Source organism: Arachis ipaensis, chromosome B6, assembly GCF_059453495.1.
Source record: "Arachis ipaensis isolate K30076 ecotype BB chromosome B6, ASM5945349v1, whole genome shotgun sequence".
NCBI classification, from domain to species: Eukaryota; Viridiplantae; Streptophyta; class Magnoliopsida; order Fabales; family Fabaceae; genus Arachis; species Arachis ipaensis.
The window spans coordinates 2082296-2226474 of record NC_142441.1 but is presented as its reverse complement, the minus strand read 5'-3'; the positions used below and the strand labels follow the sequence as shown (position 1 = coordinate 2226474).

Genomic DNA, 144179 nt, shown 5'->3' with positions numbered 1-144179 from the left:
CTAGATTTTTTATGCGAAAAATGTCAGAGAATCATAAGAATTTATTATTTTTTATCATCAGTTAATTATTAATGTTTAAAAATATGTTGTTAGATTATTAGATTAAAAAAATTAAATTAAAAGAATTGAATTAATGACTAAGTGATGGCAAAAAATAATAAATTATAATGACTCTATGAACATTTATCTTTCTTCAACATTCCAGAAAATATCTAATACCTAAACCAGCTATACCCATATAGGTTTAGTTTTGGGTTTAATAATTTGATCAAATCACCAAATAAATCATTATTGCCTTGTATGGTAACAGGAATATTAAAGTAGGGGACATGACCCATAAGGTTGGTGCTAGCAATATTGCCCTATATAGATAACTTATGACAAATAGAATAGACAACATAAAAAGGATGAATTACAGTACAGAATGATAAGTTGAAAAAGAGAAGCAAATAGTGAATACTAACAGTACTTCAACTTTGGCTTTATCTCAGCCAACATTGTGAGGGTGGTGGAGAAGTTGTTAACACTAGTCTAACAACTTGTTTTCAATATTTTAATATTAAAGTTGGTGGAGTAGTTCAGAAAAATGTAACTATTTTTGTGTTATTGTATATGTAATTAAGCTAATTTCAACTAAGCTGGTCCACACATGCCTAAATAGTAAATAGTGCAAACAATAGAATAGAGCTTGAGTTATGAGCTAATATCATGATTTTTTGAAACAATAATTCTATGTTATTGTGTAATGCAATATATATGTATATATTATTGGAAAATAAAAAATTTATGGTATTAAAAAAAAAGAAAATATGTATAAATTCTTTTGGTTTCTTATAGTATTTTTCAGTTTGACTTACTAAAATTAATTTGTCGCACATTTAAACTCTATTTAAGGGGTTATCGTTAACGAATAGACCAAATTGATTGAAAATTTACAAAATTAAAATGATGTCTATGAACAAACTCTGACCTCCATTAATGGTTACCCTGTATAAGTTAGTAATCAATAACATATACTTCCCTGTGACTAACCTTGAAAAATACATTCTGTTTATAATAAATTCAAATAGAAAAAAATCAAAAGAAATAAGAAAAAAACGAGAACTTGGGTGGGAGAAAATGACAAATACGAAAGTGAGGAGAATAGTGACATAGAATGAAATAAATAAATACATTTTTTTTGTCATTTTTATATTATACATTAAATAAGGTTAGTAAACTTTTTTTTTTTTGTTGTGTGATGATATAGAATGTAGTGGAAGAATTTAATTATCAAATCTTGGTCTAGTATACTACATGTAAAATTTCTTATAGTAAATATTATATAAATAGTTTTTTACTCTTTTTTTTTGTAAGTGCTGCTATATTTCATATAAAATATTTTTTAAGAACACCTAAATAGCATTTACAATAGTATTTCCTGAAAAAATGAAAACAGATCATGAGTCTGAACAAATAAGTAACAAATGAATAGTGAAAAGTATAATAAGTTTTGAAATTATTAAAAACTATTATTTTATAAAAATATAAATTAATAATGTAAAGTATATAGATGCGTTATTATCTGAATAGTTGGAGTGTCAATTGACAGGTAAGTGAAGGTAAAACAAACAAAATACATAATTGACAATAGACATTACACACTGACCAAAATAATTATTTAGATAAGTTGGAATATGAATCTCCAAATAAGCCTCAGAGGAAAGAGTGGAAAATACAAAACAAAATGCATGAATCACTCTAGATAAGTGACATTGAATACTGACTAAAATTTTGGATAAGCTAAAATAGCTCTCATCAGGATAACAATGGAAAACTACAAACTAAAATTGATAACTGATGCAGAGCATTAAATAGCAACAAAAACATAAACAGGTGTAGATAAGAGTCCAAAAATCTGAAGAGAAGCTCATCCATGTAAGCATTTGTCCATCATGCAAATTAGTGTTACCTTCTGATACCATGCATGCATTGCAATTCAATTATAAATCTATTTCATTTTAGATAATATTACTAAAATGATAGATTGAATAGTTTTATTAGGTAATATGCTAGAGGAGATAAATCTCATGTTTTTTAGTACTAAAATACATTCTGTACTCTATTACACCTTTAGTGTTCAAATGGTATGATTCATTTTTTTCCCACCATATTATTGCTATTATCTTTGTTGTTTATTTTGTCATATATGCTATTATTTTTTATCAGCTTCCCTTAACTTAAAAAGGTTAATAGAAGATTAGACCAAATTATCAATACCAATTATCAATTTACATCAATGAACTAGTCAAACATTAATTGATTAATAAAACTAAATAGCGAAATTAGTGGATTGACCTAAAATTAAATTTAAAAAGCGAAGAAAATTGAGACTAGAAGACTACTAGACACTATTTTATCAACCATTTTATACTGATTAACATTTAGATAAAACAAAATAATGACATTATAAAATTCTGATGAAATAATAAGAACTACACTTTTAATGTTTATATGGTATGGTTCATTTTTTTTTCCCACTATATTAGTTTGTTTTATCATATATGCTATTATTTCTTATCAACATTCCTTAACCTAAAAAAGTTAGGGGATTTATAGTATACAGATGTGAGGATACAGATATTCTTCCTGGGGCTATGTGGTGCTGACAGGTGTCCACGGCAACGGTGTAACATGAAGCCACCATGTAGCCGAGTAGCTGATGCGCGGGAAGGGAATTGGCTCCGTTTGGATAGAAGTAGCTGCGGCAGGATGTGGAGGATTGGGCCATGGTTGGATGGGCTCCATGTGTGGCCTTGGATATGGGTGGGCCGTGGGGCATCATGTTTGAAAGGGTGGCATGCGTTACAAGCACACTGGAACATTAATTAATTCTGTGTTGTTTGACGGTTGAGCAAAAAATATAAAGAGGCTACTCACTCAGATAAAGACGTCTAAAACGTCCTTTTTTAAAGATATTTTTATGTTGTGTTTTAATTGGTTTTTGTATAATTTATTCGGTATTTTTCATCACATATTATTAAATTTCTCAAAAGATTTTCTTTTTAAAAATAATAAAAAATATTTAATTTACACTAAAACAAAAAAGGTAATAGATTAACTATTAGATTTTTTTTAAAAAATTATTTACATAAAAAATATATCACATCCATAAAATATATATATATAACAAGCTCTTAAAATTTTTATAAATAAAAAAATAATTACTTTTTATTCGTATAATATATAAAACAATTACTATATTATTATTATATTATCGATTAAAATTTACTAATTTAAATTTTATTTTTATTTTTATTATAAGAATTAGAACTAAATAAATTTTTTATAATAAGATGTAATGTAATAAAATATATATAATATTAATTAGTTTTTAAAAAATTTTGAGAATATCATTTTTCTAATAAAGTGTTATTTAAAAATTAATATTATAAAAATTAATTTCAACCAATATGATATAATAGGTTATTAAATATATTTAATACAAAACACATTAAATATAAATTTTTATTGAGTTTAAATTTTAAATAAATTTTAATTGAATTTCGAATATTTTTATTTTAAAGAGTTAGAATATTTTAACGTTATTTTTTTCGTATCTTTTTAATTGAGTCTTTGATTTTTTAAATTATAAACCTTATTTATAATTAAGAGTAATGTTTTAACACCACCAATTAGTCACACATATAAAAATACAAGAACAATTCTATTGTCATAATTATAATCTAATTTTATAAGCAATACAATACAATGAAAATATATATATAAATAATATAACTAAATTTTATCTACATCTATAGTCACATTTCATAAATAATTAAAATATGAATAAAATACAAAAAATTATCAAGATAGTTAATTTTTTTTATTATTTTTGATGTGAAAAGTTTAATTATTTTAATAAAAAATTATTTTTTAAAAAAGATAATTGAATAACACAAAAAAGTCTTATTAAGAGTAATTTATTTATATATGATTAAAAAATAATTGAATAATTATATACATTAAAAAATTAATATTATTAAAAAATAAAATTAAAATTTATTTTAAAATTAAAAATAAAATTTATTTAAAAATAAAATTAAAAATCATGTTTTTTTTTTTTAAATTTATCTACGAGTAATTCTATAAATATTTTATGATGAATAAAAATATTAAACTCATACTAAAATTTATTCTAATAAAATTTATTTTTATTCTACTAAACGTTAAATAAACTATTGAAAAGAATTTTGTTTCCTCCATTAGAGAAGAATGATAAACTTCCATACTTCTATTATGTTATGGCAATAATTTGGCCTGTTATTTTTTAATGTACATAATAATAATAATAATAATAATAATAACAATAATAATAATAATAATAATAATAATAATAATAATAATAATAAAAAACAAGTATATCACAGTAAAAAAGGAAGCACGTCTCCAAATAATTTATCATCCGAATTATATATGGATCAAATTGATAATATGAGGGCTAACACTACAAAAATCGATAACAAGGTTAGAAACTTACAAAACCTTTCTTAAGATCATAGGGGAAAAAAACGTTTATATTTATGTGATATATCAAACAATTATCATATTATTTTTATTATTACATTATATATATATATATATATATATATATATATATATATATATATATATATATATATGAGCAAAAAAAGTCCAACTGTTTTAAAGTAAAATTTTCTTTTAATATTTGATTAAATGTTCTTGTATTTAGTACTTTTTTTTTCACTTCCTCTTAGTTAAAAATATAATCATTATAATTTTTTAGTTATTATTGCTAGGGGTGTTTACAGATGGGATATGGCTAAAATTTCGATCAAATCCGCACTAAACTCATTAGATCAAATTCGATATTCACACTTTTTATGTTTGGATCAGATATCAAACATATCCATGAAATATAAAATATTAAAAAAAATTATTTTTACCAAAAAAGTCAATAATTTTTATTGTTTACTTTTGTAAACATATTTACTTCTATCTGATTAGAGTGTGGATCCGATTCGATCTAATCCAATCATCTTACAGATCAGATCATATCCTCAAATTACACATCAGATACGGATAAATACTGTGGATTTATATGGATATGATCTAATCTATGAACACCTCTAACTACTACTATAGGTTCATTGTTGCAAAAGAATGCTTTTTTTATTATAAACCATTATTAGATCTTAATTACCATTAAAACAACTTAATTGTCAACAAAGAGATATTGTTTATTGGTCTCTGAAATTATGTTCGTATTTGAATCCATAATTATAAAAATCGAACTGGATCGGCTGGTTCGACCGGAAAACTAGTGAACCGGACTAGAACCGAATTCTAGTTCAGTTCGATTTACTCCTTAGACCGTTTAAGGAATAAAACTGGTGTGAATCGGTAAGAACCGGTGCAAATCGGTCTAACCAAACTGGTCTGCTTGAAAATTTTTTTAAAATGTCTCCACAAGGTATCGAACCAAGAACCTTGGAGCAAAAATAACCTCTACTTGTCACTTAGCCATTGCACTTCTAAATATTATATTTGACAAATACTAATTATATAGTATACATAAATATCTAATTTAATTTAATTTTTGTTTTTTCTATTTTTAAAATTAATTATATTTTAATTATATACCGTTATTAATATAAATATAAATTTCACTAAAAATTTATTAATTTACTTAATCTATCTTATTGCAATGTAACCTACATCCAGTCTCCATCACAATTATGATGAAATTTCACTATCTCTTTTACAAGATTACAAACATCAATGCTTCCCTAGGATCTATTCAATTCTATATGGGACAAATCCATATTCTAACCTAATCTGAATTTGAGTAGGACTTAACCTAGCTTTCAACAGTCAAGTGCTAACCCATCTTGTAAGGGAATCCCACAGGATCATGAAATAAAACAGAAAGATGTACAAAGGACCTCTGAAACATCTTATGGCTTTTTCTCACGGTTTAACTCACTGTCTTTTACCTCTTATTGGCTTTTTCTTACAAATCTCATCATGTTTGTCATTTTCAATGAGACTCAGACAGACTAAACTGAAAAAAAAGAAAATACTAGATGAACAACATGAAGGAGAAGAACTCAATCAGCTTAGGTAGTTATGAGAATCAAGGTTCTGAAAACCAAACCGGTCAATAAACCGATAAAATAATTGGTTTAACGATTTAATGGTTTAACCGATTTAATTAAATATAAAATAAAATTATTAAAAATTCTATTTTCAAAAATAAAAATTTATAATTACTCAATTAGCAACCATCACCAACACAAACTTGCACAAATCAAATACAGTTAACAACACCACGAATACATCAACGGAAATAGTTTATGAATTTATACAATTTCTAGTTACATCAACAAACCAACAACACATGCAACATCATAACACAATTAACAACTACATCCAGAATTTCAGAAGACAAACTCAGAAATTAAAATCTATTATAATTTGACAATAAAATCATAAATCAACATACAATTAACAAAATACATTTAAAAGTTCATAACACAATCAACAATTACATCCAGAAGTTCAGAAGACAAACTCAAAAATTAAAATCTATTACAATTAGATAATAAAATCAGAAATCAACACAAAATTAACAAAATACCATCAAACAAACAATTGAAAATTACATAATAAAATCATATAAGATATTAAAAAAATTATTATGTTATTATATGTTGTTATTCTACTTTATTATTCTATTGTTTCTCCTAAATTGATATTTTATCTTAGTAATATTACATGATAAAGTCGTTTGACAATTAAATGTAATTAAATTAGTTTAATAATTGATAGGCACATACAAAAAGGAGGAGACATATAAAAAAAACAAAAAAGTAATCATGTTTAGGTATATATTAATATTAGTTATAAAGGTAGAATATATATTAAAATATAAAATATACTTTTAAAATGAATTTAACTATATATATTTATACACCAATTCTATGATGATTAATTTTAATGATTGATTTTGATATATAAATAATATTTAAAAAAAAAGACTTGAGTAGACTTTTAGTTACCTAAAATAACTTGTTCACTTGATTTTTTTTTTATCTTTGGCATATCCCTTTGTTTACTTAAAATATTAATTAGTGTGTTTCTCTCCAAAAGTAAACATTTTAAGGTCTAAAGATCTTTTGTTACAATAATTCTAGCAACTTAGGGCTGGAAGTGAGTCAAGCTAGCTCATGAGTCAGTTTAAATTCGACTTGTTAATAGCTCGATAAGCTAAACTCGTGAGCTGGTGAACCAAATTTGAGCTTGGAATTGAGCTCATAAATTAAATGAATCGAACTTGAGTTTGAATAAGCTGAGCTCATTAGCTCGTGAGCTAGCTCGATTATATATATATATATATATATATATATATATATATATATGTATTTAATCTATACTTTTAATATTATATACATACATATGAAATAGTAATATATAATTATATATATTAATGATCTTAATTATTTAAAATTTTATATTTATTTTTTATATATAACTTTGATGTAGGACATAAATAAAAAATTTATAATTTATTGATGGATAAAAAATATATAAAATTGATCTTTTTAAATAATTTTTAAAATATATAAGTTATTATTTATTGATATAGAATTATAGATTATATTCATATTATTTGAGTCAGCTTGTGAGCTCGAGCCAACTCGTGAGCTTTTGGTGAGTCGAGCTTGAGCTTAAGAAATAGGCTCGATTGTTAATGAGTCGAGTCGTGAGCCAAGCTCAATTTTTGTGAGTCGAGTTTGAGCTTGGTCTAACTCGACTCACTTCCAACCCTACCAGCAACTATATATTCAAGAGAGGGTTTGATACCCTTAAAAATTATAATACCTTTTAACATTAATTTTTAACTTTTAAAATAAATAGAAAAGTAATTTTTTTTCAATATGTCATTTCTTTGAAATTTAATACCAAACTGCTACTTTTTTTTGAAATTATTTAGCTAAATATTACTTTTTTATATTACTATAGTTGATTATAATTAAAAATAAAAGTTTTTTAGTTATTTATTAAAATTATACATGAAGATAAAAAGAAGTGTGAATATAAATCTTTAAATAAACTGCAAGTTAAATAGTGTTGAAAAATATAGATAAATCAAGTTAAATCTCTTGTTTTTTTATAGGGCTGCAATATATTTTTTTGGTTTTGTGGTCATGGGAGCTCAAGTGATACAAACCATTTTACGGCAGTAAAAGTAGTGAGTACCCATACCCAATAATGGAGTTGTATGTTCAAGTTTTTGCTAACTATAAAAAAAAATTACATGTGAGTTCCAAATGCAAACAAATCCATACACATTCAATCCAACCCAACATAGAGAGAGTACCGTTTCACAATTTAAGCCAAGCCAAGCCGCTCATTTGCTTAAAAACAACTATCTACAAAGCTGCTTACTCCAAGGGGGATCCAATGCACACGTGTCAAAATAATATGAATCTCTGTAAATTTGAATCTGTACGCTAGTGCAACCCAAAAAGTTAATAGAAGATTGGACCAAATTATCAATACCAGTTATCAATTTACATCAATAAACTAGTTAAAGATTAATTATCAATAACATTAAATAGCAAAACTAGTAGATTGACCTAAAATTGAATTTTAAAAATGAAAAAAATTGAGACCAATGAATTATTAGACACCGTTTTATCAACCATTCTATACTAATCAACATTCAGATAGATCAGTAAAATAGTGTATTTTATCAAAAAAATTGTCATCTATGATAAATCCAATGAAAGCCAATACATAATCCAATCACAACACTTGACTCGTTATATATGTGGCATGCATAATTAAAGTTACATTAAAATTAATATTATTGTATTACAGCTGAATTTGAATTAAAGGGCTGCAAAAGTAGCAGTAAAGGCAAAAGCATTGATGTATGATTGCATTTATTTCTCCCAATGACCATGAGGGCCATGACATAGACAATCCAGTAAAAAAGATAGATGGAGATGGAGATGTATCAGAATTCAGAAGTGTGGATGATTTTCAAAAGTAAAAAGAGATCAAACATCTCTTAAATTTGATATGACATAGGATTTATTATCTACATTTTACACTTGATAAAATACTTGGATACATGCTTTGGAGTAGCAAGTATCCTTTGAAGATGCATATAGTAATTATATAAAGTCAATTAGTATTCTATATTCACTTATATTAGTCAACCAAGGATGAAAAATATTTTGCACGCATTTCTAATTTTTTTTCTTCTTCTTCCATTTTTTAGTTTTCTTTATGCATTTAATTAATATTTTATATCCACTTATATTGTATTTCATTTTCAAATCTTTTCCTAACTTAACTTGTTTTACTTCTCAACTATTTTGTGGGTAGTCAATTCTTTAAGATTTTTTTTTGCCACATGAAACTCTCAAATGTTATATATATATATTGAATCAATTAGATTGGACAATCGCCAATCTTAGGTATTACCACACTACAATACACCCACAATATATGCTCACCCACACAATACTAATGGATTCATATTCAATACTTGGTGAATTAGTTCGAATGCAAATACATCATATTAAAAGATATATAATTTACTACTTGAACTAGGCCTCAGCTGCTAGACCCGTTTGACTTTTTTTTTTTTCAACAAGTTAACCGAAATAGGGGAGAAAAAAATCCAGTACGATAAGGGAACACAGAATGATCAGACATAAGAAGACCAAAATCACATTGTTTACCAAAAACACAGGACGTTGGCTAATAACAATCTTCTCAATTGATTCAAGGAATTTCCTAGACACCAAAACATGCACCTAAGAAAATATCAAAACACTGTATTAAGATATCCCTAGTCATTAACTTTCTCATGCCATAATTAACCACAGTATCATAGAAACTCTTGTTACTAGCAAAACCCATTTTTTTTCAACAGTAAAATTAGTCAGAGTGTAGTACTGAAAGAAACAAAAACTAAACAATGAAACAAACAATGCTGGAGCAACTATTACATTTATGTGATACATACTCCAGCACCAACATACTTAGAACCAAGCAATGGCATCATAACATGCTCACATATAGTTGGTCGATGATATCCTTTTCTGAAGAGGAAACAAGTTCATTCACATCTTTCCAAAGCAGAAGTTCATTCTAAATGAAACAATATTATTTGCTTGTTTAAAATCCCTAGGCATTGATGGAAATTGGAAACACTGAATAAGTTCAGTTTACGGATATGCAACAATAACACGCAATAACTAGGAGATCAAAGTTCTAGCATCAACCAACAAAGTAAAAAAGTTAAGTCCTAAAGCTTTTTTCAACGGTAATGTTACTATAGTGTCGTCTCCTGCAAGCTCATGTTCTCCAATGCTGAATTTGGTGCCTCTAAGGTTGCATTGGCCACAAGATTTCCATCCTTAATCTTGACAGGGCTAACCTCAGAGAGAAGGTCCAAGCATGGTGGTGTTTCCCATGGCAATCCTCTTTCACATACCTCTTGAACCATGGAATAACCCTTACAATATCCCAAAAGAAATTGTTCAGTGACATCACTTGGATCATAAGCCAAAAGCTCATATTTGACCGGATCATAAGCTGAGTAGGCCTGCATCATCTCAATCAAACAATTTAACAAATCAAGATGGACATCAATCAATTGCACTAAGAAAAGATCAACTGAAAAGGTAGATGATTATACATACACGATATCTAGGTGATGATGATTCAACAGATTGGGGACAAGGAAACTTCGATTTCAAGCGGGCAAACTGACGGATTATCATATTGATGTAGTGTTCTGACAAGTCAGTCGTGCCAGATGCCAGGCGAGACTCACAGTATCTCAGTCGAGTGAGCCAACGTGAAGCATCATTTAAGGCGTCCATGGCAAGGCGAAGGCCATGGATGGTGGTGAGATCGCAGGAGAGAGCAATGCGGGTGCAGAGGGATCCCAGGTTGAAGAGAACAGAGGCCTTCTCCAAATGGATGTTATGCTGAGAAGAGTGCTGATGAGGGATGATGGCATTGTACCAAACAAAGATAGGTGGGTTGGGTGAGGCATTCATAGGGAAAACAGGCTCAATCATGCAAAGGTATTTCAAATAAAGGATGAGGCAGTCACGGCGAAGGGGTAGCGAAAGGTCATCACGCAGCATCTCATTGCGCAATTTGTGTAGCATTTGGAGAAGGCCTTCTACTCTGTTTGCCACGCTCTCAGAGTATTTGAGGACAAAGTAACTGCGCAGGGACTCATAGAGATTCAAGGGCTCAGTCTTCTTCAAAGGAAGGAATCCAAGAATATCCGACAAGGACGAAGAAGACAACGAAGATAAGAGGATTGCCAAATCTATTGGATAAGGAGGAGGCATATCCCATGGGTAAGCCACCAAGTTTCCAAAGGACTCATAGAGATTCAAGGGCTCAGTCTTCTTCAAAGGAAGGGATCCAAGAATATCCGACAAGGACGAAGAAGACATCGAAGATGAGAGGATCGCCGAATCTGTTGGATAAGGAGGAGGCATATCCCATGGGTAAGCCACCAACTTTCCATCCTTCATAATCTTGAAAGGATTGTACTCGGAGAGGATGAGGTCAACGTACATTCGGATTTGTATTTCGAATGGCTGGGTTTTCGTCGAGCAAATCCCTCTAACTAATATCTCAGTGACACATTCTGCATCATGATCAAGAGCACAAGAATCGACCCTTGAACAAACATGAGGTCGCTCGGATTGGGGTAGGATGGATGATTCCCTCTGACGAGCCTCCGCGTATAAGAATGTCACCTTCTTTTTAAGATGAGTTAACCAGGTTCGGTCAAAAGAGCGGAAATGTTTCCATGCAGCCGAATCATTCCTTATCGTTTCATACGCTCTACGATGAAGCTCATAAACCTACATCATCATCATCATCAATTCATCATCATTAGAATGAAAAGTAAGTGTAAAATCATCAATCAAGAGTGAAGACTGACCGATATAAACGCTAGGGCACATCGGTGTTGTTGGAAAGCGTAACTGGCGTCGTTTTTGTTGAGGAGTTCGTGTAATTCGAGCTCGGAAGCCTGAGCGGAGAAGAGGAGGTGCAGAAAATCGGCGAAGAGGAGAGTTAAATCGAGGGTGGCGGAGACCACGTCGTTGGCAAAAAACTGCCCGAGTTTGCGGAAGAAATTGGCGGCAACTTTGAAGGCTTCGATTGCAAGGTGACGGCCAAGGGCGGTGGTACGGTCGCAAGAGGCAGCAATCTGGCTGTAGATGGCTCCGAGGTTGAAGACAACAGCGGCCTTCTCCAATTGGATGCCCTTAAGCTGTGAGGGGACCCCATCTTGATGGTCAGGGTTGAAGGCGTCGTACCAGACAAAGAGAATGGGGTCGGCGTCGGAAGAGATAGAGGTGAAGAGTGGCTCAACCATGGAAAGGCATTTGAAGTAGTGGATGAGGCAGTCACGTTGCATGGGAAGGGAGAGGTCCGCTCTACGCTCCACCATGTCCCGGCGGCATTTGTTTAGGGTTTCGAGAACGCTTTCAACTTTTTGTGCATCGCTCTCGGAGTATTTTGAGGCTACCAACTTACGTAACGGCAGGTACAGCTCCACCGGATCAGTCTTCTTCAGTGGGATTGACAGCACCCCATCATCGTTGTTCATGGCAGCGTCAATGATACAATTAGGAACCCAGAATTGGAATTGGAATTGGATTTGTGCTTTTTGTGTTTGATATTTGAGCAGTAACGATGTCTTTTAATATGCAAATAGTTAGTGTTATTTTTAAATTTGAATTCTTTACATTTTAAATTTTTATTTTAAAAAATAAAATTGATCTCTCATTTTTTAAGAATTTTTTTTTATATTTTTTTTTGTGATTCTACTTATGAAATAAATAGTCATTTAAAGTAAAATTTAAAATTTAAAAAATTTAAATTCTTTATTTTTAATTGTGAAACTGTTTAATTAGAAAAGTAAAAATCAGACCGTCTAATTTATTAAATGTTTAAAAATCAAATAGTCTAATTTATAAAAGTACATAAATTAGAGGGTAAAAAACTCAAATAAATCAAGGGGGGAAACTTGTTACATGAATAAGCCAAAGCAAAAAGAGATTCACGAATCAGCCAAACCATATTTATATACAATTCGAACCTAATTGGTTCGAACCCTATTTGGTAATAATTCGAACCTAATTGGTTCGAACTTTAAGTTTATAATTCGAACCTAATTGGTTCGAACCAATTAGGTTCGAATTATAAACTTAAAGTTCGAACCAATTAGGTTCGAATTATTACCAAATAGGGTTCGAACCAATTAGGTTCGAATTGTATATAAATATGGTTTGGCTGATTCGTGAATCTCTTTTTGCTTTGGCTTATTCATGTAACAAGTTTCCCCCCTTGATTTATTTGAGTTTTTTACCCTAAATTAGACCTCTAAAAAATTTAGTTTAAAATCAAAAGGGTAAAAAACACAAATAAACCAATGGAGGATAGTTATTACATGAATAAGCCAAATTGAAAATTGATTCACGAATGAGCCAAAGCATACTTATATGTAATTGGAACCTACGAACTCCAATTGCATATAAATCGAACATATTTGGTTCGAACTAGACACACATAATTCGAACCTAATTGGTTCGAATTACACACGAATTAGGCTATCACATAATTCGAACCTAATTGGTTCGAATTACTAAGGAATAAGTGTGAATATGTTATGTGCATGGGATTGTAATTGAAATGAAACAAATTTAAAATGTTGTAACATATACAGAAAAATTATTTATTATATAAAGTTTATAAAAAATATCTTTAAAATTAATTCTAAAATTTTTTAAATTATAATTAATATACTCTTTTAATTTCTAAGATTACTTATATTTTACTTATTATTTATTGTAAAAAATAAGTTTTTTTTAATATATTAGTATCTGCTTGGATTTAATTGTATGCCTCATTAAAAAATGCTTCTAAAATCAAATCCTTTTTAATTTTTTTTAATAATTTAATTACAAATTTTTAAGAAAAAAATATACTTTATATCTTTAATTGTCTTAGTTTTTTAATCTTAAATTTCATTTCGTTTCAATTTACTTTTACATTTTATTTTGTGTTAATTTTATCCTTACTTCAATTTAATTAAAGAACATTAAATCCTAATAAAATAAAATTAAAATTAAATAAAGTTAAATAAAATAAAATTTAAGAATAAAATTAAAATAATCTTCAAATTGCATATATAAAGTGTATTTTTAATTTAATTCCAATATTTAACTATATAATCTCTAGAAACAGCGATAAGCTAAAGAAATATACACGTAAAAGATAAAAATCAAATTTTTTATTGACATTAAAAAATGTTTGTAATAAATTATATATTCATTGAAATGGAACAAATTTAAAATGGTGTAATATATACGAAAAAATTAGTTATTATATAAAGTTTATAAAAAATATCTTTAAGACCAATTCTAAACTTCTCTAAATTATAGTTAGTGTACTCTTCTGATTTTTAATATAACTTGTACTTTACTTATCACTTATTGTAATACAAAATTAGGCTTTTTTTTTTTAAATATATTAGTCTCTGTTTAGTTTTAATTGTCTGCGTTGTTAAAAAATATTTCTAAAATCAAATTCTTTTTAACTTTTTTTTAATAATTGGTTTACAAATTTTGTAAGAGAAAAATATACTTTATATCTTTAATTGTCTTAATTTTTTAATGTTAAATTTTATTTCGTTTAGATTTACTTTCAACATTTTATTTTGTGTTAATTTTATCCTTATTTCAATTTAATTAAAGAAAATTAAATCCTAATAAAATAAAATTAAAATTAAATAAAGTTAAATAAAATAAAATTTAAGAATAAAATTAAATAATCCTCAAGTTGCATATATAAAGTGTATTTTTAATTTAATTCCAATTTTCAGTTATACAATCTTTAGAAACAACGATGAGCTAAAGAAGTACAACCACAAAAGATAAAGATCAACTTTTTCATTGACAGTAAAAAATGCTTATATGTTACCTATCTTCGTGTATGTATTTTGTTAGTGTTACTTCGTATCTATCTTTATGTGTATTACTCTGAAAACATCTGTATTTTACGTTTTGATGTTATTTAATTTTCGCATCATGTCTTGCTTAATTTACTTCATAGACTAATTTATTCGCATGTGTGTTCAATAGACATTTCCTTTAAAACTCCTTAAACGAAACATATTCGTCAATTACAATCCCATGCACATAACATATTCACACTTATTCCTTAGTAATTCGAACCAATTAGGTTCGAATTATGTGTGCCTAGTTCAAACCAAATAGGTTCGATTTATATGCAATTGGAGTTCGAACCAAATAGGTTCGAATTACATATAAGTATGCTTTGGCTCATTCGTGAATCAATTTTCAATTTGGCTTATTCATGTAATAACTATCCTCCATTGGTTTATTTGTGTTTTTTATCCAAATTAAAATATTATATAATCAAATAGAATAATATATATTTAGTAATATATATAATTATGATTAGTATTTTTTTAATTAAAAAATATTAATAAGGGTTTGTTGTATAAAAAAATTATCTTAATTTTTATAAAAAATATTATTTTAAATTTGATAAAATATAAAAAAATTATCTATTTTTTAAAATTAGAGTACTTTGTTGGTATTATTATAGTAGTAAATTATATTTTTATACTTCATATTATAAAAAAAATCTACTATAAAATAATATAAATAAATTATTGTAATAACTTTGTTATATACATTTAAAATATATTCATAAATAAAATATATAAAATATAATTTTTTTAATGAATTTATTTAATATATCAATTAATTATAGTTCAAATGGCATAATCTTCTGAAACTTCTGATATTCACTTAAATTTGAGTCTTTCTATCTTTACATTCTAATTATTTGGTTAATGTAAACTAATTTCAATAAAATTAGTTATTATAAGAAGTACCTGCTCAACTGAAAGTAGAACTTGTTGATCTACAAAAGCCTCTGTCTTTTGACAATTGAATATCATCCATTTACAAAGTTGTATATATAGTTGTTTTTAGCTTCGGAAGAAACAAGTGTCCATGGAAATATCTAATAATATTGATATGTTAGCCCGTTAATGGGCCTCTGTATTAGCCCAATTTGTTTGAATCCATTCAAGCCTTTTTGTTATCTATTCCATCATTTTTGTCATTTAAAAACAAGGAAAAAGGACAAATTAGTCCCTGAGCTTTTAAGTCGTAGACATATTCGTCCCTCACGATATAAAATTACAAAAACGCCCTTCACTATTCAAAACGTGTGACGGATAGATCCTTCCGTGCAAAATACCCTCCCAGACGTAACGGAGAGGGGTGATGTGTTGCTGAGTTGGCGTGTGTTGGACCTATGTGTCAACACGGTACCGTTGAGGAAGCTTCGTGTGGCCGTTATGGAAAAAGGCTTGGACAAATAGGTCCTTATGAGGTAAAACGGCAACGTCTTGAGAACATTAAGTTTCAACACAATTCCAAAGAAGCCCATATGAATCACACACAATTCCAAAGAAGCCCTAGCGCACATATGTATGATCTTTTTCCTCCAAAAAAAACGATTGATCTTCTTCCCTTCGTTGTTTTCTTCTAACGTTGCACCGGTGAAGCTTCGTTGGTGGAACTTTGGTTGGCATCTGTACCGGTAAGTACCCTTGTTATGACACTGAATGGGACCGTTATTTTCAAACGTTATCTGCTATGCTTGTCGTGGATTGGGGTTTAGGTCTACTGTAGTGTTGGGAGGGACATGGGTTGTGTGGGATTTAGGTGAAAGGTAGTTATGTATTTGCTAATGTTTAGTGCTAATCGTTGAGTCAAACAATGCTGCAGATGGTAGATATATTCGTGATTCCTGTTTTTCATCACGGGGGCTACTTTCAAAGGGCCCCGAATGGTGAATTAGTTTACCTGGATGGTAAGATTGAGAGGTTCCCACCGATGGACCTGAATTTTGTAAATTTCGGTGACTTGATAACACTATTCAAAGGACTGGGATATCAATCATACAAGGAGGCCTACTGGTATGATCCAAAGAGCAAGAATATAGAGTCAGGGCTGCATGTTCTGAGGGAAGATGCAGTCATCAACCAGATGCGCCAGGCAAAGATGAGAAACAAAGATACTGATGAGTTCTACATATTTTTTGATCATCCTATTGATGACCCGGAGCCTGTAGATTGTGCTGGTAAGAAAAACGATGAGGTAGAGGAAGATGGTGTTCGTGTCGAGGTGGATGAATTGGATCAGTCGTCGACAGAGCACGATAGTTACGATAGCGCAGAGGATGATGTGTATGCACCTCCACCTTCCGGTAACGAAAGTAACAGTGAGAGTGGAGAAGATGTTGTCAATGGGTCTGTGTCTGGCAGAGGAAAAAGGAAACAAGTGCCTCATTCCCCTAAGAGAACCCCTCAGCCAAGTAAGCAACCCAAGAAGCAAGCTCGACGCGTGTCTCAGAGAACAAGGTCTGCTGCAAGAAAGAAAGGGCCTGCCCATGAGCCCGAGGCAGGTGGGCCTGGTGGACAGCCCAGTGGATCTAGGCCTGCAGGGGAGCCCAATAGGGCCAGAGGACCAAGGCCAGCACTGGTAGACTACATGAGTGATGCAGACACTGATGGTGATGATATTATATGGGAGTATGAATCTGAGGAGCTGCATACACCCGTTTCTTCTGAGGATGAGGGAAACAAACATCAGTGGCCTGAGTTCAATGACCAATATAGTTTCGGAGAGGGAAGATTTAAGCTTGGAACAAGGTTTGCAACAATTGAGAGGTTCAAAGAGGTTGTAAAGGATACCTTCATTGCTGAAGGTCGGGAGTTGGTTTGGATCAAGAATGATAGGAAAAGAGTAAGGGTTGGGTGCAAGGACGAAGAGTGTGGTTGGATTGCGCACTTGTCATACAACCGTCAGTTACAATGCTTCCAAGTCAAGACTTATAGAAACGAGCACACTTGTGCAAGGGACCTTGGAAGCAATGCTGCTGATCAACACTGGATCAGTAAAAAAGTGGAGAAGAGGATGTCAACGCACCCGCATATGACAACTCATGAAGCTGTTGATTTTCTAAGAGAGGACTTTGACCTTACTGCATACCCAAAGATGGTGTATAGAGCTGTGAAGGAGGCAAGGGAGAGGATGATGGGTAACGAAAAGCAACAGTATGAAAAATTGAGGGATTACTTATTAGAGATACATAGAAGTAATCCGGGGTCTTCTGCATTGATAGACCTAATTCCTCAGCCTCAAGCACCCCCTATGTTTGACAAGTTGTATGTTTGTTTTAAGGCCTGTAAGTAGGGATTCAAGAGTGGCTGCAGACCATTGATCCACCTAGACGGAGCATTTCTTAAAACATACCATGGGGGACAACTACTTTTTGCTATTGCACAGGATGCAAACAACCAGTTCTACGTGGTTGCATACGCAGTTGCAAGATCCGAAAACAAAGAATCATGGAAGTGGTTCCTAACATTATTACAGGAGGATATTGGTGATGTTGGCAACCACGGTTGGAATTTTATGTCAGATCAACGGAAGGTTAGTTTCTTTTTTGTCATTCCCAGTTTCTTGCCTGAGTCATTTTCTGGTTTATATATTTTTGTAAACATGGCTTGATGCCTTCATTGTTGTTAGGGACTGTTACCTGCACTGAAAGAGGTAATGCCTAGTGCACATGTTAGAAACTGTGTGATGCATATGTGGAAGAATTTCATAAACCGATTCAAGGATCTGTACATAAGAGAAATAGTGTGGGACTGTGCAAGATGCACCACCATATCTGAATTCAAGACAACCATGGAGAGACTGAAAGAAGTGAACATGGATGCTTGGGCCTACCTTATGAAATTTGATCCTGCTACCTGGGTTAGAGCATACTTTAGCCATGGTCCCAAGGTCGACAACCTATCAAACAACATGTGCGAGTCATTTAACGCAAAGGTGGTTAAGTACAGATGCAAGCCCATACTCACAATATGCAAGGAATTACGGTGCTATGTGATGCGGCGAATGGTTCAACACAAGAAACTTCTGGGGACTCATGAAGGAAAACTGGCGCCAGTGCAAGAGAAAAGGCTACAGAGGCTTATCAAACCAAGCAACAAATGGACAGCGGAGTGGATTAGTGACAACGAGCGCAAACGGTTTGAAGTCACTTACAAGGGATCCAAAGTTGATGTGGATCTGATCAAACACAGCTGCTCGTGTAACAAATGGCAACTCACTGGTCAGTCAGGTTCATGAATTTCATTTTTAACAGGATGTGCATTTTCTTAGTTTAAGCATGCTGTGAATCAAAATTGCTGTGAATTTCAATTTTAATCATAGTTGATGTTAACCATCATGTGAGATTAACCATGCTGTGAAATATAGTTGTTGTGAATCATAGTTGCTGTGAATTTCAATTATAATGTTTATGTGAATTTTTTGGGATTAACTATGCTGTTAATTTGGACATACTTGATGTGAAACTGAGATATATGCTGTGAATCTGCTGATATTAACCATGCTGTGAATTTCGAGATATTAGCCATGCTATGAATTTCTATTAATTCTTGATAATTTAATCATGTTTATGCTATTCTACTGTTGTGAAACTGCTGTCCTGCCGTGAAAGAATACCGTGCATTCATTCCATAGCAGCAATAAAAAGTGACATTACACACTGACCAAAATAATTATTTAGATAAGTTGGAATATGAATCTCCAAATAAGCTTCAGAGGAAAGAGTGAAAAATACAAAACAAAATGCATGAATCACTCTAGATAAGTGACATTGAATACTGACAAAAATTTTGGATAAGCTAAAATAGCTCTCATCAGGATAACAATGGAAAACTACAAACTAAAATTGATAACTGATGCAGAACATTAAATAGCAACAAAAACATAAACAGGTGTAGGTAAGAGTCCAAAGATCTGAAGAGAAGCTCATTCATGTAAACATTTGTCCATCATGCAAATTAGTGTTATACCTTCTGATACCATGCATTGCAATTCAATTATAAATCAATTTCATTTTAGATAATATTACTAAAATGATAGATTGAATAGTTTTATTAGGTAATATGGTAGAGGAGATAAATCTCATGTTTTTTAGTACTAAAATACATTCTGTACTCTATTACACCTTTAGTGTTCAAATGTTATGATTCATTTTTTCCCCACCATATTATTGCTATTATCTTTGTTGTTTATTTTGTCATATATGCTATTATTTTTTATCAGCTTCCCTTAACTTAAAAAAATTAATAGAAGATTAGACTAAATTATCAATACCAATTATCAATTTACATCAATGAACTAGTCAAAGATTAATTATCAATAAAACTAAATAGCGAAATTAGTAGATCGACCTAAAACTGAATTTAAAAAGTGAAGAAAATTGAGACTAGATGACCACTAGACACTGTTTTAATCAACCATTCTATACTGATCAGCATTTAGATAAAATAGAATAATGACATTCGAAAATTTTGATAAAATAATATGAACTACACTTTTAATGTTTATATGGTATGGTTAATTTTGTTTTCACTATGTTATTTTGTTTTGTCATATATGCTATTATTTTTTATCAATTTTTCTTAACCTAAAAAAGTTAATAGAAGATTGGACCAAATTATCAATACCAGTTATCAATTTACATCAATAAACTAGTTAAAGATTAATTATCAATAAAATTAAATAACAAAACTAGTAGATTAACCTAAAATTGAATTTAAAAAGTGAAGAAAATTGAGACCAATATATTATTAGACACCGTTTTATCAACCATTCTATACTGATCAACATTCAGATAAATCAGTAAAATAGTGTATTTTATCAAAAAATTTATCATCTAAGATAAATCCAATGAAAGCCAATACATAATCCAATCACAACACTTGACTCGTTATATATGTGGCATGCATAATTAAAGTTACATTAAAATTAATATTATTGTATTACTGCTGAATTTGAATTAAAGGGCTGCAAAAGTAGCAGTAAAGGCAAAAGCATTGATGCATGATTGCATTTATTTCTCCCATTGACCATGAGGGCCATGACATAGACAATCCAGTAAAAAAGATAGATGGAGATGGAGATGTATCAGAATTCAGAAGTGTGGATGATTTTCAAAAGTAAAAAGAGATCAAACATCTCTTAAATTTGATATGACATAGGATTTATTATCTACATTTTACACTTGATAAAATACTTGGATACATGCTTTGGAGTAGCAAGTATCCTTTGAAGATGCATATAGTAATTATATAAAGTCAATTAGTATTCTATATTCACTTATATTATTGTCAACCAAGGATGAAAAATATTTTGCACGCATTTCTAATTTTTTTTCTTCTTCCATTTTTTAGTTTTCTTTATGCATTTCATTAATATTTTATATCCACTTATATTGTATTTCATTTTCAAATATTTTCCTAACTAGTTTTACTTCTCAACTATTTTGTGGATAGTCAACTCTTTAAGATTTTTTTTGTCATAGTACACTCTCAAATGTTATATATATATATATATATATATATATATATATATATATATATATTGAATCAGTTGGATTGGATAATGGCCAATTTTAGGTATTATCACACTATACGCTCACCCACACAATACTAAAATGGATTCATATTCAATACTTGGCGAATTAGTTCGAATGCAAATACATCATATTAAAAGATATATAATTTACTACTTGAACTAGGCCTCAATTGCTAGAACCGTTTGACTTTGTCTACTAATATAATCTAATAAGATACTCAACCTATGATCCAAATAATAAAAACATTCAACCCACAAATAAAAGGAGAAAAATTTCATTAAAAATCTTCAATAGCTTTTTTTTTTCCAAAAACAAAAGAGGTTCATTTTTTAAGTTTTGGACTAAAAAGAACAAAAAACTAGAAGAAGGAAGTTCCCTTTTTTTAGATAAGAGTTCCTTTTCCCTGTCCAAAAGAAAAAAAACAAAAGAGTTTCCGCTTTAGATAACCGCTTTTTAATTTTGATATTGGAGAGTAGTTGGTGTTAGGCGTGGATATGGGGTGACTGGGTGCTTAACAAGGGAGTGGTGTCAGGAAGAAAGCCATAACAGGAATCGGACCCAGTGATTCCTCCTCCCACGAATCGGACCCAGCGTTTGGAGGAATCGGACCCTCCGAATCCTATAAAAAAAAAAAATTTCCTGCAAGAAAACGGACCCAACGAGTCCATAAAAAAAAAAAAAAACCAAAAACCACTACACGTACCCTGCGATTCCACTTTCATACACAAAATAAAAAATTATTAACTTTGGTCCCTTAAGGAATCGGACCCTACGAGTTCAGTCCAAAAAAAATTTTTTTGCTCATCGGATGGTCCAATTACTACACACAACTTCAAATTTTTTTTTTCTGCGCAACGCAATCGGACAGTCCGACTCCCCCCTGCCATGGCTCAGAAAAAGCTGCCCCACATTCGGGTGTAGCACCCCCTCAATCCATATCCCAGCACAACACCAACCCCTCTTCCATAACCAACAAAATGAGTCTTAGATAACATGTGCTAGGGTGTTCACAACGGAACTAATTAAATATGATGCATCCAAGTTAAAATATTGATGAATGCCAAATAGTAAATGAAACTTTTAGGGTAGCGTTTGTTTTGAGGTATTGAGATAGAGACTGAGAAATTGAGATTCAGTATCATGTTTGTTGGTTCAGAGACTGGTACTAAAATTTCTGTCTCTTTCCCTAAAATTTTAGTATTTCAGTACCTCCAAAAAGTAGGGACACAGGGGACTAAAATTTTTAAAGATGGAAACTGAAACTTTAATAACATTTTATACCTAAAATATCTTCATTTCAATTAATTAATTCTAATTTTACCCTTTGTACAAATTAAATTAGAATTTCATTCTTGTTTCAATTTTTGTCTCCCACTTTACACTAAACAGAATACTAAGATTTATTTCAATTTCCGTCTCTTAGTCTCTGTCTCTTAATCTTTACGTCTGTGTCTCTCCACCAAACACTACCTAAATGTCTAATCGGTGAGTGTATAGTGTAAAAGAGTGGCGGTGTTATGATTGAGAATGGTCCAATCTATCCAAATTTAATAAAAAAATTATTGGAAAATTTTATGATATCTACAAATTTTGTGTCGATATTGCAGAATTATGAGCGTTGAGAGATGAGACCCACTCTTTTATAAAATTAAAACATGTGTATTTTGTAGGCACCATAGAATATACCTTTATTATTTTGACCATAAGGGCATAAACATAGTCTAGGCTATTTCTAATGTTATATAGTTAAGGTTTTTATTTAAAATTATAGGTTTAGTTTAGAATATTATTTTAAAATAATATAAAACTAGACTTTTAACTTTTAATTAATGAAATTCTGTTTACAATAAACGACCATAAAAATGTTAGAAATGACTAACATCTTGACCATCTATTTTTTTTGTTTTTTCATGTCCCAAAAAATTCACAAAGCATTTATCTCATGTTTAAATAGGAAACGAGTGTATATCCCGTGCATGAGATTAAAAAGAATTGTAATTATTATATAGATTATTAATTTATTATACTAGGCTGCGTTTGTTTTCAAAGACAGGACAGAACACGACACTGAGACAGAGACAATAGGACGGAGACACTAAAAATTATTGTTTGTGTATTGTGTTTGGATACGATGTACAAGACACTAATGTAATGTCCAGTATTATGTTTGGATATATATGGACAAGACTAAAATATTATATGAAATGACTAAAATAACTATATGATTCCAAATTTTCTACATCAAGTACAAAGTAATTTAATAGAGAATGAGAGTACGTAAGAGTACAAACGAAACTTGAAAAAATATTTGAAGAGACAAAAAATTTTAATAAAAAAATATATAATAGTATTTATATTAAAATAAAAATTATAAATATATTTATTTTATTTTTAAATTTATTATTAATATGTAGGAATACATATGGTTAAGATTAATAAAAAAATAGATCTGAGTTTGATTAATAAAAAATTTTGTTTAGGTTAATAAGCCAAATTAATTTTAAATAAAAAATCAATTTAAAAAAAAATCTATTTTTACATGAAAAAAAAAAGTTTTTGCACATAAAAATTTATTTTTATTTAGAAAACCAATTTTTTTTATCTAAAAACTGATTTTTTTAAATTATATAAAATCAATTACAACTTATAAATTATTTTTTAGCATTTTAAAAAGATCAATTTTACCTTTAATAATATTTATCTTTCAAAAGTTTCAAGACTAATTATAGGAAAAATAAGAAGGGATAATAGTGGAATAATAAAAAATATCTATGGACAAAAAGGAAAACAAAATTTATAAAAGAGTCCGTGTCCACTCTTCCAAATCCCGTGTCCATCATTGTCCTTCGTAGAAGAGTGGACACAAAAATATAAAAAACTGTCCCGGAGACAATGTGTTCCGTGTCCATGTCTCTGCTTCCAAACACATTTTAAATATGTACTGTCCATGTCTTTGTGTCCTGTCTCCGAAAACAAACACTACCCTAATTCTGTTATATTCACTTAGTCTAGTTCCATTCGCGTTACTCTTGTGTTTGATACTCTCAAGTCTCATGTACCCAAAAAAAAAAAACTACGTTTATTAAATTTTACCACAATAAATAGCATAATATAAGATAAAAATTATTATCTTTATTCTTCTTTTGATCGCAAACTTTATCTTTTGACTTATATATATATATATATATTATATTCTATGACTCGAGTAGAAACGAACTTTTATCATATATTGTTCTGTGAATTTTTTATTTTTAATATTGGAGTAATAGTGATGTTTTTTTAAAATGTGGATTGTTAGGGTGTTATACTCAAATGTGGGATCGTTTAATTAGAGAAGCAGAAATCGGAGCGTCCGATTTATTAGAGGTGCAGAAATTGGACCATCCGATTTGTAGAGGTGCAGAAATCGGACCGTCCGATTTGTGAAAGGTACACAAATCGGACCGTCCGATTTGTGGTAAAAAAAAATTTTTAAGGTACAGAAATCAGACCCTCCGATTTGTGTACTTCTACAATTTTAAAAAACACCAAAAATTACAATGTTAAAGTATATCACCACAGATACTTTCATAACAAAAAAAATTAGCCTTGTTCTGTCACTAGTTGAAGAACACAAACTACAAACTAACAAAGCACCACAATAAAACTTGTGTGAAAAAAGAATTTAATGATTTATCTTCAGTACATTTTAGATTTTATTGAATCCCAATGGAACATATGGCACCATTGTTTTTAAACCCTTTTTAGAGCCAACTATAAAATACACTCTCATATATGTAGAAAAAGATGGACAAAGAATAGAAAATTCGTACCAAAAGATAGATAAAGAAGTTGTAAAGTTAGTAATCGCCGAGTAGTTAGATAGTTAGAATTGGTTAAATAACATTAATGCTAAGTCTTAGTGCTGCCAAAATGCCAATCACTATAATTAATTTATCATCATTAATAATATAGAATAATAATAATAATTTGTCAAATATGATTTAATTTGTAGCATCGTCAAACTCTATTAGTTTATTGTCTAATTTTTAAATGACACCAAGTGTATATTAATAGTGATATACTAAAAATCCATTTTTTAAAAGACAACTTCATTTCTTACTTAAACTTCAACTAAAACCTTGCTTTCTTTTCTTTTACAATTGTTTCCAATTACAAACCATCTCAGTCACTGGATATTAATTCTATCGCACCTAAGATTTAGATGAGTTCAAATATTATCAACTAACCAGTATACCATTAATTAGCAACTATCAAAGACCACAAAATATGTAAAGATTTATGTGCAAATATAAGCACTTCAAAGCAACCACTCCCACTCAATTTAAGTCCTGTAGCCACCATTTATTAACATCATCAAACATTATAAAAAACAAAAGAGTTAAAAATTAAAAAATGCAAAAAGGATCAACTTATGGTTAATCGGCGTTGGATGGAGCATCAATGGTGAACCTTCACCTTCTTTCATTGTTTCTCTCTCTGTCTTCCAGGCACCAACAATAGCAACCATGATAACCACTGAACACCACCTCCTTCCTCTTACCCATTATAGTCATTGACATCCCTCAACATCATCTTGAATAGGTGCAACGTGCAAGTATGCAACAAATGGAACACGAGAGATGGAAAAACAAGGAAACCACAAGCACAAAAATTCTAGTATGATTGAGAGCTAATTATACACAGTGCACACCATTTCTGTTACAGCTCAGTATTTATCTAATGAAATGATAAATAAAGTGATACTTAAAGCTAACACATTGGACAAGAAACAAGGAGAAAGTAAGCTATAAAATATGTGGCTACAATTGTCATTTTCGAATATTAAAATTAATAACAATAACAATAAAAATAATAAATGGGTCGGAACAAATGCATGGCAAACTATGACAATCAAAGAATATGTTGAACTTGGAATTGGAATCCAGTTCATGTTTTGAGCGAGATGATCTTACCAGGCCAACATTTTAACTTTCTAGCCCTTCCAATACACCTTCCTTTTCAAGTTGAAAACGAAAAAAGTGAACATAGGGTTACTTCCGAAAAAAACAAAGTACAAATGTCAAGATTCAAGTAGTTCAGGAATAATTTCCAGAAGTGTCTGCTTCAAATTTTCAAACATGTAATTGGTCTTAAACTCTAATAACTGGGGAAATCAAACTTAGTTACAGTATAATACCTAATTAACATTTGTTTTAAATCACAAAAATAAGTTCATTCAACATAGTTGCTTAAAAAGCAGATTTAATCATACTCTAATTCATCCGGCGTGATTGGTCGTTTAAGAGGAATGATTGACTTCTTTTCAACATCGCGAGACAATGCCTTCCTCATATCTGAAAACAAAGCATAAAATGTTGAGATACTAACAAGATGAGCTTTATTAACATAAAAGAATGCCAAGTACAATAACAAGGAAGCATACCCAATCCATCTTCTTCCCCAGAGTAGTAGCGTAGCACTCGTCGATAAATCACATAGCCAAGCTAGATATCAATTATGAAAGGAAAAAAGAGTAATTAGTCAGCAATTCTAACTTTAGACTAAGGAAATCCTTACCTAAAATAGAAAATAAACTCCTAATCCAACATATGGATATCCAACACTATTCTATCCCCCAATTTACAGTGGCAATATACCTTAATCCATAATACAGATACCCAACACTATTTACTATGTTAATGCACTCATTTTACATGAAAATATCCATTTCAATATGTATCTGTAGCCGACAGCTGACAGGCTTACTTAGGTTAGGACAATTTGTGGTTACTCAGATTCTAATTACAGTATTGGACATAACATAGCTTAATTAACTTATCACAAACATGTATCAATGAGTCTCTATACCTTAAATAGTTGATAATCTAATTTTCTTCCAATAGTCTCAGAACATTTAACTTTTTCAAAGTTCTTGCAAAACAGCTTATGATTTGTTACTTGTTAGCATGTTGCCACTGAGTAAAAAACAACGGTGTTCCAGCAACACAAGGGAATATAACGGAAAAAATACACGAAGCTGTGGAGCAAAAGACCACAGTTGTTGCCAAATTGATGAAAATTATGGGGTGTATGAAGGTTCATGAATCTGTCCTCATCAGATGATGAAATAACAGTTTGCACTGGTTTGATTTTGATTTTTTTTTATTTAAAAAAAAATGTTTTCTCTACACCCTTTTTTCTCCACTACTCCTACAGGTTTATTGATAAAACAAGAGATACTGGAGGAAAGAGGATATAGAACAGGACAATCAGAGCACACACAGCGAGGAAAAATGGAAAGTACAAAATCATTACCTTTTCATACATCTTGATGGCTGGTGCATTTGATGCTCTCACAAAAAGATCAACGAAATAAGCCTTGTCACTACAAAAACCACATTCTTAACATGTCATATACACAACAATGACTCAATGAGGGTACCAGTAACTTGTGTATTTTTCACCAGAAACAAACACCATCCCCCAAAGTTAAAAGAAACACTCTCATGTTTAATAAACTGCACCACTTATTTATTAATGATGTAACAAGAATAGGAAAAGTCAGAGGCCAAGCGAATGCTTCATAAACCAGAAGCTCAAGATTAATAAATAGCACATCAGATACTAATGCCTTACATGTTGTCGCTGATGTCTTCTAGCAAATTCATGAGTTTCTTGGCTAATTGCTGCCGCCGATACTCGGGAGCAACGGTTACTGCAGTGACATGCCCATGCCAAGATTCTCCTTGTCCCTCTACTTTACCCATAACTACATTCATTACATTTGTGTTAATATCCATTGTAATTCAAAAGAAGGCAAGAAAAACATCGGCTTTTCACATTGTATGATTTAATATGCAGTTCATCACCAGATCCGAATGTCACATCATGCGGCATCAGTAGATTCCCTCTTCTTATTTCCTAATGTTGACGAATTAAGACTAATTTCGTAGCTAAAAAATAGGAAATCCCATAATTTTATAACATGATGTCCGTGCCCTAAACCAAGCTAAGAATATTGGAGCACACATACATACACCGAAGAACAACACAAAACAAACCAATAATTTGAATAACTTACTGTAACCCATGATTCGGTTTCCAGGGCCTTCGGCAACATGAAAATAGTCTGGCCATCTGGCGAGATAGGTCATGTAGAAAGACATATTGAACTGAAACACAAAATCATCAAGTTGAGCTGAGAGAGAGAGAGAGAGAGAGAGAGAGAGAGAGAGAGAGAGAGAAGTACGGTCTCAGTAAGATGGTCTAGGTTGACGGAGGCAAAGCGAAGGAGATCGTTGCAGCAAAAGCGGCGGATGGTGGTCATCTTGCTTACTCGCTCCTTTGAAAACTAGCGGACGCTTACTCTCTCTGGGATTCAAAGGAAAAGGCTATGAAATTGAAATTGAGGGAAGCTGCGGAGAGTAATGGAGCGCAATTTTCAGCTGCCAACGAAGAAATCAGATGAGAGATGCGACAGTACCGGTTATGGGGTGCATATGGATCTGCCTGAGACTTTCTTGAGAAGGAGAGGCCCAATTTATTTTACTTTAAATTTTCATAGGCCCAATTGTTTTTATTTTTTATTTTTTTTTCAAGTTACAAACACATCATATCCGTCGTCGACCGCCAAAACCCTAGAATCCCAAATGGATCTCCTCAAGCAAGAGCTCCTCAAGAAGCGCCAATCCCTCGCCGAGGTCACCGGCGGAAAGAGAGTCTTCAAGCGCTCCGAGATCCAACAGAAGGAGATCCAGAAGCTCCGCGAGCAAGAGAAGCGTGAGTTGGAAGCCAAATCCAATCGCCACGACAACGCCACCACCAATAGCAACAACAACAATGCGTCCTCCACCTCCGGCTCAGCCTCCGCTGCCGCCGCATCGTCTTCCACCGGTGGTACATCCAAGCTCCCCGGTTCTGCCTCTTCCTTAGCCGCGGGAACCTCCCTCACCGAGGAGCAGAACATCGACAAGCTCGTCCTCTCAAAACAGGAGGTCATCCGCCGCCTCCGGTTCCTCAAGCAGCCGGTGACGCTGTTCGGCGAAGACGACGATGCCAGGCTGGATCGCCTGAAGTACGTGCTGAAAGCTGGTTTGTTTGAAGTCGATAGCGACATGACGGAAGGGCAGACCAATGATTTCCTGCGCGATATTGCAGAGCTGAGAAAGCGTCAGAAGACGGGGATGCTGGGCGAGAGGAAGAGGCAGAAGGCGGAGGACGGCGCTTCCGAGGACAGGGAAGGTGGTGCTGGAGATGACGATTTGAGTGAAGGGTCCAGTGGCATGGAAGGCGACAAGGACTCCGATTCGAAGCGGATGAAAGCGAATTTTGAGGAGCTGTGCGAGGAGGATAAGATTTTGGTTTTCTTCAAGAAGCTGCTGAACGAGTGGAAGCAAGAGCTGCAGGAGATGCCGGAGGCCGAGAGGCGAACGGCGAAAGGGAAGTCCATGGTCGCCACGTTCAAGCAGTGCGCGCGGTACCTCAACCCGCTGTTCAAGTTCTGCAGGAAGAAGGTGAATTTTTCACACGCTCGTTGGTCTTGTTATTCTCTAATTGAAATTATTCAAAGGAAAACAGTGATGTGGAAGTTAAAATTTGAAGATCAGTGTCGAATGATTTGTAGGGTGATTGTGACTTCGATAATGAAAATAGTACGCATGATGGTATGATTTTCTAGCATTGAAGTAGGATTGGAGGGAAAAAATGGAATTGTATGTTTGATCAAACCATAGTTCGCAAATCTGTAAAGTGAGCACACTCTGAATTTGATTACTTCATGCCTGCATGTCTAAATAGACATATTTGGATTGCTTGTTAGAATGGAGCTTGAATAGTCCATGTCTGCATATCTACTATTATAAGTTTGTTTATGATGAGTGGTATGGACATCATCGGAGAGGGAGAAGTGAGAATCTTGTGTTAGGTTTTGAAGAATGCTCAGGCTTAGGAGAGTGGATCAAATGAAGGGTAGTACTGTAAGTACAGGAAGAGAGAAACCTAAGAAAATATATGAGAAATTATTTAAAGAACTTTAGATATAATTTGTTTAAACACACAAGATTTATGATAGGTATTGTGGCGTCGTCTGTGGCTAACCCCATCTAGTAGGACAAAATTTAGTTTCTCTGCTGAGTTTGTTCATGGAGTCTATCTGATTCAGTTGGGGAGCATTTTGACTTGGTTTTGCATTTATGATAGATCCTAATGGCTTCAATTGATACATGTTGCCAAGTGCCAACTCTTCCATAGGAGAAAGCTTTGTTGTTAAAATTGGTGATCAGAAACAACAAGGACAATCATGGCTAGTTGATATACCCCTCTCCTCTGTCTTAATTATTGAGCATGTGCTGGAAATTGTACTGGTCATAATTTAGATGTACATATTAGCTTATGCTTCGTCCTGTATGATTTTTACCTGCTAATGACAATATTAGTTCTGAAACGGCAATCACAGTCGTTGCTAGTTTCTACTTTCTGCTTTTTACCTCTTAAGTATGATTTTCTGCCTTGGTCTTTTAGTCAGTATATAGGAAGATACTGAAACACAGTCCTAGAATGTTTTGTTGTTGGGAGGGGGACACAACAAGAGAGTTGGCGTGTTAGAGGATTTACTGAATATAATTATATACACTCGTTGAATGTTTAATGTTTATTGTTTCAAGTAGTAAATTTTATGGTTTTAAGGATAAATTTTTCTTGTTTGCATAGTATGTTCAGTAATGTAAGCACATTGAAGCAATAAGCTGATAAATTGTGTTGGGTTCCATGCAATTTTCAGGTTCTTCCTGATGACATCCGACAGGCATTAATGATTGTGGTTGATTGCTGCATGAAGCGAGATTATCTGGCTGCAATGGACCATTACATCAAGCTGGCCATCGGGAATGCACCTTGGCCTATTGGTGTTACTATGGTTGGTATCCACGAAAGGTCTGCTCGTGAAAAGATCTACACCAACAGTGTTGCTCACATTATGAATGATGAGACTACTCGCAAGTACTTGCAATCAATTAAGAGGCTAATGACATTTTGCCAACGTCGATACCCAACAATGCCATCTAAAGCTGTTGAGTTTAACAGCTTGGCAAATGGTAGTGATTTGCAGTCACTACTAGCAGAGGAGAGATTTAGTGGGGGAACCAATCAAGCATCTGAGGAGAGACTTAGGATAATGCCTGCTCCAAGAGATAGCTAGTTAATTTTTTTACCCTTAAATGACATCATATTTTCAAGTTATGCAGGCAATATGATGTATTATCTGTTTCTGATTCTAAATCTGAGATTGTATAAACTATAAAGGGTTGCATCTGTGAAAATGGCAACAGAAAACATGTAAAATGTTGATCTTGTAAATTTACACTAGTTTTTCCTACTGTTGTCTCGGCGGCAACGTTATGGTTGACTATGTTAGAAAACGGAGCATACGAGCAAATTGTGAAATTTACATAATTAACACAAAATAAATATTAAATATTTAGTGAGATATAAAATGGTAATTAGTGATTATAACACTCTTGTCCATTGTTTTATACTTAAGTCATAATTTATTGATGGTTTGATGCTATGACACAATTGGGATATAAATATTTATATATTATACTAGAAGCCTGTCAAAGGAGTTAAGTTAACTTAAATAGAAGACAATTCGTCAATCGTTCGCACTCGATAATATACATAAGCGCGTCGAAAGAAAAGTAGATAATCAGAAGTTTGAAGGAAAAATAAGAATAAGAGGCATGTATAAGTATGTATATAAATATCTATTAGTTTCGGCTCGCGAAGATTAGACTGACTAGAGTTACAATAGTAAAACAGTTTGATAACGTAACTTATCTCTCCGAAATATATCATAAGTTTCTAAATGCAAGTCTTTAAAATGAACAGAAAAGCTCTACATCCATGTAAAAATTACATAGATAGTATCCAAGTACCTTCCACTCCATGCGTTTTCCTCCACCTACGCACTCGTTTGTTTTACACGCGCCTCATATAACGTATATAACGTAATCCTTCTTTTGCGTGATCAACCTTTCTCAACGTAAACATTCCCATATAACGTAATCCAAGTACCTTCTTCTTCTCTCTTCGCGTTCTTCTTCTGTTCTTGTTCTTCTTCTTCTTCCTGTTCTCCTTCTTCTTCTTCAACCTAATTAAATTCGTTGTTATCCTCTATTCGCGTTTTTCTTCTTTGCATTATGGATCTGGATTGACTTCAACGTAATTAGCTTCGTCGTTCATCTTCTTCTTCGTTTTCTTCTTCGATCTGCACTTCTGAATTGAAACAATGAATGAATCAACTTCAAATCAGTTGAATGAGTGCGATTTGGATAATTCTTCCGATACGTATCAATTTGATGAGGTTTGGATTATTGAATTTTGAATCTAATTAAATGGAATGAAATTGCTAATTTTATTTGAAGTGAATTGAATGGACTGAGGTGATCTATATCTGAATTGAATTGAATTGAATTAATAATATGTAACTGTGAGTAACTTTTCGGTTCGGTAAGTACTAAAGAGTTGATTCACCATATGCATGTGTTCAGTTCGGTATGCAGAAAGGAGTAAAAAAAATTAGACGAATATATTCTATTTTGTTCTTTAAGCACTATATAATTCTTTCACCATAATTAAGATTTCAGTTCACCATAATTAAGATTTCGGTTTCACCGTGCAGACCAGCTGTGTTGTGGATGAAAAATTTGTCCCAAAGGTGGGAATGGTTTTCAAGACACTAGAAAAAACTGGAAAGTTCTACAAACATTATTCCAAACTTGTCAATTTTTCTACAAAAATAAGGAACACGACTCGGGACGGAGACAAGATTAAGAATCAACTAATTGTATGCACCAGAAAGGGGAGATGGAAATCCAAGATATCTCCAACTTTGAAGACAAACCCTTCAGCTGGGTTAAATTGTCCGACCAAAATTTACGTACACATAATGAAGGATGTTGGTCTTTGGACAATTTCAAAGTTGTTTTGAATCACTCACATCCTTGTTGTCCAAACCAGGCTGAGATGCTCAAACAACACAGGGAGCTTAACATGTTTGTGTCGCACCATCGAAACCCACGAGGAAGCTGGAATCAGACCGAGCAAAACTTACCAATCATTTGTGGCAGCAGCTGGCAGCCATCGTAAACTAGGTTTTATTGAAAAAGATGTGAGGAATTACATCACAAGGGAAGTATGGAATATTTCCGAAGAAGACGATGCCAAAGAATTTGGGAAGTACCTAGTAAGAATAAAAGAGAAGAACTAAAATTTCTTCTTTGAGCTCAACCTTGAAGGCGATCACTGCATTAAACATGCATTCTGGGCTGATGCAAGAAGCAGGGCTGCATTTGATTATTTCGGAGACGTCGTTTCATTTGACACCACCTATAACACAAACAGGCAGTTCATTCAAATATATTTTTTATGTTCAGTGCGTGTAGATATTTCGGTTCACCACCGTCTGCTTGTTATTTATGCAGGTACAATTTGGTTTTAGGTTCTTTTGTGGGCGTGAATCACCACGGCCAGTCGACACTTCTTGGATGCGCACTGATGAAAAATGAGGACATCCAATCATTCAAATGGCTATTTGAGTGTTGGCTACGTTGCATGGGAGGGAAGGCATCAAAAGGTATTCTTACCGATCAATGCTCATCGATTCAAAGGGCAATTGAGCTGTGCATGCCAACAACAATTCACCGCTGGTGCATCTGGCACATTATGAAGAAGATCCCAAACAAATTAAATGGCTACAAGGGACACAACGAAATTGAATAAGAGATGAGCCATGTTATTTGAAACTCGTATACAAAAGAAGCATTTGACAGAAACTGGATCGATTTCCTCAGAAAGTACGGCCTCGGAGGCAACAAGTGATTTTCAGGTAATTGAGATTTCAATTCGAATTATTTTCATGCTCATATCTTTTTTTTCCCAAAGCATGCACTGTTTTCGGTTCATCACACCTTATGGGTTCGGTTTGTTTTACAGAGCTATACGAGGATCGACATATATGGATTCCAGTTTACTTGGATCACCACTTTTGGGCTGTGATGAAAAGCACACAAAGGAGCGAGAGCATGCATTTATTTTTCAACAAGTTCATCACACGGACTAGCTCCTTGAGACAATTCGTGAAGCAATACGACAATTGCCTAGCAAGCAGAGAGAGAATTCGATGCTGCAGATTTTCACACCGTGATACCGTGCGCAAAAAAACAGCAATAGAGGCACAGTTTCAGCATGTATATACCCATGAGAAGTTCAGGGAAGTTCAAGCTCAATTCAGAGGTAAAGTGAACTGTATTACAAGATCAATGCATTCCACCCTAGGTTGCACAACATATGAAGTCATAGAGCATGTTTGCAACTCCACATTCAACAAGTTTGACGTCACCTACGACGCAGTATCATGAGATGTAAAGTGTCATTGCTTGCTGTTTGAGTCTAGGGGCATATTGTGCCGCCATTCCCTAAGCGTCCTAAGCTTTGAGCGAGTGGATAACGTGGCACCGAAATACATATTGGAATGCTGGAGCAAGAACATAAAGAGGAGGCATACACACATCAAGAGCAGCCAAGATGAACCTCTACTGGAGCCAAAAAGTAAAAGATTTGACGAATTAGTGTTTCGGTCGCACAATATATGTGAATTTGCATCCGAGTCTGAAGAGTTGACCGAAATTCTGCACCGAGTATTTGACAAGGTCATGGCGGAGATGAAAGAATATCAAGAGAGAAGCAAAGGAAAAAGTTTATTAACCCACAAAGAAGCGACATTAAGTAATGTGAATGACTTTCAAAGCTCACCACGTGTCAAAACAAGAGGTCGGCCCAAGAACAGACTTGGATCAAACCTGGAAAAAAAGATCTGAAATGCCATGAAGAAAAAGAAAAAGACATCTCAAAGCGAGGTAAAATTGACTTGTTTTTAATTAGTTAAAAATTCAATTGTTCATTTTGCTAATATACAATTAATTATGTCTGTTGTAGTTGAACCTTTTAGACTCCGGATCATCGATTCAGTCAAACTCCACTCTTTACAATGCACCAGATATGAATTATCCAAGAGATGATTGTACAAGTTTTAGTTTTTATTAATGTAAATTCTTGTTCATCCATGAACAAATTTTAGTTCACCATGGTTATAGCAGGGTTAATTTCTGAATGTTGTTAGTCTTTAATGAATAGTCACTTTTTTTTTGTGAAATTCTATATTGATATATGCAGTTTTTCGATTCGTCTAGTGTATGAATTTCTAAGTTAAATAATTAGAATTTGTTTTGAGAAACGAAAATCAGGTGTAGTGCTAGTTACATTTTTCGTATGATTAATTAAATAAAAATTATTAAAAAATCTAAAAGAATAACATAATTATCTTTAATTTACATTGGTGGAGTTTTAAAACTCTTTCTTGAATGAATTTTCACGATTTAGGGATTAGGATTTAGGATTTAGGATTTACTTTTTATATTTTAAAAATAATTAGCTGACAACATAATAGACTACTTATCAGAAATTCAGAATTGGTGGGGGTGGGATAGTATGCTCTGGCCCAAGCTCAATCTCCCAACGCATATTAGAGTGACTGACAGAGTGAGTGAGTACAAAACAGCTCTCCTTTGTCCAATCTATTGGGCTACCTAAGATCGGGTTGTCCAATCCACCGACAAAAAAAAAACTCTCCTTTACACTCTGGAGTCTGAGTGAGCGTGAGAATCACAATAACCAGTAGCACCCACCACCTGCAAATATATGGATTCCCGCTTCCACAACAACGACAACGATGACAACCACGTCGACCACGTCCTCCACGACTTCCTCGCCTTCTCCGACCTCCCTTCGCTCGCTCTTTCCCTCTCCCTCTCTCTCGATCGCCTCCTCCAGTCCTCCGCCTCCTTCTCTGACGCCGACCACCTCGTCGACCGCGCCTCCACCATGGGTTCCATCCTCCTCGAAGTCGCCAAACACTCCTACAGAAACCGCGCTTCTGTTCACAACTCCCTCACCTGGCCCCTCCCCCCTGACCTCACCATCAAGGTTACTTATTCTTCACAACTTTTTATGTAATTGTTCGTATTTACTTAATCCATTATATCAGTTTTGTTGCCGTGCGTATATAACGTGATTATTATGCTTCTTTGATGCTGAATTCTGATTTTTATGTGGCAATGTTTAGGTCTTCTCATTGGTCGATAAAAGTAGCCTGTGCCATGCAGCAGCTACTTGTAAGTTGTTTAGAAACTGGGCTAAAGATCCTTTCTGCTATTCACATATTGATTTGAGAACACCTGTTCCAAAGGTGAACGATGCACTAGTCGCCACTATCATACACCGAGCTGGAAAGGCACTAAGGTACTGAGTACTGACCCTTTCCATGATAAGTTGAATCACCTTAAACCAAAACACAATATTGCTTGCGTATCTATTATAAGTTGAATTGTTTGGAAGGTGTGCCACTTCTGCGTTGTGTACACATTTTAATCAATGACTTGTTCGATAATATGTATTGCAGAATCCTTGATCTAAATTGTTTATCCTTATAATTGCATGGTTAAGTAATTTCAAGATTTTGTAGTTTCAAGTGTACTGTTTTTTATTTAGATTTAATTAGTTCTTTTATTGCGGTGAAAAAATGAATAACGGCATCCATTTCAACTTCTGTGAGCTTCTTGAACATGCATGACAACATCGTTAATTTTTCCTGATTACTTCTTTCGTCTATCTTTTTCCTTCCTTCAAAAAGGTCTCTCATGCTTGGTGTTGTCCCTGATGCTACTACTTCATCCGGATCATGTCAGCCACTTTCTGATACTCCCAGAAAATGTTATTCATGTGGTCATAAGAGGTCACAGAAGGATTCATGCCATCTTACAAGATGCTGTTTAAACCCTTTAAATGCAGATGGTGGTGCTCTGGGGTATGTTCATGGATTTTAATGGTTAGTGTGTTTGGGTGACTTGTTTAAAATTTAAATGGGATCTTAATTGAGTTTTCTTTCTTCAGGGCCCTTTTGAGAAAGCTACACTTGTATAATATTGGACAGATGGATTCACCGTCACTTGTTGAGACATTGTCAGTATGTCCTTCTCTCCTTGATCTGGAAATTGTAGGGCTGTAAGTTATTTTTCCACCTCTCAATCTGTCACTTCTTTTCTTTATAAACAATTTTCAGATTGCTAGTGGATATGAATTAGAACAAAACATTATTTAAATACCGTCTTCAATTATTAGATTGGGAGTTCTGACTTGTTTTTATGATAATGTATTTATTTTTTGGTTCCTTTAAACTTTGGTTTAGATTTTTTTTTTTTAATTAATTATCTCAACTTGTAGGTGCTTGATTTTTGCCATTATATGTGACTTCACATATTTTCCATTAATTTGTTTATAACTTGTACTTATATATTAATATCTTCTAGAGATGTTGAACTGGGGCGTATCTTAAGTTCAGTGAGTGCAAACTGCCACTTAATAGAGCGTTTTGCTTTTGCAGCTTCAACAACTGGTAAGTCACTTGTTCAGTTATAGTTTGCCATATTGGACTTTTTTTGGCCTCTTTGCTGATCTTTTTTTAATTATAGGTCGTAATAAAATTCTGAATATCCAAACCTGTTCACATCTAGTAGCTGGTTGCCCACATCTAACTTCTTTATCTCTTAGAGGCATTAGGATACATGATTATAAAGTTCGCATATTGGTTAAGGTATGTTGTCAGGAAATTCTCTATTTCCAATGTCCTATTTCAAACCTCTTGCTTCAGACATTCATGAATTGTGCATCTATTGGAACTTTCCGTTAATTCATGTAGGTATAAGGTATCTTGTTAATACGAATGTGCATTGAGATGGCAGTAGTGAAAGTGAGGGTATGAGATTTGGAGCCACTGTTTATTTCCTAATTTGGCTAATAGTTCTCTGAAATGTAGTTTAATAAAAGTAAAAGCAAAACACTGTATTCAAAGAGTTATTAATCACAAACTGCATGTGCAGGGGTTTCAGAAACTGAAATATCTTGACTTTTCAAGATCCGTTTCAATCACGGGAAGCTTCTTGAGGTCAGTTTTTTTTTTTTTTTTTTTACAAGACTTCGATAATAGCACCTCAGATTCTGATTGTCTCCTTTGAATATTTATTTGAAAAGCTAAAAACTTTATTTCTCAGAAACCTTGGAAATAGCAAAGGTGGGAATTTTCTTGAGTTCTTAAATTTGAGGGATTGCATGCATCTCAAAGAGGTGAGTGTTGTAATTTCATTCCCTTCTTTTGCAAACCATTCTTCATTTCTTCCAGAAATGCTAATGTTTAATGTGCAGATGGAAGTTGCTAGATTGTTGACAGCAATCATTGCAGGCAATTTCAAATCACTTGTTCATCTCGTGAGTAGATAGAAATATTTTACACTACAGATAAGTTTCTTCTAAAATTTGAAATTTTAATTCAATATTCTTTCTCTTAAATAGGACATATCCAACAGGGAAGGCTTAGGATTAAGGACTGACCGGCAGCATATGTGCTACAGCTCTAGGTAATGCTTATAATTTGTCAATGTGTTCCTTAAACTTTCTTCAAGGGCAGCTGGTGCACAAGCATCCCACATTACGCAGGGTCCGGGAAGGGCCAAAGGGGTGTAATATAGGCTGGCTAACCTGGTCATTGCATCGGTGGCTGATTTTATGGTTTCGCCCGACCTTAAGGTCACATAACGTAAACTTTCTTTTAAAAAAAGCTGTGATTATATATTCAATCATAAAGTTCTGCTCTATTTTGCAGTATTATGCCGGTCAAGGAGGTTTTGGATACAAGGCCTTGGATGCGTTTGATGGTTGATTATCCATCAGACAGAAGGTTATACACTTTTCAAGTTTGAGTATTTACCTCAGGTTGAGAGACCTTTTGTTTTTACTTCCATAGTTGCCAAGTCTCATATTTCTTGATTGTTTCTCAGCAACAGAGACCCCTGATACTGGTGAATAGTGAGAGAAGTCCTCCATCACCATTGAGCAGCTAAAATAGTAATAATGCTAGCTATGGTATTTTTTAAAGAAAGTCCCGATGGCATCGACCTTCTGGCCCTGCAACGGATCACATTTTATCGCATTGATATAAGGACGACAATTTGGTGAACTAGGTACTCTCTTTTTGTATGTGCACACTCGCGCATGATGGACCATGTTGAAAGCAATCAATTGAATTTTTATATTAGTAAAAAATTTACAGTGATTGTTTAGCTTATGATCTTACTATTTTGAAAGCTTATGAAGGAATAGATATAATATATTTTGGCGAATGCAATAGCTTACATGACAAGTTGCATCTAGTCTGTTTTTCATATCCAATGTTGGATATCCGAGATAGCTGTTTTGCCGCCACAAGAACGGAGCCAATTTGATGAGCAAATACTATATGACCAACAAAAGTTATCATTTTTTTGTCAACACTTGGCCAACAAAGAGAATTTTAAATTCTAAACCCTAAACTGTAATTCCTAATAGTATAAAATAATAAAACTAAAGTGTTGGTCCAAACTCCAAACGGTTGGCTAATATTGATAAAAGGTGTTGGCCTCTAGCATTTCTCATTTGGAGTTTAGTTATGTTGTTGCTTGCACTGTTTGTGAGAGATGCTTTGTTTAACTCTCGCCTCTAATCATAGCATTCGTGTTTTGCATTCTGAATTTTGTGTACTAGGGGAGCAATAGAGGAAGATGAAAATGGTACTATGGATACCAGGTAACTGTGGACCGGTAACTTCGAACTTTCATTGACATTTTCTTGTTGAAGTTCATTACTGTTAGATTTTTCTTTTCCCTAATTGTTTTTCTGTTCTCTTCCTCAGCTCCCCTATAGAAGGTTGTTTTCATTAAGCATCAGTACGATGGATTTATTTTATTTTTTCGGAAGAGATGTATTCTACTTTTTGTGAACCCGAAAGGGATCTTTTATGTAGTTGGAGCCCTCCATATTTGTCTTGATACACAGTTCAAATTGATGTCATTTCTTCCTTGCTCCCTTTGAAAATTTTGAGTTGTATGCAGATTGGTTAAAAACACGCAATTTTCGGAATCACATGATAGTGAAATTTTCATTTTCGGTAGTTCGATACATCATGTTGGAGATCACCATTTTTAATCTAGAGTATTTATAGTCCATTATCATTTACTGAATCAGAAAAATAAATAAAAGAAAAGGAACAATATATTATGCAAATCAATGAAATCATTCACCGAATTAGTAGTTAAGAAAAGGGAAACATTATTCATAGCAACTCATTCGGGTCTAGTCTTGGTGATGCAATTTGGAACGTACTAGCTAAACTTACTATTTACTAATTACTATAGTTTATTGTGATACTGCTAACAGACAATTTAGGCATTAATATGAATTATGAAATCACAACCCCTTCTCTTAAAAAAGAGCGAAAAATGAAGTTGAACAAAGGAGAACGGTAGAAGTGTAAAACCAAAGGCAACTAACGTTGAAGCTTAAAGCTCTCTTATGAGCAGTAATGGGTAGTGGATACCCAAGAATAAATAAAATATATATACATAAGGAAAAAGGCTAAGAAACCGTAGCCGCAGAAAAATGTGAGGTTAAAACTTAAAATCATTAATCAGATATAATTATATAAACATATAAGAGGGAGCAGATAATAATTAATAAGTGTATTGAGCGGCAAAAATGATGGGAGTGAGACTAACACTGCCTCTGATGGCGGTTCCTGTGTCCGGATTCCCACGTAGCTCAATCGAAACACAAATGAATTGGAGAACGAAAGGGGTTACGGCGTTTGGTGTGAATCCCAGCGAGTCAAAAAAAGAAGCATTGTTCTTGGAAGAAAATGGTGCTGTGGATGACATGGATGGTTACCTGAATCAACTCTCCCTCGAATACGACTCCGTCTGGGACACCAAACCTTCTTGGTAACTCCAAAACTCTTTCCCTTTCCACACAACAATCGTATTTTTATACGTATGTCTTGTGTAGGTGTCAACCTTGGACAATAACCCTAACAGGAGTTTCAGTTATTGCTATTAGCTGGTTAATTTCGCATTCAGTGCTAGTTACTTCGCTCGTATCATCACTAATACTCGCATGGTGGTTCATCTTCCTCTATTCTTACCCCAAGGTCAGCTATCATCTCAAACCCTAAATACTCTTGTTTTTTCAAAATTAGGGATAGAGAGGTTAAATATGTTTGGTGTTGGGTCAGGCATATTCAGAAATGATTGCTGAGCGAAGAGAAAGAGTTACAAATGGTGTTGAAGACACATATGGTCGTACCAAGAAGCAGTGATTTTCTGTTTAAAATAAAACGTTCATTCAAATTAGGTGAATTGGCTTAGAGATTGTAACGTTAATTTCTGTATGAATATATGTAACCATGGGTTACCAACATATATGAGAATTTGCTAGCAAGAGAAATTATTTTTCATATATTTAAGTTTTCCAAATCAATATCTAAGGCTAATGACTAAAGAATTAAGACTCAAACCAAAACCAACCCCCTACCACCAAAAAATTTCAATAAATTAAATACATCCAAGTTTTGTACATAGAAACATAATTTAATAGCACCTTCTTTCTTCAGTGCACCGCATTATCAGAAGGAAAGTAATTGTACTACTGAGTCAAAGTCTATCCTACTGATTTTTATTTAAACATGTCAGAGTTAGGAATATGAGCAGATTCTGTTTCTACTTTCTTGCACTCACTTCTCAGTACTCAGTATTTGTCTTTGCTTTATTATTGATTATTCAAACCTCATGCAGCATGTTTAGGTGACTATTCAAAGTAGAATTGGAAAGCAAGCATTGAAACCTTTTTCTTTTCATGCCCAACCAAAATTTAGAAACAGAAGTTCTCTATGTAAATCAATATTCTGAACTTTAAAAAGCCGCAAATTATATATAAAGCACAAGAAAAAGGAGAGAAAACTGTATGATCACATGTTTGTTGAAAATTGTGGCTAGCAATATCAGTATAACCCTCAAGAATAGTAACATCCTTTCTTGCTTATTATCAAGTCCCCTATTGTCTACTCATTCTTCCAAGCATACAAAATGAGAGAGAATTGTAACTGTGACTCCCTTAACTGTTGAGACAAAACACTAGGATCTGAAACTGATGATTTCCCCTTCTCAGTACTTGAAATGCATGTTCTGAACATGAACACTGCATTCCCCAAAGCATTTCCAAAGAGCCAATTATGCAAATCCCAAAACACTTCCACTGCTAAACCATCCACCAAAATGGTGTGGTTCCCTCTGAACTTCCACTTGAGTTGCTTCACCTGCATCACTGTCTTGCTATCAATCCTAATCACAAGACAAGGCTCACTGTTTTTATTGTTAACACCTATTGTTGCGTCACACTCAATCCTAACATCATGAACTTGACCCTTGTCACAAAACTGAGCCTTGCAACTGTAGAATCTCTTGCCAAATATGTGTTCTCTCTTTGCAATGAAAATGGCTTCATTAACATAATGAACATAGTCACTGTTAACCTTCTTGCATGCTTCCTTTTTGAGATCACCTAGGAGCAACACCATTTCTTTGTCGAACAAAACAGCTACATAGAACCCTTCCAATGGTTCTGGCCCTGAACCAAATTTAGCAGAGCTCAAGTCCCAAATTATGTGTATTCTGCTAGATTCAACATCCAAATTCTTGGACCCTTTTCTCTTTGAGAAGAGCCATGGTTTTATATCAACCTTGCAGAGGCTTTGACGATTGTTCATCTCATCTATTCCAACAGTGAAGCCTTGACCCATGAGATTCTTGCTCCATGAGAGACTGATGATCAAGCAAGAAAATCCTCTTAGCTTGCACTGATAGACACAAGTAACCACATTCTGTGATGCTCTTGTTGTTGTGATTGAAGAGGAGGAGGATGATGATGCATCTGCTACCTGAACACCATTCTCTCCAAAACAAGAAGGAAAATCCTTCATCATCAAGGCACCACCACCGACAGCAGCAGCAGCAGCCGCCACAAAATTACCTGAACAAGTATATCTGCTGAAAAAAGGTGACTTTTTTGGATCATAATATAAACAGAAGGATCTGTCTAAAAGTAGCCATGGCTACAATATTTGAGAATCAGTTGAAAAAAGGTTCCTTTTCATCAGGGGTCTCTTGTTTCTTCAGAAAAGAATAGAAAAAGAGGAGAAAAGAAACGGAAAAAGTGACTGTGAGCGAGTGAAATTTGCTATATAACTATATCTATCAATTATGTGCTAACTGCTAAGGCTAACAGGAGTAATCACAAAAATGTTTGATTTGAAATTTGGAATGAACATAAAAGACAGGGAAAGGGTAAGTAAAGAGAAGTTGCTTTAAGCACATGGATGGGGAAAGAATGGACAAAGTGTTTGAGAAAAACAGGGCAGTGAGATTGTGAGAGTTGGTCTAATCTATAATATAAATATCAAATCACTTGGAGTTGGTATATGTATTTGCTTTGTTGCAGATATTGTCATTTCTTTAATAAAGAATTTTTCTTTTCTTTTCTCTTTTTTAATGAAAGAATTATGCAAAGTAATTTTCAAAAATAACCATGTTAAATGTACACTAAAATCAGTTACTAATATGAAATATATGTTGGAATATAAATATATATTAAAAATAAATTAAACAATCCATGTATTTATATATAAATATATTAATGATTTATTTTAATAATTAATTTTAATGTACAAATAGTATTTTTATTATGAAAATTATAAGTATGTCCTCCTACAGAGAGGCAGATAGTATTGGTTAAAATAAAATGTTGAAAAATAATTGCGGTAAAATGATGAGAAATGAATGTAATATATGATCATCCATCACATTCTTTTGCATATTAAAAACCATCAATTTTCCTTTACATGATCAATTCTAAGGGAAATTGGTTGTAATAATATTAAAACTAATTAAAAATTATAAGCGTCTACATTTCAAGTTAGACCGATATAATTTTTTCAAAGCAATTAATGAACATACTGTTAGCAAGTGAGAGAGGGAACTGGGAAGCTATTAATTAAGTGGGCTCCTTCTGAATTGAAACATTAATTGAGATCTAAGCATACGGTTCATAAAGGATGATTGTTGTCCAACCCCACAAAAATAATTGGCCGGGGCAATATAATTGTGTTTAAACTTTAAACCATCAAAATTGATTTGATTTTGTCCATAGTTATAACCAAGATTTTTAGATTGAGTTATTAGGAGGAGGTTAAACTAAAGTGCTAATTTTGCCCATGAAATTTAAACAAATCTTGGTTCCTTCTTCAAGAAACTAACCACCTTTTTCTTTAATCTTTTAAGATATCACAAATGTTACTGAGAGCTTAACTAATAAGATATTTTGTCATATGAGACCAATTTGAATCTCAGATTTGCTCGTTTATTATGGATAAAGACAAAGAATGTAGGGAATGAATCCATGACTGACAAATTAATAAGTCAATAGAAGAAAACAAAAAATTATAATTTTCTAATTATATGAATAATTCAATAATCAATTGTCCATCCTACAAAGAGAATTTAACAAGTCAAAAGAGTGTACCACGGGGTAGTTTTAATTTCATATGAATGTCATTTTAGTTTTAGGAAGGAATGTGGTCACACGAGAGAAATTGCCAGCTGACAAAGGAATAAGAATCATGCATTTGTAATTTTGTATTCCAATGACTTTTCCATTTGTAAAAGATAAAAATAATTTTAATATATTAATAGTATAAAATATTTTATACAATCATCTAATTAAATTTATGTATTCATATGATCTTGTAAGTAATATATTTGAAAATTAATATGATAATATAAGATTAATTATTTATGTAAAATCTTTTATGTTAGTAACTCATAAAAATTAAATTCAAACTAAAAATATTTATGTTGCTGTAATGGACTAATAACTTTTTTTGTACATACATATGATATGATGACGTTTTGTTGTTTTGTTCCCTAACCCTTGTTTGTAATGAAAATATAAGTGGTGTAAATACCTCAATTGCTCTTAACAACAATGTTTAATAATGATAGGTTTATGGTTTATTTTTCATGGATTATTGGATGGATTTGAGAACTAATTACGAAGATTGAGATTGAGGTGACTGATCAACCAAACCCTCTATATGATATGATGAAAGTTCTCAATCATCCAATGTATTCGTCAACAATTAAATTAAATAAAAGGCAACATTAACCTAAACAATTGAACATATCATGTGCATGTTTCCAATTTTCACGAGATATGTTCAGACATACATAACATATAACCCTTTTGAATTGAACCCATATTATCCTTCATTATTTTGTCGTTTTGTCGTTACATATCGAGTCTTTATACTAAGCCAAAGTGGAGGGAGATCATTGCCTCGAGGAGTAAAATTGAGACAAAGAAAAATAAAAATTACTCATAAAATTAAGTGAAAAATCATAACTCTGAATCAAATATCACATCTTAACAGAAAAATTTATCAGTGGAACTAAGTATCCTTTTTGTACTGGTAGACTTTCGAGTTTCGACTGTGTTATGAAAATCTCCTGAAATCGGCTAACTTAATGTTGATGGTAATTGGTAGCTACTTTCCACATTTGCAGTATGAGAAATATAGAGGAGTAGTTCGAGACTATAATGGATATTGGATTGTAAGATTCATTTCAGGTAACTAAGTTTTAAATGTAGAGACGGATTCTATTCAAACATCTCAAGTAGCAATTGGTTATTCTCAAGATCACATAAGCTATATGAAGTGGTCTATGAAATTCTGGCTTTAATGCAATGTCTATGGGTTGTTTTTTTTACGTACGATGGAAATTTATATGTAGTTGCCTTTATTTAAAGTTAATAGTTAAAAATTCTTAGATGACAATTTAGTTGAACATATTAAATTATTTAATAATTTTCAATTATTAAATCAATAATACTAGGAAATCAAGATGGTTTTAGTAAAAAATCAGCTAAATGTCTTTGGGTGAATTCAGAATTTTTATGTGGATGATGTTTATACTAGGTATTATGATGTTTTTTTTTCTTTGTAAATTGGATGGTTCTGAATCTATTTTTTGATTTATCATGTTTTAGGCATTTAGAGAGAGAAGGAAGGTGAAGAGACGGAGGCTAATAGAATCAGTTTTTGTGATTCACGTTGCAATGATACTAAACGTATCTCCTCCTAATTTAAATGTGGTGAAATATTTAATAATCAATATTTTAGATCATAAATAAATAAAATTAATTATTATATTTATAATTAATTAAGTTATTCCATTCTTAACTGATTTGGAATTGGTTCTATATATTTTTTCTTATTAAATTTACATAAAAATAACTGTACGTGAAATTTTACCTTAATATATATATATTTCGAATGACTAATATAACGAAAGATAAGTTAAAAAAATAATCGCTTTATCCAAATATTTTTCTGTGATCAATAATAATTTACCTAATAAAGTATCTTATTTATTACTAAGTGATTCTAATTATTTGTGTTAATTTTTTGTATTTTTGTTGTTAATAAAAAAAAAACCATCTAAAGTCTTGCTACGATACGCAGATAACATTATCATATTTATTTATTCTTTGCACTTAAGTTACTATCATTGCGCGTATTTACGTGTGTACTAGTCAGACACAGTTGGAGAAGTCAATGATCTAGAAAAGAATTTATCAACATAAAAAATATCCTGAAAAAGAAAAAATTAATACAATAAAACTTGAGACGAGATGTACTCATGTGCACGTAGTAATAATATATATTTTTTATAAGCATAATATAAATGTACATACAATTTATTATAAAAATCATTGGTTAAACAAAATGTGTGAGGTCACTCAAGATGGAGTTGATCTTAAAAATTTCTAAATATCAACATGTCTGATATCATAATAACTAAAATCTTAAAATTTAATCATAATAATTAAATTTGATATCATAATTTTAAACCACCAATTCTAAAAAAAGTTTATTAGATTAAATTTTTTTACTAAAATCTTTCGATTTTTTCTCTTATTTGTTTACCTTATATATATATATTGCTTAAAGTAGTAGTTTTGGTTATACCAATAAGACATTAATTGGGCTATTTGAAATCCGGCCCAAAATCTAGTTTGTTTTTAATACCAATCCTTTTTAATGCAATTGGGTAATAGGTGTTTTACCAAAAAACCAAAATTGGATTATTGGAGAATCTTAAGATTTAGATGTAATAAAATTGACTAAGGGTAATAAAGAGACATTTGGGCTGATTTTTTAATACCAGAAAAAATATAAACCTATTTGGGTGACTCCAAATAAACCCAAACACAAATTATAAAAACAATTAAAATTATTTAAATATAGGATTTGTAAGAGCACTTAGGGTTTATTTAAAAAATTTTAAAAGCTACTTTTTTTTTTAGCTTTTGACTTATAAAAGGTTATATTAATAGTGTTTGGTATAATTTTTTAGATAAACTTTTAACTTTTCAAAAAGTTATTTAAGAGTTTTTGAAAAAGTTAAAAAATGTGACTTCTCCTATTTTCAAAAGCTATTTTATCACTCCTATTTAATGCACAACTTTAAAACAAGGACTTCTATAATAACTTTTCAAACACAAAATAACTTATTTAAAAGTTGTTATTAATAAAAGCTCTTATATTTTAAACTCCTTTTTCAAAAGAACTTATTTAAAAAATTTAGCCAAACTAAATCTTATTTCACATCACCCATAAGTTAAGAAGATAACAAATAGCTGAAAAGCATGACCAAAAAAATAAAAACAAAATAACTAGAAGAAAAATAAAACAAAAAGTAACCAAGCCTCTTATTAATAATAATTTATTATTTCATGAATATGTGTATGTAATATATGTAAACCACTATTGCAATTTGAAAGAAGTTTTTTTTTTGTTGCCCACGGTATCCCCCAACCCGATAGGTTAAGAACTAATCCGTCACGGATCGGAGCTCTATTTAAGGGTCTGTCCTGGCCAATGGATTGCTGTATGCACAAGGTGGAATTCGAACCCCGACACTTGCTTAAGCGGATGAGTGAGCTGATCACTTGACCAACCCAAGTTGATTTGAAAGAAGTTAAGATGCTCTTGAATTTAGACAAAAGAGTCAAAATGTGTTTTAATGCTACTTAATATATATATATATATATATATGGTGATGTCAGTTATGAATTAGGATATGAATCAATCAACTGAGAATTTGTCAGTCACTAGCTATTACAATTGCTAGATGTGGTTTATGTGAATGTGTCCAAGAAAAGATAATCGTATTTTTAAGAACAAAATCATGGAAACATTGCTTTTAAGTTCATATGAAATAACGTTGTTTAACTGTCTAAGTACAAAAAAAAATTTGTATTTAAGGACGATAGACTGTTGGATTTGAATAAAGTTCAAGGGTTTAGTCTAAAGAAAAAAAATATTCAAATTTGCAAACTAACAAAAATATAATGTAATTGGGCTATTTAAAATCCGACCAAAAATCTAGTTTATTTTTTGTACCAATCCTTCCTAATGTAATTGGGTTACAAGAATTTTACCAAAATATAAAATTGGGTTATAGAAAAATTTTAGGACTTAGATGTAATAAAACTGGCTCAGGATAATAAAAAGGCATTTGGACAGTTCTTTTCAATACAAAAAAAATATATAGCCTATTTGGGTGACTCTTAATAAGCCCAAACACCAATTATAAAAACAATTAAAATGATTCAAATTTAGAGTTTGCAAGATCACTTAGCAAATTTCATTCCACATCACTCATAAGTTAACAAGATAACAAATAGTTGAAAAGCTTGACAAAAAAATAAAAACAAAATAGCTAGAAGGAAAATAAAACAAAAAGTGAGAAAGCTTATAATTAATAATAATTTATTATTTTATGAATATGTGTATGTAATATATGTTAATTCAAAATTTTTAAAAAAATATAAAAATATGACTTTTCTCTTTTTTAATGAGTTATTTTATCAATTCTATTTAAAAAAAATTGTCTTCAAAAGAAAAGAAAGTTTTATAAAAATTATTTTCTATTTTTACTGAAAATAGTGATCTTCCACCGCGATCTTCACGTAATGTTTACTGTCTTTTCACTATCATTTTCACACGATGTTCCATCTAAATTACCTGAAGCATATGTCCTTTATTCCATGTATTTTTTTTTATCATTCTATCACTCTATTTTTATTATTAAATTTGTATTTAATATTATGTGTGGTATGAAATCTCAATTTTAATTCTATTTTTCACATGTGATTTTATTTTTATATATATAACTTGCTATTTTTTTTATAATTGTTACAGCAAGTTCTCGTCTCCATGAAAGAGGAAGAACAAAAAAAATACATGACATATATTTTACATTTATTTTCTATTTTTACACCTATCATATCATACATAATTAAATACTAAACACTAACTACACAATAATTTTTTAGCATTGTCATCAGGATGATTGTGAATTAAAATTTTATTGGAAGGTATTTGTTATTATTGTTATTTTAATATCTATTTTTTTGTATAAAAAATTATATTTTTTGAATCATTTCTTTAAATACTATAACTTTAAAATATTTTTATAATTAAAAATTTAAACATAAAATAATTTATTTATAAATTATTATTAATAAAAAATTTTATATTTTATTTTTTTAATTTATTTAAATTATTTATTCAAACGCGATCTTGGCAGTTTACTTTCAAATATAATAGTTGGTCATATTAAATAACATCAACCACAATAAAAGTTCGTGGGCGTCTCAATGAAGATTAACAGAAATCGAAAAAGTTCTACGTGCATTATATATAAATATTATTTTTTTAATATTATATATAATATTAAAAAGATAATATCTAAAGTTATTTTATCTAATATAATATTTATAATTTTATATCTATAATATTTATAATTATATATCTCTTATATTTAAAATTGTATAATTATTTTAATAATAAATATTAAATAAAATAATTTTAAATTGAATTTGAGCTGATTTTTTATTATTTCAATTATGGCTACTATTAGTTTATTGATTTCTAGATGAAAAATGTGCGGTTCATATGTCAAAGTTGATCTACAATTTGAAGTAAAGGGTTCTAAACGTGTTTTTCTATACTTTGATTTTTTACTTACCCTATTCCTTCAATTATTTTCATCTTTAAATAATTTTGAGGAAAAGATACCCAATGAAAGTTTATCTTGGCATGAATGATAAAATTAAATAAACCAGTACTATTATATATATTCAAAACTATTCAATATATGCTCACACAAATTAAGAAAATTTTATTTTGTTTAAATTGATAGATTTAGAGTCTTAATTTCTCTTTAGTTAGACAATCTAATTGATAAATTATGTGTTTTTTTCCGTATATATACAATAGCATTATATATTATTATATTATAGTATCCAAAAAAAATATAGAATTCACCAAATTATATATTTATGACATTGAAAGAAACTAACTCACCAAATACGTGAAAACCAAGGAGCTATATAAAATTGATGAGTTTGGAAAACTCTAATTTAATTTGATGATGAATAAATATTATTAAAAATAATTAATTACAAAATTATTAATTTGATCTTAATTCATACTTGTTTAATTAATAATTTTGTTGTGCAGATTTTGTGTCGGGCCGAAAAAAATAGCAAGCCCAATGGAGAAATAAAATTCAGCCTTGTGCAAAAATATATCTAAGAATATGTGGCTGAATTTTTTATTGTGATAGTTGGGTCAGATTTAATGGTGTAAGCCCAAATCAATTGTTGGTGCAAGACCAAATAGGTTGGTCCAAAAATTAAAAAAGGAAATGGGGCCCAACGGTTAAGCTATTCTTTTATCATCATGGTGAAATCCAATTTTTTGTTGTATAGCTGCATGTTTTCACGGACACCAATCTCCCACTAAGGAATGGATTTCAAATTTATTCAATTGTGTTTAATGTCTTGGAAACATGAAAGAGAAAAAGCAAAGTGATTTGATGGCATTGATGGAAGTCTACACGTTGCCACACAAAGCATGAAAAGTTGCACCTAATTTAATTTATCTTGATATCACTCATAGCTTTGCTTTTCTTTTCTCTTTCTCTACTCTTTCTTCTTTCTCTCTCTCGGTCATTTCCATCAGGAAACATGGAAGCATTAGCAAGCTACCAACAAGAAGAAGAAGGAGCTAGTATCAAGACCATCATGTTGATGGCAAGAAAACATATCAAAATAAAAGCATGCTATGGCTAAGATATTCACCAAATGTGGTTAGATTTGGTGAAGTAATCTTGAGCTCCTCATGCTCAAAAAGGAAGAAGAAGATTCGGCCAGCAAGGTGAGATTCTTGGAGGCATGGCTTGTCTTTGATTTTGCTCAACCACCACAGGAAGTAGCTAGAGTGGCGAAGTGATGGAAGAGACAGAGATTGGAGCAGATGAAGCCATCATCATCATGAAGCATCAAGGGCCAGAAATCTATCTTGGAAAGCAAGCCAATGATGGAGAGCTCGGATTGATGAAGAATGATGACCAAGGAAGGACTAGAGGTAATTGCATGTTGGTTATTGCATGGTTATCTCTTTTCTCTCTGTGTGGCCGAACCGGTTTCTTGAAGGAAGAAGAAGTTAGCTTGGGTTTTTGGCTTCAAGTGTGGAGGCTTCTCTCTTCTATAAAAAGGGAGAACAGCCACTGTTTGGAGCAAGGAGTTAGAAGTAAGCAGTGAGAGTGTAAGGCACAGGATTCTCAGAGCTACCTAAGCTTACAGATTTTCTTCTCCTTTAATGTATTTTGTTTAGTATCTTTCTGTTTAATTTTGTCATGAAAAAAGGCAAACAGTGAGGTTTGTATGAAAAAGCCATAGAGCGGAAAAAGGCAGAGAGTGCAAAATTAAAAGAAAAAGCCATAGATGTCTTAGAGTTCCTTTGTACGTCTATGTTGTGTTTCATGATTCTGTGGGAATCCCCTTGTAAGTTGGGTTAGCACTTTACAGTTTGTAATCTGGAAGATTATAGTGAAATTCCATCATGTTTGTGATGGAGACTGGATGTAGGCTGCACTACACTTAGCAGCTGAACCAGGATATATCTTGGTGTAATTTTCTCTCTTCTCTACTCCATTTCTGTTTCTGCTGCACAGGAGCTAAAAATAAAAAATGTCTCGTGCCAAGTGACGAGACAAAATGAAAAAGTCTCGTGGCTAGGGACGAGATAAAAACAGAAAAGTCCCATATAAGTTCAGCAAGTGTTAGCAAGCAAAAAGGGGGCTAAGATTCAACCCCCCTTCTCTTAGCCACTGAAACCATCAATTGGTATCAGAGCTTGGTCTCAAAGAGATCAAGCTTTGCAGCTTGGAGTAAAGATCCTCATGGCAGAAAACAGTGGCGCAAATGTGGTATCCTATAATCTGACTGAAGGACAATCAAGCAACAGACCTCCTCTTTTCAATGGGAAAAATTATACCTATTGGAAGGAGAGGATGAAGATATTTGTACAAGCAGTGGACTACAAACTTTGGAAGATCATCTTAGAAGGCCCTCAATTTCCAAATAACACAAGTGCTGAAGGAATAGTCTCTCTCAAACCAGAAGCAAGCTGGATCGAGGAAGATAGGAAGAAGGTGGAGTTAAATGCCAAGGCAGTAAACCTACTCAACTGTGCTATCAGCTTCGAGGAATACCGACGGGTATCACGATGCACAACGGCAAAGGAAATCTGGGACAAGCTACAAATCACTCATGAAGGAACCACCATTGTAAAGAAGACTCGGACAGACATGCTAAACAGAGAATATGAAATGTTTGCAATGAAGGAAGGAGAGTCCATTGATGAACTGTTCGAACGGTTCAATGCCATCATTGTTGGCTTAGATGCTCTAGGAATTACACATTCTGAATCTGTGCTAATGAGAAGAGTGTTGAGATGTCTCACAAAAGAGTGGGAAACAAAAGCTTTAATTATTTCTGAGAGCAGTAGCTTAGATTCCATGACAGTTGATGATTTGAGAGGAAATCTTCTTGCTTTTGAAAACACCTATTTGAAAAAAGATTCAAAAAAGAAAGGAATTGCTTTTTCTTCTATGACTAACCCCCTGGATGAAGAGTCCAATGATAACTCCTCTGAACATGAATTTGTGTTGTTTGCCAAAAAGTTCAGGAAAATGATGAAGCTTAAAGGCAAAGGCAGCAGCTCAAGGAGAGTGAAGAAAGACCTTAGCAAAGTTACTTGTTACAACTGCAAGAAAATGGGGCATTTCAAATCTGATTGTCCCAAGTTAAAGAAGGAGAAAAAGCCGAAAAGAGGAAAGAAGAAGGGACTGATGGCCTCATGGGAAGATTTGGAAAATGACTCGGATGATGATGATGAGGAATCCGAAACCAAGTCACAACCTTGTCTCATGGCAGATCACATAGATCAGGTGTGCCTAGCATCCAAACGAAAAGAAAATATGTGGTATATGGACAGCGGATGCTCTAGGCATATGACCGGAAAGACAACCTTCTTCATAAAGCTTGATGAATATGATGGAGGACTTGTCACGTTTGGTGATGATGCGAAAGGAAAAATAGTGGCTGTTGGGAAAGTTGGTAAAAACTTTTCTTCTTGTATAAATGATGTTCTTCTTGTACATGGCTTGAAACATAATTTACTTAGTGTTAGTCAATTATGTGATTTGGGTTTTGAAGTTATTTTTAAGAAGTTTGTTTGTTTAGTTTTTTGTGAGAAAACTGGGAATGTTCTTCTTGAAGCTAAAAGATGCAATAATGTGTATGGATTAACTCTTGAGGATTTAAAGGAACAAAATGTAACATGCTTTACATCTTTTGAATCTGAAAAATGGCTTTGGTATAGAAAGTTGGGACGTGCTAGCATGTATCAAATTTCTAAGCTAGTCAAAAGAAATTTGGTTAAAGGAATTCCAAACATCAAGTTTGATAAGGATCTTACTTGTGAGTTGTGACGCTTGTCAATTGGGCAAACAAGTAAAATCCTCTTTTAAATCAAAAGATGGAATCTCAACCAAAAGGCCATTGGAGATGTTACATATTGATCTTTTTGGTCCTACTAGAACTCAAAGTTTAGGAGGTAAACACTATGGTCTTGTGGTGGTAGATGATTACTCTAGATTTAGTTGGGTACTTTTCTTTGCCCATAAGAATGATGCTTTTCATGCCTTTTCCACCCTTTGTAAGAAAATTCAAAATGAAAAGGATTTGAAAATTGCCCATTTGAGAAGTGATCACGGAAGAGAATTTGAAAATCAAGATTTTGAAAAATTTTGTGATGACTTAGGGATTTCTCATAATTTTTCATGCCCTAGAACCCCCCAACAAAATGGGGTGGTTGAAAGAAGGAATAGAAGTCTTCAAGAGATGACTAAGGCTATGCTATGTGAGAATGAGATTCCTAAATTTTTGTGGGCTGAAGCTGTGAACACAGCATGTTATATTTTGAATAGAACAATCATTAGAAAAGAGTTAAAGAAAACCCCTTATGAGCTATGGAAAGGAACCTCTCCAAATCTTAAGTACTTTCATGTTTTTGGATGCAAATGTTTTGTGCTTAATAATAAAGAAAATCTTGGAAAGTTTGATCCAAAATCCTATGAAGGAATGTTTGTTGGATATTCCACCACAAGCAAGGCCTATAGAGTTTATCTCAAAGAGCATAGAACCATAGAGGAATCCATACATGTTACTTTTTGTGATTCTAACTTAATTCCCAGTATTGTGAAGGATATTGATTCAGATTGTGAAGAGGCTGGAACAAATAAAGAAAATCCCAAATCTGTGCAAAATGAAGAATCTGTCAGCCCGGTTTCGTCTCGTTAGATTGGAGGAGACATTTCCATTTTGTCTCCTGAGCAGGCACGAGCAACTGAAACAGTGAGACCACCAGAAGTTCATCAAAGCTCTACACCTGTCCGAAAGCCTAGAGAATGGAAGTCTATGAGGGATTATCCTCATAACTTCATCATTGGTGATCCCTCTCAAGGAGTAACAACAAGACCATCCACCAAAAGGCAAACTGAATCTAGCAATCTTGCTCTCTTGTCACAAATAGAGCCCAACAATGTCAAACAAGCTCTTGAGGACCCATCATGGGTTAAAGCAATGCAAGAAGAGCTTGCTCAATTTGACAAGAATGAGGTTTGGACATTAGTACCTCATCCGGATGGTAAGAAGGTAACGAGTACTAAGTGGATATTTAAAAATAAACTTGGTGAAGATGGACAAGTTATTCGTAACAAGGCTAGATTAATGGCTCAAGGTTATGATCAAGAAGAGGGTATAGATTTTGATGAGTCTTTTGCTCCGGTAGCTAGAATGGAAGCAATTAGATTGCTTCTTGCCTATGCCGCCCATAAAGGTTTTAAAATGTTTCAAATAGATGTTAAATGTGCTTTCCTTAATGGCTTTATTGATAGAGAAGTGTATGTGGCACAACCCCCCAGTTTTGAACATAAAGAGTTTCCAAATCATATTTTCAAACTAACTAAGGCTCTTTATGGTCTTAGACAAGCTCCAAGAGCTTGGTATGAAAGGCTTAGTGCCTTCTTGTTAGAAAATCAATTTCAAAGGGGTACCATCGACACTACTTTATTTATTAAAGCATCTAATGATGATATGCTCCTTGTTCAAGTTTATGTTGATGACATTGTATTTGGATCGGCCAACATTTTCTTGTGTGAAGAGTTTGGAAAACTCATGACTAGTGAGTTTGAGATGAGTTTAATGGGAGAGCTTACTTTCTTCCTTGGCCTCCAAATTAAACAAACTCCTAGTGGTACTTTTATTTACCAAGGAAAGTATGCAAAAGAGCTTATCAAAAAGTTTGGCCTAGAAAACTCCAAATCAATGGGTACTCCAATGCATCCTAATACAAAACTTGAAAAGGATGATGATGGTCAAGATGTGGATGAAACAAGGTATAGAGGAATGATAGGTTCACTTATGTACCTTACCTCCTCTAGACCGAATATTGTCCAAAGTGTGGGTGTTTGCTCAAGGTTTCAATCTCATCCAAAAGAATATCATCGTACGGCTGTTAAACGCATCATTAGATACATAAAGGGGACTTGTAATTTTGGATTATGGTATCCTAAATCTGATGATTTTTGTGCAGTAGGGTTTTGTGATGCAGATTATGCGGGAGACAGAGTGGATAGACGGAGCACATCCGGCATGTGTTGCTTCCTTGGAAGCTCACTCAATATGTGGTCAAGCAAGAAACAAGCCACAGTGGCTCTATCCACAACCGAAGCTGAATATATCTCTGCCTCTGCTTGTTGTTCACAATTAATATGGTTAAAAACACAATTAGAGGATTACAAATTAAAGATCAATAGTATACCCTTGTTCTGTGACAACATGAGTGCCAAAAATATTTCAAAAAATCCTGTTTTGCACTCAAGAACAAAGCACATTGAGATAAAATATCATTTCATTAGAGAACATGTGCAAAAGGGAACTATTGATATTCAATTTGTAAAATCCGAAGATCAACTTGCGGATATTTTCACTAAGCCCCTTTGTGAAGACAGATTCTGCACCTTGAGAAATAGTTTGGGATGATAGAATTAAGTTCTGTTGAGAATTTGTAATAATCATGGGGGAGACAGATTCTGATATTAATAATCATGGGCCCAACCAATTTCTTTTACCCACTCCATGACTCTGGCCCGTTTGAGTTTTTCATCATATTTTTATTAAAAAATAAATAAATAAATAAATAATTTTTAGAGATTATCACATCATATCTTAATAAGGGAGGATAGTAGAAAAAGAGAGTGACAGATCTAATGATACTCTGAATTTTCTGATGTTTATTGCCTGCCAATTTTATTTGATCTGATATGTTGGCTGAACTTTATGTTGCTAGATATTTTTGCTTGATTGAATTGTTTGGCAGGAAATATTTTTGAACATGTTGAGTTTTGGTTACCTGTTGCTGCTGCTGAATGCTCTGTTATTTTGCTCTATGTGTATTTGACTCAGGAGAACTATTGTCATGTGTCTTAAATGACTGTACCAAACTTAACTCGATGCTGTTTTGTTTTATACTTGAATTATTATGAATTGCGTTGCTTTGCAAGGTTCCTCCTTAATGACAAAAGGGGGAGAAGAGAAAAAGGGCTGAATTGAAACTGTTATGTTTCATTAACTTGTTTTGCTTTGTTTTATGCTCTGATCTGGCTCTGTTTGGAACACTCTGTGTTAGTGGATTAATTTCGAGATAAGCTTTGATTGTCATTTTCTCAAATGCATGTGTGCTGACTGGACCATTGTGTTTTGGTGAAAAACAAATATTTTACCTTTTGTATATTGTTCACATTTATTTTGCAGTGCCCCTTGATGCCAAAAGGGGGAGAAAGTGCTGAAAATTGAAATTAACAAAACAGGGATAAAATTCTTGTTTGGATTCATGACCTCCCTCGTTTTAAGTTTCAATATTTTGTTATGTGTTTGATGTTAATAATGCATCTAATTGATGCTTGCTGTTTTGAGTTGATGCTTGAAGCTTTGAAGTTTGTAATTTAATATTTATCTTGTTAAAATATTTGTTGTGTGACATTTGACTTACCTTGATAAAATTATTGTTGTTTAGGTTGCTGTTTTGAATTGTCTTTGACAGTTCCTTTAAACTATGGTATAAACATGAAGTTTGAAAATTGCTATGGTTTGAAAAGATCAAGCTTGATTAAAAATATTTTCCTTATCATAATTACTTTGCTCTTATTTGAATGGAAAATATTTTAAACAGCAATTTATTTTCAAAAGACTTTTTGGTTGATTATAGTTTGGGCAGAAAATCAATTTATTGATAACAAATGAGTTTTGATTATCATCCAATTCTGCTCATAAATCAAGCATTCAAGATCTCAAAATAAATATGTTGAATAACATTGTTACTTGAAGCTTGATTAAAATTGTTACAGGTTAGTGCTTCTCTTGGTAAAAATGGCATATATTAAGGGGAGCCATGTGACAATTTGAAAGGGGGAGAAATTCAAAAATTCAAAGAGAGTATTCTTTACTCAAACTTTAAATTTCTTTCCATTTCAATTTTTAATAATGTTTGTCATCAAGGGGGAGATTGATGAGTTTGGAAAACTCTAATTTAATTTGATGATGAACAAACATTATTAAAAACAATTAATTACAAAATTATTAATTTGATCTTAATTCATACTTGCTTAATTAATAATTTTGTTGTGCAGATTTTGTGTCGGGCCAAAAAAAATAGCAAGCCCAATGGAGAAATAAAATTCAGCCTTGTGCAAAAATATATCTAAGAATATGTGGCTGAATTTTTTATTGTGATAGTTGGGTCAGATTTAATGGTGTAAGCCCAAATCAATTGTTGGTGCAAGACCAAATAGGTTGGTCCAAAAATTAAAAAAGGAAATGGGGCCCAACGATTAAGCTATTCTTTTATCATCATGGTGAAATCTAATTTTTTGTTGTATAGCTGCATGTTTCCACGGACACCAATCTCCCACTAAGGAATGAATTTCAAATTTATTCAATTGTGTTTAATGTCTTGGAAACATGAAAGAGAAAAAGCAAAGTGATTTGATGGCATTGATGAAAGTCTACACGTTGCCACACAAAGCATGAAAAGTTGCACCTAATTTAATTTATCTTGATATCACTCATAGCTTTGCTTTTCTTTTCTCTTTCTCTACTCTTTCTTCTTTCTCTCTCTCGGTCATTTCCATCAGGAAACATGGAAGCATTAGCAAGCTACCAACAAGAAGAAGAAGGAGCTAGTATCAAGACCATCATGTTGATGGCAAGAAAACATATCAAAATAAAAGCATGCTGTGGCTAAGATATTCACCAAATGTGGTTAGATTTGGTGAAGTAATCTTGAGCTCCTCATGCTCAAAAAGGAAGAAGAAAATTCGGCCAGTAAGGTGAGATTCTTGGAGGCATGGCTTGTCTTTGATTCTGCTCAACCACCACAAGAAGTAGCTAGAATGACGAAGTGATGGAAGAGGCAGAGATTGGAGCAGATGAAGCCATCATCATCATGAAGCATCAAGGGCCAGAAATCCATCTTGAAAAGCAAGCCAAGGATGGAGAGCTTGGATTGATGAAGAGTGATGACCAAGGAAGGACTAGAGGTAATTGCATGTTGGTTATTGCATGGTTATCTCTTTTCTCTCTGTGTGGCCGAACCGGTTTCTTGAAGGAAGAAGAAGTTGGCTTGGGTTTTTGGCTTCAAGTGTGGAGGCTTCTCTCTTCTATAAAAAGGGAGAACAACCACTGTTTGGAGCAAGGAGTTAGAAGTAAGCAGTGAGAGTGCAAGGCACAGGATTCTCAGAGCTACCTAAGCTTACAGATTTTCTTCTCCTTCAATGTATTCTGCTTAGTATCTTTCTATTTAATTTTGTCATGTCTTGAGTCTCATGGAAAAAGGCAAACAGTGAGGTTTGTATGGAAAAGCCATAGAGCGAAAAAAGGCAGAGAGTGCAAAATTAAAAGAAAAAGCCATAAATGTCTTAGAGTTCCTTTGTACGTCTATGTTGTGTTTCATGATTCTGTGGGAATCCCCTTGTAAGTTGGGTTAGCACTTTACAGTTTGTAATCTGGAAGATTATAGTGAAATTCCATCATGTTTGTGATGGAGACTGGATGTAGGTTGCACTGCACTTAGCAGCTGAACCAGGATATATCTTGGTATAATTTTCTCTCTTCTCTACTCCATTTCTGTTTCTGCTGCACAGGAGCTAAAAATAAAAAATGTCTCGTGCCAAGTGACGAGACAAAATGAAAAAGTCTCGTGGCTAGGGACGAGATAAAAACAGAAAAGTCCCATCTAAGTTCAGCAAGTGTTAGCAAGCAAAAAGGGGGCTAAGATTCAACCCCCTTCTCTTAGCCACTGAAACCATCAAAAATTATAGTAAACAAAGCTTTAGCTTCACATAAAAGACTTTATGTAAATAGCTACTATATATATATAATGATTTTGCTAGAGAATCAATTAAGAAGGCAATTAACTAAAGTCAACTAGTTAAAAAAAAGAAATTTATCATAAAAAAAATTTTCATTAGTCTAATTTTTAAAATTTTAATTTTAACTAAAAACACAAATAATTAATTTAAATTGACTTAGATTGTAGTTAATTCTTTAAACTTTTTTTTTTCTAAATTGTATTAATTGTGTAGGTCATGTTAATGTTGTTCCTTGATTGGTTTTCACTCCGCATACATTCTTCTTCTTTATATTATTTTTTTATTGATTGATTTATAGGGAGAGGGATGTAAATCTTACATGTCCATGCGAAGATGTTCAAGTGGTGTGGTCAATATTGGTTGAGTCTGGGGCCACCATTACTTAAATTCTTCCTTGCCCTCTAAATAAATAATGACTCTCTCATTTAATTACCTTGCATACAACAAGCAGATTATATGTAGATATATACAAAAATATATTAATGCAATTTCCCATCATCTACATATTTCTCGTTGCCTTTCTTATTGTGTTTATTGAAGAGAGAAGCAGCTTGCATTGAGAGTTACAAGAACTAAATCGTTGACCCTATACATACTATAATCGGTAACAAAAATCTTTAGTAACTAAAAAAAATTAGTTAAAAATAACTATAGTTTATCTTATTTAGTATTTATTAATGGATACGACAATTAATAAATGTTAAATAAGATAAATTTTGACTTTTTTTTGTTGTCTCCCTAATATTATCGAATCGGTAATACTAAAAAGAAAAAAAAAATAGTGTTTGCTATGGTGTCTAAAAAGTATTGCCTAATTATTAAAATAGGTAAAATAATTAATTTTAAATTTAAAAGTATAAAAGTTAAAAAACTTTAAATATTTTAAAGTTACTATAAAAAACAATTTAGACAAAAATTAGATACCAAACAAAAAGCACCATAGAATTGGCCAAAAAAACAGTCAAAATTTATTTTATTTAATATTCATTAATTCTCACAACAAATAGCGAATACTAAATAAGACAAATTTTAACTATTTTTGGTTAATTTTTTTTTGTTATTAAATATTTTTGTACTATAATATACTCGAATTTAATGGCTCCTACTTCACTTAAATTTCTTTCCACACTCCAATAAGAATCTTCACCGTGATTAATTCATTAATAATAACTACTGCAAGAGTTATCAAAAGAGAGAATCAAGACAATAATGCATGTGGGACCATGAGTGTTCAAAAATTGCTCAAACCCTTGCAAACACACACGTTCTTGAGCTCGTATATATGAAAAGAGAATCTGAGCCACATGCAATAGCAACACATATTCTTTACAGTCACATCCACCCTAATTTGTTTTTCATATGAATGCATCTATATATAAGAGTGGGAACCAAAGTAAAGAGTGAAAGAAGTGAGGTTAACGATAAGATTAAAAGAAACTAGACATGTATTATTTTTATGAACATTATATATAAAATTATTACTACCTTTTTCTTTTTCTAGTATTCTACACAATTTAATTTGTTCTTGCTTATTAGGGAATAGGGATTGAAAGGTAATCAAGCCAAATTGGTTATGACTAGATCGGGCGATGGCCGGGTAATTCAGTCATTCTAATCTTTAGGCTTGCTTGCTTAGCTTATTTTTTATGGGTAATTTAATAATTTTATCCTATAATAAATATTTAAATATACTAAATAATACTAATGGATCATAATTATATTCTAACACTTTTATTAAAAAACAGAACTTACGAGTAAAAACGCAAATTTTACACAAATAATATATGAAAAAATACTATATATTTTATTAAAGAAATGTGTTATAACAAGATTTTAAAACGAAAATATTTGGTAACTAAAATAAATTAGTTAAAAATAGTCAAAATTTATTTTATTTAATATTTATTAATTGTTGTAATAATTAATAAATAAGATAAATTTTATTTTTTTATCACCTTAATTTATAGTTCTAAAATTGGATAACTATTCTACCTTAAATAAATCTCTAATGAAATACAAAGTAATAATTTATGATATTCTACCCAAAACTAACTCCTAATTAGTAATTATACCCGAAATACCAAATTAATCCATGCTCCTTCTATTTCTCTTTTCTTTTCAACTCTTTTGGTATGTATGTGGCTGGATTTTAAAATACGGAGATAAAGGTTTATTATTTAATTGAATTGTACATTTAAAATTATACTATATTTTTTTAGTGATGACTTTAAAATTAATAGAATTTCAATCTATAACCAAAATAATTTTGGTGTTGAAATAATAGTCGTATTAAAATTTAGAAAATAAGTATGAATGAATGAGTTAACACTAGGAAAAGTATATGGAACCAAAAGGTTACCAGCCAAAAACTAAACAAAATCACGTTAATTTATATTAATAATTAATTAATTTTAAATTTTTTAAATTCAAAATTTAAAAAATTTAAAATTAATTAAATAAACATAATTAAAACCTATAAAAACATTCATCTTCTCTCTTACATTAACCTACCCACCTCCAACAATCACAAACACAGACCCTTCTCTCTCACTGTGAAGTTAAGAAATATATAGATATAGTTAATAAACGATTAGAACATCTTACTTGCAAAGCCATCTTCAATTCAAACACTTGTCCATTCTCTCTCTTGTCAAACTCATTCTCTTCAAGCGTGGCTTCAACTGTTTCTTCTAACTGCTTGAAGAACCCACCGCAGTTTCTGTACATCTCAAACACCATCCCTACTTGCCCGCCATGCTCAAAAGCGTTGAGTACAGCTGCCATTGACCCAGCCATGGCAGAAACCACACCTGCACCGTTATTTCCCGCCACAAACACAGATCACAAAGCTGCAATGGCAGTGAGCAAGGGACCTGCAATAGCCAGAGTCTTGTTTGCTTTCAGTGCCTTGTTTCCAAGCCTCTCATAATCTTCAACATCTTTTCTCTTCACAACTTCAATAACCTCCCTCAGCTCCATTTCTAGTTCTTCATTCCACCCGTTCATATTCATCAGAATCAAAATGAGTTCTTGAGCAATTACAAAAATATAAAAAAAAACATTCATTTAATATGAAAAAAAAAACATTCTAATACTTAACAAAAGAAATATCCAGTTATATTTTAGTAAAAATAATTAAATATCTATAAAATTTAAAAAAAAAATTATGAAATTCTTAAAGAAATAGAGACATTCACATTTGTAATACAAAAAAATTCGAAAAATATATAAAAGAACATCTATTTAGTATGAAAAAGAAATATTCTGATACTTAGCAGAAAAAACATCCATATATATTAACTCATAAAAATTTTGGATTCACTCATAGGTATTTAGCTGATTTTTTGCTAATACCCTTTTGGTTCCTAGCATTATTTATTAACACTAATACTAAATGTCATTGCATTAATTGTTAATGAAAAATAAAACAAGAGAAAAATGAAAAAACTATTAATATAAAATAAAGCGAGACAATGGAAGAAATGATGAAAAAATTGAAAGGATAAATCAAGCTAACACATCACCACAATATAAAGGATGAAAACTTAGCAAAATTGTATTTTAAATAAAGAGATAAGGGTTTATTATTTAATTGAATTGTACATTTAAAATTATATTATATTTTTTTAGTGACTTTAGAATTAACAGAATTTCAATCCATAACCAAAATAATTTTGGTATTGAAATAATAGTCGTATAAAAATTTAGAGAGCAAGTATGAATGAATGATCAGTTAATACTAACACTAGATGTTATTGCATTTATTGTTTATGAAAAAATAAAACAAGAGAAAAATGAGGAAATCATTAATATAAAAGAGAGCGAGATGATGGAGAAAATAATGAAAAAATTGAAAGGATAATTTAAGCTAACACATGGCTATAATGCAACCATTTCTCATTCTCAATTATATACACTTATTTCTATGAGGATGATAGTATCAGAACCATCAAATAAAACAAGAAAAAAAAGGAGAAAACCATTAATATAAAAGGGAACAAGATAATGGAAAAAATAACGAAAAAATTGAAAAAATAAGTTAAGTTAACACATCACTATAATGCAACCACTTCTCACCCTCAATTATACACATTCACCTTTATGAGGCTGATAGTATCAGGACCATCAAATAAAATAAGAAAAAAAGGTAAAACCATTAATATGAGAGAGAACAAGACAATGAAAACATAATAAAAAAATTGAAATCATGCTAACAAATCACTTCAACGCAATCATTTCTCACACTGAATTATACATATTCACCTCTATCAGGCTAATAGTATCAGAATCATCAAATAAAATAAGAGATAAAAGAGAAAACCATTAATATGAAAGAGAACAAGACAATATATAACTACAAAAAACTTTTGTTTAGTATTTTTTTACGGTCAATAAATATTAAAATAGATAATATTTTTTATGGTTAATAAGTATTACAAAATATATATTTTTAATTTTTTTTTAACAAATTATTTTTTATTGTCAATAATTATCAAAATAAAATTAAATTTTTTTTATAATTACTTATATGTTAAAAATATTATTTTTGATAAAATTTTTATTTACATATTTTCATAATTAAAATAGTGTCAAAAATTATTTTTTGATCGATTTTAATTTTTTTTACACATATGACCCTAAAAAATAATCTATCTTGTTATAGTGGCTAAAATTGGTTAAATAAAGTTATTACTAAAATAATTAAACTCCAATTATAACATTAATAAGAGATAAATACTCACACCTCTATTTTACTCCCACAATTCTTCATGCCTCACTCCTCCATATGTGTTGCTCCTTTCTACGTGTTGCTCTTTTTACGTTAACACGCAACTTCATCACCTATTGAAATCCTTTTTCTTTGACATAGTAGAATCTCTCGTAAAGGAATAAAAAAAAATTGTTAGATTTATTTAGTTTTGGATATGTATCAAAGAGGAGAAAAGTATTAAAATTGAAGGGAGAATTTTCTATTTATATCATGAGTTTAATTTTGATGCACTCACAGCGTATAATATTTTATACAATTGTATAATTATATCTGTTTTTTTGGATGATCATTTACGTAAAAAGTAGTTATTTTTTTTATGTGACATTACGTAATTAGATACATATGTAAAATTATTTTAAACTGACAGTGTATCAAATTAAATTCTTAGATTATTCTGTATATCATTTAAAATGATAAGATTCTCAAATTTTTTGAAAATGTAAATGATTAAAGAGTGTTATAAATTATCTAAAACTACCACTACTTTTAAATCAAAATCAGACACAACAAATTTTTGATTCAAACTAAAACTCAATATGTATAATAACAATAATAATAAAAATTTCAATTTCAACTCAAATGAAAAAAATACCTGTAATTTCGTGTATTTTCGTATCTATATTTTGATGGATTTATATACCAAAAATAAATACTATCTTAAAGCTTTTGCTAAGTTAAACAAAATTAACAAGGAGAGACTATTTTTGCGATTATTATAAAACAATGGATGCCTTCAGGTACAATCTATAGACCAACTCAAAGAGGTGGAACCAAGAATCTGAGAGTGAGAAAGGGATTGAGCCTATCAATTAGAATGAAATCTAAAACAAGAGTGAGAAGGCCTCTAATTTGAATTAAGGGCTACCATACTTAAAAAGGAGGTCACTCAGATAAACACGCTTAAAACGTCTTTTTTTAAAGATGTTTTCATATTGTGTTTTAATTGGTTTCTGTATAATTTATTCGGTATTCCTCATCACATATTATTAAATTTCTCAAAATATTTTCTTTCCAAAAACACTAAAAAATATTTAATTTGGACTAAAACAAAAAAAGTAATAGATTAACTATTAGATTTTTTTAAAAGATTATTTACATAAAAAATATATCACATTCATAAATATATATATATATATATATATATATATATATAAAACAAGCTCAAGCGTTTAAAAATTTTTATAAATAAAAAAAATAATTAATTTATATTCGTACAATATATAAAATAATTACTATATTATTATTATATTATAGATTAAGATTCACTAATTTAATTTTTTTTATTTTTAATATAAGTATTAGAAATAAATAAAATTTTTATAATTAAATGTAGTGTAACAAAATATATATAATATTAATTAGTTCTTAAAAATTTTAAAAAAATAGTTTCTCATTTTAGTAAAATAACTATTTATTAAAGTAGACAAATTAATTATTTTCTTCTCATATACGGTTTTTTTAAGACATAAAAGCAATTAATTAGGACATTGGTTAAGATAATTAAAGTCACTATTTCATTAAATTTTTAATTTAAAGAAAAATCCTAGTTAATTTTGGTATAGAAATTTCAAATTTAAAAACATTGATAAAAATTATGTTAAATTTTGATTTATTTGATTTTCATTTAAATTAATCACTACATAAGTTAAAGTTCTGTTTTGAAGTTATATTTGAGCTTTAATCTGATTTTTAAAGTTTCAATTTACTTAGTTTGATTTTTTAACTTAGATATCCGTGACTCATATTAGGGTTTTAAGTGTTTAGTTGAAAATAAAAAATAAGGTAAAAAAATTTCAATTGTCACATCAAATAGTCGCTAGAATGTATAATGTAGCAGTCGTTAGTCCATTTCAGCATGTCGTTAACGATTTTGTGAGACAGTGACAAAAATAAGATTATGAACCAATGTGAGTCATAACTATTAAGTTGGGAGGCATAATTGTTAGAACTGATTAGGAACCAATTGGGAGACATAATTTGTTGTTGCTTGATTAGGAACCAATTGTGAGTCATAACTATTAAATTGAGTAAATCGAAATTTTTGAAATTAGATTGAAATATAATTGTTAGAACTGAACCAGTGATCGAACCGATCAAGCTACTGGTTCACTGGTTTATTGGTTCAACTGATAAATCACTGGTTGAACCGATAAAACTGGTCTCATGTAAATATAAAATATAAAATAGTTAAAAACTTAAAATTAAAATTTGAAATGCATATCTTCACTAACATTTTATGAAGAATCAAGTCTCAACTTCTAAAAATAACTAATATAAAAAAAACCATAAAATTTTAATACTACAATAGTATGTTATTTTGACACAATAAAAAAATAATTAATTCACAAAGCCTATCATCTAACTATAATATCAGTAGATTTTAACACTAACATCAAAACAAATAACCTTAATCACAATACTAGTAATAAAATAGATCAAGTAAATTAATAAATTTTTAGTAAAATTTATATTTATATTAATAATGGTATATAATTAAAATATAATTAATTTTAAAATAGAAAAAACAAAAATTAAATTAAATTAGATATTTATGTATACTATATAATTAGTATTTGTCAAATTTAGTACTTAGAAGTGCAATGGCTAAGTGGCAAGTAGAGGTTACTTTTGCTCCAAGGTTCTTGGTTTGAGACCTTGTGGAGACATTTAAAAAAATTTTTCAAGCAGACCAGTTTGGTTAGACCGGTTTGCACCGGTTCTTACCAGTTCACACCGATTTTATTCCTTAAACGGTGCAAAGAGTAAACCAAACTGGACTATAATCCAGTTCTAATCCGGTTCATTAGTTTTCTGGTCGAACCAACCGATCCAGTTCGATTTTTACAACTATGGATATAATAATGGTAATTAAGTTGACCATTCAGTTGTTTTAATGGTAATTAAAATCTAATAATAGTTTATAATAAAAGAAACATTCTTTTGCAACAATGAACCTATAGTAATAGTTAGGGGTGTTCATAGATTAGATCATATCCATATAAATCCACAGTATTTATCCGTATCTGATCTGTAATTTGAGAATATGATCTGATCTGTAAGATGATCGGATTGGATCGAATCAGATCCACACTCTAATCAGATAGAAGTAAATATGTTTAAAAAAGTAAACAAAAAAAATTATTGACTTTTTTTATAAAAATAAAATTTTTTTATATTTTTTTATTTTATGGATATATTTGATATCTGATCCAAACATAAAAAATGCGAATATCGAATTTGATCTAATGAGTTTAGTGCGGATTGGATCGAAATTTCAGCCATATCCCCTCTGTAAACACCCCTAGCAATAATAACTAAAAAATTATAATGATTATATTTTTAACTAAGAGGAAGTGCAAAAAAAAGTACTAAATACAAGAACATTTAATCAAATATTAAAAAAAATTTTACTTTAAAACATACAGTTGGACTTTTTTTGCTCATATATATATATATATATATAATAATAATAATAATAATAATAATAATAATAATAATAATAATAATAATAATAATAATAATAATAATAATATGATAATTGCTTTGTATATCACACAAATATAAACGTTTTTTTTTCTATGATCTTAAGAAAGGTTTTGTAAGTCTCTAACTTTGTTGTCGATTTTTGTAGTGTTAGCTCTCATATTATCAATTTGATTCATATATAATTCGGATGATAAATTATTTGGTGACGTGCTTTCTTTTTTACTGTGATATACTTGTTTATTATTATTATTATTATGTACATTAAAAAATAACAGGCCAAATTATTGCCATAACATAATAGAAGTATGGAAGTTTATCATTCTTCTCTAATGGAGGAAACAAAATTCTTTTCAATAATTTATTTAACGTTTAGTAGAATAAAAATAAATTTTATTAGAATAAATTTTAGTATGAGTTTAATATTTTTATTCATCATAAAATATTTATAGAATTACTCGTAGATAAATTTTGGAAAAAAGAAAAAAAACCATGATTTTTAATTTTATTTTTAAATAAACTTTATTTTTAATTTTAAAATAAATTTTATTTTTATTTTTTAATAATATTAATTTTTTACCGTATATAATTATTCAATTATTTTTTAATCATATATAAATAAATTACTCTTAATAAGACTTTTTTGTGTTATTCAATTATCTTTTTTTAAAAAATAATTAATTATTAAAATAATTAAATTTTTCACAACAAAAATAATAAAAAATTATGAATGAAAAAAATTAACCATCCTGATACTTTTTTGTATTTTTATTCATATTTTAATTATAAACATAAATATAATTTAATTATATTATTTATGAAATGTGACTATAGATGTAGATAAAATTTAGTTATATTACTTATATATAGTTTCATTGTATTGTATTGCTTATAAAGTTATATTATAATTATGACAATAGAATTGTTCTTGTATTTTTATATGTGTGACTAATTGGTGGTGTTAAAACATTACTCTTAATTATAAATAAGGTTTATAATTTAAAAAATCAAAGACTCAATTAAAAATATACGAAAAAAATGATGTTAAAATATTCTAACTCTTTAAAATAAAAATATTCGAAATTTAATTAAAAATTATTTAAAATTTAAACTCAATAAAAATTTATATTCAATGTGTTTTGTATTAAATATATTTAATAACCTATTATATCATATTATATCATATTGGTTGAAATTAGTTTTTATAATGTTAATTTTTTTAATAACACTTTATTAGAAAAAACCATCTTTTCAGAATTTTTTAAAAACTAATTAATATTATATATATTTTATTACAATATATCTTGTTATAAAAAAATTATTTATTTCTAATGCTTATATTAAAAATAAAAACAAAATTTAAATTAGTAAATTTTAATCTATAATATAATAATATAATAATTATTTTATATATTATACGAATAAAAATTAATTATTTTTTTATTTATAAAATTTTTTAAGAGCTTTTATATATATATATATATATATTTTTTTTTTTTGATGAATGTGATATATTTTTTTATGTAAATAATCTTTAAAAAAAAATCTAATAGTTAATCTATTACCTTTTTTGTTTTAGTCCAAATTAAATGTTTTTTATTGTTTTTGGAAAGAAAATCTTTTGAGGAATTTAATAATATGTGATGAAGAACACCGAATAAATTATACCAAAACCAATTAAAACACAACATAAAGACATCTTTAAAAAAAGACGTTTTAGGCGTGTTTATCTGAGTGGCCTCCACTTAAAAATAGTGTGCAGCAGAAGAATATTTGTCATAATTAGTTAACGTAATGGAAAATTATCAGGTGTTCCAAGTACTTTTATGGAACATGGCTGTTCCAATAAACAAAAGGTTCCCATATTAATTTTGTCGTTTAGCAACTTTTTAAAAGACTCTAAAATCCTCTAAATTAGACATTAAATGACATAAATGGACAGCTATAAGAGGTTCGCTGCTCCTTGGATTGCTGGCTTTCAATAACTGGCTTAAATGTTCGTAAAAGTTATCAATAATTTTTTATAAATAATAACTATAATTTTTTAAGACAATAAATAAATAAATTTCAACCTAGTAATGATTTAAAAAATATAAATTCTAATATTTAAAACATTTGTATCTATTTATGAGTATCATTTATTATCAATAATTTTAAAATTTAAATCCGCTATAATATATCACTAATCAATTAAATTTCATACTTATCATCTCAATTGAATTAAAATATGATAGTTATAATTAATATTTAATTAAAATAGCTATAATAACAACTTTTAATTATAAATATTCAGAATATATAACGTTAGATTTACTTAAACATATTCAATAACACTTTTATCATCAATATTACTCTATTTTATATCTTCGGGATCAAATAAATTATTTAAAATATCTCTAAGTATGTTTAGTTTTAAGACAACAACAAATACTTATTTGGTATACATTCTAATATATTATGATTAATAAAGTTTATTTATACTTCTATATTATATTTTTTGTATTTTTATTCTTAATCATTTTTTTTAACTCTTTTCTTTAATTATTTCTAAACATAAACTAAAAAAATTATAATTAAAATTCAAAATTACACCATAGAATATCATCTTAAAAAAACATTCATACCAACAAATAAAAATAATTTTATCTGCTTATAATTGAGTATACTAGATAATTATATTATCTATTACATAAAAACACTAGAAAATACACATAAATCAATACGGACAAAAAAATATTATAGGCAAAAATACTAATTTAGTATTATTATGAAATTTTTTTACATTTGCAAATTTAAACATTTTTTACGAGTTAAATTTTTATTTATAATTTTCATAATTTTTTTATAACTCTTTTTTCTTTGATCTAATTTTTAAAGATTTGTATTTTGATCTATCAATTCTTATTGCTAATTATTTTATTTTTAGTCTAACGACTCTTATTTCAATTTTGAATTTCTTAAAATAAAATTTATTCTAAATTTGAGATTTTAGAAAAAATATTTTATATTAATTTAAAAAATTTAGTATTGTTTCAAGTAATATTAGTTAGAATTATTAATTTTTGATCTATTAACTTAGATAATTTAATCATTCCTCTAATTAAATCTTTTAATTTACTTATTGATTTAACTTTATTCATAGGTTACGCTTCAATTATTAACCTACGTTTTTAAAAAAAAAATTAACTATGACCAAATAAATAACTTTACAAAAGATTTTTGTCAGCTTTATACACTGATGATCTAAATTAACATTACAATATAAAATTGCATTTACATACTTAAAATTTTCACTATATCTTAATAATAGCCTATTTTTTCTAGACTTCATGCACACTTCTATCTCAAAAGAATTCTCATTCCAAAATATAATTATTCACACAAAATAAAAAATTAATTAAAAATACACATCAAAATCGCTTAAACCCCTTACAGATTTTTATGTAGCTTTTTATTTTTTCTAATCTGTGCTCATCAAAATTTATTTCTATCGACTATCTCTTTGTTGTGCCCAAAAGAGTCTAGCCCTCCATTCATCCATTATATTGTCATCACAAACAAAAGACTCAGAGTGTCCACGGTCCAAAATAATCTCCACTCGGCTCCTCTAGCTAACCCCAACTCACACAATCTTGAATTTTCTCAAGCTGCCTGCCTTGTGCCTCTTGTGCCAGCTTTGTCAACAAAGCTAAGATTCAAATCTTCCAAGTACGCACAACGGGACGACCGGTTTTTTGCCCATCATAGTCCTCTTTTGATGCATTTTCACGACACATTCATTCCACCGAATCAACACCATTCACTTTAATTATATTAAATCTGCACGGATCAACTGATTGGAAGAGAAAAGTTCCAAATCCGTACAGTGGAACAGGTGATAACCTTCCTAACGTAATAGAGTGAGTGGTATGTATAGAGAAAGTGGAGTGAGTGAGAGGAATGATTTATTCTTTTAGTAACTTGGTGGAGTCTTTTTTCTGACTCGAATAGGAATTTGCTGTTATTTGTTTTTTGTCTGCTATATATATTTTTCTAATTTTCACATTTTTATTTTAGATTATTTTTTATTAGTTTAATGTTAATAATAATTAATTATACTAGAAATATTACATAAAGAGTACATGAGGTTAATTATAATTTTAAAAAAATTAATTTTTTTCTTTTTAAAAATTTTAAATAAATAAAAAATAAAAAACTGAAAAAAAATATTTTATAGTTAATTTTGTATATTCTTTATGTATTTTTATTATAATTAATTATTATTAATATTAAATTAATAAAAAAATAATTTAAATAATAAGATAACCGCCTATACTTTGATTTTTGGTATTTTGTTAGAACATGGTATGTGATCAAACATTTTTTTTGTGACAACTTTATAAAGGATAGATTAATTGATTTAAAATTATTGGTCATTGTCTAAATTTTAAAATTATCTATGAATTTTGTAAAATTTTAATACGAAAATTAAAAAAAATAATAGATTGGTGAACAAAATGTAGATATATCTCTCACTAGTCAATATCACCTAAAAAATCTCTACATCTCAATGTCAGAAATCTCTACATCAAAAATCTTTACATCTCAATGTTAATGTCAAAAGCTAAGCTACGTCAGCAAAGTCAGGTGGACTATCATGAAGCATTATGCTAAGAAAGGAGATATCCATGATCCTAAAAAATTTTTGCACGTAATGAGACAAGTCAGTGTGAGGCAATGCAAATTTTTACTACTTGTTTATTTTATTTAGATTATTTTTTATTAGTTTAATATTGATAATAATTAATTATAATAGGAGTACACAAAGAGTACATATCTCAATGTCAAAAATCTCTACATCTCAATGTCAATGTCAAAAGCTAAGCTATGTCAGTAAAACCAGGTGGACCATCAGCACCATCAGCAGGACCATCAGCAAAGCCATCCGGGACTGGGAGAGGGGGGCATGAGGCTGATTGAAATACAACTATAAATCTAAGACCCCCGGAAGAAAGAGTTCAAAGCATCAGCTACAAAGTTCCCAAAGTCAGGTCGAAAAACCTCAGTCGAGCCTGCAAATCCGATAAGGAATTCCCTGAGCACAGAAATGACAAGTCTAGCATGCCCTACAGTCGTATGAAGTGAGACCATTACACACTTTTTATAATATTATCAAGAAGCATTATACTAAGAAAGGAGATATCCATGATCCAAAAAAGTTTTTGCACGTAATGAGACAAGTCAGCTATAGAATTAGTGTAAGGCAATGCAAATTTTTACTACTTGTTTATTTTATTTAGATTATTTTTATTAGTTTAATATTGATAATAATTAATTATAATAGGAGTATATAAAGAGTACATATCTCAATGTCAAAAATCTATACATCAAAAATCTATACATCTCAGTGTCAATGTCAAAAGATAAGCTACGTCAGCAAAGCCAGGTGGACCATCAGCAGGATCATCAGCAAAGCCATCCGAACCATCAGAGCTGTCATCCGAAGTCGCTGGGGGAGGACTGACAAGGATGATGACAGCAGCCTCCTCTGGGACTGGGATAGGGGGCATGAGGCTGATCGAGATACAGCTGTAAATCTAAGACCCCCGGAAGAAAGAGCTCAAAGTCATCAGCTACAAAGTTCCCAAAGTCAAGGTCGAAAAACCTCAGTCGAGCCTGCAAATCCAGTAGGAAAATTCCCTAAGCACAGAAATGACAAGCCTAGCATGCACTACAGTCGTATAAAGTGAGACCATTACACATTTCTTATAATACTATCATGAAGCAATATGCTAAGAAAGCAATATCCTAAAAGGTTTTTGCACGTAATGAGACAAGTCAGCTATAGAATTAGTGTGAGGCAATGCAAATTTTTACTACTTGTTTATTTTATTTAGATTATTTTTTATTAGTTTAATATTGATAATAATTAATTATAATAGGAGTACATAAAGAGTACATAAGGTTAATCATATTTTTTTTAAAAAAATTAATTTTTTTCATTTTAAAATTTTAAATAAAAAAAATAAAAAAACTAAAAAAAAATTAATTTGTAGCATTAGGGTTGTACCAAGAAGCATAAAAGAGAATAGAGAGAGAACAAAGAAGAAGTAATGTATTACTGAAATGAATTATATCACTCAAAAAATTTGGGCCTAGCTAGTTTATATAACATACACCCTTAGTAGACCTAAGAGAGTTAATTAATTCCTCTAAAAATTGAACAATAAATTATATCTAATTCTATAACTATCTCACTCACTAACACGGGACGCAATTAGGTACTCCATAGATAAATGGAGTTTTAAAAGTCCATGAATAAAAGAAAGAGTAAAGTTAGCATTTAAAATTTCAAAGGCTCTTAAATGTGAAGAGAGAGAAAAATATTTTTTATTGGTTTTTGTTTTATTTTGGGATAAATTCAGTAATGTTTTAATATTAGGTTATTAAAATTTATTTTACATTTTGTTGTCTCAAATTCATTTTAAGTTAGAATTAATTTTTTTATTTAAAATTTTAGTGAGTTAAAATTAAAAACTGTAGCAAAAAAAAATAATTTTATAATTTTTTATTTAAAATTTGTTTCGATTAACAAATTTTTGTTTTATTATTTTTGTTTTGTACTATTTTATTTTAAAATTGATATTGAACTATTATAATAAAAATAAAAATAAAAGGTAAAAAACTAATAAAATAAGAATTTTTTTCAGTTAATTTTAAAAGACTAAAATATAATTTAAAATTAAAATTATTTAATTTGAATTAAAAATATGATTTAATTTTAAAAAAGTAACCTATAATATTAGTTAATTTTTAAAATACAAAAATATTCTTTTAAAATTAAAGTTGTTTGATTATTTTAAATATTAAAAATTTATATTTGAATTAGATTCGATTTACATAGAGTTGTAAATGAGACATGCATATAACCTAATTCAGTTTAGACTATCGTTGGTACTAGGATATTATCGTATTAATTATAAATATCAACTTTCAACTAATAATTACATATTTGCCTCAGTTTTTAAAGCTTATTATTCTATTATTTCACATAAATAAAGCTTGTTATTCTATTATCTCCCATTTTTCTTTAATAATGAAAAATTAAAATTAAGCCACAACTCATACTGGCTTATAATTATCTATATATTTTTTATTTGAATTTGATATTATTTTTAATTGTTTGGAATTATTTTGTAATTATGTTTTGAAATTTTTTTTGAGACACTTAAAAGATTAGAGTGGTTACAATCCTCTTTCAAAATAAAATAATGCGAGAATATTTATTAAAAATAGACGAATACCTTTTTTTCTAATTTTAAATTAACGCTTTTAAATACTTAATTTTTCAAAATCGAATAAATATAATTAATCATATAAGTATAATAATACAATTATGTTTATTTTTATCAAATTAAATTTAATTATATCTATTTATAATTTTAAATTAATTAGAAACTTTATAATTTAAAATTAAAATTTTTAAATTAATTTTTATATAAATAAAATTAGATTAACCAAAAAAATAAAATTATATGAATACAATCTAAATCATAATGTAATAAGAATAAATTTGATGTGATAGACGAATTTTGTATGCTATGCAAAAATTTACATTTGTTAGACAAATTTTATAAAGCTCTTTAAAAAAGTGAATTTTTAAAAAAATTATTATAGAAAATAATAATTTCTTATTTTTAGTTCAGTAAAACATCCGATACTAATAAGACACTAAAATAAAATAAAAAGAATGTTGTTTAATAAATAATAAATAAATAAAGATGAGAGAGAAAGAAAGAGAGGAAGTGAAGAGGCAGGTTTTGGTATTAGAGAAGGAGAGAAAAATGACGTTGAAGATAAAGAGCTTTTTGCATTAAATTTAATATAAAAATAATTTTTTTTTTTGTAAACTTTTAAGGAGTTTTAAAACTCCAAACAATAAGGGAGTATTGTAACATCCACCCACTAACATTCCTCCCTCAAACTTAGTAGTGGATTTTGAATCACTCTAAGTTTGAATTTGAACTTATTAAACAAACTAATAGAAAGAGGCTTAGTAAATGTATCAGTCACTTGATCAGTGGCAGGTATATTGATAACATACAATTTTTTACTGTTAACTCTATCACGTAGGAAATGCAAATCAAGCTCTAAATGCTTGCATCGGCTGTGAAGAACAGGATTTGCTGCCAACAAACACGCACTTTGGCTATCCGAATAAATAGTGGGAGGGATAAGCTGCGAGATACAAAGTTCTTGCAACAACTGCTGCAACAAGATGAGTTCTTCTTGAGCAGTGGCAAGTGCTCGATACTATGCCTCTGTAGACCTAGACACCTTAGACTGCTTGTCACTCTTCCAAGATATTAAATTACTTCCCATGAACACACAGTACCCACTGATGGATCTACGATCATCCAAATTGGCTCCCTAGTCTGCATCAGCAAAGGAAATCAAACGATAGTCAGTACACTTATGAAACACTAAACCATCACTTACCGTCCCTTGAATATAGTGCAGGATACGCTTGACAGCTTTTCAGTGATTAATAGTTAGAGAGTGCATGAATTGAGATACCCTATTGACGGAATAGGATAATTCTGGATGAGTGATCGTCAAATACTGCAAGGCACCTACAATAGATCGATAATGCTTAGGATCTTCATAGACATCAGAATCATTTTGTGTTAGCTTAAGAGATGAAATCATGGGAGTGGGCATTGATTTCGAACCAGACATCCTTGACTTCTTCAACAATTCACTAGCATACTTGGATTGGCTTAATAAGACTCTTCCACTGTCAAAATAATTCACTTCCAATCCAACAAAGTAGCTCAGCTTACCTAAATCTTTTAAAGAAAAAATTTTATTTAACTCTAGTATTAAAGTATCTATATCAGAATTGGAGCTGCCAGTTAGAATGATATCATCCACATAAGCTAGTAAATATAAAACAGATGTATTAGTTCTTCTAACAAATAAAGAGTGATCAGATTTTGTGTTTTCAAAGTAAAAGTGTTTTAAAGTGTTAGCAAGAGTATTGAACCATGCCCTTGGAGCCTGTTTAAGGCCATAAATAGCTTTATGCAATTTACATACCAGAGATAAATCTGATGATGCAAATTGGTCAGGCTGATGCATATAAACGTTTTCAGCAAGCATTCCATTTAGAAATGTGTTGTCAAAGTCGAATTGACGCATCTGCCAGGCATTAGTAAGCGCAAGGGAAAGTACAATTCTTACAGTCTGAGGTCGTATAACTGGGCTGTAGACTTTCTCAAAATCTATTCCTTCATGTTGATGAAAGCCTTTTGCTACTAGGCGTGCCGTGTAGCGTAATATATCCCCAACTGAGTTTTTCTTTATTGCAAAAACCCATTTACAAGGCACCACTGTGGAATTAGGTGGAGGAAGTTGTAAAGACCATGTCTTGCATCTCATAAGAGCATTGTACTCAGTTTGCATAGCTTTCTTCTAATGAGCAAACTGCATAGCATGCTTGGCATTTTTTGGTAATGTTTTCAAGCAATATGGATCAGTTGTAGTTGTGGAGATATAGGTTTTTGGCTTGGTAATGTCATTTTTTGACCGAATTATCATTTGATGAGTACATGTGGGATGAGAGGCAATAGTAGGTGCATTGTTAAAAGGGATATGGACTTCATTTTCACTAATTGGAATTGAGTTGGAAGGTGGATGGTCTGAGGTATAAGAAGGTACAGGAATATTATTTATAGTGTTGTCAATATGTATATGTTGAGAATGTGATGGGATGGGTATAAATGATGAGGGAATTGGAATCAGGGATTCAGATGGAGGAGTACTTGATGGTTGGAAATTTGGAGAGGATGCTGGTGTTTCTCTAAAATGCTCATTGTAAGGAAAGAGTTTTTCTTCAAAGATCACATGTCGAGCAAGGTACAATTTTTCAGATTTTGATAGACATTTATATCCCTTGTGTTGGTTGTCATAACCAAGAAATATACACAATTCTGATCTGTAATCCATCTTCCTCTTGTTGTATGACCTTAAATAAGGGTAGCATCCACACCCGAAGATCTTTAATGATTGATAATCTGGTTTTTGATGGAAAATAACCTCAAAAAGGTGACTTAGCTTGCAACACAGGAGTTGGTAGTCTATTAATAAGGTGAGCCGCAGTGGTGAAGGCATCTTTCCAGAATTGAAAAGGTAAGCCAGCTGTTGCAAGTATAGACAATCCCATCTCTGTGATATGTCTATGTTTGCGTTCAACACTATCTTGCTACTCATGTGTATATGAACAAGCCAACCTGTGAGCAATACCTTCATTTTGAAGAAAACATGTAAAAGCTTGTGATAAAAATTCTAAGCCATGATCGGTTTGAATAGATTTTAATTTGAAACCTGTTTGGACTTCCATTAAAGTTTTAAAATTCTGAAAAGAAGTTAAAACTTGAGACTTATGAGTCAATAGAAAAATACAAGTGAATTTAGAAAAAGCATCAACGAAGCACACATAGTATTTGAAATCATTTCTAGAAGCTATTGGTGAGGGTCCCCAAATATCACCATAGACCAATTCCAAGGGAGAAGTGTAACTGTGTTCAGAGGTTTGAAATGATTGTTTGTGCATCTTAGCAATAGAACAAAATTCACATACCAAATGAGTATTAGAGTTATAATCAGATTTGATATCACATTTCTTAAGAACATCAAGTACAGTTTTGATGCTACAATGTCCAAGTCTTTTATGCCATATTTCAAAATTATTGGGTGTACACAAAATAGACTTGAAAGCAAAAGGAGAAGAAATAGCAGTACAGGAATCATTATTATGATGGGCATTAGTATTAGTAGTATATGCTGAAGTAATAACATTAGATGAATCATTATTATGAATAGCATTAGGATGAGTAGTAGATGGAGATGATATAGTGGACACATCAACAATGATTTTATTATCAAAAGTCAGAGAATGTACAGACTTGGCATCAATAGCATTCTGAACTTCAGAATTTGGGGAGTTAACAGACTTAGACACACATTTATGCTCATTTTGAGAGGGCTCACATTTGTTTCTTGACACAACAACTGAATTTGTTGACAAACAAGAACTATTATAACAAGAGCCAGAATTTGAATCAGCAAAAGAAGACACAAGAGATTTATTCAAACACAATCTTGGAATAACTAAATCTTGAAGCTTATAAATTCCTCCCTCAGCAGTGCCTTGGAGAAGAAGCTTCCGGAAATCCTGATCACGCACAGCACAATAGTTAGGCCAGAACTCAAAATACACATGATTATCCGCTGCAAATTTCGAGACGCTTAAAAGATTTTGTGTGATAGTTGGTGCATGAAGAAGATTATTCAATTTGTAATACATATTATGAGAACTATCATATAACAAAGAGGAACCTATAGTAGGGACAGAAATACCTTGACCATTACCCACAAAGAGATCAAGACCTTGAGCATTATTGGTGGCAGTCATAAGATTGTTGCGATCATTAGTCACGCAGTGGCTTGCACCCGAATCAGGGTACCATGAAGATTCTGCCACAGAGGACGATGATGGTGCAGTGTAATATGCGCGAGGTTGGTGAAAATTGGAAGATGGTGGTGGTGGGACATAATTGCCAAAGGGGATTTGAGCGGCATTTTGAGAAGAGTTATTCTGGAAACTTTGGTCAAAACGGAAGTAACATGTTTGCACAACATGGCCAAGGCGGCCACAAGGCGTGGAGAGGAAAATCTTCCCCCTCTTCCAAATCTACCACCTCTGGCACGACGAACAAACGTGCCTCTACCATTATTGGGAAAGAACATGGATGACTGAGTTAAATTCGCCATGGGTATACCAGTTTCTGGTCACTTAAAGCGATCTAGCATATCTTCATATGCTAGCAAAAATGATTCTGCTTCAACTACAATAAAGGAAGATAACCTAGACATAACGGATGAGATATAACCTGAGAATTCTTCTGGAAGACCATAAAGAATAATTTGGATATGGTCATCATCAGGAGGTTGATATCCAATTGAGAAGAGTGCATCAACAAGCTTTTGAATTTTCTGAAGATATTTTTTCTCTGAACCAGTTTTTCTTACAGATCGCAGCTGTGACTTGAGACTTTGAATTCTGGTCTTGGATGTGGTAGTGAAGTAGGACTGAATGATGATCCATGCCTCATAAAACTAGGTGCATTGAACAATTCTGTTCTTGAACAAATCGGAAATTGAGGCAAGAATCCAAGTGAGAAGGGCAATATCCTTCTTCTTCCATTCCTTGAAAGTTTGCGATTCAGTGTTTGCGACTTTTTCGGCATCAATACTAAATCTTGAAGGGACTTTAGATCCATCGAGATGATCTTGCAACTCAAGAAGCTCAATCGTGAGAAGAACTTGTTGAGACCAACTAGAAAAATTATTTTTCGCCAATTTATCAATTAGAGGAACCAGGGAAACTTTGTTAAAATTGTCAGCAAGAATTAACGCCATTAATGAAAAATGATGAAGGAAATACAAATACAGATATTGAAGAACAAAGAGAAGAATAGATGATTACGGGAAGAATGAAAAAATTTTATGAGAATTCAGGCTCTTGATACTATATTAGGGTTGTACCAAGAAGCATAAAAGAGAATAGAGAGAGAACAGAGAAGGAGTAATGACTGAAATGAATTATATCACTCAAAGAACTTGGGCCTAGCTAGTTTATATAACATACACCCTTAGTAGACCTGAGAGAGTTAATTAATTCCTCTAAAAATTGAACAGTAAATTATATCTAACTCTATAACTATCTTACTCACTAACATGTAGTTAACTTTATGTACTTCTATTATAATTAATTATCATCAACATTAAACTAATAAAAAAATAATTTAGATAATACAATAACAGTCTATATGAATGCCAATCTTCCAACATATGGGATAAAGCAAAGAATAAAAGCCGATTCCATAGATCCTGAAAGAGTTAAGAGGCATTTGTTGGTTCTAGTTGAAGCTTTTGTGAAGCATTCACCTTTTCTTATTGCTTTGCTTCATGCTCTTGGAAAGAAATAGCTTCAGTTGCTTGATTGAGGAAATTAAATGTGTAGGCGATCTGGTTCTAAAACATCACCTATAACTAATTTTACTAGTGATTAAAATTAAATATTGTTTAAATTATATTATTTAAAATTATTTTTAGATAAATAATTATAAAAAAGGATATGAATGTAAACTTCGAGTAATTAGTGAATAATTAACTAATAAATTAATTATTAATCAAATAAATAAAAAAATAAAATTTTATAATTTAATATGATAGAGAAAATTAAAACAAAAATTTTGACACTAATTTCAAAGAATTTAGCCCAAAATTGAGCCAAACGGACCTAACCGAGCCCAGAATGGGCCCAAGGCCAACCTAAGCCCACAATACATAAGAGGATCAGCTCTTCTTCTTTCCCAAATAAGAGAAATACGATGAAAGCAAAGGGAAATGAGAAGAACACAAGTGAAATACCCCAAATCCTCACTCAAACTTCATTCCGCCATAACTTTCGATCCGGAGCTTCGATTAACGAGCCGTCAGCGGTCACGTGTTTGTCTCGGAATCCTCTACGAAACCCACCCAACAATTTGGTAAGGAATCAGCTTTTTCTCTCCCAATATCTCTCTCCTTAAATTCGAAAATGTTAGGTTCTTGGGCTTTGAGATTTTGTGATTTAATGATGTTAGGTGTGCTCAAGTAGTGCGGAATCACTGGGCCTTGTCCCAATTCCCTGTGGGTAAGGTGAGGAATCTTTAAACCTTGTGAAATTGTGTATATAGCAAACCCTATATTGATTTAGTGGTGTTTATATGATATTAGATGAAATTATATGTATTGGTGGCAAATTTGTGGAGTTGGAAGCTAAATTTTCTGTTTGGAAATATTCGGAGCTTTGGGTTTTATGGAACGGTGGTCATTTGTGGCGTTCCGAGCTTAGGGGAGAATTCGGCCAAGGTATGGTTTAGGTTTCACATATTTAATATATAATGTTTTGTGAAAACTTATGCTAGATGACCATAGGATAGGTTGAAATATATGAGTATATTTAATACTTAGTAACCTTGAATAGAATTGTGATATGGATTTGGTGTTGTTGGATGGATGTTGAATTGATGATTGTTGGTTTTATGACATGAATGTCTATGCTTAGAATAAGTATACCATGATTTAATTGATGCATTTGAAGGATTGATGTATGATATTGTTAAATGAAATTAAGGTATGATAACATGTGATGGTTGTTGTGGTGTTAAGGAAGGTGTACTGTATTGATGAATTAGGGGTATGGTAAGTTGGAGTGAAGTTGTTCTTTGAGAAAATTGAGGTTTTGAATTTGGTGAAAAATTAGTTTTTGGTCAAATTTTGGCGAGCTATAATTTGGCTTCCAACCCTCCAAATGATTTTAAATTTATTTTATATAAAAATTGGGTCCGTGAAGTTTACGCCGTTTAAAGAACGGAAGAAAAAGGATTCAAAACGAAAAAGTTATGCGCGTCGGAAGTTTGAAGTTAAAAACTGAAAATCTGCAGCTTTTGAAACTTAGTGAAATTTTTGGAAAAACGCATGTCCACGCGTACGCGTGACATGGAATTTTTGCGTACGCATATACCCCCTTCACGGACAAATACTACTGCCTGGTTTACATGCGTACGCGTAATCAGGGGATGCGTACGCGTCTTGGCCTAAACGCGTATCGACGCGTACGCGTGACCCACGCGTACCTATTTCAGCAAAATTGTATTTTATGTTTCCAAGCCTAATTTCAAACTTCTAAACCTCCGTTTTCATTCTTTTAGCCTAAACTATAGTAGTAAGTCTAGTAATGAGCTGAAGTTAGGAAAATGTGATAACTTGAGGGTGAAGTAATAATCTTAAATGATGAATTAGGTACAGATTGCGATGATATGAGGTGTATGTATGAGACCATGATAAACTATGGCTATAAAGAATGAATGTAAGGAAATGATAATGATATATGATGAGATTTGAGATGACTGTGTGTGGCCATAATGGTCGAGATGTGTGTGTGGCCGAAACGGTTGAGATGGCAAGGTCTGGGTGTGATCCCGCTTGCGTTTTAACTTGAAAATGTATTCGGATGGCAAGTTGAGGATGGAAGTTCCCTCTCTTGTCGTGATGAGGGTGTGGTGAAGGTGAAAAGGCACACTCCTTCGATGTAGAAAGACACACTCCTTCGTATCTCCTCCAGGAGAAGGTGGAAAGGCACACTCATTCGATGTGGAAAGGTACTCTCCTTCGTTTATGATCCTCTTGGAGATGCGCAACCTAGAGACAAATATCTGGGTTAGCTACCAGATGTGTCGGGTTCTGACAAAGTAACCGATGCGTGAGCTCACGGCTAGTAGGAAAGGCATGCATCATATGGATTTGTCTGTTTGCTTTGGTTTACTTTCTTGGGATTGCCTACTTGTTATTTCATGCTTAACTGCTATATGTTCTATTTGTTGTATCTGTATTCTACTTGCATTTACTTTGTTTGCTTTGTTTGCCTGTGTGGATCTTCTGGTATTTTAGAGGGAAGTTAAGGAAGGAGAATAATTGAGGGTTTTAGTGAGAGTTGAGTTAGAATGGAGAACCTTAGTGGACCACCCTGATTATGGCTTTTGTATTTGAATTCTTTAAGTTTTATAATCAAGAGCGTCGGAGTTCTAAGATTGCCTTTGACTTTCCCGGGACCTTATTTATTATATATGTGGGCACCTTAACCATACTAAGAATTTCCGGTTTTCATTCCATACAATATTGTTGTTTTTCAGATTCAGGTTGAGAAGCACCACTCTGTATTCTGGAGACTCGGGTGAAGCGAAGAACTTTTGGGGCTCGGAGACGTATTTTGTTTATATTTATGTATGTATATAGATTCTCTACCTTGTATTTTATGTTTGTCCCTCTTAGAGGTTGACTCGGAGAAACAGGTTGTCATTTTCTACTTTGGGTCATTTTGGGATTCTCTTATATATATGTATGTATATACTTATTTGCTTTGGCCGGTTCTAGCTTCGCAAGCCGAGTCAGAAGCCTTGCTATATGTATCTTTGGATTTCTTCTCTCATATTTATCGCTTACGTGAGTGATGCGATTTTCTAGTTAACGCTTTGCTTAACTTTTCTTCACAGGCTTCTAGATAAAATTTCTTTCAACTATTATTACTTTTAGAGGTCGTAATACCTTGCCACCTCAGCTTTATGACTTAAGCATAAGACTTTGTGTGGTAGGGTGTTACATTATTGTATCAGAGCAGTTCGTTCCCGTAGAGCCTGGGGAATAGACTGACTATACTTCTGAGCATACTCTGGCTGTGTGTACATGCTATTTAGGATGTCTTCTTGACATATATAGCATAAATGTTCATGAGCATTACCTTTAGAGATTTGAAGCACTGGACTTTAGATATTAAGACTGATCACCTTAATATCAACTGTTCGGTGTGGACAAGACCCAAAGAGCGTCTCGTGGACGCGAGTAAAGTGATACGGTTGATGATATGGTGACTGGTGTACGAGCAATTGCTGAAGGAATGGAGTGGATAATAGAGGAATTATGATGTAGGTGGTAATGAATTTGGTGGTGAAAGATAACCAAGGGATTCACATGATGGTGATTCATATGGGACTCGTTCAAAGGAGCATCGGGTTCTGATGTAAGATTATTCTCTCTTTCTCTGGGTTTTCGCTTTCATATTTCATGGCCCTATTCCTTTTGCTCTTTTAGGAGAAATATTTAGTTTGTCATGATGTTGTCCTAGTGCCTAGTATATTTTTTGTGAAACTGACCCTTGAATGTATATTTGTTTTATGAAGAATATTTTTAGTCATTATTGAATATGCCAATGATTGCTTTTGTTAATCTCTCCAATAAATAATCAATACAATATTTTTCTGTCCAAAATAAGTGTTCCTACATTTTCACTGCTCAGTATTATATCACTTCTTACTGTTGCTTTCATCAGTTAGCAATTCTTGTTCAATTAAAATTTATTTTGAAGTTTTGCTGCATGTCTCGTTATGATATTTCAACTTTGAAGGTCCCTGCTTCACCTTCTGGATATGAAAGGGAGAATTATAGGAATGAGAGGAGGCATCACAGAGATGAGTCCAGAAGTGGTAGCAGAAGACTGCAACATGTTGACAATTTTGAAAGTAAGGAGCCTTATTTTGTGCTTAATAATATCTGTTTTGCCCTTGTTTAGTTGATAATTGATCTGAGATACTTTAAATAGATGATTTTAAGCTGATCACTAACAAAATGTCTAGAAAGGTTCCATGGTTTCATTATGGTCGTTTCTAATAATATGCATGTACATCTTGTCATGTGTTCAGGATGAAGTGACTGATAAGTCCGAGTTTGGCGAAGAACACAAGTATGAGATTACTGAAAGCATGCGCGCAGAGATGGAATATGATGCTGACCGGGCATGGTAATTATGATAATTAAACTTCATTTTGAGAAGTATCCATTTTGAGGTTGTGTTAAATCCTTGTATTTGACATGTGTGGTGTTAAGTTCTTGGAAAATAATTTGGTTCCTTTTCTATGCTTGTCTTCTATAATACGTGCTCGGTCAAATTTAGGTTAAAATTTTAGTTCTTTGAAAAGATCCAAAATTTGAGATTTTGACACATCATACAAGTTTGACCTTCTGATAGGGTTGAAGTTATAGATGACCTTTTAAGCCTTAACATATATTGTGTAATTTTCAAACTTTCACTTTTTGATGTATAATACATCAATCTGATTAAGATTATCTTTGTGTAGGTATGATAGAGAGGAAGGTAGCACAATGTTCGATGGTGGAGATAACTCATCCCTTTTTTCTTGGAGACGAGGCTACCTTTCAAAAAAAAGAGGCTGAGCTTGCCAAAAGACTGCTAAATAACTAAACATTAAGAATTCTAATTATAATGTAAACTAATATTTGCTGCAAACCGTTATACACAGAGCTTCTTGTTACTTGCAAATTTTTCTTGGATAAATTAAAGATAGTTCCTCACTTCCTTGTCATAAGTAGAACTGATACATATTAAAACTGAAATGTCACATATGAAGATGTTCTATACACCGTGTTATATATCTTATATATGCAGCATGGATTGTGCATTGATTTTAGCAACTTGCATTTAGTTATCTTGTTAAAGTAATCAGGAGTTGTTAACAAATAACAGACTAGAAGAGATGGGACCAAGATGTCCCTTGCTCAGAGCAAGAAATTGTCTCAGCTCACAGCTGATAATGCTCAATGGGAGGACAGACAACTGCTGAGATCAGGAGCCGTTAGAGGTACAGAGGTTTAGACTGAGTTTGATGATGAGGAAGAACGCAACTTTATTCTTCTGGTGCATGGTAAATCTTCATCTGGCTAATTGATGTTTTATGCAGTTTGTATGGCATTCACCTCTTTGATTATTTTTTACCAACATTTACAGATACAAAACCTCCATTCCTTGATGGCAGAGTTGTCTTTACTAAGCAGGCAGAGCCAATTATGCCAATAAAAGATCCAACATCTGACATGGCTATAATTTCTCGTAAAGGATCTACTCTGGTCAGAGAAATACGTGAGAAACAGAGTTCAAATAAGTCTCGCCAACGTTTTTGGGAGCTTGCAGGCTCAAAACTTGGCGATATCTTAGGTGTTGAAAAGACAGCAGAACAGGTATTCTTCTGGAACAGTTGTGATCTTTGCTTTCTCTTACTGGTGTATAAAGACTTATCCTTTTTAAAATCCTTTCAAATGCAGATTGATGCAGACACTGCTACAGTGGGTGAACAGGGTGAAATAGATTTTAAGGAAGAAGCTAAGTTTTCACAGCATTTGAAAAAGGAAGAGGCTGTGAGTGATCTTGCCAAGTCAAAGAGTATTGCAGAGCAAAGGCAATATCTGCCCATTTTTTCAGTGCGAGATGACCTATTACAGGTTGGTTTTTTCTTTATTGTATGTGTATCTCATAATCAACTAAGAGAAAAAGTGGGAGATTAATATTAAAAATTGAATGTGGTACCCACAAAAACGTTTTGCCCTCTCACTTGTGAAGAAAGTGAGAAGCAAATAGAGCCAGTGGTTCATATATGTTGCAATAATTTGTTGATATACACTTGTGTAGGTAATTCGAGAAAATCAGATTGTGGTAGTGGTTGGAGAAACTGGCTCAGGAAAGACAACCCAATTGACACAGGTGCATTGTCCTTTTCTTTTCTTTTCAATTATTTACATGATCATGTTTGTCCAATCAAGACAGAAATTTGACATTTGAGTTTTCTGAACAGTATCTGCATGAGGATGGCTACACTATAAAAGGTATAGTAGGTTGCACCCAACCCAGGCGTGTGGCAGCTATGAGTGTGGCCAAGAGAGTCAGTGAGGAGATGGAGACAGAGCTGGGTGAGAAGGTTGGCTATGCTATACGGTTTGAGGATGTGACTGGGCCAAATACCATTATAAAGGTAAACACTTATTTTATGACACTGGAACTATTGTGCTATTGAGTGTGGTTTCTTTTCATTGTATTTATCCTTTGAGCATACACAAGTCTAGCATATACATTAGTTATGTGGACACATTATTAACTTTTGTTGCTATGTACTCTAAACTAAAATGGTTGAATTTTACAGTACATGACAGATGGGGTTCTTCTACGAGAAACACTCAAAGACTCTGATCTAGACAAGTATCGGTACGAAAATATTGAGAAAATTCACCCTCAACAATGACATTTATGGTGTTTCTGCAAAAAAAATAACGTTAGTATCTGAAACTATTGCAGGGTTATTGTCATGGATGAAGCCCATGAAAGATCATTAAACACGGATGTTCTTTTTGGAATATTGAAGAAAGTTGTAGCTCGGCGTCGTGATTGAAGTTGATTGTCACATCAGCAACTCTGAATGCACAGAAATTTTCACATTTCTTCGGAAGGTGAGTTTCAGCTCCTCAATCTTGTCTAATATCTCATTTTCCACATTTTGGTTGGTTCACGATCTAATTAGGGCATTCTTGCAGTGTGCCAATTTATCATATTCCTGGGAGAACATTTCCTGCGACTACATTATGGAGGAAAACTCCAGTTGAAGATTATGTTGAAGGTGCAGTGCAGCAGGCCATGAGGATTCACATTACTAGTCCTCCAGGTGACATTCTTATCTTCATGACTAGCCAAGATGAGATTGAGGCAGCTTGCTACGCCCTTGCAGAAAGAATGGAGCAGATGGTCTCTTCTTCAAAGAAAGCATTCCCTAAACTCTTGATTCTACCCATATACTCTCAGCTTCCTGCTGATTGCAGGCTAAGATATTCCAGAGAGCTGAAGATGGAGCCCGAAAATGCATCGTTGCCACTAACATCGCTGAGACATCATTGACTGTGGATGGTATCTTCTATGTCATAGACACAGGTTATGGTAAAATGAAGGTGTATAACCCAAGGATGGGAATGGACGCTCTCCAAGTCTTCCCCGTCAGCCGTGCTGCTGCTGATCAGCGTGCTGGTCGAGCTGGGCCTGGTACATGTTGTCGACTGTACACAGAGAGTGCTTACCTAAATGAAATGTTGCCCAGCCCTGTCCCTGAGATTCAAAGGACTAACCTCGGCAATGTGGTCTTGTTGCTGAAATCTCTTAAAGTTGATAATTTACTTGATTTTGATTTCATGGACCCACCTCCGCAAGATAATATTCTCAATTCTATGTACCAGTTGTGGGTATTGGGTGCCGTTAACAATGTGGGTGCCTTAACAGATCTTGGCTGGAAAATGGTTGAGTTTCCACTGGACCCTCCACTTGCCAAGATGCTTTTGATGGGTGAACAGCTAGGGTGCCTTGAGGAGGTTCTGACGATTGTTTCCATGCTTTCAGTACCGTCAGTTTTCTTTAGACCCAAGGACCGAGCAGAGGAGAGTGATGCTGCACGCGAAAGATTTTTTGTGCCAGAATCTGATCACTTAACCCTGTACAATGTCTATCAGCAATGGAAACAGCATGATTACAGAGGTGACTGGTGTAATGATCATTTTTTGCATGTTAAAGGTCTAAGAAAGGCCAGAGAGGTGAGATCCCAGCTGCTTGATATTCTCAAGACACTGAAGATCTCTCTAACCACCTGTTGGCCTGATACAGACATAGTCAGAAAAGCAATTTGCTCAGCATACTTCTACAATGCAGCAAGATTAAAGGGTGTTGGAGAGTATGTCAACTGCCGGACTGGGATGCCGTGTCATCTACACCCCAGTAGCGCACTCTATGGCATGGGTCACTGGTTCAACCGATGAGTTACTGGTTGAACCGGTTGATCCGGTCCTATGTAAATAAAAAATAAAAAATAGTTAAAAGTTTAAAATTAAAATTTAAAATACATATTTTTACTAACATTGTAAAAATATCAAGTTATTTTAAAACAATATGAAATATGAACAATAAATATTTTATTATTTTTACACTATCATAAATATTTTTATTTTGTTTTTATATTAAAATAACTATTATTTTTAAATTTTAATAATTTATTAATTAGTTTATATCTATTATACTATTAGATACTACAAATATTTATTAAAAAATAATATTAATAGATATTGTATAATTATAAAAAGATAAGTGAGTTTATAATTAAAATAAAAATAAATTAAATTAAAATAAATTATTTGATGAAAAATATCTATATGTATTATAATTTGCATAAATTTTAATAAGAAGTTTAGTGGTCTGGTGGTTGTAGAGTGTTTTTGTTTCCTTGAGGGCAAGGGTCCGAACCTTACCTCAAGCATTTTGGAAATATTTTCACTCCCAATAGTTCGGTCGGACCGGTTTGCACCAGTTCGATTCCTTGTACAGTCTAAACACCAAATTGGTATAGGATTCGGTTCATCGATTTTTCGGTTGAATCGGTCAGTCCGGTCCAATTTTTATAACAATGGTTTACCTTGTATTTTGTAATTTTTTTTTTTTGTTAAAGTAGTAGTTTTAGTTATACCAATGAGGAATTAATTGGGATATTTGAAATTCGACCCAAAATCTAGTTTATTTTTTATACCGATCCTTCCTAATGTAATTGGGTTATAAGAATTTTACGGACCGATTTGCACCGGTTCGATTCCTTGTACAGTCTAAACACCAAATTGGTATAGGATTCGGTTTACCGATTTTTCGGTTGAATCGGCCAGTCCGGTCCAATTTTTATAACAATGGTTTACCTTGTATTTTGTAATTTTTTTTTTGTTAAAGTAGTAGTTTTAGTTATACCAATGAGGAATTAATTGGGATATTTGAAATTCGACCCAAATATAGTTTATTTTTTATACCGATCCTTCCTAATGTAATTGGGTTATAAGAATTTTACCAATAATATAAAATTAGGTTATAGAAAAATCTTAAGACTTAGATGTAATAAAACTAAAGAGGTTTTTAGGTTGTTCTTTTCAATACCAAAAAAATATAAACTTATTTAGGTGACTTTCAATCAGCCCAAACACAAATTATAAAAATAATTAAAATGATTCAAATTTAGAGTTTGTATGGTCACTTAGCAAATTTCATCCTACATCACCCATAAGTTAACAAGATAACAAATAGTTGAAAAGTTTGACAAAAAAAAAACAAAAAATTTTTTTTTTTTTTTTGTTAAAGTAGTAGTTTTGGTTATACCAATGAGGTATTAATTGGGATATTTGAAATCTGACCCAAAATCTAGTTTATTTTTTATACCGATCTTTCTTAATGTAATTGGGTTATAAGAATTTTACCAATAATATAAAATTAGGTTATAGGAAAATCTTAAGACTTAGATGTAATAAAACTAAAGAGATTTTTAGGTTGTTGTTTTCAATACCAAAAAAATATAAACTTATTTGGGTGACTTTCAATCAGCCCAAACACAAATTATAAAAATAATTAAAATGATTCAAATTTAGAGTTTGTATGGTCACTTAACAAATTTCATCCTACATCACCCATAAATTAACAAGATAATAAATAGTTGAAAAGTTTGACAAAAAAAAAAAAAAACAAAATAGCTAGGAAGAAAATAAAACAAAAAATAACAAAGCTTCTTATTAATAATAATTTATTATTTCATGAATATATGTATGTAATATATATAAACCACTATTGGAATTTGAAAGAAGTTAAGATGTTCTTGAATTTAGACAAAAGAGTCAAAATTTGCGTTAATGCCACTATATATATATATTAAAGACAAACTTTTATACATATTTCTATATTTATATATAGAGGTGATATCAGTCATAAATTAAGATATGAATCAACCAACTGAGAATTTGTTAGTCACCAGTTATTGTAATTGCTGCATTGGATTCATGTGAATGTGTCCAAGAGAAGAGGATCATATTTTTAAGAACGAAGTCATGGAAACATTGCTTTTAAATTCAAATGAAATAACGTAGTTTAACTGTCTAAGTACAGAAAAAAGATTTGTATTTGAGGCTGGTAGACCATTGGGTTTGAATAAGGTTCAAGGATTTAGCCTAAAGAAAAAAAATATTCAAATTTACAAAGTAACAAAAATATAATATAATTAGACTATTTGAAATTCGACTCAAAACCTAGTTTGTTTTTTATACCAATCCTTCCTAATGTAATTAGGTTACAGGAGTTTTACCAAAAAATAAAATTAGGTTATAAAAAAATCTTAGGACTTAGATGTAATAAAACTGGCTCAGGATAATAAAGAGGCATTTAGACTGTTCTTTTCAATACCAAAAAAAATATAACCTATTTGGGTGACTCCCAATAAGTCCAAATACAAATTATAAAAACAATTAAAATGATTCAAATTTAGAATTTATAAGGTTACTTAGCAGATCTCATTCCACATCACTCATAAGTTAACATGATAACAAATAGCTGAAAAGCTTGACCAAAAAATAAAAACAAAATAGCCAGAAAAAAATAAAACAAAAAATAACAAAGCTTCTTATTAATAATAATTTATTATTTCATGAATATGTGTATATAATATATGTAAACCACTATTGAAATTTAGAAGAAACTAAGATGCTCTTGAATTTAGATAAAAAAGTCAAAGCTTGCTTTGATGCTACTTAATATATATATACAAAAACTTCCATACATATTTCTATATTTATATATAGAGGTGATGTGAGTTATGAATTAGGATATGAATCAACCAACTAAAAATTTGCTCGTCACCAGTTGTTGCAATTCAAGAGAAAAGAATCATGTTTTTAAGAACGAAGTCATGAAAACAATGCTTTCAGGTTCATATGAAATAACGTAGTTTAACTGTATAAGTACAGAAAAAAGATCTGTATTTGAGGCCAGTAGATTGTTGGATTTAAATAAGGTTCAACGGTTTAGTCTAAAGAAAAAAAAAATATTTAAATTTGCAAAGTAACAAAAATATAATGTAATTGGACTATTTGAAATCTGATCCAAAACCTAGTTTATTTTTTATACCAATCTTTTCTAATATAATTGGGTTACAGGGTGTTTTACCAAAATACAAAATTGGGTTATAGAAAAATCTTAGGACTTAGATGTAATAAAACTGGTTCAGGATAATAAAGAAGTATTTGAGCTGTTCTTTTCATACCAGAAAAAATATAAATCTGTTTCGGTGACTCCTAATAAGCCCAAACACAAATTATTAAAACAATTAAAATTATTTAAATTTAGGGTTTGTAAGGTCACTTAGTAAATCTCATCCCACATTACCCAAAAGTTAACAAGATAACAAATAGTTAGAAAATCTAACCAAAAAATTAAAAACAAAATAGCTAGAAGAAAAATAAAACAAAAAGTAAAAAGCTTATTATTAAAAAAATTTATTATTTCATGAATATGTGTATATAATATATGTAAATCAATATTGGAATTTGAAAGAAGTTAAGATGCTCTTGAATTTGGACAAAAGAGTCAAAGCTTGCTTTAATGCTACTTAATATATATATTAGAGACAAAAAATTTTAAACATATTTCTATATTTATATATAGAGCGATGTCAGTCATAAATTAGGATATGAATCAACCAACTGAGAATTTGTTAGTCACCAGTTGTTGTAATTACTGCATGCAGTTCATGTGAATGTGTCTAAGGGAAGAGAATTGTATTTTTAAGAACGAAGTCATGAAAACATTGCTTTCAAATTCATATGAAATAACGTAGTTTAACTGTCTAAGTACAGAAAAAGGATCTGTATTTGAATATGGTAGACCATTAAATTTGAATAAGGTTCAAGAGTTTAGCCTAAAGAAAAAAATATTCAAATTTGCAAAGTAACAAAATATAATGTAATTGGGCTATTTAAAATCCGACCCAAAATCTAGTTTGTTTTTTATACCAATCCTTTCTAATGTAATTGGGTTACAGGAGTTTTACCAAAAAATAAAATTGGGTTATACTGACACAGGATAATAAAAAAGTATTTGGGCTGTTCTTTTCAAAATCAGAAAAAATATAACCTATTTGGGTGACTCCCAATAAGTCCAAACACAAAAATTTCTTATTAATAATAATTTATTATTTCATGAATATGTGTATGTAATATATGTAAATTACTATTGAAATTTGGAAGAAGTTAAGATGTTCTTGAATTTAGACAAAAGATTCAAAGCTTGCTTTAATGCTACTTAATATATATATAGAAAAAGAACAAAAACTTCCATACATATTTTTATATTTATATGTAGAGGTGATGTCAGTTATGAATTAAGATATGAATTAACCAACTGAGAATTTACTTGTCACCAATTGCATGCGGTTCATGTGAATGTGTCCAAGAGAAGAGAATCGTGTTTTTAAGAACGACGTCATGGAAACATTGCTTTCAAGTTCATATGAAATAACGTAGTTTCACTGTCTAAATATAGAAAAAGGATCTGTATTTGAGGCCGGTAGACTGTTGGATTTGAATAAAGTTCAAGGGTTTAGCCTAAAGAAAAAAAATATTCGAATTTGCAAAGTAACAAAAATATAATATAATTAAGCTATTTGAAATTCGACCCAAAACCTAGTTTGTTTTTTATACCAATTCTTCCTAATGTAATTGGGTTACAGGAGTTTTACCAAAAAATAAAATTGGGTTATAGAAAAATTTTAGAACTTAGATGTAATGAAACTGGCTCAGGATAATAAAGAGGCATTTGGGCTTTCTTTTCTTTACCAGAAAAATTATAAACCTATTTGGGTGACTCCCAATAAGCTAAACACAAATTATAAAAACAATTAAAATGATTTAAATTTTGGGTTTATAAGATTACTTAACAAATCTCATCCCACATCACCCGTAAGTTAACAAGATAACAAATAGTTGAAAAATTTGACCAAAAAAATAAAAATCAAATAACTAGAAGGAAAATAAAACAAAAAGCAACAAAGTTTCTTATTAATAATAATTAATTATTTCATAAATATGCGTATATAATATATGTAAACCAGCCACTATTAAAATTTGAAAGAAACTAAGATGCTCTTGAATTTAGAGAAAAGAGTCAAAATTTGTTTTAATGCTACTTAATATATATATATATATATATAGACAAAAACTTTTGTAACGTATATATATATATAGACAAAAACTTTTGTAACGTATTTTTATATTTATATAGAGAGGTGATGTTAGTCATAAATTAGGATATAAATTAACTAACTAAAAATTTGTCAAGTAGTTACTAGCTGTTGCAATTCCTGCACTCGATTCATATGAATGTGTTCAAAAGAAGAGGATCGTGTTTTTAAGAACGAAGTTATGAAGACATTACTTTCAATTTCATATGAAATAATGTAGTTTAATTGTTTAAGTACAGAGAAGGAGTCTAAATTTGGGATTGATAGATTATTGTTCAGTTTGAAAAGGATTTAAGGGTTTAGCCTAAAGAAAAATTAAAAAAATATTCAAATATGCAAAGTAACAAAAATTACTATTTTTAAATTATAAAAATTCATATTATGCTGTTTAGTATTATTTTTGAAAAATATTTTTAATTTTTTAAAAAGTTAATTTAAAATTTTTAAAAAATATAAAAATATTACTTTTCTCATTTTCGATGGGTTATTTTATCAATTTTATTTAAAAAAATTTTGACTTCAAAATAAAAAAAAAGCTCTATGAAAAATATTTTCTGTTTTTATTAAAAATACTGGCTCTCCACCACCATCTTCAGATCATGTTTAATTGTTTACCGTCCTTCCACCATAATTTTCACACAATGTTCTATCTAAACTATCTGAAGCATATGTCCTTTTCATGTATTTTTTTTATCATTCTGTCTCTCTATTTTTATTATTAAATTTGTATTTAAAATTATGTGTGGTATGAAATCTCAACTTTAATTTTATTTTTTTTCATGTGATTTTGTTTTTATATATATAGCTTGCTATTTTTTTATAATTGTTAAAGCAAGTTCTCAACCCCATAAAAGAGGAGAAAATTCTAGTAAAAATAGCACATAAAATTAGCACATAAAATTAGGTGATGTTAGTCATAAATTAGGATATAAATTAACTAACTAAAAATTTGTCAAGTAGTTACTAGCTGTTGCAATTCCTGCACTCGATTCATATGAATGTGTTCAAAAGAAGAGGATCGTGTTTTTAAGAACGAAGTTATGAAGACATTACTTTCAATTTCATATGAAATAATGTAGTTTAATTGTTTAAGTACAGAGAAGGAGTCTAAATTTGGGATTGATAGATTATTGTTCAGTTTGAAAAGGATTTAAGGGTTTAGCCTAAAGAAAAATTAAAAAAATATTCAAATATGCAAAGTAACAAAAATTACTATTTTTAAATTATAAAAATTCATATTATGCTGTTTAGTATTATTTTTGAAAAATATTTTTAATTTTTTAAAAAGTTAATTTAAAATTTTTAAAAAATATAAAAATATTACTTTTCTCATTTTCGATGGGTTATTTTATCAATTTTATTTAAAAAAATTTTGACTTCAAAATAAAAAAAAAGCTCTATGAAAAATATTTTCTGTTTTTATTAAAAATACTGGCTCTCCACCACCATCTTCAGATCATGTTTAATTGTTTACCGTCCTTCCACCATAATTTTCACACAATGTTCTATCTAAACTATCTGAAGCATATGTCCTTTTCATGTATTTTTTTTATCATTCTGTCTCTCTATTTTTATTATTAAATTTGTATTTAAAATTATGTGTGGTATGAAATCTCAACTTTAATTTTATTTTTTTTCATGTGATTTTGTTTTTATATATATAGCTTGCTATTTTTTTATAATTGTTAAAGCAAGTTCTCAACCCCATAAAAGAGGAGAAAATTCTAGTAAAAATAGCACATAAAATAAAATAACAAAACATACATGTCATATATTTTACATTTGTTTTCTATTTTTACACCTATCATATCATACACAATTAAATACTAAACACTAACTACGCAATAATTTTTTTGACATTATCATCAAAATTATTGTGAATTAAAATTTTATTAAAAGGTATTTGTTATCATTATTATTTTAATATCTATTTTCTTGTATAAAAAATTATATTTTTTGATTCATTTCTTCAAATACTATAACTTTAAAATATTTCTGATCTATAATTAAAAATTTAAACACAAAATAATTTATTTATAAGCTATTATTAATAAAAAAATTATATTTTAAACTTTTTTTTAATTTATTTAAATTATTTATTCAATTAGATTGCCAGTTTACTTTCAAATATAATAGTTGGTCATATTAAACCTAGGTCACACACCCAAAAATATAACATCAACCACAATAAAAGCTCGGGGCGTCTCAATGAAGATTAACACAAATCGAAAAAGTTCTACGTGCATTATATATAAATATTATTTTTTTTAATATTATATATAATATTAAAAAGATAATATCTAAAATTATTTTATATATTATAATATTTATAATTTTATATCTATAATATTTATAATGATGTATCTCTTATATTTAAAATTGTATAATTATTTTAATAATAAATATTAAATAAAATAATTTTAGATTGAATTTGAGCTGATTATTTTTTATTATTTCAATTATAGCTACTATTAGTTTATTGATTTCTAGATGAAAAATGTGCGGTTCATATGTCAAAGTTGATCTACTATTAGTTTACTTACCCTACTCCTTCAATTCTTTTCATCTTTAAATAATTTTGAGGAAAAGAGACCCAATGAAAGTTTATCTTGGCATGAATGATAAAATTAAATAAACTAGTACTATTATATATATTTAAAATTATTTAATATATGCACACACAAATTAAGATAATTTTATTTGGTTTGAATTGATAGATTGAGAGTCTTAATTTCTCTTTAGTTAAACAATTTAATTGAAAAATTATGTGATTTTTGTCGTATACAATAGCATTTTATATATTATTATATTATAATATCCAGAAAAATATAGAATTTATCAAATTAATAAAGTAAGTAGTATATTTATGATGCTAATGGTGGTTGCAAGCATGACATATTTATATGTGGTGTCATGGTAAAATGGAGACGCGTGGAGTTGAAGATAGATTTGAATATGAGATTTGTAAAGTGACTTTGTTGTTTCTATTTTGTTGTTTTGCAGAGATTAAATAATTAGGAGATAAGCAATAAATTAGAGATGATTAAGTAATGGACCAATTAATGAGTTGAGATGTGTGATGTTGATTCAAAATAAATGAAAAATAAGGAGAATTCCAAAAAAAATAAGATCCCAAAAAATTTCAAGCAGCTACATGAAAGACATGAACTGAGAATCCTAACCTAAATGTATTCTTCTTGAAGTAATTTAAAGTCAGCAATTATTTTATTTTGATATTAAAATTTTATATTCTATAAAAATATTTTACTTTTGTAGTAATTGATAGTTTGTATTTATTTTTAGGTTTTTTAAAATTTTTGAAAAAATTGATTTTAATTAATAGAAAATGTTATAAATTATTTAACTAGACACATTATAAATTATGAGTATATTAAATCAAACATAATAATTAAACATAGACTCTTTCTCTCTGTATTGACATTCATTTCATATTTCTCTCTACGTTTATATTCCACGAAAACTAAAGTTGATAAAATTATATAGTTTGAATAAATTTTGTAACATTATGAAAAATACATGGCTATTTATAAGTAAATGTAATTAAAAAGTTAACACTATAATATTATTCAAATAAAACATATATTGTTATTATATACACATTTTAGTACTTTTTTATTTAATTTAAAATTTTTACTGTTTATCCTTGTAATATATATTTTCATTTTTTTAGATGTTTTTAATTTATAAGTAAATTTAATTAAAAATATAATACTACAATATTATTCAAATAAAAAATATATTATTGTGTTGTACATATTTCATTATTTTTTGATTTAGTTTGAAATTTTCACTGTTTATATTTATAATATATATTTTTATTTTCTTTAGATATTTATTAAAAATGTTTAGAGTGAATACTAATATTATGATTAATAATTAGAATTAAAATTCAACTGTATTAAAACCAAATTTTCTTGAATTAATTTTATAACTGTTAATAAATATAATAATTAATTATTTTTATTTGTGTAACAATCTTAATACTTAATCACATATAAACAAAAAAAAAAATAACTAAATTAAATACTAGTTTAAATTCAAATTAACTCTTCATAAAAACTACATACAATAATTTTTATTAAGGATGCCATGTTGCACGAGATATGTTCTCCCATCTGAGTAGTTTAAAAGGTTCGCTGAAAATTAAAAATATCATATAAGGAGAGTAGTTTATTGAAAAAAAGAGGTTATATTATGGAGAGGTGAAGTTTCACTGTAGACTCAATGGAAAGTGGTAGATATAACTTTTATGTTGTGAGGAAGGATAGGGTTTCCGGAATTTACATGAAATGGGTTGATTGTGAGAAGCAAGTTTTGAGTTTCACGAGAGAAAGCATACATTCAGGCAGGATTCTCAGTTCATGTCCCTCATGTAGCTGCTTGGAATTTTTTGGGACCTTCTTTATTTTTTTTTGAAAGCCTCCTTATTTTTCATTTATCTTAGATCAAAATTACACACCTCAATCCATCAATTAACCCATTAATCATCTCTAATTTATTGCTTACTTCCTAATTATTTAATCTCTACAAAACAACAAAATAAAAACAATAGAATCAGTTTATAAATTTCGTACTTAAATTTATCTTTAACTCCACGCGTCTCTATTTTATCATGACACCACATATATAAACATGTCATGCTTACAACCAATATCTGTATTTTATTGATTGAGTTATAGAGAGAGGGATGTACATCTTATACAAAGATATGTGAAGTCATGTCCATGCGAAGATGTTCAAGTGCTGTGGTCAATATTGGTTGAGTCTGGGGCCACCATTACTTAAATTCTTCCTTGCCCTCTAAATAAATAATGACTCTCTCATTTAATTACCTTGCATACAACAAGCAGATTATATGTAGATATATACAAAAATATATTAATGCAATTTCCCATCATCTACATATTTCTCGTTGCCTTTCTTATTGTGTTTATTGAAGAGAGAAGCAGCTTGCATTGAGAGTTACAAGAACTAAATCGTTGACCCTATACATACTATAATCGGTAACAAAAATCTTTAGTAACTAAAAAAAATTAGTTAAAAATAACTATAGTTTATCTTATTTAGTATTTATTAATGGATACGACAATTAATAAATGTTAAATAAGATAAATTTTGACTTTTTTTTGTTGTCTCCCTAATATTATCGAATCGGTAATACTAAAAAGAAAAAAAAAATAGTGTTTGCTATGGTGTCTAAAAAGTATTGCCTAATTATTAAAATAGGTAAAATAATTAATTTTAAATTTAAAAGTATAAAAGTTAAAAAACTTTAAATATTTTAAAGTTACTATAAAAAACAATTTAGACAAAAATTAGATACCAAACAAAAAGCACCATAGAATTGGCCAAAAAAACAGTCAAAATTTATTTTATTTAATATTCATTAATTCTCACAACAAATAGCGAATACTAAATAAGACAAATTTTAACTATTTTTGGTTAATTTTTTTTTGTTATTAAATATTTTTGTACTATAATATACTCGAATTTAATGGCTCCTACTTCACTTAAATTTCTTTCCACACTCCAATAAGAATCTTCACCGTGATTAATTCATTAATAATAACTACTGCAAGAGTTATCAAAAGAGAGAATCAAGACAATAATGCATGTGGGACCATGAGTGTTCAAAAATTGCTCAAACCCTTGCAAACACACACGTTCTTGAGCTCGTATATATGAAAAGAGAATCTGAGCCACATGCAATAGCAACACATATTCTTTACAGTCACATCCACCCTAATTTGTTTTTCATATGAATGCATCTATATATAAGAGTGGGAACCAAAGTAAAGAGTGAAAGAAGTGAGGTTAACGATAAGATTAAAAGAAACTAGACATGTATTATTTTTATGAACATTATATATAAAATTATTACTACCTTTTTCTTTTTCTAGTATTCTACACAATTTAATTTGTTCTTGCTTATTAGGGAATAGGGATTGAAAGGTAATCAAGCCAAATTGGTTATGACTAGATCGGGCGATGGCCGGGTAATTCAGTCATTCTAATCTTTAGGCTTGCTTGCTTAGCTTATTTTTTATGGGTAATTTAATAATTTTATCCTATAATAAATATTTAAATATACTAAATAATACTAATGGATCATAATTATATTCTAACACTTTTATTAAAAAACAGAACTTACGAGTAAAAACGCAAATTTTACACAAATAATATATGAAAAAATACTATATATTTTATTAAAGAAATGTGTTATAACAAGATTTTAAAACGAAAATATTTGGTAACTAAAATAAATTAGTTAAAAATAGTCAAAATTTATTTTATTTAATATTTATTAATTGTTGTAATAATTAATAAATAAGATAAATTTTATTTTTTTATCACCTTAATTTATAGTTCTAAAATTGGATAACTATTCTACCTTAAATAAATCTCTAATGAAATACAAAGTAATAATTTATGATATTCTACCCAAAACTAACTCCTAATTAGTAATTATACCCGAAATACCAAATTAATCCATGCTCCTTCTATTTCTCTTTTCTTTTCAACTCTTTTGGTATGTATGTGGCTGGATTTTAAAATACGGAGATAAAGGTTTATTATTTAATTGAATTGTACATTTAAAATTATACTATATTTTTTTAGTGATGACTTTAAAATTAATAGAATTTCAATCTATAACCAAAATAATTTTGGTGTTGAAATAATAGTCGTATTAAAATTTAGAAAATAAGTATGAATGAATGAGTTAACACTAGGAAAAGTATATGGAACCAAAAGGTTACCAGCCAAAAACTAAACAAAATCACGTTAATTTATATTAATAATTAATTAATTTTAAATTTTTTAAATTCAAAATTTAAAAAATTTAAAATTAATTAAATAAACATAATTAAAACCTATAAAAACATTCATCTTCTCTCTTACATTAACCTACCCACCTCCAACAATCACAAACACAGACCCTTCTCTCTCACTGTGAAGTTAAGAAATATATAGATATAGTTAATAAACGATTAGAACATCTTACTTGCAAAGCCATCTTCAATTCAAACACTTGTCCATTCTCTCTCTTGTCAAACTCATTCTCTTCAAGCGTGGCTTCAACTGTTTCTTCTAACTGCTTGAAGAACCCACCGCAGTTTCTGTACATCTCAAACACCATCCCTACTTGCCCGCCATGCTCAAAAGCGTTGAGTACAGCTGCCATTGACCCAGCCATGGCAGAAACCACACCTGCACCGTTATTTCCCGCCACAAACACAGATCACAAAGCTGCAATGGCAGTGAGCAAGGGACCTGCAATAGCCAGAGTCTTGTTTGCTTTCAGTGCCTTGTTTCCAAGCCTCTCATAATCTTCAACATCTTTTCTCTTCACAACTTCAATAACCTCCCTCAGCTCCATTTCTAGTTCTTCATTCCACCCGTTCATATTCATCAGAATCAAAATGAGTTCTTGAGCAATTACAAAAATATAAAAAAAAACATTCATTTAATATGAAAAAAAAAACATTCTAATACTTAACAAAAGAAATATCCAGTTATATTTTAGTAAAAATAATTAAATATCTATAAAATTTAAAAAAAAAATTATGAAATTCTTAAAGAAATAGAGACATTCACATTTGTAATACAAAAAAATTCGAAAAATATATAAAAGAACATCTATTTAGTATGAAAAAGAAATATTCTGATACTTAGCAGAAAAAACATCCATATATATTAACTCATAAAAATTTTGGATTCACTCATAGGTATTTAGCTGATTTTTTGCTAATACCCTTTTGGTTCCTAGCATTATTTATTAACACTAATACTAAATGTCATTGCATTAATTGTTAATGAAAAATAAAACAAGAGAAAAATGAAAAAACTATTAATATAAAATAAAGCGAGACAATGGAAGAAATGATGAAAAAATTGAAAGGATAAATCAAGCTAACACATCACCACAATATAAAGGATGAAAACTTAGCAAAATTGTATTTTAAATAAAGAGATAAGGGTTTATTATTTAATTGAATTGTACATTTAAAATTATATTATATTTTTTTAGTGACTTTAGAATTAACAGAATTTCAATCCATAACCAAAATAATTTTGGTATTGAAATAATAGTCGTATAAAAATTTAGAGAGCAAGTATGAATGAATGATCAGTTAATACTAACACTAGATGTTATTGCATTTATTGTTTATGAAAAAATAAAACAAGAGAAAAATGAGGAAATCATTAATATAAAAGAGAGCGAGATGATGGAGAAAATAATGAAAAAATTGAAAGGATAATTTAAGCTAACACATGGCTATAATGCAACCATTTCTCATTCTCAATTATATACACTTATTTCTATGAGGATGATAGTATCAGAACCATCAAATAAAACAAGAAAAAAAAGGAGAAAACCATTAATATAAAAGGGAACAAGATAATGGAAAAAATAACGAAAAAATTGAAAAAATAAGTTAAGTTAACACATCACTATAATGCAACCACTTCTCACCCTCAATTATACACATTCACCTTTATGAGGCTGATAGTATCAGGACCATCAAATAAAATAAGAAAAAAAGGTAAAACCATTAATATGAGAGAGAACAAGACAATGAAAACATAATAAAAAAATTGAAATCATGCTAACAAATCACTTCAACGCAATCATTTCTCACACTGAATTATACATATTCACCTCTATCAGGCTAATAGTATCAGAATCATCAAATAAAATAAGAGATAAAAGAGAAAACCATTAATATGAAAGAGAACAAGACAATATATAACTACAAAAAACTTTTGTTTAGTATTTTTTTACGGTCAATAAATATTAAAATAGATAATATTTTTTATGGTTAATAAGTATTACAAAATATATATTTTTAATTTTTTTTTAACAAATTATTTTTTATTGTCAATAATTATCAAAATAAAATTAAATTTTTTTTATAATTACTTATATGTTAAAAATATTATTTTTGATAAAATTTTTATTTACATATTTTCATAATTAAAATAGTGTCAAAAATTATTTTTTGATCGATTTTAATTTTTTTTACACATATGACCCTAAAAAATAATCTATCTTGTTATAGTGGCTAAAATTGGTTAAATAAAGTTATTACTAAAATAATTAAACTCCAATTATAACATTAATAAGAGATAAATACTCACACCTCTATTTTACTCCCACAATTCTTCATGCCTCACTCCTCCATATGTGTTGCTCCTTTCTACGTGTTGCTCTTTTTACGTTAACACGCAACTTCATCACCTATTGAAATCCTTTTTCTTTGACATAGTAGAATCTCTCGTAAAGGAATAAAAAAAAATTGTTAGATTTATTTAGTTTTGGATATGTATCAAAGAGGAGAAAAGTATTAAAATTGAAGGGAGAATTTTCTATTTATATCATGAGTTTAATTTTGATGCACTCACAGCGTATAATATTTTATACAATTGTATAATTATATCTGTTTTTTTGGATGATCATTTACGTAAAAAGTAGTTATTTTTTTTATGTGACATTACGTAATTAGATACATATGTAAAATTATTTTAAACTGACAGTGTATCAAATTAAATTCTTAGATTATTCTGTATATCATTTAAAATGATAAGATTCTCAAATTTTTTGAAAATGTAAATGATTAAAGAGTGTTATAAATTATCTAAAACTACCACTACTTTTAAATCAAAATCAGACACAACAAATTTTTGATTCAAACTAAAACTCAATATGTATAATAACAATAATAATAAAAATTTCAATTTCAACTCAAATGAAAAAAATACCTGTAATTTCGTGTATTTTCGTATCTATATTTTGATGGATTTATATACCAAAAATAAATACTATCTTAAAGCTTTTGCTAAGTTAAACAAAATTAACAAGGAGAGACTATTTTTGCGATTATTATAAAACAATGGATGCCTTCAGGTACAATCTATAGACCAACTCAAAGAGGTGGAACCAAGAATCTGAGAGTGAGAAAGGGATTGAGCCTATCAATTAGAATGAAATCTAAAACAAGAGTGAGAAGGCCTCTAATTTGAATTAAGGGCTACCATACTTAAAAAGGAGGTCACTCAGATAAACACGCTTAAAACGTCTTTTTTTAAAGATGTTTTCATATTGTGTTTTAATTGGTTTCTGTATAATTTATTCGGTATTCCTCATCACATATTATTAAATTTCTCAAAATATTTTCTTTCCAAAAACACTAAAAAATATTTAATTTGGACTAAAACAAAAAAAGTAATAGATTAACTATTAGATTTTTTTAAAAGATTATTTACATAAAAAATATATCACATTCATAAATATATATATATATATATATATATATATATATATAAAACAAGCTCAAGCGTTTAAAAATTTTTATAAATAAAAAAAATAATTAATTTATATTCGTACAATATATAAAATAATTACTATATTATTATTATATTATAGATTAAGATTCACTAATTTAATTTTTTTTATTTTTAATATAAGTATTAGAAATAAATAAAATTTTTATAATTAAATGTAGTGTAACAAAATATATATAATATTAATTAGTTCTTAAAAATTTTAAAAAAATAGTTTCTCATTTTAGTAAAATAACTATTTATTAAAGTAGACAAATTAATTATTTTCTTCTCATATACGGTTTTTTTAAGACATAAAAGCAATTAATTAGGACATTGGTTAAGATAATTAAAGTCACTATTTCATTAAATTTTTAATTTAAAGAAAAATCCTAGTTAATTTTGGTATAGAAATTTCAAATTTAAAAACATTGATAAAAATTATGTTAAATTTTGATTTATTTGATTTTCATTTAAATTAATCACTACATAAGTTAAAGTTCTGTTTTGAAGTTATATTTGAGCTTTAATCTGATTTTTAAAGTTTCAATTTACTTAGTTTGATTTTTTAACTTAGATATCCGTGACTCATATTAGGGTTTTAAGTGTTTAGTTGAAAATAAAAAATAAGGTAAAAAAATTTCAATTGTCACATCAAATAGTCGCTAGAATGTATAATGTAGCAGTCGTTAGTCCATTTCAGCATGTCGTTAACGATTTTGTGAGACAGTGACAAAAATAAGATTATGAACCAATGTGAGTCATAACTATTAAGTTGGGAGGCATAATTGTTAGAACTGATTAGGAACCAATTGGGAGACATAATTTGTTGTTGCTTGATTAGGAACCAATTGTGAGTCATAACTATTAAATTGAGTAAATCGAAATTTTTGAAATTAGATTGAAATATAATTGTTAGAACTGAACCAGTGATCGAACCGATCAAGCTACTGGTTCACTGGTTTATTGGTTCAACTGATAAATCACTGGTTGAACCGATAAAACTGGTCTCATGTAAATATAAAATATAAAATAGTTAAAAACTTAAAATTAAAATTTGAAATGCATATCTTCACTAACATTTTATGAAGAATCAAGTCTCAACTTCTAAAAATAACTAATATAAAAAAAACCATAAAATTTTAATACTACAATAGTATGTTATTTTGACACAATAAAAAAATAATTAATTCACAAAGCCTATCATCTAACTATAATATCAGTAGATTTTAACACTAACATCAAAACAAATAACCTTAATCACAATACTAGTAATAAAATAGATCAAGTAAATTAATAAATTTTTAGTAAAATTTATATTTATATTAATAATGGTATATAATTAAAATATAATTAATTTTAAAATAGAAAAAACAAAAATTAAATTAAATTAGATATTTATGTATACTATATAATTAGTATTTGTCAAATTTAGTACTTAGAAGTGCAATGGCTAAGTGGCAAGTAGAGGTTACTTTTGCTCCAAGGTTCTTGGTTTGAGACCTTGTGGAGACATTTAAAAAAATTTTTCAAGCAGACCAGTTTGGTTAGACCGGTTTGCACCGGTTCTTACCAGTTCACACCGATTTTATTCCTTAAACGGTGCAAAGAGTAAACCAAACTGGACTATAATCCAGTTCTAATCCGGTTCATTAGTTTTCTGGTCGAACCAACCGATCCAGTTCGATTTTTACAACTATGGATATAATAATGGTAATTAAGTTGACCATTCAGTTGTTTTAATGGTAATTAAAATCTAATAATAGTTTATAATAAAAGAAACATTCTTTTGCAACAATGAACCTATAGTAATAGTTAGGGGTGTTCATAGATTAGATCATATCCATATAAATCCACAGTATTTATCCGTATCTGATCTGTAATTTGAGAATATGATCTGATCTGTAAGATGATCGGATTGGATCGAATCAGATCCACACTCTAATCAGATAGAAGTAAATATGTTTAAAAAAGTAAACAAAAAAAATTATTGACTTTTTTTATAAAAATAAAATTTTTTTATATTTTTTTATTTTATGGATATATTTGATATCTGATCCAAACATAAAAAATGCGAATATCGAATTTGATCTAATGAGTTTAGTGCGGATTGGATCGAAATTTCAGCCATATCCCCTCTGTAAACACCCCTAGCAATAATAACTAAAAAATTATAATGATTATATTTTTAACTAAGAGGAAGTGCAAAAAAAAGTACTAAATACAAGAACATTTAATCAAATATTAAAAAAAATTTTACTTTAAAACATACAGTTGGACTTTTTTTGCTCATATATATATATATATATATAATAATAATAATAATAATAATAATAATAATAATAATAATAATAATAATAATAATAATAATAATAATAATATGATAATTGCTTTGTATATCACACAAATATAAACGTTTTTTTTTCTATGATCTTAAGAAAGGTTTTGTAAGTCTCTAACTTTGTTGTCGATTTTTGTAGTGTTAGCTCTCATATTATCAATTTGATTCATATATAATTCGGATGATAAATTATTTGGTGACGTGCTTTCTTTTTTACTGTGATATACTTGTTTATTATTATTATTATTATGTACATTAAAAAATAACAGGCCAAATTATTGCCATAACATAATAGAAGTATGGAAGTTTATCATTCTTCTCTAATGGAGGAAACAAAATTCTTTTCAATAATTTATTTAACGTTTAGTAGAATAAAAATAAATTTTATTAGAATAAATTTTAGTATGAGTTTAATATTTTTATTCATCATAAAATATTTATAGAATTACTCGTAGATAAATTTTGGAAAAAAGAAAAAAAACCATGATTTTTAATTTTATTTTTAAATAAACTTTATTTTTAATTTTAAAATAAATTTTATTTTTATTTTTTAATAATATTAATTTTTTACCGTATATAATTATTCAATTATTTTTTAATCATATATAAATAAATTACTCTTAATAAGACTTTTTTGTGTTATTCAATTATCTTTTTTTAAAAAATAATTAATTATTAAAATAATTAAATTTTTCACAACAAAAATAATAAAAAATTATGAATGAAAAAAATTAACCATCCTGATACTTTTTTGTATTTTTATTCATATTTTAATTATAAACATAAATATAATTTAATTATATTATTTATGAAATGTGACTATAGATGTAGATAAAATTTAGTTATATTACTTATATATAGTTTCATTGTATTGTATTGCTTATAAAGTTATATTATAATTATGACAATAGAATTGTTCTTGTATTTTTATATGTGTGACTAATTGGTGGTGTTAAAACATTACTCTTAATTATAAATAAGGTTTATAATTTAAAAAATCAAAGACTCAATTAAAAATATACGAAAAAAATGATGTTAAAATATTCTAACTCTTTAAAATAAAAATATTCGAAATTTAATTAAAAATTATTTAAAATTTAAACTCAATAAAAATTTATATTCAATGTGTTTTGTATTAAATATATTTAATAACCTATTATATCATATTATATCATATTGGTTGAAATTAGTTTTTATAATGTTAATTTTTTTAATAACACTTTATTAGAAAAAACCATCTTTTCAGAATTTTTTAAAAACTAATTAATATTATATATATTTTATTACAATATATCTTGTTATAAAAAAATTATTTATTTCTAATGCTTATATTAAAAATAAAAACAAAATTTAAATTAGTAAATTTTAATCTATAATATAATAATATAATAATTATTTTATATATTATACGAATAAAAATTAATTATTTTTTTATTTATAAAATTTTTTAAGAGCTTTTATATATATATATATATATATTTTTTTTTTTTGATGAATGTGATATATTTTTTTATGTAAATAATCTTTAAAAAAAAATCTAATAGTTAATCTATTACCTTTTTTGTTTTAGTCCAAATTAAATGTTTTTTATTGTTTTTGGAAAGAAAATCTTTTGAGGAATTTAATAATATGTGATGAAGAACACCGAATAAATTATACCAAAACCAATTAAAACACAACATAAAGACATCTTTAAAAAAAGACGTTTTAGGCGTGTTTATCTGAGTGGCCTCCACTTAAAAATAGTGTGCAGCAGAAGAATATTTGTCATAATTAGTTAACGTAATGGAAAATTATCAGGTGTTCCAAGTACTTTTATGGAACATGGCTGTTCCAATAAACAAAAGGTTCCCATATTAATTTTGTCGTTTAGCAACTTTTTAAAAGACTCTAAAATCCTCTAAATTAGACATTAAATGACATAAATGGACAGCTATAAGAGGTTCGCTGCTCCTTGGATTGCTGGCTTTCAATAACTGGCTTAAATGTTCGTAAAAGTTATCAATAATTTTTTATAAATAATAACTATAATTTTTTAAGACAATAAATAAATAAATTTCAACCTAGTAATGATTTAAAAAATATAAATTCTAATATTTAAAACATTTGTATCTATTTATGAGTATCATTTATTATCAATAATTTTAAAATTTAAATCCGCTATAATATATCACTAATCAATTAAATTTCATACTTATCATCTCAATTGAATTAAAATATGATAGTTATAATTAATATTTAATTAAAATAGCTATAATAACAACTTTTAATTATAAATATTCAGAATATATAACGTTAGATTTACTTAAACATATTCAATAACACTTTTATCATCAATATTACTCTATTTTATATCTTCGGGATCAAATAAATTATTTAAAATATCTCTAAGTATGTTTAGTTTTAAGACAACAACAAATACTTATTTGGTATACATTCTAATATATTATGATTAATAAAGTTTATTTATACTTCTATATTATATTTTTTGTATTTTTATTCTTAATCATTTTTTTTAACTCTTTTCTTTAATTATTTCTAAACATAAACTAAAAAAATTATAATTAAAATTCAAAATTACACCATAGAATATCATCTTAAAAAAACATTCATACCAACAAATAAAAATAATTTTATCTGCTTATAATTGAGTATACTAGATAATTATATTATCTATTACATAAAAACACTAGAAAATACACATAAATCAATACGGACAAAAAAATATTATAGGCAAAAATACTAATTTAGTATTATTATGAAATTTTTTTACATTTGCAAATTTAAACATTTTTTACGAGTTAAATTTTTATTTATAATTTTCATAATTTTTTTATAACTCTTTTTTCTTTGATCTAATTTTTAAAGATTTGTATTTTGATCTATCAATTCTTATTGCTAATTATTTTATTTTTAGTCTAACGACTCTTATTTCAATTTTGAATTTCTTAAAATAAAATTTATTCTAAATTTGAGATTTTAGAAAAAATATTTTATATTAATTTAAAAAATTTAGTATTGTTTCAAGTAATATTAGTTAGAATTATTAATTTTTGATCTATTAACTTAGATAATTTAATCATTCCTCTAATTAAATCTTTTAATTTACTTATTGATTTAACTTTATTCATAGGTTACGCTTCAATTATTAACCTACGTTTTTAAAAAAAAAATTAACTATGACCAAATAAATAACTTTACAAAAGATTTTTGTCAGCTTTATACACTGATGATCTAAATTAACATTACAATATAAAATTGCATTTACATACTTAAAATTTTCACTATATCTTAATAATAGCCTATTTTTTCTAGACTTCATGCACACTTCTATCTCAAAAGAATTCTCATTCCAAAATATAATTATTCACACAAAATAAAAAATTAATTAAAAATACACATCAAAATCGCTTAAACCCCTTACAGATTTTTATGTAGCTTTTTATTTTTTCTAATCTGTGCTCATCAAAATTTATTTCTATCGACTATCTCTTTGTTGTGCCCAAAAGAGTCTAGCCCTCCATTCATCCATTATATTGTCATCACAAACAAAAGACTCAGAGTGTCCACGGTCCAAAATAATCTCCACTCGGCTCCTCTAGCTAACCCCAACTCACACAATCTTGAATTTTCTCAAGCTGCCTGCCTTGTGCCTCTTGTGCCAGCTTTGTCAACAAAGCTAAGATTCAAATCTTCCAAGTACGCACAACGGGACGACCGGTTTTTTGCCCATCATAGTCCTCTTTTGATGCATTTTCACGACACATTCATTCCACCGAATCAACACCATTCACTTTAATTATATTAAATCTGCACGGATCAACTGATTGGAAGAGAAAAGTTCCAAATCCGTACAGTGGAACAGGTGATAACCTTCCTAACGTAATAGAGTGAGTGGTATGTATAGAGAAAGTGGAGTGAGTGAGAGGAATGATTTATTCTTTTAGTAACTTGGTGGAGTCTTTTTTCTGACTCGAATAGGAATTTGCTGTTATTTGTTTTTTGTCTGCTATATATATTTTTCTAATTTTCACATTTTTATTTTAGATTATTTTTTATTAGTTTAATGTTAATAATAATTAATTATACTAGAAATATTACATAAAGAGTACATGAGGTTAATTATAATTTTAAAAAAATTAATTTTTTTCTTTTTAAAAATTTTAAATAAATAAAAAATAAAAAACTGAAAAAAAATATTTTATAGTTAATTTTGTATATTCTTTATGTATTTTTATTATAATTAATTATTATTAATATTAAATTAATAAAAAAATAATTTAAATAATAAGATAACCGCCTATACTTTGATTTTTGGTATTTTGTTAGAACATGGTATGTGATCAAACATTTTTTTTGTGACAACTTTATAAAGGATAGATTAATTGATTTAAAATTATTGGTCATTGTCTAAATTTTAAAATTATCTATGAATTTTGTAAAATTTTAATACGAAAATTAAAAAAAATAATAGATTGGTGAACAAAATGTAGATATATCTCTCACTAGTCAATATCACCTAAAAAATCTCTACATCTCAATGTCAGAAATCTCTACATCAAAAATCTTTACATCTCAATGTTAATGTCAAAAGCTAAGCTACGTCAGCAAAGTCAGGTGGACTATCATGAAGCATTATGCTAAGAAAGGAGATATCCATGATCCTAAAAAATTTTTGCACGTAATGAGACAAGTCAGTGTGAGGCAATGCAAATTTTTACTACTTGTTTATTTTATTTAGATTATTTTTTATTAGTTTAATATTGATAATAATTAATTATAATAGGAGTACACAAAGAGTACATATCTCAATGTCAAAAATCTCTACATCTCAATGTCAATGTCAAAAGCTAAGCTATGTCAGTAAAACCAGGTGGACCATCAGCACCATCAGCAGGACCATCAGCAAAGCCATCCGGGACTGGGAGAGGGGGGCATGAGGCTGATTGAAATACAACTATAAATCTAAGACCCCCGGAAGAAAGAGTTCAAAGCATCAGCTACAAAGTTCCCAAAGTCAGGTCGAAAAACCTCAGTCGAGCCTGCAAATCCGATAAGGAATTCCCTGAGCACAGAAATGACAAGTCTAGCATGCCCTACAGTCGTATGAAGTGAGACCATTACACACTTTTTATAATATTATCAAGAAGCATTATACTAAGAAAGGAGATATCCATGATCCAAAAAAGTTTTTGCACGTAATGAGACAAGTCAGCTATAGAATTAGTGTAAGGCAATGCAAATTTTTACTACTTGTTTATTTTATTTAGATTATTTTTATTAGTTTAATATTGATAATAATTAATTATAATAGGAGTATATAAAGAGTACATATCTCAATGTCAAAAATCTATACATCAAAAATCTATACATCTCAGTGTCAATGTCAAAAGATAAGCTACGTCAGCAAAGCCAGGTGGACCATCAGCAGGATCATCAGCAAAGCCATCCGAACCATCAGAGCTGTCATCCGAAGTCGCTGGGGGAGGACTGACAAGGATGATGACAGCAGCCTCCTCTGGGACTGGGATAGGGGGCATGAGGCTGATCGAGATACAGCTGTAAATCTAAGACCCCCGGAAGAAAGAGCTCAAAGTCATCAGCTACAAAGTTCCCAAAGTCAAGGTCGAAAAACCTCAGTCGAGCCTGCAAATCCAGTAGGAAAATTCCCTAAGCACAGAAATGACAAGCCTAGCATGCACTACAGTCGTATAAAGTGAGACCATTACACATTTCTTATAATACTATCATGAAGCAATATGCTAAGAAAGCAATATCCTAAAAGGTTTTTGCACGTAATGAGACAAGTCAGCTATAGAATTAGTGTGAGGCAATGCAAATTTTTACTACTTGTTTATTTTATTTAGATTATTTTTTATTAGTTTAATATTGATAATAATTAATTATAATAGGAGTACATAAAGAGTACATAAGGTTAATCATATTTTTTTTAAAAAAATTAATTTTTTTCATTTTAAAATTTTAAATAAAAAAAATAAAAAAACTAAAAAAAAATTAATTTGTAGCATTAGGGTTGTACCAAGAAGCATAAAAGAGAATAGAGAGAGAACAAAGAAGAAGTAATGTATTACTGAAATGAATTATATCACTCAAAAAATTTGGGCCTAGCTAGTTTATATAACATACACCCTTAGTAGACCTAAGAGAGTTAATTAATTCCTCTAAAAATTGAACAATAAATTATATCTAATTCTATAACTATCTCACTCACTAACACGGGACGCAATTAGGTACTCCATAGATAAATGGAGTTTTAAAAGTCCATGAATAAAAGAAAGAGTAAAGTTAGCATTTAAAATTTCAAAGGCTCTTAAATGTGAAGAGAGAGAAAAATATTTTTTATTGGTTTTTGTTTTATTTTGGGATAAATTCAGTAATGTTTTAATATTAGGTTATTAAAATTTATTTTACATTTTGTTGTCTCAAATTCATTTTAAGTTAGAATTAATTTTTTTATTTAAAATTTTAGTGAGTTAAAATTAAAAACTGTAGCAAAAAAAAATAATTTTATAATTTTTTATTTAAAATTTGTTTCGATTAACAAATTTTTGTTTTATTATTTTTGTTTTGTACTATTTTATTTTAAAATTGATATTGAACTATTATAATAAAAATAAAAATAAAAGGTAAAAAACTAATAAAATAAGAATTTTTTTCAGTTAATTTTAAAAGACTAAAATATAATTTAAAATTAAAATTATTTAATTTGAATTAAAAATATGATTTAATTTTAAAAAAGTAACCTATAATATTAGTTAATTTTTAAAATACAAAAATATTCTTTTAAAATTAAAGTTGTTTGATTATTTTAAATATTAAAAATTTATATTTGAATTAGATTCGATTTACATAGAGTTGTAAATGAGACATGCATATAACCTAATTCAGTTTAGACTATCGTTGGTACTAGGATATTATCGTATTAATTATAAATATCAACTTTCAACTAATAATTACATATTTGCCTCAGTTTTTAAAGCTTATTATTCTATTATTTCACATAAATAAAGCTTGTTATTCTATTATCTCCCATTTTTCTTTAATAATGAAAAATTAAAATTAAGCCACAACTCATACTGGCTTATAATTATCTATATATTTTTTATTTGAATTTGATATTATTTTTAATTGTTTGGAATTATTTTGTAATTATGTTTTGAAATTTTTTTTGAGACACTTAAAAGATTAGAGTGGTTACAATCCTCTTTCAAAATAAAATAATGCGAGAATATTTATTAAAAATAGACGAATACCTTTTTTTCTAATTTTAAATTAACGCTTTTAAATACTTAATTTTTCAAAATCGAATAAATATAATTAATCATATAAGTATAATAATACAATTATGTTTATTTTTATCAAATTAAATTTAATTATATCTATTTATAATTTTAAATTAATTAGAAACTTTATAATTTAAAATTAAAATTTTTAAATTAATTTTTATATAAATAAAATTAGATTAACCAAAAAAATAAAATTATATGAATACAATCTAAATCATAATGTAATAAGAATAAATTTGATGTGATAGACGAATTTTGTATGCTATGCAAAAATTTACATTTGTTAGACAAATTTTATAAAGCTCTTTAAAAAAGTGAATTTTTAAAAAAATTATTATAGAAAATAATAATTTCTTATTTTTAGTTCAGTAAAACATCCGATACTAATAAGACACTAAAATAAAATAAAAAGAATGTTGTTTAATAAATAATAAATAAATAAAGATGAGAGAGAAAGAAAGAGAGGAAGTGAAGAGGCAGGTTTTGGTATTAGAGAAGGAGAGAAAAATGACGTTGAAGATAAAGAGCTTTTTGCATTAAATTTAATATAAAAATAATTTTTTTTTTTGTAAACTTTTAAGGAGTTTTAAAACTCCAAACAATAAGGGAGTATTGTAACATCCACCCACTAACATTCCTCCCTCAAACTTAGTAGTGGATTTTGAATCACTCTAAGTTTGAATTTGAACTTATTAAACAAACTAATAGAAAGAGGCTTAGTAAATGTATCAGTCACTTGATCAGTGGCAGGTATATTGATAACATACAATTTTTTACTGTTAACTCTATCACGTAGGAAATGCAAATCAAGCTCTAAATGCTTGCATCGGCTGTGAAGAACAGGATTTGCTGCCAACAAACACGCACTTTGGCTATCCGAATAAATAGTGGGAGGGATAAGCTGCGAGATACAAAGTTCTTGCAACAACTGCTGCAACAAGATGAGTTCTTCTTGAGCAGTGGCAAGTGCTCGATACTATGCCTCTGTAGACCTAGACACCTTAGACTGCTTGTCACTCTTCCAAGATATTAAATTACTTCCCATGAACACACAGTACCCACTGATGGATCTACGATCATCCAAATTGGCTCCCTAGTCTGCATCAGCAAAGGAAATCAAACGATAGTCAGTACACTTATGAAACACTAAACCATCACTTACCGTCCCTTGAATATAGTGCAGGATACGCTTGACAGCTTTTCAGTGATTAATAGTTAGAGAGTGCATGAATTGAGATACCCTATTGACGGAATAGGATAATTCTGGATGAGTGATCGTCAAATACTGCAAGGCACCTACAATAGATCGATAATGCTTAGGATCTTCATAGACATCAGAATCATTTTGTGTTAGCTTAAGAGATGAAATCATGGGAGTGGGCATTGATTTCGAACCAGACATCCTTGACTTCTTCAACAATTCACTAGCATACTTGGATTGGCTTAATAAGACTCTTCCACTGTCAAAATAATTCACTTCCAATCCAACAAAGTAGCTCAGCTTACCTAAATCTTTTAAAGAAAAAATTTTATTTAACTCTAGTATTAAAGTATCTATATCAGAATTGGAGCTGCCAGTTAGAATGATATCATCCACATAAGCTAGTAAATATAAAACAGATGTATTAGTTCTTCTAACAAATAAAGAGTGATCAGATTTTGTGTTTTCAAAGTAAAAGTGTTTTAAAGTGTTAGCAAGAGTATTGAACCATGCCCTTGGAGCCTGTTTAAGGCCATAAATAGCTTTATGCAATTTACATACCAGAGATAAATCTGATGATGCAAATTGGTCAGGCTGATGCATATAAACGTTTTCAGCAAGCATTCCATTTAGAAATGTGTTGTCAAAGTCGAATTGACGCATCTGCCAGGCATTAGTAAGCGCAAGGGAAAGTACAATTCTTACAGTCTGAGGTCGTATAACTGGGCTGTAGACTTTCTCAAAATCTATTCCTTCATGTTGATGAAAGCCTTTTGCTACTAGGCGTGCCGTGTAGCGTAATATATCCCCAACTGAGTTTTTCTTTATTGCAAAAACCCATTTACAAGGCACCACTGTGGAATTAGGTGGAGGAAGTTGTAAAGACCATGTCTTGCATCTCATAAGAGCATTGTACTCAGTTTGCATAGCTTTCTTCTAATGAGCAAACTGCATAGCATGCTTGGCATTTTTTGGTAATGTTTTCAAGCAATATGGATCAGTTGTAGTTGTGGAGATATAGGTTTTTGGCTTGGTAATGTCATTTTTTGACCGAATTATCATTTGATGAGTACATGTGGGATGAGAGGCAATAGTAGGTGCATTGTTAAAAGGGATATGGACTTCATTTTCACTAATTGGAATTGAGTTGGAAGGTGGATGGTCTGAGGTATAAGAAGGTACAGGAATATTATTTATAGTGTTGTCAATATGTATATGTTGAGAATGTGATGGGATGGGTATAAATGATGAGGGAATTGGAATCAGGGATTCAGATGGAGGAGTACTTGATGGTTGGAAATTTGGAGAGGATGCTGGTGTTTCTCTAAAATGCTCATTGTAAGGAAAGAGTTTTTCTTCAAAGATCACATGTCGAGCAAGGTACAATTTTTCAGATTTTGATAGACATTTATATCCCTTGTGTTGGTTGTCATAACCAAGAAATATACACAATTCTGATCTGTAATCCATCTTCCTCTTGTTGTATGACCTTAAATAAGGGTAGCATCCACACCCGAAGATCTTTAATGATTGATAATCTGGTTTTTGATGGAAAATAACCTCAAAAAGGTGACTTAGCTTGCAACACAGGAGTTGGTAGTCTATTAATAAGGTGAGCCGCAGTGGTGAAGGCATCTTTCCAGAATTGAAAAGGTAAGCCAGCTGTTGCAAGTATAGACAATCCCATCTCTGTGATATGTCTATGTTTGCGTTCAACACTATCTTGCTACTCATGTGTATATGAACAAGCCAACCTGTGAGCAATACCTTCATTTTGAAGAAAACATGTAAAAGCTTGTGATAAAAATTCTAAGCCATGATCGGTTTGAATAGATTTTAATTTGAAACCTGTTTGGACTTCCATTAAAGTTTTAAAATTCTGAAAAGAAGTTAAAACTTGAGACTTATGAGTCAATAGAAAAATACAAGTGAATTTAGAAAAAGCATCAACGAAGCACACATAGTATTTGAAATCATTTCTAGAAGCTATTGGTGAGGGTCCCCAAATATCACCATAGACCAATTCCAAGGGAGAAGTGTAACTGTGTTCAGAGGTTTGAAATGATTGTTTGTGCATCTTAGCAATAGAACAAAATTCACATACCAAATGAGTATTAGAGTTATAATCAGATTTGATATCACATTTCTTAAGAACATCAAGTACAGTTTTGATGCTACAATGTCCAAGTCTTTTATGCCATATTTCAAAATTATTGGGTGTACACAAAATAGACTTGAAAGCAAAAGGAGAAGAAATAGCAGTACAGGAATCATTATTATGATGGGCATTAGTATTAGTAGTATATGCTGAAGTAATAACATTAGATGAATCATTATTATGAATAGCATTAGGATGAGTAGTAGATGGAGATGATATAGTGGACACATCAACAATGATTTTATTATCAAAAGTCAGAGAATGTACAGACTTGGCATCAATAGCATTCTGAACTTCAGAATTTGGGGAGTTAACAGACTTAGACACACATTTATGCTCATTTTGAGAGGGCTCACATTTGTTTCTTGACACAACAACTGAATTTGTTGACAAACAAGAACTATTATAACAAGAGCCAGAATTTGAATCAGCAAAAGAAGACACAAGAGATTTATTCAAACACAATCTTGGAATAACTAAATCTTGAAGCTTATAAATTCCTCCCTCAGCAGTGCCTTGGAGAAGAAGCTTCCGGAAATCCTGATCACGCACAGCACAATAGTTAGGCCAGAACTCAAAATACACATGATTATCCGCTGCAAATTTCGAGACGCTTAAAAGATTTTGTGTGATAGTTGGTGCATGAAGAAGATTATTCAATTTGTAATACATATTATGAGAACTATCATATAACAAAGAGGAACCTATAGTAGGGACAGAAATACCTTGACCATTACCCACAAAGAGATCAAGACCTTGAGCATTATTGGTGGCAGTCATAAGATTGTTGCGATCATTAGTCACGCAGTGGCTTGCACCCGAATCAGGGTACCATGAAGATTCTGCCACAGAGGACGATGATGGTGCAGTGTAATATGCGCGAGGTTGGTGAAAATTGGAAGATGGTGGTGGTGGGACATAATTGCCAAAGGGGATTTGAGCGGCATTTTGAGAAGAGTTATTCTGGAAACTTTGGTCAAAACGGAAGTAACATGTTTGCACAACATGGCCAAGGCGGCCACAAGGCGTGGAGAGGAAAATCTTCCCCCTCTTCCAAATCTACCACCTCTGGCACGACGAACAAACGTGCCTCTACCATTATTGGGAAAGAACATGGATGACTGAGTTAAATTCGCCATGGGTATACCAGTTTCTGGTCACTTAAAGCGATCTAGCATATCTTCATATGCTAGCAAAAATGATTCTGCTTCAACTACAATAAAGGAAGATAACCTAGACATAACGGATGAGATATAACCTGAGAATTCTTCTGGAAGACCATAAAGAATAATTTGGATATGGTCATCATCAGGAGGTTGATATCCAATTGAGAAGAGTGCATCAACAAGCTTTTGAATTTTCTGAAGATATTTTTTCTCTGAACCAGTTTTTCTTACAGATCGCAGCTGTGACTTGAGACTTTGAATTCTGGTCTTGGATGTGGTAGTGAAGTAGGACTGAATGATGATCCATGCCTCATAAAACTAGGTGCATTGAACAATTCTGTTCTTGAACAAATCGGAAATTGAGGCAAGAATCCAAGTGAGAAGGGCAATATCCTTCTTCTTCCATTCCTTGAAAGTTTGCGATTCAGTGTTTGCGACTTTTTCGGCATCAATACTAAATCTTGAAGGGACTTTAGATCCATCGAGATGATCTTGCAACTCAAGAAGCTCAATCGTGAGAAGAACTTGTTGAGACCAACTAGAAAAATTATTTTTCGCCAATTTATCAATTAGAGGAACCAGGGAAACTTTGTTAAAATTGTCAGCAAGAATTAACGCCATTAATGAAAAATGATGAAGGAAATACAAATACAGATATTGAAGAACAAAGAGAAGAATAGATGATTACGGGAAGAATGAAAAAATTTTATGAGAATTCAGGCTCTTGATACTATATTAGGGTTGTACCAAGAAGCATAAAAGAGAATAGAGAGAGAACAGAGAAGGAGTAATGACTGAAATGAATTATATCACTCAAAGAACTTGGGCCTAGCTAGTTTATATAACATACACCCTTAGTAGACCTGAGAGAGTTAATTAATTCCTCTAAAAATTGAACAGTAAATTATATCTAACTCTATAACTATCTTACTCACTAACATGTAGTTAACTTTATGTACTTCTATTATAATTAATTATCATCAACATTAAACTAATAAAAAAATAATTTAGATAATACAATAACAGTCTATATGAATGCCAATCTTCCAACATATGGGATAAAGCAAAGAATAAAAGCCGATTCCATAGATCCTGAAAGAGTTAAGAGGCATTTGTTGGTTCTAGTTGAAGCTTTTGTGAAGCATTCACCTTTTCTTATTGCTTTGCTTCATGCTCTTGGAAAGAAATAGCTTCAGTTGCTTGATTGAGGAAATTAAATGTGTAGGCGATCTGGTTCTAAAACATCACCTATAACTAATTTTACTAGTGATTAAAATTAAATATTGTTTAAATTATATTATTTAAAATTATTTTTAGATAAATAATTATAAAAAAGGATATGAATGTAAACTTCGAGTAATTAGTGAATAATTAACTAATAAATTAATTATTAATCAAATAAATAAAAAAATAAAATTTTATAATTTAATATGATAGAGAAAATTAAAACAAAAATTTTGACACTAATTTCAAAGAATTTAGCCCAAAATTGAGCCAAACGGACCTAACCGAGCCCAGAATGGGCCCAAGGCCAACCTAAGCCCACAATACATAAGAGGATCAGCTCTTCTTCTTTCCCAAATAAGAGAAATACGATGAAAGCAAAGGGAAATGAGAAGAACACAAGTGAAATACCCCAAATCCTCACTCAAACTTCATTCCGCCATAACTTTCGATCCGGAGCTTCGATTAACGAGCCGTCAGCGGTCACGTGTTTGTCTCGGAATCCTCTACGAAACCCACCCAACAATTTGGTAAGGAATCAGCTTTTTCTCTCCCAATATCTCTCTCCTTAAATTCGAAAATGTTAGGTTCTTGGGCTTTGAGATTTTGTGATTTAATGATGTTAGGTGTGCTCAAGTAGTGCGGAATCACTGGGCCTTGTCCCAATTCCCTGTGGGTAAGGTGAGGAATCTTTAAACCTTGTGAAATTGTGTATATAGCAAACCCTATATTGATTTAGTGGTGTTTATATGATATTAGATGAAATTATATGTATTGGTGGCAAATTTGTGGAGTTGGAAGCTAAATTTTCTGTTTGGAAATATTCGGAGCTTTGGGTTTTATGGAACGGTGGTCATTTGTGGCGTTCCGAGCTTAGGGGAGAATTCGGCCAAGGTATGGTTTAGGTTTCACATATTTAATATATAATGTTTTGTGAAAACTTATGCTAGATGACCATAGGATAGGTTGAAATATATGAGTATATTTAATACTTAGTAACCTTGAATAGAATTGTGATATGGATTTGGTGTTGTTGGATGGATGTTGAATTGATGATTGTTGGTTTTATGACATGAATGTCTATGCTTAGAATAAGTATACCATGATTTAATTGATGCATTTGAAGGATTGATGTATGATATTGTTAAATGAAATTAAGGTATGATAACATGTGATGGTTGTTGTGGTGTTAAGGAAGGTGTACTGTATTGATGAATTAGGGGTATGGTAAGTTGGAGTGAAGTTGTTCTTTGAGAAAATTGAGGTTTTGAATTTGGTGAAAAATTAGTTTTTGGTCAAATTTTGGCGAGCTATAATTTGGCTTCCAACCCTCCAAATGATTTTAAATTTATTTTATATAAAAATTGGGTCCGTGAAGTTTACGCCGTTTAAAGAACGGAAGAAAAAGGATTCAAAACGAAAAAGTTATGCGCGTCGGAAGTTTGAAGTTAAAAACTGAAAATCTGCAGCTTTTGAAACTTAGTGAAATTTTTGGAAAAACGCATGTCCACGCGTACGCGTGACATGGAATTTTTGCGTACGCATATACCCCCTTCACGGACAAATACTACTGCCTGGTTTACATGCGTACGCGTAATCAGGGGATGCGTACGCGTCTTGGCCTAAACGCGTATCGACGCGTACGCGTGACCCACGCGTACCTATTTCAGCAAAATTGTATTTTATGTTTCCAAGCCTAATTTCAAACTTCTAAACCTCCGTTTTCATTCTTTTAGCCTAAACTATAGTAGTAAGTCTAGTAATGAGCTGAAGTTAGGAAAATGTGATAACTTGAGGGTGAAGTAATAATCTTAAATGATGAATTAGGTACAGATTGCGATGATATGAGGTGTATGTATGAGACCATGATAAACTATGGCTATAAAGAATGAATGTAAGGAAATGATAATGATATATGATGAGATTTGAGATGACTGTGTGTGGCCATAATGGTCGAGATGTGTGTGTGGCCGAAACGGTTGAGATGGCAAGGTCTGGGTGTGATCCCGCTTGCGTTTTAACTTGAAAATGTATTCGGATGGCAAGTTGAGGATGGAAGTTCCCTCTCTTGTCGTGATGAGGGTGTGGTGAAGGTGAAAAGGCACACTCCTTCGATGTAGAAAGACACACTCCTTCGTATCTCCTCCAGGAGAAGGTGGAAAGGCACACTCATTCGATGTGGAAAGGTACTCTCCTTCGTTTATGATCCTCTTGGAGATGCGCAACCTAGAGACAAATATCTGGGTTAGCTACCAGATGTGTCGGGTTCTGACAAAGTAACCGATGCGTGAGCTCACGGCTAGTAGGAAAGGCATGCATCATATGGATTTGTCTGTTTGCTTTGGTTTACTTTCTTGGGATTGCCTACTTGTTATTTCATGCTTAACTGCTATATGTTCTATTTGTTGTATCTGTATTCTACTTGCATTTACTTTGTTTGCTTTGTTTGCCTGTGTGGATCTTCTGGTATTTTAGAGGGAAGTTAAGGAAGGAGAATAATTGAGGGTTTTAGTGAGAGTTGAGTTAGAATGGAGAACCTTAGTGGACCACCCTGATTATGGCTTTTGTATTTGAATTCTTTAAGTTTTATAATCAAGAGCGTCGGAGTTCTAAGATTGCCTTTGACTTTCCCGGGACCTTATTTATTATATATGTGGGCACCTTAACCATACTAAGAATTTCCGGTTTTCATTCCATACAATATTGTTGTTTTTCAGATTCAGGTTGAGAAGCACCACTCTGTATTCTGGAGACTCGGGTGAAGCGAAGAACTTTTGGGGCTCGGAGACGTATTTTGTTTATATTTATGTATGTATATAGATTCTCTACCTTGTATTTTATGTTTGTCCCTCTTAGAGGTTGACTCGGAGAAACAGGTTGTCATTTTCTACTTTGGGTCATTTTGGGATTCTCTTATATATATGTATGTATATACTTATTTGCTTTGGCCGGTTCTAGCTTCGCAAGCCGAGTCAGAAGCCTTGCTATATGTATCTTTGGATTTCTTCTCTCATATTTATCGCTTACGTGAGTGATGCGATTTTCTAGTTAACGCTTTGCTTAACTTTTCTTCACAGGCTTCTAGATAAAATTTCTTTCAACTATTATTACTTTTAGAGGTCGTAATACCTTGCCACCTCAGCTTTATGACTTAAGCATAAGACTTTGTGTGGTAGGGTGTTACATTATTGTATCAGAGCAGTTCGTTCCCGTAGAGCCTGGGGAATAGACTGACTATACTTCTGAGCATACTCTGGCTGTGTGTACATGCTATTTAGGATGTCTTCTTGACATATATAGCATAAATGTTCATGAGCATTACCTTTAGAGATTTGAAGCACTGGACTTTAGATATTAAGACTGATCACCTTAATATCAACTGTTCGGTGTGGACAAGACCCAAAGAGCGTCTCGTGGACGCGAGTAAAGTGATACGGTTGATGATATGGTGACTGGTGTACGAGCAATTGCTGAAGGAATGGAGTGGATAATAGAGGAATTATGATGTAGGTGGTAATGAATTTGGTGGTGAAAGATAACCAAGGGATTCACATGATGGTGATTCATATGGGACTCGTTCAAAGGAGCATCGGGTTCTGATGTAAGATTATTCTCTCTTTCTCTGGGTTTTCGCTTTCATATTTCATGGCCCTATTCCTTTTGCTCTTTTAGGAGAAATATTTAGTTTGTCATGATGTTGTCCTAGTGCCTAGTATATTTTTTGTGAAACTGACCCTTGAATGTATATTTGTTTTATGAAGAATATTTTTAGTCATTATTGAATATGCCAATGATTGCTTTTGTTAATCTCTCCAATAAATAATCAATACAATATTTTTCTGTCCAAAATAAGTGTTCCTACATTTTCACTGCTCAGTATTATATCACTTCTTACTGTTGCTTTCATCAGTTAGCAATTCTTGTTCAATTAAAATTTATTTTGAAGTTTTGCTGCATGTCTCGTTATGATATTTCAACTTTGAAGGTCCCTGCTTCACCTTCTGGATATGAAAGGGAGAATTATAGGAATGAGAGGAGGCATCACAGAGATGAGTCCAGAAGTGGTAGCAGAAGACTGCAACATGTTGACAATTTTGAAAGTAAGGAGCCTTATTTTGTGCTTAATAATATCTGTTTTGCCCTTGTTTAGTTGATAATTGATCTGAGATACTTTAAATAGATGATTTTAAGCTGATCACTAACAAAATGTCTAGAAAGGTTCCATGGTTTCATTATGGTCGTTTCTAATAATATGCATGTACATCTTGTCATGTGTTCAGGATGAAGTGACTGATAAGTCCGAGTTTGGCGAAGAACACAAGTATGAGATTACTGAAAGCATGCGCGCAGAGATGGAATATGATGCTGACCGGGCATGGTAATTATGATAATTAAACTTCATTTTGAGAAGTATCCATTTTGAGGTTGTGTTAAATCCTTGTATTTGACATGTGTGGTGTTAAGTTCTTGGAAAATAATTTGGTTCCTTTTCTATGCTTGTCTTCTATAATACGTGCTCGGTCAAATTTAGGTTAAAATTTTAGTTCTTTGAAAAGATCCAAAATTTGAGATTTTGACACATCATACAAGTTTGACCTTCTGATAGGGTTGAAGTTATAGATGACCTTTTAAGCCTTAACATATATTGTGTAATTTTCAAACTTTCACTTTTTGATGTATAATACATCAATCTGATTAAGATTATCTTTGTGTAGGTATGATAGAGAGGAAGGTAGCACAATGTTCGATGGTGGAGATAACTCATCCCTTTTTTCTTGGAGACGAGGCTACCTTTCAAAAAAAAGAGGCTGAGCTTGCCAAAAGACTGCTAAATAACTAAACATTAAGAATTCTAATTATAATGTAAACTAATATTTGCTGCAAACCGTTATACACAGAGCTTCTTGTTACTTGCAAATTTTTCTTGGATAAATTAAAGATAGTTCCTCACTTCCTTGTCATAAGTAGAACTGATACATATTAAAACTGAAATGTCACATATGAAGATGTTCTATACACCGTGTTATATATCTTATATATGCAGCATGGATTGTGCATTGATTTTAGCAACTTGCATTTAGTTATCTTGTTAAAGTAATCAGGAGTTGTTAACAAATAACAGACTAGAAGAGATGGGACCAAGATGTCCCTTGCTCAGAGCAAGAAATTGTCTCAGCTCACAGCTGATAATGCTCAATGGGAGGACAGACAACTGCTGAGATCAGGAGCCGTTAGAGGTACAGAGGTTTAGACTGAGTTTGATGATGAGGAAGAACGCAACTTTATTCTTCTGGTGCATGGTAAATCTTCATCTGGCTAATTGATGTTTTATGCAGTTTGTATGGCATTCACCTCTTTGATTATTTTTTACCAACATTTACAGATACAAAACCTCCATTCCTTGATGGCAGAGTTGTCTTTACTAAGCAGGCAGAGCCAATTATGCCAATAAAAGATCCAACATCTGACATGGCTATAATTTCTCGTAAAGGATCTACTCTGGTCAGAGAAATACGTGAGAAACAGAGTTCAAATAAGTCTCGCCAACGTTTTTGGGAGCTTGCAGGCTCAAAACTTGGCGATATCTTAGGTGTTGAAAAGACAGCAGAACAGGTATTCTTCTGGAACAGTTGTGATCTTTGCTTTCTCTTACTGGTGTATAAAGACTTATCCTTTTTAAAATCCTTTCAAATGCAGATTGATGCAGACACTGCTACAGTGGGTGAACAGGGTGAAATAGATTTTAAGGAAGAAGCTAAGTTTTCACAGCATTTGAAAAAGGAAGAGGCTGTGAGTGATCTTGCCAAGTCAAAGAGTATTGCAGAGCAAAGGCAATATCTGCCCATTTTTTCAGTGCGAGATGACCTATTACAGGTTGGTTTTTTCTTTATTGTATGTGTATCTCATAATCAACTAAGAGAAAAAGTGGGAGATTAATATTAAAAATTGAATGTGGTACCCACAAAAACGTTTTGCCCTCTCACTTGTGAAGAAAGTGAGAAGCAAATAGAGCCAGTGGTTCATATATGTTGCAATAATTTGTTGATATACACTTGTGTAGGTAATTCGAGAAAATCAGATTGTGGTAGTGGTTGGAGAAACTGGCTCAGGAAAGACAACCCAATTGACACAGGTGCATTGTCCTTTTCTTTTCTTTTCAATTATTTACATGATCATGTTTGTCCAATCAAGACAGAAATTTGACATTTGAGTTTTCTGAACAGTATCTGCATGAGGATGGCTACACTATAAAAGGTATAGTAGGTTGCACCCAACCCAGGCGTGTGGCAGCTATGAGTGTGGCCAAGAGAGTCAGTGAGGAGATGGAGACAGAGCTGGGTGAGAAGGTTGGCTATGCTATACGGTTTGAGGATGTGACTGGGCCAAATACCATTATAAAGGTAAACACTTATTTTATGACACTGGAACTATTGTGCTATTGAGTGTGGTTTCTTTTCATTGTATTTATCCTTTGAGCATACACAAGTCTAGCATATACATTAGTTATGTGGACACATTATTAACTTTTGTTGCTATGTACTCTAAACTAAAATGGTTGAATTTTACAGTACATGACAGATGGGGTTCTTCTACGAGAAACACTCAAAGACTCTGATCTAGACAAGTATCGGTACGAAAATATTGAGAAAATTCACCCTCAACAATGACATTTATGGTGTTTCTGCAAAAAAAATAACGTTAGTATCTGAAACTATTGCAGGGTTATTGTCATGGATGAAGCCCATGAAAGATCATTAAACACGGATGTTCTTTTTGGAATATTGAAGAAAGTTGTAGCTCGGCGTCGTGATTGAAGTTGATTGTCACATCAGCAACTCTGAATGCACAGAAATTTTCACATTTCTTCGGAAGGTGAGTTTCAGCTCCTCAATCTTGTCTAATATCTCATTTTCCACATTTTGGTTGGTTCACGATCTAATTAGGGCATTCTTGCAGTGTGCCAATTTATCATATTCCTGGGAGAACATTTCCTGCGACTACATTATGGAGGAAAACTCCAGTTGAAGATTATGTTGAAGGTGCAGTGCAGCAGGCCATGAGGATTCACATTACTAGTCCTCCAGGTGACATTCTTATCTTCATGACTAGCCAAGATGAGATTGAGGCAGCTTGCTACGCCCTTGCAGAAAGAATGGAGCAGATGGTCTCTTCTTCAAAGAAAGCATTCCCTAAACTCTTGATTCTACCCATATACTCTCAGCTTCCTGCTGATTGCAGGCTAAGATATTCCAGAGAGCTGAAGATGGAGCCCGAAAATGCATCGTTGCCACTAACATCGCTGAGACATCATTGACTGTGGATGGTATCTTCTATGTCATAGACACAGGTTATGGTAAAATGAAGGTGTATAACCCAAGGATGGGAATGGACGCTCTCCAAGTCTTCCCCGTCAGCCGTGCTGCTGCTGATCAGCGTGCTGGTCGAGCTGGGCCTGGTACATGTTGTCGACTGTACACAGAGAGTGCTTACCTAAATGAAATGTTGCCCAGCCCTGTCCCTGAGATTCAAAGGACTAACCTCGGCAATGTGGTCTTGTTGCTGAAATCTCTTAAAGTTGATAATTTACTTGATTTTGATTTCATGGACCCACCTCCGCAAGATAATATTCTCAATTCTATGTACCAGTTGTGGGTATTGGGTGCCGTTAACAATGTGGGTGCCTTAACAGATCTTGGCTGGAAAATGGTTGAGTTTCCACTGGACCCTCCACTTGCCAAGATGCTTTTGATGGGTGAACAGCTAGGGTGCCTTGAGGAGGTTCTGACGATTGTTTCCATGCTTTCAGTACCGTCAGTTTTCTTTAGACCCAAGGACCGAGCAGAGGAGAGTGATGCTGCACGCGAAAGATTTTTTGTGCCAGAATCTGATCACTTAACCCTGTACAATGTCTATCAGCAATGGAAACAGCATGATTACAGAGGTGACTGGTGTAATGATCATTTTTTGCATGTTAAAGGTCTAAGAAAGGCCAGAGAGGTGAGATCCCAGCTGCTTGATATTCTCAAGACACTGAAGATCTCTCTAACCACCTGTTGGCCTGATACAGACATAGTCAGAAAAGCAATTTGCTCAGCATACTTCTACAATGCAGCAAGATTAAAGGGTGTTGGAGAGTATGTCAACTGCCGGACTGGGATGCCGTGTCATCTACACCCCAGTAGCGCACTCTATGGCATGGGTCACTGGTTCAACCGATGAGTTACTGGTTGAACCGGTTGATCCGGTCCTATGTAAATAAAAAATAAAAAATAGTTAAAAGTTTAAAATTAAAATTTAAAATACATATTTTTACTAACATTGTAAAAATATCAAGTTATTTTAAAACAATATGAAATATGAACAATAAATATTTTATTATTTTTACACTATCATAAATATTTTTATTTTGTTTTTATATTAAAATAACTATTATTTTTAAATTTTAATAATTTATTAATTAGTTTATATCTATTATACTATTAGATACTACAAATATTTATTAAAAAATAATATTAATAGATATTGTATAATTATAAAAAGATAAGTGAGTTTATAATTAAAATAAAAATAAATTAAATTAAAATAAATTATTTGATGAAAAATATCTATATGTATTATAATTTGCATAAATTTTAATAAGAAGTTTAGTGGTCTGGTGGTTGTAGAGTGTTTTTGTTTCCTTGAGGGCAAGGGTCCGAACCTTACCTCAAGCATTTTGGAAATATTTTCACTCCCAATAGTTCGGTCGGACCGGTTTGCACCAGTTCGATTCCTTGTACAGTCTAAACACCAAATTGGTATAGGATTCGGTTCATCGATTTTTCGGTTGAATCGGTCAGTCCGGTCCAATTTTTATAACAATGGTTTACCTTGTATTTTGTAATTTTTTTTTTTTGTTAAAGTAGTAGTTTTAGTTATACCAATGAGGAATTAATTGGGATATTTGAAATTCGACCCAAAATCTAGTTTATTTTTTATACCGATCCTTCCTAATGTAATTGGGTTATAAGAATTTTACGGACCGATTTGCACCGGTTCGATTCCTTGTACAGTCTAAACACCAAATTGGTATAGGATTCGGTTTACCGATTTTTCGGTTGAATCGGCCAGTCCGGTCCAATTTTTATAACAATGGTTTACCTTGTATTTTGTAATTTTTTTTTTGTTAAAGTAGTAGTTTTAGTTATACCAATGAGGAATTAATTGGGATATTTGAAATTCGACCCAAATATAGTTTATTTTTTATACCGATCCTTCCTAATGTAATTGGGTTATAAGAATTTTACCAATAATATAAAATTAGGTTATAGAAAAATCTTAAGACTTAGATGTAATAAAACTAAAGAGGTTTTTAGGTTGTTCTTTTCAATACCAAAAAAATATAAACTTATTTAGGTGACTTTCAATCAGCCCAAACACAAATTATAAAAATAATTAAAATGATTCAAATTTAGAGTTTGTATGGTCACTTAGCAAATTTCATCCTACATCACCCATAAGTTAACAAGATAACAAATAGTTGAAAAGTTTGACAAAAAAAAAACAAAAAATTTTTTTTTTTTTTTTGTTAAAGTAGTAGTTTTGGTTATACCAATGAGGTATTAATTGGGATATTTGAAATCTGACCCAAAATCTAGTTTATTTTTTATACCGATCTTTCTTAATGTAATTGGGTTATAAGAATTTTACCAATAATATAAAATTAGGTTATAGGAAAATCTTAAGACTTAGATGTAATAAAACTAAAGAGATTTTTAGGTTGTTGTTTTCAATACCAAAAAAATATAAACTTATTTGGGTGACTTTCAATCAGCCCAAACACAAATTATAAAAATAATTAAAATGATTCAAATTTAGAGTTTGTATGGTCACTTAACAAATTTCATCCTACATCACCCATAAATTAACAAGATAATAAATAGTTGAAAAGTTTGACAAAAAAAAAAAAAAACAAAATAGCTAGGAAGAAAATAAAACAAAAAATAACAAAGCTTCTTATTAATAATAATTTATTATTTCATGAATATATGTATGTAATATATATAAACCACTATTGGAATTTGAAAGAAGTTAAGATGTTCTTGAATTTAGACAAAAGAGTCAAAATTTGCGTTAATGCCACTATATATATATATTAAAGACAAACTTTTATACATATTTCTATATTTATATATAGAGGTGATATCAGTCATAAATTAAGATATGAATCAACCAACTGAGAATTTGTTAGTCACCAGTTATTGTAATTGCTGCATTGGATTCATGTGAATGTGTCCAAGAGAAGAGGATCATATTTTTAAGAACGAAGTCATGGAAACATTGCTTTTAAATTCAAATGAAATAACGTAGTTTAACTGTCTAAGTACAGAAAAAAGATTTGTATTTGAGGCTGGTAGACCATTGGGTTTGAATAAGGTTCAAGGATTTAGCCTAAAGAAAAAAAATATTCAAATTTACAAAGTAACAAAAATATAATATAATTAGACTATTTGAAATTCGACTCAAAACCTAGTTTGTTTTTTATACCAATCCTTCCTAATGTAATTAGGTTACAGGAGTTTTACCAAAAAATAAAATTAGGTTATAAAAAAATCTTAGGACTTAGATGTAATAAAACTGGCTCAGGATAATAAAGAGGCATTTAGACTGTTCTTTTCAATACCAAAAAAAATATAACCTATTTGGGTGACTCCCAATAAGTCCAAATACAAATTATAAAAACAATTAAAATGATTCAAATTTAGAATTTATAAGGTTACTTAGCAGATCTCATTCCACATCACTCATAAGTTAACATGATAACAAATAGCTGAAAAGCTTGACCAAAAAATAAAAACAAAATAGCCAGAAAAAAATAAAACAAAAAATAACAAAGCTTCTTATTAATAATAATTTATTATTTCATGAATATGTGTATATAATATATGTAAACCACTATTGAAATTTAGAAGAAACTAAGATGCTCTTGAATTTAGATAAAAAAGTCAAAGCTTGCTTTGATGCTACTTAATATATATATACAAAAACTTCCATACATATTTCTATATTTATATATAGAGGTGATGTGAGTTATGAATTAGGATATGAATCAACCAACTAAAAATTTGCTCGTCACCAGTTGTTGCAATTCAAGAGAAAAGAATCATGTTTTTAAGAACGAAGTCATGAAAACAATGCTTTCAGGTTCATATGAAATAACGTAGTTTAACTGTATAAGTACAGAAAAAAGATCTGTATTTGAGGCCAGTAGATTGTTGGATTTAAATAAGGTTCAACGGTTTAGTCTAAAGAAAAAAAAAATATTTAAATTTGCAAAGTAACAAAAATATAATGTAATTGGACTATTTGAAATCTGATCCAAAACCTAGTTTATTTTTTATACCAATCTTTTCTAATATAATTGGGTTACAGGGTGTTTTACCAAAATACAAAATTGGGTTATAGAAAAATCTTAGGACTTAGATGTAATAAAACTGGTTCAGGATAATAAAGAAGTATTTGAGCTGTTCTTTTCATACCAGAAAAAATATAAATCTGTTTCGGTGACTCCTAATAAGCCCAAACACAAATTATTAAAACAATTAAAATTATTTAAATTTAGGGTTTGTAAGGTCACTTAGTAAATCTCATCCCACATTACCCAAAAGTTAACAAGATAACAAATAGTTAGAAAATCTAACCAAAAAATTAAAAACAAAATAGCTAGAAGAAAAATAAAACAAAAAGTAAAAAGCTTATTATTAAAAAAATTTATTATTTCATGAATATGTGTATATAATATATGTAAATCAATATTGGAATTTGAAAGAAGTTAAGATGCTCTTGAATTTGGACAAAAGAGTCAAAGCTTGCTTTAATGCTACTTAATATATATATTAGAGACAAAAAATTTTAAACATATTTCTATATTTATATATAGAGCGATGTCAGTCATAAATTAGGATATGAATCAACCAACTGAGAATTTGTTAGTCACCAGTTGTTGTAATTACTGCATGCAGTTCATGTGAATGTGTCTAAGGGAAGAGAATTGTATTTTTAAGAACGAAGTCATGAAAACATTGCTTTCAAATTCATATGAAATAACGTAGTTTAACTGTCTAAGTACAGAAAAAGGATCTGTATTTGAATATGGTAGACCATTAAATTTGAATAAGGTTCAAGAGTTTAGCCTAAAGAAAAAAATATTCAAATTTGCAAAGTAACAAAATATAATGTAATTGGGCTATTTAAAATCCGACCCAAAATCTAGTTTGTTTTTTATACCAATCCTTTCTAATGTAATTGGGTTACAGGAGTTTTACCAAAAAATAAAATTGGGTTATACTGACACAGGATAATAAAAAAGTATTTGGGCTGTTCTTTTCAAAATCAGAAAAAATATAACCTATTTGGGTGACTCCCAATAAGTCCAAACACAAAAATTTCTTATTAATAATAATTTATTATTTCATGAATATGTGTATGTAATATATGTAAATTACTATTGAAATTTGGAAGAAGTTAAGATGTTCTTGAATTTAGACAAAAGATTCAAAGCTTGCTTTAATGCTACTTAATATATATATAGAAAAAGAACAAAAACTTCCATACATATTTTTATATTTATATGTAGAGGTGATGTCAGTTATGAATTAAGATATGAATTAACCAACTGAGAATTTACTTGTCACCAATTGCATGCGGTTCATGTGAATGTGTCCAAGAGAAGAGAATCGTGTTTTTAAGAACGACGTCATGGAAACATTGCTTTCAAGTTCATATGAAATAACGTAGTTTCACTGTCTAAATATAGAAAAAGGATCTGTATTTGAGGCCGGTAGACTGTTGGATTTGAATAAAGTTCAAGGGTTTAGCCTAAAGAAAAAAAATATTCGAATTTGCAAAGTAACAAAAATATAATATAATTAAGCTATTTGAAATTCGACCCAAAACCTAGTTTGTTTTTTATACCAATTCTTCCTAATGTAATTGGGTTACAGGAGTTTTACCAAAAAATAAAATTGGGTTATAGAAAAATTTTAGAACTTAGATGTAATGAAACTGGCTCAGGATAATAAAGAGGCATTTGGGCTTTCTTTTCTTTACCAGAAAAATTATAAACCTATTTGGGTGACTCCCAATAAGCTAAACACAAATTATAAAAACAATTAAAATGATTTAAATTTTGGGTTTATAAGATTACTTAACAAATCTCATCCCACATCACCCGTAAGTTAACAAGATAACAAATAGTTGAAAAATTTGACCAAAAAAATAAAAATCAAATAACTAGAAGGAAAATAAAACAAAAAGCAACAAAGTTTCTTATTAATAATAATTAATTATTTCATAAATATGCGTATATAATATATGTAAACCAGCCACTATTAAAATTTGAAAGAAACTAAGATGCTCTTGAATTTAGAGAAAAGAGTCAAAATTTGTTTTAATGCTACTTAATATATATATATATATATATAGACAAAAACTTTTGTAACGTATATATATATATAGACAAAAACTTTTGTAACGTATTTTTATATTTATATAGAGAGGTGATGTTAGTCATAAATTAGGATATAAATTAACTAACTAAAAATTTGTCAAGTAGTTACTAGCTGTTGCAATTCCTGCACTCGATTCATATGAATGTGTTCAAAAGAAGAGGATCGTGTTTTTAAGAACGAAGTTATGAAGACATTACTTTCAATTTCATATGAAATAATGTAGTTTAATTGTTTAAGTACAGAGAAGGAGTCTAAATTTGGGATTGATAGATTATTGTTCAGTTTGAAAAGGATTTAAGGGTTTAGCCTAAAGAAAAATTAAAAAAATATTCAAATATGCAAAGTAACAAAAATTACTATTTTTAAATTATAAAAATTCATATTATGCTGTTTAGTATTATTTTTGAAAAATATTTTTAATTTTTTAAAAAGTTAATTTAAAATTTTTAAAAAATATAAAAATATTACTTTTCTCATTTTCGATGGGTTATTTTATCAATTTTATTTAAAAAAATTTTGACTTCAAAATAAAAAAAAAGCTCTATGAAAAATATTTTCTGTTTTTATTAAAAATACTGGCTCTCCACCACCATCTTCAGATCATGTTTAATTGTTTACCGTCCTTCCACCATAATTTTCACACAATGTTCTATCTAAACTATCTGAAGCATATGTCCTTTTCATGTATTTTTTTTATCATTCTGTCTCTCTATTTTTATTATTAAATTTGTATTTAAAATTATGTGTGGTATGAAATCTCAACTTTAATTTTATTTTTTTTCATGTGATTTTGTTTTTATATATATAGCTTGCTATTTTTTTATAATTGTTAAAGCAAGTTCTCAACCCCATAAAAGAGGAGAAAATTCTAGTAAAAATAGCACATAAAATTAGCACATAAAATTAGGTGATGTTAGTCATAAATTAGGATATAAATTAACTAACTAAAAATTTGTCAAGTAGTTACTAGCTGTTGCAATTCCTGCACTCGATTCATATGAATGTGTTCAAAAGAAGAGGATCGTGTTTTTAAGAACGAAGTTATGAAGACATTACTTTCAATTTCATATGAAATAATGTAGTTTAATTGTTTAAGTACAGAGAAGGAGTCTAAATTTGGGATTGATAGATTATTGTTCAGTTTGAAAAGGATTTAAGGGTTTAGCCTAAAGAAAAATTAAAAAAATATTCAAATATGCAAAGTAACAAAAATTACTATTTTTAAATTATAAAAATTCATATTATGCTGTTTAGTATTATTTTTGAAAAATATTTTTAATTTTTTAAAAAGTTAATTTAAAATTTTTAAAAAATATAAAAATATTACTTTTCTCATTTTCGATGGGTTATTTTATCAATTTTATTTAAAAAAATTTTGACTTCAAAATAAAAAAAAAGCTCTATGAAAAATATTTTCTGTTTTTATTAAAAATACTGGCTCTCCACCACCATCTTCAGATCATGTTTAATTGTTTACCGTCCTTCCACCATAATTTTCACACAATGTTCTATCTAAACTATCTGAAGCATATGTCCTTTTCATGTATTTTTTTTATCATTCTGTCTCTCTATTTTTATTATTAAATTTGTATTTAAAATTATGTGTGGTATGAAATCTCAACTTTAATTTTATTTTTTTTCATGTGATTTTGTTTTTATATATATAGCTTGCTATTTTTTTATAATTGTTAAAGCAAGTTCTCAACCCCATAAAAGAGGAGAAAATTCTAGTAAAAATAGCACATAAAATAAAATAACAAAACATACATGTCATATATTTTACATTTGTTTTCTATTTTTACACCTATCATATCATACACAATTAAATACTAAACACTAACTACGCAATAATTTTTTTGACATTATCATCAAAATTATTGTGAATTAAAATTTTATTAAAAGGTATTTGTTATCATTATTATTTTAATATCTATTTTCTTGTATAAAAAATTATATTTTTTGATTCATTTCTTCAAATACTATAACTTTAAAATATTTCTGATCTATAATTAAAAATTTAAACACAAAATAATTTATTTATAAGCTATTATTAATAAAAAAATTATATTTTAAACTTTTTTTTAATTTATTTAAATTATTTATTCAATTAGATTGCCAGTTTACTTTCAAATATAATAGTTGGTCATATTAAACCTAGGTCACACACCCAAAAATATAACATCAACCACAATAAAAGCTCGGGGCGTCTCAATGAAGATTAACACAAATCGAAAAAGTTCTACGTGCATTATATATAAATATTATTTTTTTTAATATTATATATAATATTAAAAAGATAATATCTAAAATTATTTTATATATTATAATATTTATAATTTTATATCTATAATATTTATAATGATGTATCTCTTATATTTAAAATTGTATAATTATTTTAATAATAAATATTAAATAAAATAATTTTAGATTGAATTTGAGCTGATTATTTTTTATTATTTCAATTATAGCTACTATTAGTTTATTGATTTCTAGATGAAAAATGTGCGGTTCATATGTCAAAGTTGATCTACTATTAGTTTACTTACCCTACTCCTTCAATTCTTTTCATCTTTAAATAATTTTGAGGAAAAGAGACCCAATGAAAGTTTATCTTGGCATGAATGATAAAATTAAATAAACTAGTACTATTATATATATTTAAAATTATTTAATATATGCACACACAAATTAAGATAATTTTATTTGGTTTGAATTGATAGATTGAGAGTCTTAATTTCTCTTTAGTTAAACAATTTAATTGAAAAATTATGTGATTTTTGTCGTATACAATAGCATTTTATATATTATTATATTATAATATCCAGAAAAATATAGAATTTATCAAATTAATAAAGTAAGTAGTATATTTATGATGCTAATGGTGGTTGCAAGCATGACATATTTATATGTGGTGTCATGGTAAAATGGAGACGCGTGGAGTTGAAGATAGATTTGAATATGAGATTTGTAAAGTGACTTTGTTGTTTCTATTTTGTTGTTTTGCAGAGATTAAATAATTAGGAGATAAGCAATAAATTAGAGATGATTAAGTAATGGACCAATTAATGAGTTGAGATGTGTGATGTTGATTCAAAATAAATGAAAAATAAGGAGAATTCCAAAAAAAATAAGATCCCAAAAAATTTCAAGCAGCTACATGAAAGACATGAACTGAGAATCCTAACCTAAATGTATTCTTCTTGAAGTAATTTAAAGTCAGCAATTATTTTATTTTGATATTAAAATTTTATATTCTATAAAAATATTTTACTTTTGTAGTAATTGATAGTTTGTATTTATTTTTAGGTTTTTTAAAATTTTTGAAAAAATTGATTTTAATTAATAGAAAATGTTATAAATTATTTAACTAGACACATTATAAATTATGAGTATATTAAATCAAACATAATAATTAAACATAGACTCTTTCTCTCTGTATTGACATTCATTTCATATTTCTCTCTACGTTTATATTCCACGAAAACTAAAGTTGATAAAATTATATAGTTTGAATAAATTTTGTAACATTATGAAAAATACATGGCTATTTATAAGTAAATGTAATTAAAAAGTTAACACTATAATATTATTCAAATAAAACATATATTGTTATTATATACACATTTTAGTACTTTTTTATTTAATTTAAAATTTTTACTGTTTATCCTTGTAATATATATTTTCATTTTTTTAGATGTTTTTAATTTATAAGTAAATTTAATTAAAAATATAATACTACAATATTATTCAAATAAAAAATATATTATTGTGTTGTACATATTTCATTATTTTTTGATTTAGTTTGAAATTTTCACTGTTTATATTTATAATATATATTTTTATTTTCTTTAGATATTTATTAAAAATGTTTAGAGTGAATACTAATATTATGATTAATAATTAGAATTAAAATTCAACTGTATTAAAACCAAATTTTCTTGAATTAATTTTATAACTGTTAATAAATATAATAATTAATTATTTTTATTTGTGTAACAATCTTAATACTTAATCACATATAAACAAAAAAAAAAATAACTAAATTAAATACTAGTTTAAATTCAAATTAACTCTTCATAAAAACTACATACAATAATTTTTATTAAGGATGCCATGTTGCACGAGATATGTTCTCCCATCTGAGTAGTTTAAAAGGTTCGCTGAAAATTAAAAATATCATATAAGGAGAGTAGTTTATTGAAAAAAAGAGGTTATATTATGGAGAGGTGAAGTTTCACTGTAGACTCAATGGAAAGTGGTAGATATAACTTTTATGTTGTGAGGAAGGATAGGGTTTCCGGAATTTACATGAAATGGGTTGATTGTGAGAAGCAAGTTTTGAGTTTCACGAGAGAAAGCATACATTCAGGCAGGATTCTCAGTTCATGTCCCTCATGTAGCTGCTTGGAATTTTTTGGGACCTTCTTTATTTTTTTTTGAAAGCCTCCTTATTTTTCATTTATCTTAGATCAAAATTACACACCTCAATCCATCAATTAACCCATTAATCATCTCTAATTTATTGCTTACTTCCTAATTATTTAATCTCTACAAAACAACAAAATAAAAACAATAGAATCAGTTTATAAATTTCGTACTTAAATTTATCTTTAACTCCACGCGTCTCTATTTTATCATGACACCACATATATAAACATGTCATGCTTACAACCAATATCTGTATTTTATTGATTGAGTTATAGAGAGAGGGATGTACATCTTATACAAAGATATGTGAAGTCATGTCCATGCGAAGATGTTCAAGTGCTGTGGTCAATATTGGTTGAGTCTGGGGCCACCATTACTTAAATTCTTCCTTGCCCTCTAAATAAATAATGACTCTCTCATTTAATTACCTTGCATACAACAAGCAGATTATACGTAGATATATACAAAAATATATTAATGCAATTTCCCATCATGTACATATTTCTCGTTGCCTTTCTTATTGTGTTTATTGAAGAGAGAAGCAGCTTGCATTGAGAGTTACAAGAACTAAATCATTGACCCTATACATACTATAATCGGTAACAAAAATGTTTAGTAACTAAAAAGAAATTAGTTAAAAATAACTATAATTTATCTTATTTAGTATTTATTAATAGATACGATAATTAATGAATGTTAAATAAGATAAATTTTGATTTTTTTTGTTGTCTCCCTAATATTATCGAATCGGTAATACTAAAAAGAAAAAAAAAATGTTTGCTATGGTGCCTAAAAAGTATTGCCTAATTACTAAAATAGGTAAAATAATTAATTTTAAATTTAAAAGTATAAAAGTTAAAAAATTTTAAATATTTTAAAGTTATTATAAAAAATAATTTAGGCAAAAGTTAGGCACCAAACAAAAAACACTATAGAATTGGCCAAAAAAACAGCCAGAACTTATTTTATTTAATATTCATTAATTGTCACAACAAATAGCGAATACTAAATAAGACAAATTTTAACTATTTTTGATTAATTTTTTTTATTATTAAACATTTTTGTACTATAATATACTCGAATTTAATGGCTCGGACTTCACTTAAATTTCTTTCCACACTCCAATAAGAATCTTCACCGTGATTAATTCATTAATAATAACTATTGCAAGAGTTATCAAAAGAGAGAATCAAGACAATAATGCATGTGGGACCATGAGTGTTCAAAAATTGCTCAAACCCTTGCAAACACACACGTTCTTGAGCTCGTATATATGAAAGAGAATCTGAGCCACATGCAATAGCAACACATATTCTTTACAGTCACATCCACCCTAATTTGTTTTTCATTAATGCATCTATATATAAGAGTGGGAACCAAAGTAAAGAGTGAAAGAAGTGATGTTAACGATAAGATTAAAAGAAACTAGACATGTATTATTTTTATGTACATTAAGAGGAGAGTACACTCTTTAATCTTTATATAAAATTATTACTACCTTTTTTTTTTTTTCTAGTATTCTATACAATTTGTTCTTGCTTATTAGGGAATAGGGATTGAAAGGTAATCAAGCCAAATATACTAAATAATACTAATTGATCATAATTATATTCTAACACTTTTATTAAAAAACAGAACTTACGAGTAGAAACGCAAAATTTACACAAATAAAATATATGAAAAAATACTATATATTTTATTAAAAAAATGTGTTATAACAAGATTTTAAAATGAAAATGTTTGGTAACTAAAATAAATTAGTTAAAAATAGTCAAAATTTATTTTATTTAATATTTATTAATTATTATAATAATTAATAAATAATAAATAAGATAAGTTTTATTTTTTTTTATCACCTTAGTTTACAGTTCTAAAATTGGATAACCATTTATTATAATATTGGAAAATGCTCACAACATGAGTGGTTACATTGGTTTATTGTAACATGTCGATAATTTTGGAGGTAAAAGAAGAAGATAATTTTTACATTTTTTGAACTTACTCAAGATTCGAATTCTTGTACAACACTTGATGAGACAAGATTCGAATTCTTGTACAACACTTTATGAGACACCTAAGTCTTTCATTTGGATTTAAGTCTTGGCTGCACTATAATATCCCATTTAATGAATATAAATCTGTGATTTCATTCTTTTGGGTTTAGGTCTCGTAGGTTTTCCAAAAACAAATGAAAAATGAATACTTACCATAAAAACAAAAATGAATATAAATAGTACTTGAGTAAAGGACAATAATAATATTGAATGAAATTTTAAAGACCATTTATTATCATTTTTTGTCAAAGTAATTGATGGGAGCATTCAATGGGAATATTAAGTGCTCATTATTTATTTATTATTATACAAGAAAATCTTATATTATTTATTTATTATTTATATAAAAATGTATAACAAATTGAATATGTTATAAATAAAATTGTAAATATAATAATAAAATAATAATATTATAGTATACATTGTGCTGTTTGAATTGGATTGGATCGGTTATAAAAAGTATATCCGAAATTCGATTCGATCCAGCGATTTGTAAAAAAATAGAATCTAATCAAATTCAAATTAGTGCAGTTTTAATCGGTTTTCAATTTGAATTGAATTGGATAACAATTTAATTTGGATCAGTTTAAATTTAAACACCATACTAAAAACCTATTTAATAAGCCTTTTTATGTCTAACTCGATTCACTACGGTGTTTATAACTTTATATATAAAAAATAAAAAATATTTAGATTTGTTTAATTTTAAATATCTATCAAAGAGGAAAAAATGTTAAAATAGAAGGGAGAATTTTACCTTCATATTAATTATTATAAATTTTTTAAAAATATAAATCATCAAAAGATTTTATAAATTTACTTAATTAAGAATGACTAGATGTCAAGAATTTTAGTATAGATTTTTTCTATTTTTATTTATCTTATACTGATTTTTTTTATTAATATAATCATATAAATTTTTGTATTGTCATAAAATTTTAATTTTATTCCAAAAACTTATAATGATAAAAAGAGAGACAAAAATAGTTATATTTAAAAGAAAAATATTATTTATACTTAAAATATTTTTTATATCTATATAAAATAACAATTATTACTATTAAATTGTGTATTTAAATTATTTTTTAGTAAACAAAATAAAAAAAAGCACATATTTATTTGTTAAAGAAGTATTTGTATCAAAATAGTATTTATTATAAAAAAGATAGACATAACAAAATTGTGTTTAAAACAAGGAGATAAGAATATATTATTTAATTGAATTGAACATTTGAAATTATATTATATTTTTTTGTGACTACAAAATTATGCTATGTATATCTATTAACAAAATTTTAATCCATAACCAAAATAATTTCAGTGTTAAAATAATAGTCATATTAAAGTGTAGAAAGCAAATATGAATAGAGGAGTTAATATTAACGTCAAATGTTATTGTATTTATTGTTTAAGAAAAAATAAAATAAAAAAGGGAATATTAATGTTTTTTTTTTCTTATTTTATTTTTTCTCTCTCTCATGTTAATGTTTTTTTTTTTATCTTACAACTGATAATTGAAGTTCGTGTCAGAATATGACGTATATGTGTTTGACTACTTATTTCATCGATGTGGACTAGAAGTTGTAAAAGAAAATACTAAATTTTTGCCAAATCACCGACCACACGGGAGAGATTATGGCTCAAAATGTTGAAACTTGCTTGAATAGCTGGAAGTTGAACAAGATCTTGAGTTTGACAGTTGATAATGCATCGTCTAACGATGTAGGAGTTATGTATTTACAAAGAAGACTAAAATCTTGGAAGAGTTCAGTTTTAAATGGAAAGTATCTCCATATGCGGTGTTGTGCGTATATTTTAAACCTGATTGTGAAGGATGGATTGAAGAAGATTGATGATTCGGTCGCCAAAATTTGAGATGCTGTGAAGTATGTCAGATCTTCAAATTTAAGATTAATTAGGTTTAAGGCATGTATTTCACAAGAGAATATTCTACATAAGACTCTTGTTTGCCTAGATGTTGAAACGCGATGAAACTCTACATACTTCATGTTAGTAGCAGTCTTAAAGCATCAGAAGGCATGTAAGCTATTAGAGATGCAAGACAAAAAATTTGTTGAAGAATAAAACAAGGGAAGAGGGCTACCTTCAATTCAAGATTGGGATTATACTAAGTCCGTCTTACCATTTTTAGAGATGTTTTACGATGCTACACTTCGCATCTCTGGATCTTCTTATGTCACTAGTAACTTATACAAGAAAGAAGTGTTTGCTCTATGAAGGAGGATTCAACAATATCGTGATGATAATGATTTGAGCATAAGCCTTATGGCAAGTAAGATGAAAGCAAAATACAGGAAACGAGATAACTTGCATGCGAAGAAATATTAAAACGATAGGTATAACTAAACAGAAAGTGGGAATAGAGGGTCAAAAGTACAAAATAACAAGCTCCTAACTTAGCATGCGAAGCTCAGGTTGGCTGGAGAATATTTACATATATATATATATCCCAAAACCCAAAATACATAGCCAAAAATCCTAACTCTCCATAAACCTCTAAGAGGAGTAAAATAAACACGTTATTCAGAGAGAAAGTTAAGTACATATATACATAACTGTACATCAAAATAAAACCTAGAAACTACTTCGCTTCAAAAGTTCAGACGTCTAGCGAGGTGCCTTTCGACCTGCATCTGAAAAATAATAACACAGTATGGGGTAATAATAGGAGGTTCTCAGCATGGTAAAAGTGCCACGCACATAGTATATAAGGTACTGGAAAATGTCAGAGGCAACCCTAAAACGCCAACACTCATATTATAAAGCTTAAAATACTAAACAGAAACCATAAAAAAGGTGGTTATCTAAAGAGTTCTAAGTCTAGCTTAAACTTAAACTTATTACTAAGTCACTTTCACATTTCCTCCGTTCCTCCATCCCCGGTGAGTTTACAACGACAGACAAACAGAGAATTGCAAGCACAGGTAGCAGACAAGTAGTACAAGTAACAGATATAACAAATAACATAATATATTCAGCTAGGCATTTCCAAATAATGCATAACAAACAAAGCAAACATAATGCACATGATGAATGCCTGTCCTATGGCTGATGAGGCTCATCTGTCGATTATTAAGCCAACCCAACAAGTCCGGTTTGCTAAACCCTGGAC

The 144179-nt window shown here is 30.1% G+C and overlaps 9 protein-coding genes and 2 pseudogenes across 17 annotated transcripts; 8 read left to right on the top strand and 3 right to left on the bottom strand.

The window, feature by feature from the left end:
- Positions 1-10117: 10117 nt before the first annotated feature.
- Positions 10118-12742, bottom strand: LOC107645181 (uncharacterized). Its single transcript, XM_016349148.3, has 3 exons — positions 11996-12742; positions 10725-11915; positions 10118-10627 (listed from the first exon to the last, which is right to left on the bottom strand). The coding sequence occupies exons 1-3, from the start codon at positions 12665-12667 to the stop codon at positions 10355-10357; spliced, it is 2136 nt and encodes a 711-aa protein (XP_016204634.2). The 5' UTR covers positions 12668-12742; the 3' UTR covers positions 10118-10354.
- Positions 12743-25823: 13081 nt separating this feature from the next.
- On the bottom strand, positions 25824-29096 carry LOC107645182 (Acyl-CoA N-acyltransferases (NAT) superfamily protein). Of its 3 annotated transcripts, XM_088490273.1 has the most exons (8): positions 28835-29096; positions 28667-28757; positions 28222-28354; positions 27901-27970; positions 27029-27089; positions 26858-26939; positions 26559-26600; positions 25824-26178 (listed from the first exon to the last, which is right to left on the bottom strand). In XM_088490273.1, exons 1-7 carry the CDS (start codon positions 28910-28912, stop codon positions 26579-26581), a joined length of 537 nt encoding a protein of 178 aa, XP_088346399.1. In that variant the 5' UTR covers positions 28913-29096; the 3' UTR covers positions 25824-26178; positions 26559-26578. The 3 variants fall into 3 exon arrangements, with proteins under 3 accessions (XP_088346399.1, XP_088346400.1, XP_088346398.1); XM_088490274.1 differs by lacking the exon at positions 26559-26600 and having other exon boundaries at positions 26160-26178; XM_088490272.1 differs by lacking the exon at positions 25824-26178 and having other exon boundaries at positions 26239-26600.
- Positions 29097-29181: 85 nt separating this feature from the next.
- On the top strand, positions 29182-32000 carry LOC107645183 (uncharacterized). Its single transcript, XM_016349151.3, has 2 exons — positions 29182-30098; positions 31364-32000. The coding sequence occupies exons 1-2, from the start codon at positions 29235-29237 to the stop codon at positions 31778-31780; spliced, it is 1281 nt and encodes a 426-aa protein (XP_016204637.1). The 5' UTR covers positions 29182-29234; the 3' UTR covers positions 31781-32000.
- Positions 32001-36190: 4190 nt separating this feature from the next.
- LOC107646206 (F-box protein SKIP17) lies at positions 36191-40691 on the top strand. Of its 6 annotated transcripts, none has more exons than XR_015886184.1 (14): positions 36191-36624; positions 36764-36939; positions 37331-37504; positions 37591-37701; positions 38007-38092; positions 38169-38290; positions 38586-38641; positions 38748-38820; positions 38899-38961; positions 39046-39110; positions 39356-39430; positions 39531-39713; positions 40273-40314; positions 40421-40691. XR_015886184.1 is itself a non-coding variant. In XM_088492022.1 (12 exons), the coding sequence occupies exons 1-12, from the start codon at positions 36340-36342 to the stop codon at positions 39544-39546; spliced, it is 1302 nt and encodes a 433-aa protein (XP_088348148.1). In that variant the 5' UTR covers positions 36191-36339; the 3' UTR covers positions 39547-39892. The 6 variants fall into 6 exon arrangements, 2 of the variants coding, with proteins under 2 accessions (XP_088348148.1, XP_016205895.3); XR_015886182.1 differs by having other exon boundaries at positions 38577-38641; XR_015886183.1 differs by having other exon boundaries at positions 38577-38641; positions 40273-40328.
- A 515-nt stretch (positions 40692-41206) lies between these two features.
- Positions 41207-42018, top strand: LOC107645186 (spindle pole body-associated protein). Its single transcript, XM_088492164.1, has 3 exons — positions 41207-41504; positions 41569-41710; positions 41795-42018. Exons 1-3 carry the CDS (start codon positions 41263-41265, stop codon positions 41876-41878), a joined length of 468 nt encoding a protein of 155 aa, XP_088348290.1. The 5' UTR covers positions 41207-41262; the 3' UTR covers positions 41879-42018.
- A 453-nt stretch (positions 42019-42471) lies between these two features.
- LOC107645184 (uncharacterized) lies at positions 42472-43970 on the bottom strand. Its single transcript, XM_016349152.3, has one exon. The coding sequence runs from the start codon at positions 43538-43540 to the stop codon at positions 42620-42622; it is 921 nt and encodes a 306-aa protein (XP_016204638.1). The 5' UTR covers positions 43541-43970; the 3' UTR covers positions 42472-42619.
- Positions 43971-82215: 38245 nt separating this feature from the next.
- LOC148554409 (uncharacterized) lies at positions 82216-84829 on the top strand. The gene is made up of 4 exons (XM_088489499.1): positions 82216-82370; positions 82467-82521; positions 82600-82734; positions 84558-84829. The coding sequence occupies exons 1-4, from the start codon at positions 82228-82230 to the stop codon at positions 84600-84602; spliced, it is 378 nt and encodes a 125-aa protein (XP_088345625.1). The 5' UTR covers positions 82216-82227; the 3' UTR covers positions 84603-84829.
- A 458-nt stretch (positions 84830-85287) lies between these two features.
- LOC148554408 (pre-mRNA-splicing factor ATP-dependent RNA helicase DEAH7-like) lies at positions 85288-87116 on the top strand. The gene is made up of 4 exons (XM_088491555.1): positions 85288-85441; positions 85826-85940; positions 86121-86218; positions 86556-87116. Coding segments are annotated over exons 1-4 (312 nt in total). The 5' UTR covers positions 85288-85439; the 3' UTR covers positions 86653-87116.
- A 130-nt stretch (positions 87117-87246) lies between these two features.
- LOC148554407 (pre-mRNA-splicing factor ATP-dependent RNA helicase DEAH7-like) lies at positions 87247-90075 on the top strand (annotated as a pseudogene). The gene is made up of 7 exons (XR_015886039.1): positions 87247-87453; positions 87538-87714; positions 87902-87973; positions 88065-88241; positions 88410-88471; positions 88562-88713; positions 88798-90075. The product of XR_015886039.1 is annotated as a pre-mRNA-splicing factor ATP-dependent RNA helicase DEAH7-like (transcript).
- A 31374-nt stretch (positions 90076-121449) lies between these two features.
- On the top strand, positions 121450-124063 carry LOC107647871 (uncharacterized). Its single transcript, XM_016351919.2, has 4 exons — positions 121450-121604; positions 121701-121755; positions 121834-121968; positions 123792-124063. Exons 1-4 carry the CDS (start codon positions 121462-121464, stop codon positions 123834-123836), a joined length of 378 nt encoding a protein of 125 aa, XP_016207405.1. The 5' UTR covers positions 121450-121461; the 3' UTR covers positions 123837-124063.
- Positions 124064-124610: 547 nt separating this feature from the next.
- LOC110263091 (pre-mRNA-splicing factor ATP-dependent RNA helicase DEAH7-like) lies at positions 124611-129309 on the top strand (annotated as a pseudogene).
- Positions 129310-144179: the final 14870 nt, after the last annotated feature.

Excerpts from the sequence above, each read along its gene's own strand:
- LOC107645181 (XM_016349148.3), bottom strand. The coding sequence starts at position 12,667 with ATGAACAACGATGATGGGGTGCTGTCAATCCCACTGAAGAAGACTGAT. Across the intron at positions 11,916-11,995 it reads GTGCCCTAGCGTTTATATCG|GTTTATGAGCTTCATCGTAG; the intron begins GTCAGTCTTCAC and ends ATGATGATGTAG. Across the intron at positions 10,628-10,724 it reads CATCATCACCTAGATATCGT|GCCTACTCAGCTTATGATCC; the intron begins GTATGTATAATC and ends GAGATGATGCAG.
- LOC107645182 (XM_088490273.1), bottom strand. The coding sequence starts at position 28,912 with ATGACCACCATCCGCCGCTTTTGCTGCAACGATCTCCTTCGCTTTGCC. Across the intron at positions 28,355-28,666 it reads AAACCGAATCATGGGTTACA|TTATGGGTAAAGTAGAGGGA; the intron begins GTAAGTTATTCA and ends TAATGAATGTAG. Across the intron at positions 27,090-27,900 it reads CCATCAAGATGTATGAAAAG|CTTGGCTATGTGATTTATCG; the intron begins GTAATGATTTTG and ends ATTGATATCTAG.
- LOC107645183 (XM_016349151.3), top strand. The coding sequence starts at position 29,235 with ATGGATCTCCTCAAGCAAGAGCTCCTCAAGAAGCGCCAATCCCTCGCC. Across the intron at positions 30,099-31,363 it reads TCAAGTTCTGCAGGAAGAAG|GTTCTTCCTGATGACATCCG; the intron begins GTGAATTTTTCA and ends TGCAATTTTCAG.
- LOC107646206 (XM_016350409.3), top strand. The coding sequence starts at position 36,340 with ATGGATTCCCGCTTCCACAACAACGACAACGATGACAACCACGTCGAC. Across the intron at positions 36,625-36,763 it reads CCCCTGACCTCACCATCAAG|GTCTTCTCATTGGTCGATAA; the intron begins GTTACTTATTCT and ends GGCAATGTTTAG. Across the intron at positions 37,505-37,590 it reads GCAGATGGTGGTGCTCTGGG|GGCCCTTTTGAGAAAGCTAC; the intron begins GTATGTTCATGG and ends TTCTTTCTTCAG.
- LOC107645186 (XM_088492164.1), top strand. The coding sequence starts at position 41,263 with ATGATGGGAGTGAGACTAACACTGCCTCTGATGGCGGTTCCTGTGTCC. Across the intron at positions 41,505-41,568 it reads TGGGACACCAAACCTTCTTG|GTGTCAACCTTGGACAATAA; the intron begins GTAACTCCAAAA and ends TGTCTTGTGTAG. Across the intron at positions 41,711-41,794 it reads TCCTCTATTCTTACCCCAAG|GCATATTCAGAAATGATTGC; the intron begins GTCAGCTATCAT and ends GTGTTGGGTCAG.
- LOC107645184 (XM_016349152.3), bottom strand. The coding sequence starts at position 43,540 with ATGATGAAGGATTTTCCTTCTTGTTTTGGAGAGAATGGTGTTCAGGTA.
- LOC148554409 (XM_088489499.1), top strand. The coding sequence starts at position 82,228 with ATGAGAAGAACACAAGTGAAATACCCCAAATCCTCACTCAAACTTCAT. Across the intron at positions 82,371-82,466 it reads GAAACCCACCCAACAATTTG|GTGTGCTCAAGTAGTGCGGA; the intron begins GTAAGGAATCAG and ends TAATGATGTTAG. Across the intron at positions 82,735-84,557 it reads TAGGGGAGAATTCGGCCAAG|ATTCAGGTTGAGAAGCACCA; the intron begins GTATGGTTTAGG and ends GTTGTTTTTCAG.
- LOC148554408 (XM_088491555.1), top strand. Across the intron at positions 85,941-86,120 it reads ACATGTTGACAATTTTGAAA|GATGAAGTGACTGATAAGTC; the intron begins GTAAGGAGCCTT and ends TCATGTGTTCAG. Across the intron at positions 86,219-86,555 it reads TATGATGCTGACCGGGCATG|GTATGATAGAGAGGAAGGTA; the intron begins GTAATTATGATA and ends ATCTTTGTGTAG.
- LOC107647871 (XM_016351919.2), top strand. The coding sequence starts at position 121,462 with ATGAGAAGAACACAAGTGAAATACCCCAAATCCTCACTCAAACTTCAT. Across the intron at positions 121,605-121,700 it reads GAAACCCACCCAACAATTTG|GTGTGCTCAAGTAGTGCGGA; the intron begins GTAAGGAATCAG and ends TAATGATGTTAG. Across the intron at positions 121,756-121,833 it reads CCCAATTCCCTGTGGGTAAG|ATGAAATTATATGTATTGGT; the intron begins GTGAGGAATCTT and ends ATATGATATTAG.